The 115,050-nt window shown below is 42.5% G+C and overlaps 8 protein-coding genes across 9 annotated transcripts; 4 read left to right on the top strand and 4 right to left on the bottom strand.

Moving 5' to 3' along the window:
• The first annotated feature begins 463 nt into the window (after positions 1-463).
• cks2 (CDC28 protein kinase regulatory subunit 2) lies at positions 464-2,187 on the top strand. Its single transcript, XM_030049675.1, has 3 exons — positions 464-652; positions 1,194-1,321; positions 1,522-2,187. Exons 1-3 carry the CDS (start codon positions 594-596, stop codon positions 1,563-1,565), a joined length of 231 nt encoding a protein of 76 aa, XP_029905535.1. The 5' UTR covers positions 464-593; the 3' UTR covers positions 1,566-2,187.
• A 108-nt stretch (positions 2,188-2,295) lies between these two features.
• Positions 2,296-4,880, bottom strand: cimap1d (CIMAP1 family member D). Its single transcript, XM_030049674.1, has 4 exons — positions 4,832-4,880; positions 3,727-3,837; positions 3,148-3,261; positions 2,296-2,783 (listed from the first exon to the last, which is right to left on the bottom strand). The coding sequence occupies exons 1-4, from the start codon at positions 4,878-4,880 to the stop codon at positions 2,296-2,298; spliced, it is 762 nt and encodes a 253-aa protein (XP_029905534.1).
• Positions 4,881-7,196: 2,316 nt separating this feature from the next.
• cpamd8 (C3 and PZP like alpha-2-macroglobulin domain containing 8) lies at positions 7,197-56,740 on the bottom strand. Its single transcript, XM_030049381.1, has 44 exons — positions 55,815-56,740; positions 52,972-53,123; positions 52,082-52,104; positions 50,664-50,829; positions 50,106-50,158; positions 49,377-49,394; positions 48,592-48,646; positions 48,157-48,270; positions 47,504-47,588; positions 47,195-47,303; positions 46,591-46,818; positions 46,053-46,223; positions 45,284-45,412; positions 44,673-44,871; positions 44,329-44,504; positions 43,024-43,173; positions 42,409-42,570; positions 42,177-42,319; positions 40,139-40,201; positions 38,861-39,092; positions 37,503-37,656; positions 35,688-35,818; positions 35,420-35,471; positions 34,862-35,160; positions 33,638-33,706; positions 33,391-33,547; positions 32,981-33,157; positions 29,624-29,705; positions 25,469-25,625; positions 24,860-24,934; positions 22,814-22,979; positions 21,330-21,416; positions 20,894-21,030; positions 19,621-19,776; positions 18,677-18,739; positions 17,049-17,308; positions 16,233-16,320; positions 13,483-13,557; positions 13,175-13,280; positions 12,891-13,001; positions 12,569-12,781; positions 10,399-10,473; positions 8,006-8,207; positions 7,197-7,862 (listed from the first exon to the last, which is right to left on the bottom strand). Coding segments are annotated over exons 1-44 (5,607 nt in total). The 5' UTR covers positions 55,901-56,740; the 3' UTR covers positions 7,197-7,861.
• A 123-nt stretch (positions 56,741-56,863) lies between these two features.
• sac3d1 (SAC3 domain containing 1) lies at positions 56,864-60,994 on the bottom strand. Its single transcript, XM_030049382.1, has 4 exons — positions 60,873-60,994; positions 59,559-59,970; positions 58,375-58,657; positions 56,864-57,748 (listed from the first exon to the last, which is right to left on the bottom strand). The coding sequence occupies exons 1-4, from the start codon at positions 60,899-60,901 to the stop codon at positions 57,282-57,284; spliced, it is 1,191 nt and encodes a 396-aa protein (XP_029905242.1). The 5' UTR covers positions 60,902-60,994; the 3' UTR covers positions 56,864-57,281.
• A 484-nt stretch (positions 60,995-61,478) lies between these two features.
• haus8 (HAUS augmin like complex subunit 8) lies at positions 61,479-65,471 on the bottom strand. Its single transcript, XM_030049383.1, has 10 exons — positions 65,326-65,471; positions 64,872-64,930; positions 64,628-64,689; positions 64,243-64,369; positions 63,861-63,968; positions 63,689-63,771; positions 63,348-63,506; positions 62,282-62,423; positions 61,947-62,088; positions 61,479-61,716 (listed from the first exon to the last, which is right to left on the bottom strand). Exons 1-10 carry the CDS (start codon positions 65,388-65,390, stop codon positions 61,590-61,592), a joined length of 1,074 nt encoding a protein of 357 aa, XP_029905243.1. The 5' UTR covers positions 65,391-65,471; the 3' UTR covers positions 61,479-61,589.
• A 3,035-nt stretch (positions 65,472-68,506) lies between these two features.
• LOC115357737 (uncharacterized) lies at positions 68,507-71,487 on the top strand. Of its 2 annotated transcripts, none has more exons than XM_030049384.1 (4): positions 68,507-68,964; positions 69,138-69,191; positions 69,288-69,344; positions 69,731-71,487. In XM_030049384.1, the coding sequence occupies exons 1-4, from the start codon at positions 68,638-68,640 to the stop codon at positions 70,094-70,096; spliced, it is 804 nt and encodes a 267-aa protein (XP_029905244.1). In that variant the 5' UTR covers positions 68,507-68,637; the 3' UTR covers positions 70,097-71,487. The 2 variants fall into 2 exon arrangements, with proteins under 2 accessions (XP_029905244.1, XP_029905245.1); XM_030049385.1 differs by having other exon boundaries at positions 68,507-68,952; positions 69,731-71,482.
• A 10,864-nt stretch (positions 71,488-82,351) lies between these two features.
• Positions 82,352-83,614, top strand: foxe3 (forkhead box E3). Its single transcript, XM_030050004.1, has one exon. The coding sequence runs from the start codon at positions 82,352-82,354 to the stop codon at positions 83,612-83,614; it is 1,263 nt and encodes a 420-aa protein (XP_029905864.1).
• A 9,700-nt stretch (positions 83,615-93,314) lies between these two features.
• foxd2 (forkhead box D2) lies at positions 93,315-94,784 on the top strand. The gene has a single exon (XM_030049911.1). It carries the CDS (start codon positions 93,425-93,427, stop codon positions 94,526-94,528), a length of 1,104 nt encoding a protein of 367 aa, XP_029905771.1. The 5' UTR covers positions 93,315-93,424; the 3' UTR covers positions 94,529-94,784.
• Positions 94,785-115,050: the final 20,266 nt, after the last annotated feature.

Below are 115,050 nucleotides of genomic sequence, written 5' to 3'. Positions count from 1 at the left end.
CAGCTGGGCACTAACAAAGATCCCACTGTCTCTAACTCGAAAACTGAGAGAGAAACAAACGAAGAGCTCTCATCTGGACTCCTATCTTCGACCACCGCAAAAGGGTTTGGAAGCGGCGCGACGGACCGCAGTGAAAGTTGCAAGTATCCTTGTAGATATATAAGACATCTAACATAAATTTAGATCAAACCTCTCAAAGCCATTCCTCAAAACAGTATTTCTGCTATTTGAGCTAAAGGTTACTTTCTGTGATAAACACGCCTCCCTAGAGCGTGTTTATCACAGCCCAGTTTTGTTGACGGGAATGTGGGCCAGTTTGTTTCACTGTTGAGTGATGCATCTTCCCAAGCATAGACGATGCTGGAGTCATGGAAGCAGGGGGTGGGGACAAGGCTTCGGTTTTGTGCGCGTGACGCCCCCTTTCACCAATCAGGTGAAGGCGGGGGACCGTTTGAGTTTGAAATTTACAGTCTTCTGAAAACAGCGGCAGATGACAGCTTCCACTCGTCAATACTGTTGGTAGTGCCTTACGTCGTCTGGAAATAGCTTTCTGTCCGTCAGCGTTGTCTTGAGTCAACTGTCAATTATTGAAAATGTCGAAGAAGCAAATTTACTACTCTGACAAGTACACCGACGAGGAATACGAGTACAGGTAACTTGATTTTACTGACGTTGGGCAACGCTGTTCACAAGTTTTCTATCAAGGTAACGGCTAAGTTAAGAATGTAGCGTTAACTCGCTGACAGGTATGCTAGGTCTATGCTAACTAAAGTTTCATGTTAACATAGAAGTTTAAAAAACGAACTAGTCATAGAACCTGTTGTAGGCCTAACTTTAAGTTTCACGCCATTTTAATAAGGTGAATCCTGCAAAAATAGCAATAAAGGTCAGGTAGCGTAACGTTAACGTTATTCTGGCTATTTTCTGAATCGAAACAGCCAGCTGATGGTTTGAAGGTTGTCGTTTCTCAGTGTTCACATTATCCGAATATATTCCCTGCTTCAGTAGCTATCATTCTTTTAGGTTATGAAAATGCAGCCACATGTTAGGCTATTTAACGTTAGCAGAACCACGATAACTGGAGACTTCAAACATAAGGCAAACAAACGTTAGCATTAATACCGTCCTGTTGCAACACAATTTCCACGCCCTAGTAAGTCCTGGCAATTCATTTGGTGTGTCTTCTCATACAGGCACGTCATGCTCCCAAAGCAGCTGTCTAAATTAGTGCCGTCTTCCCACCTAATGACAGAGGAGGAATGGAGGGGCCTGGGGGTGCAGCAGAGCCAGGGCTGGATTCACTACATGATCCACAAACCAGGTGATGACTCTTACAAGCGTGTAACGTTATAGTCAGGCTGTCTTGAAGCTTAGCTACACATGGACTAAATCTGTGTATTTTGAGTACAGTGAGTTGGTTACTAATCATGGACTAAATCTGTGTATTTTGAGTACAGTGAGTTGGTTACTAATCAGATAGAGGATGCTGACATAGTAACTATTGTTTCCTCGCCTTTCCAGAGCCTCACATACTGCTTTTCAGAAGACCCCTGCCTAAGGACTGAGTGGGCACTATCTGCAAGATAGCTGATCAACTCTGCAGACTTGTATGTGGTCTTCGGACCATACATCTCACTATGTACCTCTCCATATGTTTGAATGTATAGTATAGCAAACTTAATTTGTAGTTTGTTTTTGTTATTTCAAACTCCCTCGGTTTTCAGAGGTAATGAATGGCAAACAGCTTGCCAAGGAGAGTTTAAAGTGGGCTGCCAGTGCCGCAGCAGTTCTGCTGTGATTAAGTGTAGCAGCAAGAAGATGAAATTTCTCTGGGTGATTTTTTTTTTTTTTTCCCCATTGTATTGACTTTCATGTCTTCCTTATGTTCTTTATTAAGACTGATATATTTACTGACAGTCCATAAGTGTTTTTCCATTATTTATTTTTTATTTTTTTTATTTCCCCCTCCCCCAATGCAAGCACACATTTTTCATAAGAGCTTTTTGTATCCAAACATTTATTTTCCCTTAATCTTATTGGTTGCCTAAATGTATATATGATGAGTAGATATTACAGATTTTTGACAATGAGTCACACTTTTGTTAATTCTAAACATTTTGGTTGCTGGACAGAAAAAAATAAATGATTGCTTTAAATGTTTGTTCACTGATAATTTTTTTGTACAGTTACATCATTTTGTCTATTTAATTTCCTTGTCTTCTTTACCATTTGTAGCCATTAATCCTTTTTACCCTATATAGTGGTGGTTATGGCTTTTTATACAGGAGTGGCTGATCAGTCAGCTACATTGACAACTAGTGGGGTGACAAACTCGGAGTGTCTGATGCCCAGAGAGTAGGCTGGGGCCCGGACCTTGTTGACTGTCACCTTTTCTGGGTTGTGAGTTCCAGGACCAGGCTTCTTGGTGACATCTCGGGGTAAGCTGTGACGCCCCAGCATGGAGAACGCTGGCTGTCGGGGCAAATACACATCTGGGTTTGTGCTGTTGTACCTACAAGGCCCTGGTGTCTTAGATAAATCCTCAGATGGTCCCCCTGTCCTGTAAAGACCTGACATTGTATAGCTAGCACTGGCTTGCTTGTTGGGGACTTGGGGGCCCATGAGTGAAGGGAGAGAGTACTTGTTCGGGGCAGGTACTGAGTCAATGGGGCGGTAGCGTGTACGAGAGCCCATTGTGTAAGAAGGGGGTCTGCGCTGGAGGTTGCATGGCGGGGCATTCTCTGGGGTGTATGCACCTGGTCCAGGCGTCTGGAATATCTCCTCTAGTGGACAGAAAACAGTTGAATTATTGCCTTGCATAAAGCAGCAATTCAACACCATATGGTAGTGTCTATTTGTTGCCTGCATGGGGGTTCAGATTTTCAGTTACAGCAGCTGACACTGGATGAACAGAGGTGGTGTCAAAAACAAATGTTATGGAGTCTTACATAATAATGGGCCAATGCAGGAAAAAAAAAATATATATATAATCAAGCATTATATTAAAGTAAATCTGTCAAGTGCTGAAAATAAGCAAAAACAATGTACATTTGCATGTGAGATGCTTTTGTTTTATGATCTTAATGCAATCATGAATAGAAATATGCATTAAAAATATTTTATTTACCTGTTATGAATGGCACTTACTTGGCGCTTTCATCCTGCCAAGCATTGAGTATGACGGGTTGCCATCCCTCCCAAAGCGAGTGATTTTTGCATCAACATAATACTGAGGCCCAGGACTGGAGTCAATACAGTACACTGTAGGGAAAGAATAGCTTCCAGGAATATTTGCCATGTTTAGCCATCACTGTTGTTTAACATCTCAACTGCAGTTTCCCCTCTGCAAGTCAAATAATTTCATGAACTAAAAACAGAATACTATATGACTGTGAGGTGTTGTCTCCCTCCACTGGTTAAGATGTGACATTGCATAGTTTGAGACTAGTTTTTAGCATTGAGTAATTTATTAACACCCGCGACCCTTGTGAGGATAAGTGGTTTAGAAGATGAATGAATGAATGAATAATTTATTAACAAGGGAACATGGAATTATGTACTTGAGTAGGTTAAAATGTTTTGAACAAATGAAGCAATATATCATTGTAAATATGTAAAATGCTTTGTCCGACTTATGATGTTATTTGTGGATGGATCTGTCCCTCTGAGTTAAAACTATCTATGAAAAATATATATCACAGATTAAAGTGAGTGAGAAGAGCTCACTGTTGTTGCTCATCCTGCCATGGAAAGAATAAGCAGGGCTAGTTGGCTTGGTGAAGTCATGGCCAATAAATCCAATGGTGGGAGGGAGTGCATAACGCCCAGGTCCAGGCCCTAGAGACGAGGGGAGCTGTCAGAGAGATGGAAGATCTACACACTCACCATCACACAACCACATCATCATAGATCATATTTACAGTGCACAAATGAGACAGATGTGCCATATGGGAGATTGAAAAAGGCAATAATAAAGCAACAGCTTTAATTTAAATCATGGTTTCTATAGTTAAAGTAACCAGAGTTCCCATGCAGGTATGTGTGAACAGTGGAGACACATGGAAAGTGATTCTGACAAATTCCAAGATATACAGCCATTGCAAAGGTGAGAAATTATGAAAAAATAAACATTTCAGTAATTTGCCATACAAGTGTGAGTTGCTTTTATGAAGACATATTATTTATGCCAGCATCAATATCAGTAATAGCCTTATAAATAAAGACCAAAGGCTTAAAACAATGAGAAATAAATCTAAACGGTCAGGCCAATACAGAGGCCATTTAATCCATCTCATTCACTATAATGTGAGAAGCAGAAGTGATCCTCGACTTGCATTAGCCTTCTGCACTCTGAGCCACCTGATAATCAGCAGCCAATAGGCCTGCAGCTATAAGCCTAAATGACTGATTTGAATGAGATTGGTCCATATCATGCATGCTGGGTCAGACAAGCAGCTGACACTCCCCAGCAAGAGAAGAGGACAGTGCTGCAGGCAGTGCACACCACCAAGACAGGACCTGGGGAAAAGCATTACATCAGTGGATAAGTGTTCAGAGGCATGTGCGCAAGCAGAGCTGGTGGGTGCATTTTTAACACAGGAGAGAGCGAGTCCTAGCAAGTCTGCACACTGAGAAATCTTCTAGCTCAAGTTAACGTTCCCCTCTGAAATGATGAAATATAGCCAATGACCACAAGCCTTGTAGGCAAAGAATCTATTGGAGCATAGCTTCTATGCTTTGTTTTTATTGTTACAAATTATTAAAAGTTTCTGAATATGGAATGGTAATTCGTAATGCACTGCAAGAATTCATCCCCCACTGATGAACTCACCTTTTTCTCTGCCTGCAATTACAGGACGCTTTTTCTCCACCTTACTCATGGCAAAAGTGGCAAATGGTCCCTCAGAAATCCCTCAGTGGCAGCAGTATCACTACAGAGATATTTAACAATACCACACTGCAATATTCACACAGCACATGGTGGATAAACCTATGACCACAAGTAATACAGAAATAATAATGACTATTTTGAAATCATGGCAAAAACTTGTGACAATTTACTTATTTACTTTGCACTTTATTGCAGATACGGCTCCTTGTAAGCCAGCACTGAGCATGGCTGCATACTTGAGAATTAAAGGCTTTAGAGCACACTGATCATATGGTCTTCCTTAATCTGTCTCCTACTGGATGGTCTTTCTTAATAGGGTCCCTACATTGACAGCATACCTCCGTGATCCAGATTCATACTCCAGCAGAAACTGAAACCCGGAGACCTGATGATGCAAAGTCAGTCCCCCATGTCTTCTGAAACAACCAGTAAACCTGAGAGCTAAAATAAGTAGCAAAATTTCAGGAATAGCATATACTGTAGGCACTTATAAAATGCTTGGTTTATCTATCTGTCTCTTTGTTCAAACGCTCCATCCGTGTGGCTCAGCCACATGAATAGCCTCTCTTCCAGAGAGGTAGGTAGTCTATAGGTGCACTCAGCTGGAGCTCACAAACAATGTCATCACTCCGATTCACTCTCATGTAACGCTAGCTCCCCACAGCAATCCATGAAACCAAGATCCACCTCTCCCTCCTTTCTCTTTTCACTCTTTCTGCTCATCACAGTGTGGAGACGCAATATCACTCTTCAGCCATGCATGCAGTTGCCACGGAGACTGCCCTGCATAGTCTGTCCCTGCAGCCAGGTCCCCCACACTGCAGACTCATCAGCTTATTGTCCCACGCACTATTGAGCTGCACTGGCACTGCTCAGAGTTGAGAGTGACAGTTCCTGTTTTTAATAGATCTTTTGAATGCAGTATTATCATGTGGAGTACAAACCAGACACTTCATACTGGAGAACTTTACCAGCAATGTCACACAATATGGATTTTCCTCACACAAACATGCACATGTGCACACACACAGCCACAGACACATGCAGATGCAGGGTTAGATGTAGTCCACCTGGAGCAGTTAGAGGTTAAGTATGTTCTCTTGGCAAGCCTCACTGATGTAGTCATAAACTGCTGGCTTACAGCTGGAATAGAGCACCACTGTAAATTAAACTAGCAGCCTTCTGGTTTGTCATCTCTAAACTCAAGGGCAAACTGCCCCTCCATACAGTTGCAGTTTAGCCCACTTTGATCTCCTTAACTGATCCCATTGATGAGCTGTGGTTTGGAGCTGGCAGACTTTTTAAAGGCTTGTGCTGCCAGTTGCCAGAGGCCACAGTAACTGAGAGGGTTGACAAGTGGCATGAGTAGAAAACAAACATTAAACATTAACAGGCTCTAACTCTCTCCTGGCTGCTGCTTTGGTAACCTGAATCTGTCACTTGCAGTAGCACAAACACAAACACGCACAGAGATATAGATGCATATCTACAAAATGATGCACACATGTGCATATTTGTCTGCACATGCATACTCTGTCACACAGAGCCACGCCAAAGGTCAGAGAGTCAGAGCTATCAAAGCAGAAGGCCTTCTGAAGCAGTGGGGCTGTAATACAGCTCACTGCTGACAGGAAATTATCTCCAGACTTAACTAGCCTTTCAAAGGAAATGGAGCAACATAACCTCCATAAACAACTGCATTGCAGCTCCTCTCCCAACAGATACATGTCCTGCTGTGCAGCTGGAACAGAGGCACTGCAACATACAGCAACATGGATCAGTCTGGGGAGGCAGCAGCCAGTCAGGGTTTTGTCCCCACATAAAAACATAAAAACAAACACAGTTCAAATTATAACACTTCAAAACGTTCAAAGCAATGACCAGAGCATCAAACCATAAGATGAACACTGCATGCAGAGGCAACAATATCAAAATCCAGATTGTATACAAACTTTATTCTTGCTTGATTCAAAAGCACTGTATTTTATATGGATAGGGCTACAATGGATCAAATTTGGTGCATTTACAGTAATTCAAAACTTCATTCTTGATTTTATGTTGCTTGCTTCACAAATCAAAATTTGAAAAATTAAAAAAAAAAAAAAAAAAAATAGCTTATGAACTGTACAATCAAATCCCTGTCTGCAAAGGTGAAAGATGACCAAATGTAACTTGAGAGTAGATGCTGGTAGCCTGGTACAATAGTTAAAAAAAAAAAAAAAAAAAAAAGAACAGCTTATATTTCTGAAGAGCATATGGTTAGCATATGCTTTCATGTCTTTTTTCCAGCAGGATACAAGTACAGGAATTTCATCAAACATCTCAATAATTGGGTTAAAGCTTGCTTTGAAGAAAAATATTGTTTTTTTTTTTTTTTTTTCCACAACACATATCTTTTGTTTGAATGGGAGGAAGCACAAAGTAACAGGGCAAAAACTAGACAATGTGGGCAGGCAATGACAAAACAGCAAATAAAACAAAACAAAACATGAGCTCTAGCTACAAATAAATACCACAGATAGAAAATATAACAAAACATTTTGCTTAAAACTCAGGTGTAATTACAAACATAAATACTTGATTATTTCATCTAGTGATTACAAAGGCAGTACAGTGAATAACAAAGATGCTATGGTGTCTACTGGTGACGAGGAGACTGGGAATTTGACAGAGAAAGAAAAAATAGAAGTCTGGAGGACACTAGCTTATAACAGTCATTCGCACTCACACCCAACTAAGTCATACACACCCACACACATGCACGTGAACGCATAAATGCATTCATGCTGACTCTAATCCATGCAAACACACACACACACAATAACAAACACACTCACACTCTCCAGACTCCACCATCTCTTCCTTTCAGGCTGGACAAATCCCGAGTCTCTCCTCTCTCTCCACTCACTCTAACATATTCACAAATAATGTACAATTTGGAGGTGGGCATGGCTTCAGTCGAGGGCCGTTTCTGTGGGTGACAAGAAAACACAAGAACAAATTTTAGTGAAAGAATCTGAGGACATAGCTGAAAGTCTTTTAAAGAAAAACCAGACACATGTCCCCGGTGACCCGCAAAGCCACACTGAGAAAACCTGACAGAGGGGCTCGTACCATCGCTCGGGGGTGTTTTTTGTGTCCAGTGTGGGTAGTTGGGTATCTGCTGGCAGCAACACCTTCTGCCCTGCGTCTCCCCCGCCTTCAGGAAGGTCAAAATGCTCCTCTGCCTCTGCGTCGGCAAGGAAAGGCTCGGAATCGGGGTCATACTCATAGGAGTAGTAGGACACCTCGGCCATGGAGCCCTGCTCCTCTTCACCTGGGGGGGAATGGGGTCGCGGGGAGGAGAGAGACAATAAAACTACATTCAGATCATTTGACACCCGGGCGAAAGTGGTAAGAAGCTCAGAATATTTGATGTAAGATGAGAAGTACTCAATTCACAAACTAGCAAATTAGAGACAGTTTTTTATTTTATTTCCACCAAATTTTTGATGATGATTTTAAATGTAAATTTTCACCTCTGCATAAGAATGACTGTTCTCTATCATGGCCAGTAGGGGGCACTCCCTGCTAAAAATGCAGTATTGGACCACATGCAACAGGCTATCTCAAAATCACTCTTTTCAGATAAGCATTCCTAAATGCTCATTTTACACGAGGAACTACAATGGATTGGACTCGTTTACTTTTACAGCTCCGATCAACCTTTTTGAGTTTATAATCTCTTGCTTTGAGGTCTAAATTTAAACAAAAAGGATTTTGTTAAACTTTTGATTCATAGAAGCGGAGATGATTTGATCACAATTCACAGATGCCGTGAATAGCTCAGACTGAGTATCAGCTGAAACAAAGCCTGCATGTCTGTGTATCCATTCTATGCTGTCCTCTGGTACAAGTTCCCTAATAAGAGAGACAAGTCTGCACAGGGAAGCTAATTCCATAGCCACAGCTTCCTCCACTGTTCCAGAGCACACTGTCAGTTCCTTGGCACAGCACGCTCTCACCTATTGCACTCCCAATGCACTCAGCAGGCATGTCGTCAGCTTCATAATGGTTTACAATGACAGTGTTTTTACAGCACTTATTCAGTCTGATCACCCTAGGGTTATTGTATTGTGGGTTAGCGTCTACGTGTGCGGGCATATTTATGCATGTGTCTGCGTATGTGCATACAGTATGTGTGTGCGTGTGTGTGTGTTTGTGCATATGCGTGCATGTGTCTTTGAGTGCGTACTAGCATTCCTGTGGCGAGTATGAAGCTTCAGCTTTTGTACTGAGGAGACCTTTGACTGCGAGCAGCTTTGTGTGCTGCAGCTACCGGGAGCTGCAGGCTGCAAACAAGTCAGTGCAGGCTGTGCCACATCACTCACACACATACACACACACACACACACACACTTACACACACACATATATGGAGACATTCCCAAACATACTCAAAAACAGGCACATGCACAACCCAAATGCAGACTTTAATGCAGGTTACCAATAGCTGACACATGACCACACAAGCACGGACACACATACACACACACACACACACACACACACACACACTCCTCTAACTGCTGTGTGACTGCAGCGCCTTTCTACATTTCCGCTGCCAAATGTAACACAGCTACATCCTCCCTCCACACACGGCCAAACATCCTATCTGGAATTCTCTGGCGAGCTCTGTGGAAGTGGCAGCTAATCTGAGCTCATGGCAGACCAACAATCAAACTTGGAGTGTGAAACCTATCCTCCTATTTATTGCTCTGCTTGGAGACATGATGTGGTGGCAGGGGAATGTTGTGCCACCCACCCCACCTATCTCTCTGCTTCCCCCTTTTTTTTTTTTTAACATATCTTTCTATTTCCTTCCTCTCTCCCTTTTCTCACAATTTCCCCTTCTCGCTCTCATCCCTCCTTCACTCTTACTCCCTTTTTTCTCTTGCTCTCTCCCTCTGCCCAGTTCCATCTCTCTCTGTCTCTCTCCCTTCCTTTGAAATTGCCCTAGTAGTACCCCGGTGAACTGCCATATCCATACATGCGCACACATGTACATAATGTTACATTCACACAAGTCTCCAACTCTCCACTTTTACATGACACTTGTACCCTGGGTGACCAATGATGAATATAAAATAGGATGTGATTAAGTGACATAAAGCCATAGCCACCAGAAAATAGATGCAACAATTCCTACTGAATCTAAAGAGCATTTATATAGAATAGAAAGTTGTTACATGAGGAAATAAAAGCCAGGCAGAAAAATGATCTAGTCCTGCCTCTGCTTCTGGGAACAGCTGGTCTCAGGAGACAGATAGAGGGAGGGGTGGACAGAAAGAGAGAGGTAGAGTGGGGAATTGTGTGGAAGTGTGTGTGTGTGTGTGTGTGTGGAGGGAGGGGGGGCTCTAGAGAAGGGTCTTGAGCAGTGGAGAAAAAAGAGAGTTGGAGTGTGTGTGTCTGTGTGGCCGTGTTAGGTAAGTTTATATGCAGTGAAAGGTATAGCAGATGGGAGTTACCTGTGTGTACAGGGACTGAGGCCTGCTCAGCTTCCTGGCCTGCAGTTGGCTTCCTGTCCTCCACTGTGGTCTCAACTGGAAATATAAACACACACACACACACATGCACACACACACACACACACGTCAGATTATTCACATTTATGGAGCTACCACGCCACCCCAAAAAAATGGCATTAGATTCAACAGAGTGTTAGTGTTGCATAATCCAAATGCTGCTCAGAAGCATTATCCACTCCACTGAGCAGCATTCCCGGGGAAAACAATAATGTACACTCGCTCAGTCAGTCACAACAGAGGCCTGCACTAAAATCTTTCCAAATATAGCAGGGGGCAAAATCTGGCCAGAAGGGCCATGTGAGGAAACAAATTGTGTCTTTTCTTTTTCATACTGGAAATACGGGCCTGCATTTCTCCCCACAGCCATACGCAAACAAACAAGGTCAGCGAGGTCTAAACAAAGATATGGTCCTTTTGATAGTCTTCAGCATGAACCACTTGGCACAAACTGAGATCTTTTCCCACCAAAGTTTTGTCTGTGCCTTTTCCCAATCTGCTCCGCAACATGAAGGCTCCTTTGTTGTTGGGCTGTGCGTTGGAAAGGAATGTGACAAGGTTTTCAAAGGGCTGGACAAAAGCACTCTGTCATTTGGAGTGCCCTGTAATATAGCAGAGTAGAGCGGGGCAGAGAGAGGCAGAGGGAGGGGGAAGAGCTCTGCTCACAAAACTCATCCAGTAATCAGCACAACACCTGAACAGCTGTTTCCAAAGCTCAGATCATGGCACACACCGACGAATACACACACCCTCGCATACACATATTGCAGATGGCCGCACAATGGACACGTGTACAGATGCACACGCGTGCACGCACACATGTGGATGAGTTACAGCTGACCTGACCTACAGTATCAGGTGAAATGTGTACAGTAGGTCACGAGTGTGCCTGAGTGCACACACCTAAACACACACATGCACACACACACACGCCTCCATCTCATTTGTTTCCTCTAAAAGGAGAAATATTTCTTGGGAAGCGCTGACAGTGTGTGTGAGTTACAGCTGACCTATTGTATAAGATGCACTGCGTACAGTAGATACCCGCTGGAATGAAGCTTCTTGCCAACTTCTCCCAGCCTTTGATCTATTTGATATATTTCCCAGGACTAACTACAGCTGTGCAAGAAGTGATACATTTGAGTATTGGATTAACATTATTTTTCACAATTCTGTATCACATTATGGCCTGCAGGTGGCACTAGAGGAGGTCATGAGGTTACCAGAATTGGCAGAGTTCATCCTCTGGGTATCATGAGTGTGCCTGCCAAATTGTATGGCAATCCACCAAAGGGATTTGGAGATATCAAAATGTAATATTGTGGCCTAAGGGCGCTGCTGAGAAAAGGTAAAGGGGTTATCAACATCAAAGGGAATATTTCTTTGGAAAGTATGAACACACTCACCAAAGATCATGGCAATCTGGTTATTAGATTGAGTGATATCTCATGTGCAACACAAACATTTTGGCATGGTGCTACAGGGAAGCTGATGATTTCATCATCTTGCGCTCATCAGATGTCATGGCAATCTGCTCAACAGATTGTCTGGTGTCAAATCTGACATTATGGCTTAAGGTGACACTAAAAGAAAGGTGATAGTGACAGCAAAATTGAGTGGATTCTTGATTAATCTGTCCATTACATATCTTGTTGTGTACAAGACAAATGTTTGGCCTGAGGGTGGTGTTAGAGGAAAGGTCGTAGAATGCCTGTAATCAAGAGATCTTCCTTTGGGGAGTATCAGTGAACTCACCAAATGTCATGGGAAGCCACTAACTACATTTTGTGACATCTTGCGTGTAACGCTGACATTATGGCCAGTCGGGGGCACTAGAGGAAAGCTCATGAGAGCACCGAAACTGACAAGGTTCATCCTCTCGGGAGCATGAACGTGCTCGCCAAATGTCACGGCAATAGGCCCAACAGATATCAAGATATATTGCCTTGGAGTTAAGTGTTGAACGGATGGGCGAACAGATGGCCATCCTTAGAGCCTGCCTGCCAGTGGGGGAGTAAAAAAAAAAAACTGCTTGTTGAAAGCAAGGCAGGAGCCTGAAAACTCAAAGCCAGATGTGATGTGAGGTGATGTGTTGGACAGAAAGAGCTCTTACTCTGAGGACACTGGGACAGAGGGACCTGCTCTATGCGCGTCCCGTTTCGACAGGCAAACACCTCCATCTGGCACTGGTTCTGGTAGAGCTGCCCGTCTGACCCACAAACCGGCTCCCCGTCATAACCGCAGTCTCTGTAACACGTGCAGCGCTCAAACTGCTCCTCCTCCAGACAGCCGAACACATTGTTACACTGGTTCCCCTGCACAAAACCTGCAAAAAAAAAAGTCTGATTATTTGATCCCAGAAATACCAGTAGTGTAGACAAGCTGGCAAAAACAAGAGAACGAGACTGATGAAAAGTGCAGAGAGTCAATCTCACCTATCCACTGATTGGTTGAACTCTCCACCTCATTGCAAGTAGGTCCGTCACACAGCTCCCGTGCTAATGGACTGCTCTCGCTAACGTTGTAGAACCGGGTGGCCTCGAAGGCTGCATGACATGCACAGGCCCACACCAGCACCCACACACACGCAAACAGGGACAGCACTCAGTATAACTAGGCCACAAACATTCAAAATTCCAATTTCCTCAGAAAAGGACCGGTTCATAAATCATAGCAAGTTAAAAGGTTTCCCTGCTTAAAATATTCATCAGAGGCACACCTGGTTCGTAATAGTCGTAGACCTTGACCGGAACAGGCGCTGTCTTGCCCACAATGTATTCCCTGACAGCCTGGAAGGCCACACACGTCATACACTGGCTAGGGATCTGAAGAACAGTGATGAAACAAAAATATACAAACACTCAGAAAGACATGAATCGGGAGACAGATGCATGGTTACGCTGACTTCTGTGCAGACACAAATCCCCGCTGAGCACATGCACACACTGATGTGCAACGCTCCCCGCATCCACCATCATCACTCATACACTCTCACAGGAGCATATGACCGACTTGATTTAAACTGACCTCGTCAAAGTAGAACAGCACTTTCCTCCCGTCCAGCTCGTATCTCTTCAGACCCACTCTCTTGTCCATCAACAGCTGTTGGAGAACACACAGGTCAGCCAGGCTCCATGCAGAGAAAAACACACAGGTTCAACAGGAGTGATGCAGTTCTGAAGCTCAGAAGGGAAGAGACAAACATTTTGTTTGTCTCTGTGGAGTCTGTTGGTGCCCTTAGTAAAAACACTCTGCTAGTCATAATTTAAACATCAGTCTGTCATTTTGTCTTTGTCTAATGTGATCTATGTGTATATACTAACCAAGCTGAGAACTGATAGCTTTCAAAAATAATGTGATTGGGAACAGTCAGCGGATTTTGCAGGATTCACAATGATCTTGAAAGATCTCCCACACTGTCACTAAATCTGCTGTAGTAAATCAGTTGGAAGTCCTGTGCTTAAGTAATGCAAGTAATGATATTTTTACTATTATTATTCCAAGTGTAACTGTAATGTGATTACTGAAAATTTTAAAGGTAATCCCTTGCATTACTTTGCTACCAGAGAGGATCAATAATCCCAATCCTGGTATTTAATACACTGCATGTTATTGTCATGTACAGTCTGGCTCTGATTTCAGGCATCTTAGCTCTAATCTTTGTCCAGTGGTTTCTATTTGTCCATTGGATGTTGTTGGCTCGAATGACGAGTTACTCTGCTGGCGGAAAATGACATCATGACTGAAGTGCATTTAACAGATCAGAAAGGGAAATCAGTAAGGGATCACAGCTTCCCTCTGGCATAACCTGCTCAGTGTATTCCACGGACAGAACAAGTCTTCCTGGTGTTTTGTAGACTTAATGCACAGATGGGTTAGATACATAAGACCGTATGCATATTAGAGTGTATGAAGGAGTAACAAGGAAGCTGTTTACTGCTCACTGGAGTGTGTGCATGGAGGGCCAGCGGTGTTAATTCCCCCCACAGGGGGAATTCTCATTCTGTCAAAGGTGGCAGCCTTCGGACAGCAGGGGTTTATGAGGTGCTCAGGCTGAGCTGGCGCCACCAAGATACACACACACACACATACACACACAAACACACTATACAATTGACCTCTCTCTGTTTACAAAAAGCATTGTTTGGCTAACTACCAACCAACTAAAAATGCCAATGTACTCAAATGTTATGCACACAGCACGTTCTGGGTCGTTAAACAAAGCTCATTATATTAGGTGATAAGAGGCCATAGCTGTGGTTCCTTGCAGTCAGGCAGTGGATTAATCATCCAGGACTAGCAGCATCCATGAAAACAACTAGATGTGACTGCTGAAGCCAAGCTTGCCACCATAAATTGAGGAATGCAAGTGGCAGTCGGGCATGCAGCAGTAAAACACCCAGGGAGGCAAGCAGGAGTGTAAACTGAGCTTGTTAGCCACTACAAATCAGGTCAGCCTCAACTGACACACACCCAGGAGTTACTGGCATGGAAATGTGTGTGTGTGTGTGTGTGTGTGTACATGTGCATGTGCATGTGTGTGTGTTTCACATCTCCCCAGGTAGCCAGGGAGGTGATTCTTTATAGAGGCGGGCGCCTGCAGACTAAGGCCCTATAACTGTCCAGTAATGAGGGACAAGCTTCTGATAAGTGGCTGGGGAATTGACCTCGACCAGCCCTTAACCCCCCCCTCCATCTGACTATTCTCCCATCCATCCATCCATCCATCTATCCTACATCTGTCTGACCTTCAAGAGTTTTCTGTGTCCCTCAGCTGGGGCAAGGGGATTTGTGATTTGTGTATGAGTCTGTATGAGTTTGTGTGTGTGTGTGTGCACGTGCGTGTGTGCGTGATGGTGAAAGGCTCACTGTGACCCTGAGCTGGGCCAAGCCCTGGTGGCTGCCTTACAAGCCCAGGGAGGCCCAGTGGCCCTTGGCCCCGGGACAGTGTAACCCCACAGGGCCAGAGCCTGTCCCCTATCACACTTAAACACCACCATAAAAAAGACTCTCACCATAATGACCATTCCCATGGTTGCGACAGCACGTAGACACATATGCACACTCACACACACACACAGGCAGACTTGCGCACAGGAACGCGTGCTTTCACACACAAACACATGCACGCACATACGCACACTTGCACAGTCTGACCCCGTTTGAAGGGAAGTGAAGTCCTCAGCAGCGTTGCGGAGGAGGAAATGTTGTGGCCGTTCTGTCCCACGACTTGCAGCACAATGAAGGGAGTGTCAGGTAAACACTTGACTTCTTCCTGCTCTGGCAAATATTTACATCTAAACACCTCTCCACTGCACCAGGGGATCAATATCAGTATCAAAAGTGTGTGTGTTTGTGTATGTGAGGGTGTTAAGGGATGCATCCTGTGTGTGTGTGTGTGTGTGTGTGTGTGTATGTGTGCGCACATGAGTCTGGAGTTTGCAGAGGAATCTGCAGAGGAAGCAGGAGGAGTCGGATAAATTCCATGTCACACTGCCTCTCCTTAACTGGCCTCCAAATGTGGCCACATCTGCCTCCTTCTCTGTCTGCCTGACTTTGTGTCCGGCACCTTACCTGACTACCTGCCCTGCCTGTCAGGAATCTGTCTCCCTGTCTCTCTGCCACTCTGTTTGAATGGCTCTTTCACCACTACAGCTCCATAAGGGACAGAAAAATACCAGTGAGAACATCTAAAATTATGGCTACGTTTGAGACGATGTACCATCTCTACACCTTGGCCAGTGCACGTGTTTGTGTCGATGTCCGTGACGACTCACCCTCTCTAGACTTTCAATGTCTGCTCGGAAACCAGACAACAACGGAAACTCCAGGACAGCCATGTTGGAAGACCCTGAGTGAAGCCACCTAGGGAGCGAGAGTTGGCGTTGGGATGGAGATGCAAGGTGTTAGTAGGAGAAATAACAACTAATTAGATTAATAAACAAGCAAAAAATTGCATTTGAATTTGGAAACAGGGAAAAGGGTATTTTGCCCAAAACGTTACAATATTCCGTTAAAGGACCATGCTGGTCCTATTTTAAATTAATTTCAACAGTCACAATCATATTTGTTCATCACAAATATCAAGTGCACAAGTATATACAGAAAATGCTTTGGGAGCGCAGAAGTCAAAGCTAACTCACCCCAATTCACCCCCACTCAAATGTGCAAATTTAAGTATTAATAACAGAGTAAAACAGTAATTTTAGCTGATGTACATGCAGGTGAACTATTAACAAAAAGGAATTACGGAATTATGTCTACTTTAATATTCTCCAGGCTTATTAGTAGAGTTTGGCACTGTGAGATGGTAGGAGCGTATTCTAACTAAGGCCATGCAAAAAAAATAAATATATGAATAAAAATGACAATGAGATCATATAACAGTATTCAGTCTTTTTACTGGTACTCAGAAAACTAGGCTGGTCAAAGTGTACATTTCAGAGGTTGGAGAAGTGTGCACACCAGCACTGAGAAGAGTGTAGGCTGGTAGGAATAATTAAAGGCAAAAAAAAAGAAGAAAGAAATTCACTGGTTCTGATGGAGCTGCGTCAGAGCTGTGTGTGTGAAACATGGACACTGCGTGCTTCTACCTGGTACAGGCCTCTAAGGAAACGCGGAAGTCCATGTTGTCCTGGTGGGCTGCTGGATCGTCATCATCAATGGGCGTCCGTCGCTTCCGGTTCAGCTCGGAGCGGTTGTCGGCGCGGCTACGGGAGCGGGAGCCCGGGTGTCGGGAGGAAGAGGAGGAAGGCGGTTGCGGGTGCCGCTCCTGAACAGGCTCTTTCAGGTCCACCTTGAGCTGGAAGGCTGGCTTGGCCACTGGGTCAGGTACATTGTAAGAGACATCAATCTAAGGATACGCAGAGAGCGGAATAGAGGGCAGGATTTTAGGATGATATGATTCAAACAATGTCTTATGTGTTCTTATGAAAAGCACCCTGAATAATCTCTTGGTCTAGAAGTAAAAACAAAGATGGCTTGCTATTGCAGTGGGTACTAGATGCAAGGCTGTGGAATGACATGATGCTGCCTTAAGGATCATCAACCTACAGTGACTTACATATTTCTTTAAAATGCACAACTCTTTAAGGATGGCCTATGCCTGCTAAATTCAGCATGTATTTTCCAATTTGTCTTATTTGTTCTATTATTTTAAACACACCAACACCAAAAACCAAAAAGTGTACATTTTCAAGGACCTTGGGCCTTCATGAGACTTTTTGGAAGAGTCCTGAGAGGCAGGGGAAAACAGTTAGGCAGCTTAACCCATAAATCACATTTACTGGACACAAGACATGCATTTAGTAGGTCATCTACTATTTCACTCCTTGACACTCCTTTTAATTTCACTGGAGATTATTATTCTCAGGAGTGCACATCTTCTGAATAAATCATCCAGACTGATTTGAGACCTTTGCAAAGCCAGCACACGCGCGCGCGCGCACACACACACACACACACACACACACCCACACACACACACACACACACACAGGCAAGTCCCTTTGATTGTCCCGCTCTTGTATTTCATTAGAGGCCAGGTGCTGGTAGCCTGAGGGTCTGTCGGCGGGAAAGGATGGTGGGAGGTGATGCACAGAGGGGGAGTGGATGGAAGGAAAGAGAGGGAAGAGAGAGAAAGTTCGGAGAGACAAGTGAAGAACAAAATGTGTGTGCAAGTGTGTGAGACCTGCTGGATAAAAAATGCTTTAATATGCTTTAACTTTAGAGGGCTTTAAAGCAGGGCTAAAGTTAAAGCAATTGAGTTTCATAATTGCCTTTATGTGCCAACATGAAACACATCTGCCTTTCTCAGTTGAAAGGCCGACAAATATTTAACAAACATGGGTGAGGAGAGGACACAATGCGGTCTGAGAGCAGGAAGCACAAGGTAATTCCTTGTTTAGGAAAGAGCTTTTTTTGTGACAAGGTAGGAAGGAAGTAAACAGCATCCTATCCGGGGGACCATGGGAATCAACGAGAATGATGAACCCGTTCCAAAACAATTAGCTAAACTCTGCCAGATCACTGCAATTTACAGGGGGGGATTTGGGCATTAGCGGCTGTGGCATGGTAATGGTAACTGGCTCTGCGCTGCCGGCGGATTCTCACTGTGAGCCAATGATGCACAGCTGGCATTGCAGTTCTCCCTCTTTGGGCAAATGTGTCCGAGCAGCAAAATGTCAATATGTGTGCGTTTGTGTATGCACTGCTACAATACCTGCATGAGACAGCAGCCTTCTCCTTTAGCACTGACAAAAAGGCCTGTAGGGATACTGGGAATCTGAAAAGTGAGAATTAGAGGGAGTGAGAGAGAGTAAGAGAGAGGGAGAGAGAGAGAGAGAGAGAGAAACAAAGAGCCAGAGGGGGCAGGGAGAGGAGAATGAGACATTTATCAAGTGAATGAATGTGGGCCGCTGCACTGCCACCAGTGGTTCCCTGGCTACTAACCAGCGGGCCTTAATTGCCCCCAATTAAGCTGACACCACTAATCACAGCAGAGAAACATGCCTGGCTGAGAGAGCAACTTATTACACTCTCACCTGAAGCACGCTACTGACTGACTTGGGCTTTTTACACACAGCGGGGTTTGACCTGAAGCCACAGCGTACCGGCCAAGGTAATCCCTGTCCACACTGTCAACTTTGTCATGCAGGGGCAAACAGGCCAATAAAGCAAGTTATTAAATCAGCGGAACAACGAGGCGCTTTTGCGAAATCCAGCCCAGCGCAGTTTTGGTTTTGTTTGGCAGTATGAAAAGGTCCTGGCTCACACACACAGCCGGACCTGGAAACACAGAGATTAGCGTTTAATGCCAGAATGCAGGTCTGGTACATAGTTACTCATCAACGCCTCAGTCAACTGCAATAAAGAGGGAGACGTTTCTAAATTGCTTTAAAGTGGCTGGATTTCTCGGTAAGTGAAATGACCCATCCAAAATGCTGGCAATCACTGAGCAGCAATGTATCATGAGGCCACTGCTCACCATATGAGTAATACTGATAACATGTTGTCAGCCTACACAAACATCACTGAAGGCAGTGGCATGGCAAGACCATTATGTTGACTAATCTGTACACAAAAACATCTGAGGAATGGGTTCGCCACAGAAAAGCCAGTGATGACTTACTGTCCAGTGTTCAAAGTACCCACAGGTTTGATTACCTTGGCGCTCTGAAGGAGCTTCTTGTTGTCCCTGTTCAGTTCAAAGGTCTCCTGGAAGTCCAGGTTGGTGGACGCCAGGGAGATGGTGAGGTTGACCCCTCCGACATAGGACAGGATAGCGTACTCTGACAGAGCCTGAAGGGCCACACATGTGTCCTGGCATGGGAGTTTAAGTACAGTTTAGTAGTAGTAGTGGTAGTAGCAGGTCTCAGAGAAACATCACAGGTTTACAAAAAAGCAGCTTTCAGTTGAAACACTGAATTCTCTAACATTAAAAAACAAGCATGTTGAGTGCAGGTACCCTGCTGCGCCTGCTGGTGGTGCTAGAGGGAAGGTCCTGGGGTCATAAAAATTGCCAGGTTTCCTCCTCTAGCTAGCATCAATGTTTTCACCAGATTTCATGGTGATACACCAAATGGATTTGGAAATGTGCTGACAGACCAACATGGTGACATCTAAGCCCTCCAGGTTCAGTTGAACTGTCTCCATTCATACAACACACAGGGAGGGAGCGAGTGCAACTCAATAACACAACTAAAGTCAATGGGCAGTGCTTTTTATAGTTCCAAATAAAGAGCTAGAAATGTCCACAAAATTTCTCTGTACAGCCAAACCTCACTCGTCCACATCCTGCTTAGTGGGAACTTGCAAGACTTCTCTCATAATGTGTGAAGTCAAACCCTCCTGCAGTTCAGTGTTGACACTGCTTCACTTTGCATAGTGACTGACAAACTGAATGCTGACTGATTACTTGTAAATTGTACAAAGAAGAAAACATCAATGTACTTCAGCATTGAGGACAGATAACAGCTCTTTCCCCTTGTCCTCTTCCTTTCGCAGTTTATGAGAGAAATAATTCTGTTGTCATTTTTTGCCCTTTTTGAAACATTGACCCAAATTGTTTTGGAGAAGGCTACAACAGAGTTGGGCGAAATATACCCCTGTATTTTGTATGGACAAAGACACATTTTTGGGTGAACTGTTCCTTAAATGTTCATTCATCTTGTACTGCATCTTTTTGTGTGCTGTTTCTTTGATGAAAAATACTTTGAACCACTTTCTGTCAAGTTTAATTTGTCTGCCTGTATATGTTGGTTGTTTCTGACTGATTGGATCTACGTAGTGCTGATTTTGCAGATTTTTTTTCGACTGAAGTGTAATGAATGCTCTCATTTTAACTATGGCACTTAGTTATACTCCATCAGGGGCAAGTATGGCACAATACGGGCTGCTACAATCCAAAAGAGAAGCAAGGCCAGAGTAAGAGGGCTACCTGAGTGGAGGAGAAGCCCCCCAGGGCGTTCCTCTGTTGGGAGAGCCATTTGACCACAGGCAGGGCAGAGGCCACATCCCCCAGCAGGGTGTAGGTCAGCAGACCGTAGGCTGTCATCTCCACCTCTGCTGACACCACTGGGAACAAGCAAGGATTGATGGTTTGGATATTGTTTTAGATTATCTGTTTATTTAAGGGTGTAAAAACAAATACCAGACATTATCAGATGAGTGGATAGCCCAGAGGATGATATTTAAGCAATGAGACAATTTTCCTGTTGAGGTCTACATGATTTTTGCTCGGTGACAAACATCATGCCATCAAGTTAATTTGGTAATGGATAATTAAAAACTCAATGATGTGGTGTTTTATTCACAGAGTTACTTCATTTATTTCCAATATTGAGGCAATATCAAAGTATATATTCAGGATGTACCTGACTGAGAGAGGCCGTCACTGAAGCCCATGAAGGTGTCCTCATCTGTCACTGTGCTGCCTGTCAGACTCCAGTGGGTGAAGCCATCTACAGAGAGCAAGAGTTGGAGAGCATCCTGCGTCATATGTGTCAGCATACGCTGTATTAACATCATATGTCTTTGTAATAATGCAACCACGTGCTGTGTATTCATTCTATTCAGTGAATAAAGTGATTCTGATTGTGATCCTCTAAGTCCTCCAGTGTCGTCCTCCTCCACAAATTTGCCAAAACCTCGAGTTTCACTCAGGAGGAAGAGCAAGCGTTGATGCTTTGGTAGCCCAAAGGGAACCAAGAGAGCAACAAGAAACACTGAGAAAAGGAGGGCCTGTAGTAGCAGTTCCTGTCAGCCTTTTATGTCCTTTGTATCAAACATGCTTTTAATTTGACTGCTTGTACACTGACTGCATCTATGTTCTTGTGCAGCTAAAAAATAAGCTCTGTATGTGTTTACATTTAATATATTCTCACAGTGATTTTGTGTTCTATTATTAAATGAACTCAATCGTTTTCATTTTAATACCCTAGCTTTTATTTTCTGGTTTTACTCACTTCTATACATGTCCTCTGTTTTAGTATTTTCTATATTTTTCTATCTTGCACTCTTAACCATTCATTTATTTTTTATCTATTGTTTGGAGTTTTTTTTTTTAATTTGTGTATTTATTTGTTTATGTGTTTACTTTCTCCTTTTCTGTATCTTACTCATCATTTTGACTGTTATTTTGCTATTTTGAGTTTTATATATTTCTTATTGGTCTTGGTCCTGCATCTGGTGTTTCCTCATTGCAAATTGATGAGACTTATGATAGCATTTCTCACTTTTTGTTTTTATTCATTTCATTCATTCATTTTATTTATTTATTTGGGGGGTGGGGGTATTGCTCATGTTGTTTCACTGTGTGAAGCACTTTGCGTTCCATGTATTTGTATGAAAAGTGCAATATAAATAAAGTGTGACTGATTGATTGATTGATTGATATTATAATTCCTCTTTAATATCAGCTAACTTTGTTCAATTTTAGCTCCTATCTCTGCAGCCAGATTTGATAGAGCATGTTTATATTAAGTAAAAAACATACTTGACTTCCAATATAATTATTTTCTTCTGGCATGTAGATGTTTCTGAGGGAGAATCAGTGCAACTGGCCAAATAAAAGTTTGAATTGAGCTGGCGAGCCTCGAATGGCTGCGGTCAAAAGAGCTATTGTTCATGACACAAAACTACATTAGTAAGGAAAGATGTAGGCACAGAAATCTTATTGTCTTACGACTTATAATCTTATTGTTGTCGACAACTGCAGACTGCCTACACGCTTGTTGACTGTTCCCACAACCACTGAGGGTGCCTGATCACTCCGTTCCAAAAAGGACACGAGTTGAGCTTCCGCTGGCTTGTGGCTGGTGTTGCTGGCAGTGTGGCAGCGCGGTCACAGTGGCAGTACCTTGTGTGATGGCCATGTGGTTGAGGCGGCGCAGGGCCAGCGGGGCGTAAGGGCTGCGCAGCAGAGCCAGAGTGTAGGCGGACAGAGCCGTGGTGTAAGGGTCATCAGCGGAGTAGGTGTTGCTCTCCAGGAAATCCTTGGCCTTGGCCACTGCCACCTTCTCTTCCTGTACCGGACAACACATACAACACACATTGAAAACACGTAAAGGTGTATACACATTTGATAATGATCATGTAAATAGCATGTGAGGCAGGAAAGTGTGCTCAAACAATGACATTCTGGTTGGCAGAAGAGAGGCCACAACAAAGTGAGATGGCACATCTACAACTGGGACAGGGCGATTGGATATAATATACAAAATAACACAAGTACTAATGGATTTTGTCATGAAAAGTAGAGTATCAATGCTGACTGAAGTGCGTTAGTGTTTTGTGGATGGTGCCCTTATAAGTAAAATGAGGGCATATTCGCATGCCCGGACACATTTCCGTATATTTGTTCTCCCACTGGCACACCTGGTAAGAGACTAGCCGGTGATGCACGCTTACGCACCCAACCTGTTCCAACCTGTAAATAGGTCAAAAACGACGCAGTTTCTTTAGACCGTTTATTATTTGCTGCATTACTTTCAAAACATTTGGTTATTCTAATTGTTGTATTTTCTGTGTTTTTTCCAGTGTTGATTTTTGTCTTCCTCATATTTGTCTTAATCAAACTGATTTTTTAATTTAATCTCAATACTGTATATGTACACACACTGAGATAGAGACATATCTCTAACATGATATAGATTTGACATACCCCTCCAAAGCATACACACACACACACACACACACACACACACACCTCCAGAACTATCACTGTTATCATCATCGTCATCATCTCTTTTTGTCTATCCAAACTCACAGCTTTTCCCCTGCTCAGATGTGGTTATTGAATAAACATTAATTTTGGCCATTAAATAGTTGCGGGTAGACTTTCATCTCATCCAGATGTGACCTTCTTCCTCATCCGTCAGATGACAGGGCTCCGCAGCCGCTCACTGTAATTGCCACAGTCATCTTTTAATTAGTCCAAATTGGAAGGGGGATGGAGCGCTGCTTTGATGTAGAGAATACCTTTTCAATTTTTATCGGCCGCAAAAGAGGAGATTCTCAGGAGAGCCCTTTGGGTTAGATAGCGGAAGAAATGGAGAGACAGACGGATGGAGGGGATGGACAGGAGCCAGGGAGAGGAAACGCTAAATAAAAGAGTCAACTCTGTGCAGGAATGGAGAGCAAAGACAAAAACAATCAAGGGTTTTACATACGGGAGGCACTGGCAACATGTGCCTGCAGTATGTGCCCTAACCAGAAAACTTAAATCTTGTCACTGTCTGTCTTTTAGTGACTGAACAACACTTATGTTGTTTTGCTCTTTGGAATGGATGTAAGTGAGAGAAAGAATAAAAAAAACAAAAGGCAGAAACTGCGAGAAAAGTAGACAAGGGAAAAAAGTAGAAAGTGAGGGAGGAATGCAATCAAGGTTCGCCTTTTATGGGACTTCATTGTCTCTGCACGTCAGCCTCATAAATCTTTTGATGTAGTCCAAAAAGTGATTAGATATTAGATTAGCAGCGCTGGGGCATAACAAACACGAGTGGGCTGCCTGCCAGCACATCCATCTTCACAACCATCAGGAATGCAGAAATCTCGTCCACACATGACCCGGATCACAATTCAAAGCAGGTTGGTAGTATGGGCTGTAGGAGTGAGCGGTTCAAGTGGGACAAGCAGCATAGGACAAGCTGCTCTTGCTGCTTCCTTTTGCACGGCAATCTCACATTGACATCCTGGCATTATTCTCATACTCCTGCACCCAGCTTACGCGACAGTGAAGAACATTCACCCAGCAGAAGAACAACACGAACCAGGTGGTGATATTTTTTGGCGGGACTGTGAAAGTGAGGCTATAAACGGGACATTGTTTGGTCGTCTCAGTGCAGAGTTTTTATGGTGATGGAGAGGGACTGAGTGCAGCGGTATGTTGTGGTGGACTGCTTACCTCTGTGGTGATCCCTGTCTCCAAGAGGGCTGCAACCACATACGCCGTAAGTGAGATCTTCCCATGGATCCCTCCCTGTGGACAAAAGCAGGCATTAGCTTTCATTTCACACACTCAAACTGAAAAACACGAGACAGAGAAAAAAGACAGAGAAAAATATAGACTTCATACATGCAAGTGTGCAAAACACAAGGAAGGCTGATTTGCAGTCCATGTAGCAATAAGATGTATTGATGTTATGAGGTTTTGTGATTACTCTGGTTATTTGTGATTATGCAGAAACATGGCAAGGGAGATGCAGGACAAATTTCTAAGCAACTGGACAATAAAGTATGATATTATTTCATCATACCTACCATATCATATCATACTGTATGCACCATATCGTATCACATCATTCAATATCTACTGTCGTATCATACTGTCCTATATTTACTGTATTGTACTGTACTGTATCTGTGATGATATCATATCATTTCATGTTGTATGAAATGTTATTAAGTGATTTCATTAAGGGATTATAGTTTTCACATGTGTTCCAGTTTTGTAAAGAGCTAAAGAGGCATTTATGTGGACCCGCACCCAATACCCACCGTGACTCCGGCCTACCTGCAAGTCTTTGTTGAGGATGCGTCCCATGGCGGGAAAGGAGCCCTCATCTCGCTGATGCCTGATGAGCCAAGACTTGGCCGCTCGAAGCTCCTCGGGGTCAATGAAGATGAAGCCCCGCGACTGAGCAAAGGACTTGAGCACGAACGCTGTCAACCTGATGAAAGTGGGGTGGGTGATGAGGGGAGATGAAGGATAGAAGATAAAAGAGGGGTGAGAGGGAAGGAGGGGAAGAGGAAGGAAATAGCAGCGGAGAGAGAGGGAGAGAGAAGAAATATCAAAGATCCTCTCAAACATGTGCTGACAAATCCTGAAAAATACTTAACTCTCAAACTTCACATGAGTTCACAGTCAGTCACTTTTATCAGTGGAGTGAAAAAATTCCCAACCAGTCACACTCTCTTTCAATCTGTCAACAGAGGGGGGTGGGGATTGATAGAGAAGAGTGCAGACAGAGGGATATTTTACCAGAGAGAGAGGGAGAGAGAAAGAGAGTGGTATGGATGGATGGATCTGATGAAATGGATAAAAAAAAGTGTGGAGTGAAGCAGGGCGGCAGGGTCTGATCACTGCTACAGGATACGGCAGCTGTGCTCTAAAGAATGTGAAATTTCACACAGCCAAATCATGTGTGTTTCTGCACGCAAGTTGGGGATATTCCCCGAAAGCATTCAGAAACTTATACAAACACTGATCCCATGGGCAAACGCTGTGAATCTGCGCGGCCACGGAGTGCGACTCAAAGTTTACGAGCCATGATTTTAGTGGGCCACGGTGGAGAAGAAACAGGGGAACCACGGAGAAAGGCCAAGGTCAGCCCTGGGGGATATGGCTGAGCTAATAAGCACACACTCATCTATAAACAACAGGCCTCCCGGTGGTGGTCAAAAGCTGCAGCCTTCGGCCAACAACTCCTCAATGACAAGACATTCCATTACAGAGCCTCTACCCACAGCGGCCAGAGGATGAGGCAAGCTGCTTGCCATGAAAAAGGGAAAAAAACAAGATGGAAATTAAGAAATAAACAAACATTGTGCATCAATTTCTCCAACACAGCTCTTAAGTGACAGCACAATCCAAGACAGAGCACCAAGGGAGATGAGCAGGAAAGAAACAACCCGGCTCTCGTAAAGCAAAACATTCAATATTCCCTCACTGGAACCTAGATGTTATTCCTCCCCAGAGACAAAACTTAGGATGCAGCCACAAGCTTGCAGGAATTTTTATAATGTTAAGTAATATCGTGTCACTGGCTTTAACTGCCGCGCCCCTGGGAGAGGTACTGGGAAGCGTAAATATACTTCGTTTCCTCTCCATATTCTCAACATTCCTGTTTCATTTTTCCTCTCCCTCAACTCTCCACTCCCAGATCCCCTCTCCAAGCTACCCTCCAATTTCACACTCCAAAAGATAGATTTTGAAGGAAGCTTTGACAATGATGCCTGAGCATGTTTCAAGTTAAAGCCTAGCTGGACTAGCTTGAGGGGGAAAGTTATGAAGTGGACTGGGAGAAAGTGTTCCCTACTAGAACAATAGAACAATAGGCACAACACATCACCAACAAGGGGTTTACTAACTGTCTCCCGTGAGGCTACTGAAACTTGAAATGATGGAATAAGTGCCACTTAAATTGAATGGGGAAATTGAACGGCATGAGCAAAAAGTTAGTGAAAGTTTGGTTGAGGGTCACTAAGTTTATCTATCATCATTTGGAGGTTATGTTCTAACTCTCCACTGGGCAGGCGGACTGCGGATGAAAAGGTTTGTTTATTTCTCTGGATGAATTGTTGTGAATGATGATGATAGGAATGATGATATGATGAGCTCATTGAATTCATCATAAAAAGAGAGTCATATTACTTTGCAAAATAAAGAACACAGACTTCAAATCCTACTGATCAGGAGTGCATCGAACCATGGAGGCTTTATTTTTACAAATAAGTACCAAGCTAATGATAGCATAGGCTCTATCCAAGCCTTAAAAAAACAAGCAAACAAACAAAAAAAAACCCACAGAATTCCTACAATACTCAAACTTCAGTGTGACAGCTTCGCACAGGAATGGAAATAGATGAGTCAATACAGCGGTGTGTATCAGTTCTTTCAATCTCTGGTATTCAACCCCTCGTCCCCCATCTTTCTGTCCCTACTAACACTGTCAGATCAATCTTTGGCAGAGAGAAATGCCATGCCAGCCTCAACATGTCCAGCCAAGACTGTCAAAAAAAAAAAAAAAAAAAAAAAAAAAGTTCTTCCCTATGGTTTCCTGAGGTTCATTTGGAGAGGACATTATATAAGGAGCGTGAGACTTTTGACAAGTCTGTTAAAATGGTAGTCAGTTTTGCTGGGACCTAAGCTTTCTCCTCCATTGTCTTGGGTGTTAATATGACGCTATGCTTGGACAACTTAAGTCTTCCTTCATCAGAATGAATTATTCCTCCAACCCAAAGAGCGGGTGTGTGGGTTGGTGGGAGCACAGGTTTGCCCCCCTCCTTCCCAACAGTATCCTCTCAATTTGATGTTTGCAAAACAGAAGCTGGTTTTTGCTCAGCCTGACCTGGTTGAAAAAGGTGCTAAAAGGAGCCTCTTGCACTCATTGCACTTGTGCACACACACACACATATACACACACAGTGGACATTTAAGAGCCTAAAAGCTACGAGGCAATGCATGAACACACTGGAGTCCATCCTCAGTGTATCCCTGCGTCTGAATTACAGTAAGTAGGTGCATTACTCAACTTTGTGTGTTCTTTGGAAACAGCGATAGTGCAGTGTTTAAGGGCCTTGGCATCAGAGAGGGGCCGCAACGCACACCAGAACATTACAGCCTGCCCATGTCATTATGCTCAATCTTTTCATTAGGCTCTGACAATTTCCGCTCAGATACATTTTTACAAGCTGGAATACATTAACACCGAATTAAGAGTGCTTTTAAGCCGGCAATAAATGCTCTGCTCCACTGGTGAACTCTGGAAATGAAACAAAAGCTGGGTTTGTTTTGGATGTATAAACACATTGCTGAAGGATTCATAAAGTGTTTGATGCAGGTTTACTGAAGGTTCACCATCTGTGTTGTGCCCACAACCCACACTTGTTGCCCTGGGCTTCAAGAAAAACTTAAAACGACTGCCTGTTACATCTTCATATCCTCTCACAGCCATCCGGGGGAAGAGCTCAAGGTTTCCATGGGGCAGTTTAATGTTACCAATTACACACAGGCAGTGAGTCCAACCATTTAGAAGAGGCATACCCCATTTCTACTTGCTAGGCATGTCAAAAAAGGTAGGAGCAGTTTGGTGAAGTGGCTCCAGACTCCTTAAAACACTGTCTCCAATGGGAGCATTAAGAGCTAATCCAAAGGGCTAAAGCAGCAGGGGGCCCACTCAACACAACCAACATGAACCCTCTTTAACTGCAAGTAAATCACCGGAGCCTAGCCTACCTCGGGGATCCAATTATATAGTTTGCTTATGATTCTGTGGTTTATATAACCTGCTGTTTCACAGTATCAGCTCTATTAAATATCATAATACCCGCCTCAGCTAATAAATCAACCAGAGGTATGCACATTGTGATCGGGGGCTGAATGTGTGGGTGCTGGAGCACTGGAGCTCCTCATTGATAGCACTGACTTCAGTTTTCTAAACATTATGAGATGGTTCTGGCTGCCTGCCTGCCCTCAGGGAGTGTAAACATGAAATAAACACTCACAGAGGAAAAAATCCGATTTGAATTCGGCAACAGGAATGCATTAATTTGAGCACAGCATACTGAGATGCTGATAAGAACTTCATTACTTTGGCTCACAACCTGTTTCCCAGTTCAAGCTGAAGAATGTGGCTACAGCTCAGCAATAGCGTGGTTGGTAAGAGTTGTGCAAACAAACAGCTACATTTACATAGATAGTGTAAGGTGGCGCATGGGCCATCACAAGTTCTTCCTGTACATTTGTATGACACATACAAAAAGTGGGCGCCTAAGAATTCCTCAGTAAAACATATTTTGAGGGAATTTTCAAAGCAAATACCACATCCCAAAGCTTTAAAATGACTGACAATCAATAAAGGTTTCTGAATTACATAAGACAGTTTTAAGTGTATTTTAAGTGTAGAAATGTACACAAAAATTGGTTCGGACTCATTGCCACACTTACCACATGCTGCCAGACGAATCCCTTTCTCCAAAGGCACTGTAGGACCCATCCTGCCGCTTGTAAGTCAGTTGTCTCTGGTAGCCTGGAGGGAAAGAGAGAGATGGAGAATTGCTGGGGGAGAAAGGTGACCGTGTATAGCGAAAATAGAAGAGTGCTCACATACATTTTCTCATTTCAAAATTCAAAACTTTATCCAGGCTTCCAGACTTTTTTGAATGGATTTGAAAATTTTGGTAGGTTTTAAATATGATGCATGCTCATATCAGCTATGAATTGTTTAGCTATGTGCCATTCCTCAAACTCTTTAAGAATGATCAGAATCCTGTTGCATACTTTTCCATGTTTTCCAGACCTCGGTAGGAACCCTGATTGAATTGATGATTTTTTTCCTCCCCATCCATCACTGCAGATGCTTGGATGAATATCAGTTCTCACAACTACTGCTATTTACAGAATAACATTCCTTAGAGTGCTTACATGTGAGATGCCTGTAACTGTGAGAGGTAAATGCAACAAAGCAGATGCAGTGAGAAAGAAAATATAGAGTTCAAGTTCAACAAAAAAAGCCAAGGGTTGGAGCAGTAATGGAAGGTTTTCTCATGGAAACCTTTGTTTGAGGTTCAGGCAGAAGAAAACTGACGTGGAGTGAGACTGGATTCTGGGTAACTGTGTGCAACAGTGTCCAGGTAAGGACTAAGCCTGGTGGATGTTCTACCAGGTGAGCCACTTGGGTGCCCCCAGTTAAACATTTCTTTACTAACCACCAACATGATGCAGGAGCACTGGTCTCTCAGGACTGATTCCACTATCCAAAGCCTAACAGCTAGAATAATTGGTGGCCTGTGGCCGTACTGTATGTAGTGCACAAGCGGACAGTATCCATTCTTTTTTACATGTCCTCAAAGGATAGGGAACACCAAATCCAAAAAATCAAATCTATTTCTAGTTTGGTTAAGGGGCTTCCCTCACCCACTCCTTCAGCTCCCCTTTGTCACTAAGACGGCTCTACAAGCTTGTGGGAGTTTGGGAGACTTCTATAGCTGCACTGTCCCAAAACGCTTCCGAATTTTCAAGTGGCCCAACTCAGCCCGAGGAAACTCTGAGAAGCCTGCCCAGGAATCCAGTTCCTTCAGGGAAGGTCTATTCCCCTTTGGACCACTGGTACATTGGCCTCTGACATGAGAGGTTGAGTTTCCTCCTCCTACGGTCTCCTAGGGTGAAGAGGTCATCTCTTCAGAGAGTGTCAGGCGTGTTGATAGTTCAGAGGTTTCTGACATTTTCTCTTTTGTCTACCAGGATCCTCTTTCACTGACCCCTGTCTTGTATACAAGACGGATAAAAGTGAGAATCTCATGCATCAGTATCCCCATTAATATCATGATATGACAGGAAATTTGCTCACCCATAGTAAATCTAGTGAACTTTCTATAACTCCCAGCCAGCTTGATGGGGACCTCAGCACATGGTGAGGCACTGACAAGAGAATTTATGATGCTTCCTCAGTATGCAGTGGTTCACCGTTACTTGGGTAACTCCAAAGCTGGCTATCCATCACACATAAAATGCAGAGGCAAGGAAGGTAAGGAAGTTGCACAGTATAAACCTTGGCTGTTTAGCTGATGTAGTCTGTGTAGGGAACCGGATATTTAATGTGGGGGCTTTCTTCTTTGAGTAGCATCTAACAGTTCTCAATTCTTCAACAGTGACTTGATATTTTTTTAAAAGTTGGACTGTACATAGTCTTGTTCAGCTGCATTCCTCCTAACATCTTGAGTAAGGGTGTGCACAAATCAGTCTTACACATATAGAGGAGGACCTGCCTCTTGTAGTAGCCAGCTTCAGATCAGTTTGAGATTGCCACTTGGGTACACATTGATAAGGTGGGAATGTATCAAGTAATGCAATCATTTCTAACTGGCATATGATTGTCGAGCATAATTGGAGAAATCCTTGTGAAATGTTTTGACAAGGCTTCGGTGACTCCCCTATCAAGAATCTGAACTAGACTTGTTCTCTCCTTTGGTGCAGTCCATTCCAACACCTCAAGGTAAACTTCAATGTCATCCTCAAATGCCAACTTGATAAGTTGGGCACAGCAGTCCCTCTGGAGCTTGTGCACAGCTCTGTTACAGCCATCTACAGGGTGGTCTGTCCTTATAGTGTAGCAAACGTCCCTCCCTGCATCACTGACCATCATGCTTTAGCTCTCCTAAGTCATCATGCTGAACAGAGGTTGCAACGTACTTTATATGGGAATCATAGCCTTGCAAGAAGTAAATTCAGTTAAACATCCTAAACACACTTCAATTTCAACAAACACTTTTATTTAAAGTGTTTCTGTGTGTAGGGAGAGTAAATGAAGGAGAGGTATTCCCTGGCCACAATATGTTTGTGGGGATTTAGGCAGACACAGACTCCGGCTGGGGTGGAGAAACAGAAGAGGTGGGAGGCAACAGCATCCAGCTCCAGGCTCCAAGCCGTGATTCAAAAAAATCAGTGCCAGCCAAGCCACAGGTTCCTCTGACAAGAAATCCACAATTCCACAAACAAAATCCAACATCCAAACCAATAGTTTCCAGAATATCCACGACAATATACCACTTGCAAACAATCAGAAAACATTCCGTCTGCTTGGCATGAAGCTTCTTACCACACAGTAGGGCCAAGGACGGGTCTGACCTGCTGTTTGCTGTGGCACAATGTGAGCCTTTGGTGCAGTACTTTCCTCTGCTCAAACAGCTGCTTACAAGCTAGAAGTAGGTCAGAAGAAATTTGGGAATGCAGCGCATCACCAAGCTAATATCTGCCATCACATATCTTCACCAGTGGCTCACACTGGGAGTACACGTGGTGCCTGTAGAACTGAAGGTGTTCTTCAGTTCAACGGTGCAATACTGGGCCATAGATTCAGGCCCTTGATCCAAACAACTAAGCCAAGAAACCAGTCTGCATATATCAATTAAGTGGTCTTAGACGTACTGAGCTTCCAAAAAGCGACACATTTGCATTTGCATTTTAGACATTTAGCCCACAGTCTTATCCAAAATCACTTACAGTTAAAATACCAGCTGAATAAGCTGAAATTCCTAGATCACCATAATAACAATCAGTCAATAGTAATGGCCCATTTATACCCGACACATGCTGGTGACCAAAACATGATTATGAACACAGAAAAGAAATCAAATGAGAGACATAGAAGGTACTTTTAGATCGATTAAAATGATCACTTGAGACTTGGTCACTTTTAACCCGCTGGCTTCCATGGGAATTTAGGTGGTCTGTTCAAACCTAAGGATGCAACTTGTGTAGATGGTTTGTGAAAACCTGAATGTGGTCGAGTTGTATTTCCCTTACCTTGCAGCAGGTAGTCAGTGGCCTCATTCTCCACCTCAGGGCTGAGCTGCCTGGTCTTCTGCAGGTACTTGAGAACAAAGACATTGGGGGCAAAGTGGATCATGTTCTGCTCCCCACAGCCGAAGGGAAGTCGCAACAGCTTGTCCAGATTATTCAGTGTTGGCCCCATCACATCCCCTGATACAGGTATACAAGTGCACAGATAATATGCACATGCACACACGCACATGTAAAATACTTAATCACTGATGCTGCACTGGAAAAAGTATTTTAGTTCCATTCATTTACAAGCTTGATTTATCAAAGCCCACAACTAAGGATGCAGATGCAGTGTGATGGATATATTGAGTGAGGTAATGGTCTTGCTTACACAGACAGACATATAAGTATGCACACATAAACAAGTTTACCAATCATGGATGCAGTGGCCCTCTCAGATCCGGGGACCACATTGTGAGGGACCCCAAGGGTGAAGGCCTCATTGTGGTTCTCATCAGAATCTTCTTTCCTCCAGATCTTAAATTCCCCTACTGAACCCCAGCCTGTTGAGAAGCCTATGTGACGCACCTGAAACAACAAATTAATCATTGCTGTAATGTTCTTCAAAGAAAAAAAAAATCGGGCCCCAAGTATATAGATGTAACAATGGAGTCAAACCTGGCCAGGGAGTTGGCCTGCCCATTGGAGGATCACAGATTCATTGGATGGTTGTAAACCATGGCCCACCTAGAACAAATGCAGAGAAATGAAAGGCAAACGGCTCTCAATGACCGATTTATTTAGGAATGGATGAATAAATATTTGTAATTAATAATCCAACATATTGTATTTCTAACGTTCTTTGCTATGGGCTTTGGTTATATTACAGTTCTTGCCCCCTGTAAGGATCAGACTACAATACAAACTCCAATAGGTCTCGTCATGCTTCAGAAAAAGGGCCACTGTAACTGTGGAAGTCAACAGCAAAACATTAGAAAGCAATGAATCCACTTAGAAAGCAACTGGTGCTGTTTTTGGATTGCCCCATACTGAGCACTAATAATGTCCATCTGCCAAGTGTTGGAAATGCCAGTCTAATTCACCCACCTCCCACACACAAACACAAATACTCACACACAGGACCATTTAGAGCACATTTCCTTTCTGGTATTTCAGAGTTTGATTTCGTAATCACATTAAACCAAAGACCATGCATAGCCGAGCCTCACAGCTCATCCAACCCAAAACGCAATCAGTCCCTAAGAAAATAAATGAATCCTATTGGGCTGTAATACATGGTGCTCCACTGCGGGCTTTTAATTGCTCCCTTTGGTGAATGGTGCGAGGCTAATGCTGGGGCTAGGGCTGGGGAGCGGTGTGCCAGCCAGCGAGCGCCATGCGAGCACCAGGCCATGGATCACCGAGTGTCCCCGCTGACATCAGCCTGTTAAGCGTGACCTCACAGGCAGGCACGCCAGTAAAAGTGGCGCCAGTCCTCCTAACACACAGACCCTGTGGCCTCCCTAGTCTCTCTCGCTCGCTCCTCCTCAACAGTGTCCGAGTATTCACTCACTATCCAAACACAATCTGTTGCCCTCGCTACTGCAGTGCCCTCCATCCATGTATACATTGTACACTCATCTGTTCTCACCCTGAATAGCCTGCACCATCCCACACACCACTACTTATCCAGCCCTTGACCCACTGCTGCCTCAGTGGGTCTGGAGTACAGCGCTCATTGTCCCAAAGAATGAAGAAAGTTTAAGCAAATCATGAAGGCAGAAAAGTGTTCCGGTATTTGATATTTCCCGCATCATAAAGGTACTGCTACATTATTTGTACAGCACTAGACCTTATGTTCTTTTCAAACATTTTTTTTTCTGAAACCTCTGGTCTCCATACCTGTACCACACCCCCTTTCCAGCTGATCCAGAAGCTGCGGAACTCATCCCACGACAGGATGCCTGGTGTGGGTGCGCTGACCAGGGGCTCACCCATCTTGCCCAAGGAGAGCCAAGAGCGGGTGTTCTGTCTGCCACCAAGTACAATCTCCAGCATCTCTGCACTGTCGTGGGGGCTGGCAGAGAGGGCAAAGTGGGCATCATTGTGGGTCTTCACCGCCACTTGGAACTGGGTCATTCGGGCTGGTTTTTTCACATACTGGTACTCATATTTGTTGGGGGTGGAGATGTGAATCCTCTCTGAGAATGAAAATAATCATTACATTGAGGTACTTGTTAATGGTCAAGTTTATGGTGTTAATAGTAGTGGTACTGGTATATACATCATGTATAAACAGCATTTGAGATGTGATCACAGACACAGAAAAGCTGGGAAATCTCCCATTAGAACTGAATGGGAACTGAATGGGAGTTACATGTTGGGGGAAAAAATGCCAGAAATCCCGAAAACCCATGAAAAGTACATATCAACATAAAAAAAAAAATTAGCTGTACTGACCATTGGGGCAAAAGAAGACACTGTAGGTGTATTCTCTGGGCAGGCCTTCTGGCTGCAAGCAGAGTGAGGGAGACAGAAGGAAAAAAGAAGAAGAAGAAGAAGAAGAAGAGAGAAAAGAAAAAGGAAGGGAGAAAGACAGATAAATGAGGACAAAGACAAAGATATGAGGAAAGTTGAAGTGGTGAAGTGCATTAATCTGAACAACACTCTTTATCTATGTGTGCTACTTATTCAGTAACGTCGATCAATATCAGCTCTCCTACTGCACCTCCACCAGGACGCTCCTGCGGACGTAGTCGAGACCAGTTGGGGTCCTTCTTTCATCCAAGTCATTGGCTGTTTTGCCTGACTGAAGACCATCTGAGCAGCAGCTTGGTTCACTGTAGGCAATGGCACGGGCTGTTGTGGCAACAAAGAATGAAATGAGGCTTATTTTCTTATTTCTTTCTTATTTTCTTTCTACCTTTCTGTTATACATGGAATTCTTAGAGTATAGTTTGTTGCTCATTTTGTTAAGCACATATTTTTGACCTTTGCATTCCTGCTTTGCTGCTTGTAATATTGCAGGTCCAGAAATTCAGGCTTACCCAAGAATTGCCCTTAAGTTGTTCTTTATAGGGGGATGGGATGAATGGCCAAAATGTAAAGCATACCTCACATAGAATTAGCAGATTTCAAGAAAATGTTTAAAAAGTGTTTGTGAAATCACTAACAGCTTGGTAAGACCATACCTCTGACATCTCTTGAGTGTTAAGTTTTGCACATTTATCGCAACATACATTACACAACACAAACATTTCTGTAAGAGGACTCCTAGTTCTCTTGCTGAGGAGCACATTGGAAATGTGGCCCTATGCCAGCGGCATCTCTTTGTGTGTGTGTAGTGAGAGGGAAAGACTAGGGGCCAGGGGACTGGAAGAGGGGCCGTGGGGGGCCCATTGACCGCCAGTGACCTGCAAACTCATCAACATGCCACTGAGTGTCACAGCAAGGCTCTGGCTGCTCCCCCACTGATGGTCTGCTTTGTTCTCACATGCACTCTGGAAGGGGACTGTTTGTAACTCTGGGTGGGTGACCAGATCACACACAGCTCAGCTCCTTGGCCAGCATAGCTCTCCTAAGTCAAAGCTTGCCCTTTAGAAAGGTATCACACTGAGTGGACAGCAGCCCTGGTGCTATTGTTTTAAAGTGGCATGCCACTTAAGAATTCAAATAATTTATGACCTAGAACAGTTCAATCTGTATTTATTTACATGAGCATCATAAGCCTGATGAGGACCGTTCACGATCCAAATGCTGGAGCTTATTGGGCAAATAAACATATCGGGGTCACTATAGCAGTGCCCATTAACACTAATTTTAAAAATTACACTTCTCTTTCTTCACTGAAACTGTCATGACTTTGTTTTCTGACAATAAATACAACATTGTTGTAATGTCATGTCTCAAAAAACCCTCCATTTTTCTTTCCAAGGCTTGAACTCATTTTCTGTGATACTTCTTTCATCCTGAACACATTACAGGGATTGTGTAAAGCAAAAACTGGTATGAAAACTGATAGTAAATGCTAAACTATATGCTACATTATTAGATATTGCATAAGTGTATCCTGAATTGTAGCAGTAAACATATTTACTTCGCATACTGCTGAAGAATGTGCATGCATGATTTGAAGAACATGATTTCTTCAAGTGTTGCAGTTAAAAAATGTTATTCCATTTTGGTAAAGAGGCAGGACCTGTGTGTCCCTAACCCCCTCCAAAGGTGGTTAGGGATCCCATAGTGACCGCTATCCAATCACTATGGGATCACCTCAGAGGCATGTTAATACCAGGTGAAAAGGGGTTTCCATGGTACTGTAGTAAAACCATGATGGAATATGAAAAATATGTTTTTAATGACTTTCTAAGATGGTATTAAAACTTATAAAATATTAATATTTAATAATGAAATCAGGAACTGCATTATTATTTTGACTGGGCTTCACATTTCTGACACTTGGTATGAAATAGCTTCTTTGACAAGCCATGTCTTTTCTCCCCTTAAGGCTAACTTTATCTTTCTCTGTATGTTCCCTTGGTACCTGTGATGTTAGCAGCTCCTAGTTCAGTGAAAGACAGTACAATGGAAGTGGGTGTAGCTTCTCCTGGAGCTACACATTTCTTCCTGGTTAGGTGGTGCTTTCCGGGATGGCCCACAAACTTGATGCCTTTTGGAACTGAGACTTTAACATGAACCTGTGAGAGGAGAGGAGAGGAGAGGAGAGGAGAGGAGAGGAGAGAGGAGAGGAGAGGAGAGGAGCCACATTATAGTCCAAAGCAAAAGGTCTCCCCTGACAAATTATAATGGCGTGATATCTGCCCGGCACCCCGGCATGCCCCTCCCTCATATAGCGTGCTCTCCTCAAAGCTCTAAAAGTATTGGGGGGGGTTTCTAAATCACATTGTGAATTTTCCATGCCGACTGACTCATGTTTCTCAAGCTCCCCAAAGGATTAAGTTCCACTCATTGTCCAATTTTCACAGAGGGCTCTCTGTAATGCAGTCGGATCTTTTCACTGTTTTTTATCCAGATGCCACAAGTCGTAAATAACTCCACAGAAAATATAGGAATCACATGTTGCCGGGGTGGACATCAAAGCGTGGACTACGCTGGTTTGCATAATCACCTAACATGACATTACAGCAGCGCACGCACAGGCCATTTAACGGGCTCATCTGCGAACATCATGATGTCATCTGTGGGAAGCGCGGGATGGACCCATTTAAGGCCAAAACAGAACTTACAAGGGCTCCTCAAAGTCAGTACCAAAACATACTTCTGGACAAACCTTGTGGCTTCATATTACAAACCTATGCCACTACTGACTGCTGCCACCCACCCATCATTGCCCCTGGGCTTGGTGGCCACCCATAGTGAGGCTCTGGGTACATGTTTAATGTTATTATTGTGCAATAACTCATTCAGATATACACAGCTCTTTCACCTCTGTATATGGACAACATGTTAGTAGGGATGGAACGATATAGTTTTTTGAGGCCGACACTGATATCCAATATCTTCCCACCAACAATGACAGATATGGATAGTGATACAAATATCAGTTTTTGTGGAGCTGGAAATTCAAACATAGGTGCAAAACTGGCTCAGCTTTTCGAACAGACTAAAGTGTTTTGCAAACAGAACATGTTATCTTTATTCTGTTGCTTAACTGACAGTTGTATCAGTAACACAAACTGAGACAAAATGCCAGATTTCACAATGAAAGCCAAATATAAGAAGTAAAAATGCAACATTATTGCTTTTTAAAGCTGATATCGGCCGATACCGACAGTTTGCTGATATATTTGTCCATGTCTAGTTGTGAGCTGCCACTAGCAATCACATGTGTCCTGCTGGATGTATAGCTTTGACATGAAGTGGAAACTAGTGTCCTCTCACCTCAGAACAGGTCGGCAGGTAGTTGTAGACAGTGAGGGGAACTTTGGTCTGCTCCCCTCTGATCACACTGTAGGGCAACGTAAAGTCAACAAAGAACGGCTTGAAGGTGCGAAGCTCCGCCCTCTTCGCTAAGCCCAGCCCGTTCTCTTCTGACAGGCCAATGGCTTCCGTCACCCAGGTGGTGATGGAATCGGGCACGTCCAATTGCAGCTCAGCTTCCCCGGTTTCAGCACTGCCAGTGACAGATGTGGAGATAGACTTGAGTGGCAAAACTCAAAATTTCAGCATGGATCCACAGTTTCTTTCAACTTGAACCCTGCCAGTGAAAAAAGGCACAGACAGCTAGAACAGGACTGACATAACACTGTGGACTACTTATGTGTCGGAAACACCTGTGTCAACACCAACACCTGCACCAATGTAACTATTATAAACACTGTATAATGGATAGGTGTGAGGAACAGTCAGGTGTTGACCTAATCTTTTTCACTGAATGAAGCCGACTGAGATCATTGTTGGCATCACATATTTCATGTTGGTCTTGGCAAACTGTCACAGGGTATAATAAACGTTAGAAAAACTGCATGTACGCCCTTCCTTTTGATCAAAGTTGCCCATATTCTACTTTAATACACTTTGTGGGAAATCAAAGCTTTGGACGACATAGGAAATTAGGCAGAGCTGAAGTCCTGCCCAAAGGAATTAAGCATATGGAAATCTATGAGCGGTTCATTTATATTGGCTGAAAATGAATGGAAGGAGCTGTTGAGAAAGTGACAGGCTGTTCCAAGATAGGCCAATTTAAATGAGGCACATTCACACCCAGTGGGAGGAAATGCTGGACGCTGCTGGAGTGATGGAATATCCCACTTCTCACATACAGGCTTTACTTGCACCTCCGTAATCCTCTCAATTCCCTACCATTTCCTATCGTCGCACTTTCCTTTTTCATGCCGTCTTTCCATCTTCTGTCCAGTCTTCATCTCCTTCCGCTTCCTGGTCAGATTTTCTGCTCCTGGTGTATCCTTGTCTATCTTATTCCCACACTTTGTCTATGGCTTTTCTCTTTTCTTTTTCCATCTTTCTTACATCCCTCTAGCCCTCCTCCTCCTTTATCTGTTCATTCCTCGGTGTGTTTAAGAGTGAGCTGTGACCAAAGTATATACAATCTGCACCTGAGATAACCTCTGTACACTCAAAGGCAACATACACACACACACACACACACACACACTCACACATACACAAAGGGTTTAATATTTATTAAGTTTCAAATACCTGACATTGAGGCAGTGCCACACCCACGTCTCTGGGAAAAATGTTCGCCTGCGCTTCTCTGCTCTGCAACCAAAACACAAGCTGACATCAATAAAAGCCCTCAGCTGCGGCTCTGCTCACAATAAAAAGCCATAATTGGAAAATGTATTATTCTGAAATCCACACCGACATCCTCTAAGTCACACCATATGTTTAATGTTCATCTCTAGAATGAGAGCTATGCATGGCATGAAGGAATGTAGACCTAAAATATGGACAACTCTACAACACTAATTTCTTTTGTCTTGTTTTTCCCTTCTTCCCAGCTCGGAAATCTTATTTAATACAAGTACAGTGAATATCAATCTAAATAAGCTGGCGGAGTATATAATATCTATTTTTAGATTGCTCTGTAATTTGTCTTCATATCATGAAGCACTCCAAATAACACTTGGAGATTTAGCAACTATGAAAATAAGCAAATCTTTGGGTCTTAAATTACATTTTTGAAACCATTCAAGTTCACTGCGTTCAGAAAATCACATGCTCAGAAGAATATGGGTTCCAATCATGGCTCATGCTCTATTTTCATCAGTTTGCTTTCTGCAATCTTGTATTTGTATATATTCAATACTGTATGAGGGTGAATCTGCCACTGTCCAATATGCCATATGCTCACCCACATTTTGTGTTCTGCAGGCTTGGGTGCTATCAAAGTATTACAGTATACCAGGATATTTAGAAATTCCAAAGGAGTGATTTTCAGTACTGTCAAAAATATAGACTCTCTTCTTTCTCTTAAACTGAAACAGAGATTCTGTGCTGAGGTGATGCATTGTAGTGCAGAGCATGTGCCACCAGAGGTCTGTTTCTGCTGGTGGAACAGGGAGAGATGGCAACTGCAAGTGGTGGGGATAATGTTAAAGGAATAGCAAAATGGAGTATTTTGGGGTTGCTCCTAATGATTGCCACATATAACTTCATCTTGAGATGACTTTTGCCAACTGCAAAAACAGTTTATTAGTCACGTGATTTTATTCAACTAACAGTCTACCACCACATGCACATCATCTCCATTCAGCCCAATGCTGTGTCAGTATTCACCGTGGCAACAAGTGTCACCAAGTTTCTGTGAAAGAAGACACGTATTGTCTATTTCTATTCATTATTCTACGGACTGTAAGTATTTAAACCAAGCAAGACTTGTTTAAGTAGGCTAATTGCTTTTTAGACACAGCAGTGTAGACTAGACAATGTCATGCATGCTACAATGATTTCTATCACCAGAAGCTTTCACGTTTTTTAATTTTTTTCATCACACAAATATCTTCATATATCACATACCCTGGAGAGATGTCAGGAAGGTATGAAGGTATTTAAAAATAGATACCATCCAAGCCTAGTAACCTGTCACCCCACCAGGCTAGAGATTAGAGTGAGGAGTCAAAACAGTCCCCAACTTTAATTCTTCATACAATTATGCAATAATGCACTCTTTGCTGTAATTTGTCTTATTCATATAAGCTATTTTATTTGCATTGTAGAACACTGTAGATCAGGGGTGTCAAACTCGTGCCATGGAGGGCCAAGAGGCTGCAGGTTTTCATTCCAACCAACAACTCCACCAGGTGATTTCACTGATCACCCTACCTCGAAACAGAGAGGCGGGACTAATCAGTGAAATCACCTGGTGGAGTTGTTGGTTGGAATGAAAACCTGCAGTCTCTTGGCCCTCCATGGCACGAGTTTGACACCCCTGCTGTAGATGATTTGACCCTGTAGTTGACTTAGATTAAATTCTCACTCCTAACCAACCACGTCCCAGTTTGTGTGAGAGAGGGTCATCTTTTTCAGGTGTCTTGGGGCAGCTTTTTGATGCACACTGGAGTTTGAATGTGACTGCTCTCCCCTGCCCGAATGAACCGGACTAAAGGAGTGAATACATTTAGATAAAGAGAGCTAAACGTTCTTGTGAGAGCGCCAAAGGTCTGGACCTTAAAAAAGCAAAATGTAAAAAAGAAAAAGATCCTGAAACTGCTCCTGAGTGCTTCTCTTTTACCTGGGCAAGGGGCGAGAGTGCATGGCAGCCACTAAGGTAGAGGTGTGGGGCTGGAAGGCAGGAACAGCCTCATCTGTGTACATCCCTCCACTCTGCCGATGGTTCAGACTCACCATGTCTGTCATCACAACAAGCCCTGTTTCCTATGGCAAACACACATACATGTACTGTGATTTTTTTGTTAAAAAAATTCCTGATGATCCTGGGCTCACAAACGAGTGTGTGTTCTCACTGTGAAAGCGAAGCGTGCGTCCTTGGTGATGTCCCAGTGCCACGGGAACACAGAGGACCTCTTCCGCCTCTTTGACGACAGCCCAGGCCACCAAAAGTGTCCATCATCTTTAGGAATCCCAAAGGCATCTGACACGTCAAAGTCTGCAAGCTCTTTAAACACCTGTGCAGTGGAAACACACACGTGCACACAGACACATATATTGTTTGTAGTTAGATTTATGTCCTGATATAGTGGCCATCGAGCAAAGGATCTACCAGTAAAACTCAAAAATAAGAGTCAAAACACATGCATGGATCGAGCAAGTTATTTCATGCATTTGTTTCTTCTTTGCTTACCAAGTCTTTGCTCAAAAGGTTTGCAAAAGGTTTACATTCCGAGCTTGAAAAGGTTTACATAAAGCGATATCAGTGAGAAAGGAGAGAGATACAGAAAGTTAGATTTGCAGGCTATAGACTGCAAAAACAACTGAAACTGTCTCACTGCAATGGATACATGTTTGAATTGCTTTAAGGAAAAGAAGAATTTAAGAGCTAATAGAAAATTAAAATAGCTTAAGGTGAACATTCTCATATTAAATACCAATAAGAAGTCATATAAACACTGAGTGCCAACCTTGTCTGGGCTGAGCTGGAAGTCGGGCTTCAGCAGGTACAAACTCTTATCCACAGTGGCCACACACACACAGGAGCCCCTCTCTCCCCGGACACGCAGACTCACGGGGTCCCCTGGCATCGACTCGTTACTTGACAGAGAAATAGAGACCTGGGAACCAACAAGATACTCAAAGCAATGCATGATATGCACACTTTACTATAGGCTTTAAAATAATATCGACTGACATGGATTTAATGCTATGGCATCAGGTTTTCCAGGCCAAATATTATACATTAAATGGGGCAAGAACAGTTGGCAGGATTTTTATTCACTCAATATAATAAACAGCTGGCAGTATAGCTCCATTCACACCGCTCTCATGTTCCTTTAATGGCAACTTCTGTGTTACGACTGGTATGGAGCAAACATCGTCAGTCCTATATGGTTGAGTAAAGCCAGGGGGAAACACTGGGACAGTGAGTGGAAAACTACAGGCTTTCAACAAGGACTTAGAGAGAGGGTGGGAGGGTGAGAGTTAGCCATAAACTTTCACGCATCAAAACCATTTTTCAGCAGCACACGGTCACAAATTAGCCCTGTTAATCGGTTCCGCTGCTCCCCTTTCACCAATCTGTAACCTGTCATCCTCTCCTGTCATGACCCCACTCATCTCTGCGAATGGCCTCTGTCTCATCATGTCCTACCCTCCCCATACAAAAACACACACACACACACACACACACACACACACACACACACATACTGAGTGTTGTAATGGCATACCAGGGAGCTGTAAATACTTCAGGGAGTTAACTCCACCTAATGCAAGCAGGAACTGGGGAGCTCTCCCAGGCCAACACAGCTGTTTGTTTACAGATATCAGACTGTGGTTAGAGCTGATGCATAGATGCTTAGCCTCACCTCCAAAATATATACATACAGGAATGGAATCATTTTCTCCAGATTTAAATCCATGATTATTTGTTAACTTCATACCAAACCAACATCAACCTTGAACAACGGCATTAACCCCCAATTACTCTAGTTGTATACTGTGGTAGTATCAGGTAAATGCATGTATCAGTCGGGGGGGAAATGGCAGTGACACTATTCCCAGGATAATTGAAGATTTAAGAAGATCCCTATTTTGATCCGTTTCCAGTATGTTGCAAAAGTATACTGGATCCCACTTAAATAAATCATAAATCATTATAAATCCCTCTCAAACAGATGAGGTAGGGGATTGCAGGGAAGAAGGCCTCACACTGCATTTTTACAACATACAGTCAAGCTTTACTTTTCAACATATTAACAAATGCCAACCTGGTTCTCGAAGCTGGGCTGGATAGGGATTTGCAGGCTGTCTGTGACCCCCTCGCCGTTTTCCCTCACATGATAGACCAGCAGGCGGCTGAGAGGTGCCATGCTGTGGCTAACGGGGAAACGCAGGTATGACACACAGCTGTCCATCTCTGCCTGCGGGGAGGAGCCTCCAACACCTGACATAAAGCAATGATGGCAAAGGGAAAGCGATCAGGTGTGGCATTTCATTAAAGAAAACTACGTGGGATTTCAGCGCTGAGGACAGAGCAGTAAGGTGGAAAAAAGGACAGATCATTTTTTTACATTTACAATTAACAGAGAATGGATCCATGTGCTGAACTGACCAGAAGCAGAAGGAGGCAAGAGGGTGGTGTGGATGTTCTTGTCAAAGGTGACCGCTGCCCTCTTCCCTCGGTGAGATGATGTGAGGTTGGCTGGTTGTTGGCCTGAAAGGACGATATTACCCCTGGATGCCACCTCATAGTGCAGAGTGAAGTTACAGGGACAAGTGGACTTCAGAGCTACCTCTGCTTCCTGGCCAATCTACAAACACAAAGAGACACGAGTACACCTTTGGGATCAGGTTAGGAATTATCTCTCAGGATTTAGATGACATTAGATAACATTTTAGACACGTGGAGATGAGGTTTGAACCGAAACCAACAGAAATCATGCGAGCTGTGGACAACATTTCATTTAAATCTGAGCAGAGAAAGGGAATCAAGAATTCTCCTCGCCCTCAGCAATGACCTGGAACTTGCCCTTGAGCAATCATCAACTGTTGCGGTGTAGGTGCCGCAGTGGCCGACATTACAACTGTTTGGTTGTACTGGGCAGGTCCCGGGTGTGAATTTGTGTAAGTGTATGAATGTGAGACAGAAAGATGCTGAAAAAGAGTATGCATGCTCAGAAAACGTTCTGTGGAAACTTAGGTCAAAAAGAAGGCAGTGTTTACCTTGAGTGGGGAACTTGGGCTCTGGATCTGGATATGACACTTGCTGGGAGAGTACCAGCTACTGATGGACAAATAGCTGGGCAGGTACTGGTCCCCTGCTGGCTTTCCTTCAATGGATGTCACCTTGGTCTATGCCAGGTAAAGCAAAACATTCAGTGCCTTATAATGATTCATTCAAAAATCATACTATCCTTTATACCATGCCCTGATTCTCATGCAGCACTTTTGACCTTTGCGTCCAACTCTTGTGATTGATTCAAATCATGAAACCCTAACCTTCCAGCTCTGACCCTCTTTTAATCTATCTGCAAATCTCATTCCTCTTCCAAATAGATAGGAGGGCAGGCGCACATCTCAATGTTCTTGGCTGGGTGTTGTGCCTACAGCCAAGCAAGACAATCTTCAAAGAAGTTGAAAAATGTGGCAATCCATAAGGTCATTTATCAGATCTTCGTTGGAAAAGGTCACAATATGCTTACGTGTTTTGGCTTACAGCCTTCAGAGCATATTCAGCTGATAGCTTTCATCAGCTGAATATGATGAAGGTGTAAGCATACTGTGGCCTTTTGAGTAATAAATTCAATGATGCCCTGATATTTGACTCCATGGAGTCTTTGTTTGAAGATTCTCTTTCACCTTCCCTTCGGCTATCTCTCAAACCACTTAACAATCATGCTATTTAAATGTTTTATCCTTGTTTATATTGGATATTAGAGGCTTCTCTCCATCTCTCCACACCTCCCCTCGCTCTGGGGTTGCAGACACTGACCTCAAGCCAGACATACTGGGCAGCAGTGGGGATGGAGGGGATCTCAAAGGTGGCCTGACCGTCTTTGGAGGTCAGTTCGCTTGTGTAAACATTGTCCTTGGGGGTCAGCTCAGCCTTAACACGCACCTTCACCCCATCAGCAGGGCTTCCATCAGGATAGGTCACCTCAATCTGGGGGAGAGAGAGTTAGGAAAAACCAGTTGGGAAAAGATCAACACAAAAAAACAGACAAAGACAAAGCATTTCATTTGCAGCTTCTGTTATTCAGTTCCACTGAATTGTATTTGTATAGCATCAAATCATAACTAAAGCTATGTCAAGGCATTTTACAGAGACCCAACAGATTTAGTCTCATCCCATGAACCAAAATCTCCCCCATGAGCAAGCACATGGCCACAGTGGTGAGGAAAAAACCCTTTTAACAGGGAAAAAAACCTTGAGCAGCACCCAGTTCTGGGTGGGCGGCCATCTGCCTTGACTACTGGTAAATATATGGTAGTGTGTCCAAGGTTTCCAAAATCAAGTCTTGTTGTCTCACCTTCCCCTTGTAAGGCAGACCAGGCTTGAACTGTTTGCGCGTGTCCTTGGAGTATTTGATGTCAATAAGCTGTTTATGGACCGGTGTGGAGTCATCAAATGTTGTTTGCCTGCTTCCATCCACGCTGGTCACTGACGCCCACATGCTCACCGTGCCCCTGAAGTGATCAGCCACATCCAAGGGCATCATGTCCTTGACACACAGGCTGAAGGTCGCCGAGCCTTTGATCTGACAACAGTATAAAAGTGATCTGGTACAGTTCGATGTGTAGTAACGCTTCCAGAGCTAGGAGTTCAGTTCCCACTGGGGCCAACCATGCGAACGATATCTATACACAGATCAGCATCTGTGTATAGCACATTGGATACACTGTGCAACAAACTGGTGGCTTTGATATTATATCAGAAGAGACATTTCATCAGAACCCACATTCATTATGGCTCTAAAATGCTGACCTAAGGTGACCAGCCAGGTTCCTGTTCCTGATCTTAGTCATTTTGACTTCAAATTCAATTTGAGGCAAGAAATGCAGTTCAGACAAACAGTTTGGGCTTACAGTATTCAGTATGTTGATACCTGCTGACCAGGGATTAAATAAGCTCACCTCCATGGTTTTGACTACAGGATGACCCATCTCATGGCGGTAGTAGCCCACTCCATTCACCGTCATATTCACAGTCAACTTTCCTGTCACTGGCTTCCCAAAAGTATACCTGTATGAATGAAATTTGGTGAGGTGAACGCTAAGAAAGTGCAATCACAAACAATGCAGAAAGGTTCAACAACAGCATATCTATTAGAAGTTTTCACCATCTGCAGGCCAAGAGAAAAATCCTCCTGGCTGTGGGAGATATTTGGGTTTTTCAGCTCTCGCACTCTGCTCTGTTACAGCACTGAATTTTAAGTGGCCTACCTGGCTCTGACGGTGGCCTGTTCACAGGAGTTCAGGTCACGAATGTAGCGTGGGGGATCGATCACCAGCTCAAACTTGGGCATCACTGTGAGGGGGACAAGGAAATATTACTTTTTTTTCTCATTCTGTTTTTTGGTACTGCTACTTTATCTTTTGTACTCATCATTACTGTCTTCTAGTCATGTTTGTGATCCACAAACTATAGGTTATTCTACATTTGCACACACTGTAAATTGTCCTGTACAAAAGCACTTTCTAAATAATTATAATAATCATCATCCCTACCATCATGTATATAGCTCTTCTCAGAACCACAAGGTATCTTACAAAAATATAGCAGCAATTAATAAAAGTGAGTAACATACCTGTTTAAAAAAATCCAAACAATAAAATGCAAAGAACTGTATGAAAATCTGTCTCTAAAATGTGTTTTCAAAACAAAATATTTTTAAAAGTTCTGCACAAAGCCAGTGATGGATTTCCATATAGGTGACATAGTCAACCACCTAGAGCAGCAAATGCTTGGGGGCAGAGTGTCAACAAAACATCTGTCAAAATGTAGACTTAAATCTCATAACAGTCCTCAAATCCCTACAAATAATGCAGTAAGTTGTCATATAAAGAATTCCTGTTTCCTATGTACAGGCCCTCACCATACTTCTGCACTTCAAAGGACTTATTGTAGGTGTGGCCTTGCATCTCCACAAAGATAAACCACTCTCCGAACACGGGCTGGTCCGACAGAGGAAAACTCATGTTGACAATCCCTGAGGAGAAAACAAAAGCAACTGTTATCCTGTAAAATACTTGCGTGCTTTGTGGTGATACAACACCATGCAATCTGTTATGATATTTACAATGTTACAATGTTTTGGCTACAGCTGAATAGGAGTGTGCCAGAGTTTCCACCCTACTTAAAACAATTTCTTACGCATTCAATGAGGAGATTCAGTATCTTATGACCAGGATGGTGCTTTAGAAGCCTTTCCAATTCGGTAAAAATATTCTTCGGAGAAACAGTGATGAAGTGTGAGAATCTCTAGGCTGCTCAATGGTGGTGCAAATACATTGTAGAAGATGTGGCTCACCACAGCAGATAGATTTAAGGCCCTTCCACTGGACCATCCTGGATCCTCTTGGATCCTGGAAGATCAAATTAGCAGATCAGAAAATATTGTTATGATTTCACATCTAGCAATTTAGCAGTAAATCTTACTGAACTACAAAAGAGGGTTGAACAGTCCTTGAACTGAACTTGACCCACAGATGTGGCTCCTGTCTCAGAACACAGTGGCAAAATAGTTTTACAACTTTTCCTCAGGTGAGGATTACAACAACACTTCATCAGTAGGGTAAAACTAACCTGTCTCATGACGGTCTAAACCCAGCTCACGTTCCCCATTAGTGGGCTGCAAGTGAGAGACTGGTAAAAACATCTATGTACTTATTGCTATCCATAAGACACACAAGCTACCCAAAGCCTCTTATGAAGCAGTGGCTTGTTATTTCCCCTGAAAATGTCTCAGGATCTGAGAGGGTGAGACAATAAATGAGTGAGGGCAATAAGTAGGGAAGCCAGAAAGAAAGACAGGGGCAATGGGGGGACAGAGAAAGAAAGGAGAAGGAGAAGAGAAGAGAAGAGAAGAGAAGAGAAGAGAAGAGAAGAGAAGAGAAGAGAAGAGAAGAGAAGAGAAGACGAGGCTCTTTTTATGTTGATTATCCCTGTACTGCTCTAAAGAGCACCCTGTTATCAAGGTGAGCTGTCCTGACTCCTGCCCTATAATCTCCAACCAGGCTGGAAACTAAAACTGCCACTGTCCCCTCCTGGATGTGGTTCTGCCAGCCTTGGGTGGTCCCACCAGCCTCCACTCACCACAACATATGCTTCAATCTGTGGAAAAAATGAAAATAAAATAAAATAAAATAAACAACAAAAGAGAAAGAAAAAAGAGGAGAGAAAAAGTTAAGAATGGCATGGATAAAATCAAATCTGCAAAGCCAAAGAGGAACCTATCCTTCTTCCCTGCTCTTCACCCCACTCCTTCCCTGTCCAACAATCATCCATCTGTGAAAGTGAGCACTGCCCTTTGCCAGCGGCAGACCTTTATAGCTGCAAACATCAATAAACTTTCTGTCTGCACAGTTGCACGGTATATTTGGAGCCATTGCTAACATTCCAGCAGAAATGACTCTAGCTTGGCTTCTGTAAATAGGTAACTGTACATTTCTGTGCATTCACGGCAGACTAGGTTTTCCCCTCTTAATTCCCCCAATTACGGCTGGAAAAAGTATGTTCATGCTAAATATTACATCTAATGCTGAGGTGTAAGAGTAGATGCATCAAAGGTTCATGTATTCATTGAAAAATGTAAACAGAGGATTGTACAAGTATACATTTGCCACTACTAGAGAAATCTTTTTTAAAAGGAAGTTGGAAAGTGTTATCTTTTTTAGGTCTTTAGGTCTTAGGTCAGAGTTGGAGTTCATACCACCATTAAAATACATGAACCTATGATTTGACATGGTCTGATAATTTTGTATTTGTTATTTAGACATAAGTTTAGGATTGTGTGTGTTTTATGTGACAGAGAATTCACATTACCTTGTCATTCATTGGCCTCAGGTCAGGGGTGACTGTGTACACTCTGATTAACACTAAAAACAGAACCAGAGGTACAGGATTAGCATTTTAAAATACAGAAGGCTTCCATCCTTCCAACAGATTAACCTTGTTCCACTTGAACAGTGTGTAGCAGTTTCTTAAAACCTAGTTTGAATCCATGAGTTTCTGGTCTAGGATCAAATTCTAAAATCCTCTTGCATGCCCCAATTGATTAAATGAACTGACTGAATTACTGTAATGTGATAAGTTAAAATGCAATATACCCATTATCAAAGAGCATAATAACTATCAGGATGACGTAATAAACTCATAAGACTTATTTTCATAGTGTGTCTAGGAGTGATTTCCACAGTGGTTCTTCATTAAACTGGACATTGTGGTTCCAACCCGGCATCAACATAGCAGCATCTGGTCAGTTTTCCTTTGACTGAATATGAGAAGCCCAATATTATGTTACGACCCTTAACCTGATCCTTGATTCTGTGCATTTCCATACATTCAGTGACTGATTGGCTAGCAGGTGGGTAAAGAGGGGACCTTTATGTTTGGGTTTGTAGACGGGCTTGTCAGTCTGGATGAAGACAGCTGTGCCTTTGCTTTCCACTGTGACGGTGGTGTAGTTGTGGAAGATGTAGCCTCCCTCAGTGAGGTGGCGGTTCCCCCACACCTTCAGATGAGCCTGGCCTCTCAGCCCGGGGGGAACCTAGTCACAAACAAACAAGAACAACAAGAACAACAAGCATCAAGAGAGTTGCTGTGTGATTTGGTGAGGTTTCCAGTCTGCCACAACAATCCCTGTGTCCCACCACCCCAAAACAATGGGGCTGGAGCTATATTCTTTTGTGGAGATCAAACCACATAATCCACAATCCCTGGCAGCAAAGAGTATAGTTGTTATTTCCAGCTGAAGAGCATCAGTAAAATGAATCTCAAATTTGTACCTGCTGTGGGAGGATAGATACCGTTTGCTCATGTTTTTCAGCAACAAATAGTTCTCAACAAAAGTCTTCATCCCTGAGGGTCATGCATTATGCCAGGTATCCATTAATCCATACATTTTTGACAGTTGGAGCTCCACAAAACAATACCCGTCCAGCCACATTGTACTGGGGTGCCAGGACACAGGAATAACTGCAGCAGACTGGAAACCTCACCAAATCACAGCGAAACAATCTGGAAGAATAAACTGCACTAAGGTTAAGCAGGAAAACATCTTTTTTGGTATTTTGGCTGAACTTTTCCTTGAATCCAAATCTGCCTTGTGGGAAAGTTTTGCTCTACCTGCTGCAGTGGCTGGCCAATCCAAAAATAACCAGTCAATCAGTATTTTAAACTCCTTCATAATTTAATATCTACCAAGAGGCTATTTGAACTGACATCTTATTAACCACCAATCAGAATTTACTAGCAACTGGTTGATGTTGACTCCCACCTCGAATCAGGACTGTTACATTTTTAGGAAACCAAGTCGAGAGCATTGCAATGAGCACAATTTAAAGACCAGTGGAAGATGCCAAGCTATAACAAAGCACACTGCACATGACTGTATTTCATGAGAATGAGGGTGGAGGTTATAGGGAGGGGAGAGAAAGCAGAGGAGAGAGGGGAAGAATAGAGTCGTGCATACTAGATTGATCTACTCCAGCCTTCAGGGGCGGCGGACCATACATGCACGTCAACAGCTGTTGCATATTATATTGAGGCTGTTACCTTATTCCCAATGAATGTGCAGAGACAGATGTTGCATTACAAATAATGGTAGTGTTGATTTGCATGTTGCCTGAGGAATGTGCACAAACGGACAAGGGGGCTCTCACTACTGTGCAGCTGTCGCCACTAAACATTTCCGTGCATTTTAAAGATCTCTGGAAACCAGCGTGTCCATAGGATACAATTCAGCAATCTCAGCTGAAAAAAAAAAAAAGAACATGCAAACTCCAGAAATCTAGACTCACCTTTAGTTTGATGGTGCCTTTGTCTGAAATAGAACAGAGACAAAATGGAAAATATTTCCACATAAAAAACCTTTATACTTATATATAGATAGATTGTTTTATTTCACAGATTCATGTACTGACATGCACCCTTGAACTGAAAAAAAAAAAAAAAAAAAAAATTCAAGCACAATGTTATTGTATTGCCTATTTTTCTACATTTGTGTGGGACAGCTTGACTAAGGCTAAACATTTTTTCCACCCACACCATATGCCTTATAACACAACTCAGTTGTTATGCCACCCATCTGAACAACACTAATATTATCTAATATTACAAGTGCTAACAGGCTGTGGCTCAGTTTGACTGGAGCTGTTCAGACGAGGTTAACAGGAAATCCAGCTGCAGCCTGTCTCTATGCCACTCCGAAGCAGAGTCGACCCCATCTATCAGTGTTGCTGTCAAACAAATCATATAGTATATGTATACATTAGGGGTCTGGTAGGATGGGTGGAGCTGATGCCACAAAGCCTCCAACTGAAGATAACGTCCACGAGAATCCTGGCTGGTCAGGATCACACACTCAGGGCATCGGTCAAATCAGGTTCATGCTGCGTGCGTGTGTGTGCCTGCGTGATATCAAGACCCTTCTAGTAAATCACATTAAGGGACACCCAAATAGCTCAATTAGTAAGTGCAAACAACATGTACTCTGCATAATTTCCACTCCTGGCTCATGTGGCTCCGCCGCATTTCTCTCCACTGCCACTCTTCAACATATACAGTCACAAAACCAACAAAAAAAAAAGGGTGGACTACGCTGGCTATTTTGTTTTCAAAATGCATTTTGTTCTTTTTCAACATGAATCCACTGTGCCAGTGTGATCACAGCTTCACAGTTTGTTCTCACCAAGCATTGAGCCATGGCTGTGGGCCACCGTCTCTCCCTTCACCGACAGCTGCACCTGGACACGTGTTTCTGACTTTGCATTGAAGATGGTCACACTCACGCTCTCCTCCACGCCAGCTCGAAACACCGAGGGGGCAGCGACCAGGTAACCCCTGATTGGCCAATCGAGAGGAGAGCAGCAGAGCGAGGTGGAGAGAGGAGCAGAGGAGAGATGGAAAAAGGGAGAGGCATGGAGGGGGGCAAGAGAGAAAGAAAGGATGGAGAGAGGTGAAATGGAAGGAGACCAGACAATATAAATAGGGGAGGGAAAGAAGTATGACAAAGAAGAGAGAGGTGATGGACATCGTTGATGGAGGTTCAAAGGTGAGAGAAAACAAGGAGAGGGAAGACAGAAAATTGAGGGTAAATATATGGTGCATATCAAGATGTATAGTACATCGCAGTGCCATGTTTTCTGAAAGCATCCAAACACAACGATCGCTTACTATTCATGACTGTAAGAGAATGGGGGCAAGATAAATGTAGCTTTGTTTTGAGAATCTTGGCGCAGCACTGCAGATGACTTCAAAATCAGATTGCTTTGCTGCAAACGATATAGATGAATGAAATGAAAACTCACATTTCCCTCTCACACTTGCACTCTGATATGCACGTGCGCACGCACGCACACACACACACACACACACACACACACACACACACAAGCAGGCACATTCCACATGGATTTGTGCAGTGAGATCAGGTTTAATTGCATGGTTACCAGGAACACGCTACCTGTTGGCCAATGAGCTTTCTGCTTTAGCGTTCTCTTTGGGTGGTCTGGCACCTCTGACAGAACCTTGGTGTCTGTTTTGAAAAATAACGACCGAGATTCCACACAGTCACTCTGACATTTAATTGAGGGAAGGCGGCTGTCACTGAGGTCACAGAGCAAAGGTCATTCTTTGATGCATATAAACAGTCGACAAAAAAGCCCAATTTAACGTTTACCTTGGGCGAAAGGCTATGCCATCTGGCACAGTTATATCTCCTGACTAGCAAAGGTAGAATAATAGGTGCTCTTGTTAGGCTGGCCCTGGTCATTTCAATGGGTCGAGCATGGCACTAACAACGCCGCTGTCAGGGATGTGTGTCCCTCTGCGGGTTCCTTTGCTAAGAAAAGGGAATGGTACTGTGGATAAGTGTCCACCAAATGACATGTGGTGTGTATGAGTATAATTCACTTATTATATATTATTCATGAGCATATGCTGATTTGAGTAAGGCATAAGCAGTCCACAAATGTGTGTTAAGACATTGTGAGCCACAAGATCTTCTCTGTGATTTGATGATTAATATTTTTTTTAATGATTTAACAAGATGCCCCAATGCAGGAGCACAGGTTCAACTCAGTTATTCCGCATCATGATGTTTTGTTTTGTTTTTGTTTTTTTTAACAGGACAAGATGTCTAATATTGGAGCACTCCCCAAAAACCTAGCTGAAGATCACACAAATTCTGATTGAGCAAAGCCTCCAGCACAAACCCTACTGCATGCCTGACAGTGGGATCAGGTGGTTGGCATTACTGTGCTGGGAGCCGGAGGCAACAGCAGTTCCTGAGAGAGAAAGTCATGAGAAAATCCCCTGGAAAATAAGGCTTTGGGAATAGGAAGATAATACGAGGAAATTGACTCTCTGCGTTTGATCTACAGTAAGTTTAACCAGCTCTTTGATGAGCCTGGATCAGGTGGTGGTGACCATGCTTATTTCAATCACACGGCTTGATGCACTCAAGCTCTCATTGTTTTGCCCAACTTTGCTCCTCAGCTGAAAGCCGTTCAGTGCCTGAGAAGGATTTGTGCTCTCCTTTGTAAGTCAAGTCTTTATTAGTCACTCAGTTCTACATTTTTTTTTTTTTATTTTAATATCAGTCACATGACTTGATGTTCCCACCTTCTCACTCTCAGAGCTGTGTGGTTCTTGAGAGGGATTTGAGCTCCCATTTGTAAGTCAAGCCTGTTTTAGTCAGTCAGTCCTGTCTATTTTCTACACTGAGCTGCTGCGTTCCCTCCCTTCCCTCTGGACAACCTGGCAGAATAGCTTGCAACTCTTCAATTATTAACACAACTTAACACAGCTCTCCTCAGGTCAGGATTAAGCCCTCAAGCAGCACCCCGCTGACAGCAGCCTGACTGATAACATCAAAGAGCCCAAAGTCAAATTTATCTCTTTGGCCTCTCTGACTAGAGGGATAAACTGAATAAACTGAGGCGTCCATTGCCAAACCCAGGAGCTATTATCTCAATGGACATGAGGAAACCTCTCCAAAAGCTGCATACTTTCCATTCATGGGCAACCAGAACACCAGTAGCCATGCACGCTCCTTATCCATAAAACCATAAACCACTTCATCCAACTGCTAAATTTTGCCCAGAAAGTCAGTAGCATCTAACTATGAATGAATAAGTCTAAGAAGACCATGAGTGGCAAGGTGTTGTAACAACATAATGTCTTTTAGAGAGGACTGCAATGAAAAGCAAGACACATTCAGTCACCACTTAGATTGAAATCTTCTTTGATAACACAGGCTGGAATCAGTGCATGACTATAAGGAGTAACTAAGACATAAATTAATAATATTGCGTAAGGCTCGCTATAGGGAGCTATGTGGTTGCAATCTAACATGACCACAGACCATTTGGACAATTAGTCTTGTTGCACCATACTCGTTACATTTCCAATGCTGACAGTAATTTTATACATGAATGTATTCAAAGAATCGGAAACGCATACCAGCCTAACACAAGTGACTATCAAAGCACTGCATCAGACTTCAAAGACAACAAAATGCCACAAACTTACTGTCTTTCTTGTGCATAAGCTCGGTTCGCGTTGCAGATGATCAAAGTCCATGAAAGACTCAAAGCTGTCAAAGAGATCCTCAACATTTTGGCCTCAGTAGCCGAGATATTGGTAGATATCTCGCTCTCCCCTATGAGGGAGGTTGGATCAAGTAACTCTAGCAAGAAAAAAAAAACTTAAATGAACTTTCACCAGTCACTATGTCTACAGCGGTCTATCCATTGAGGCTTGCTGGTATGATAGGTGTGCAGTTTCGCCGGGAACCAATGATAAAGTTTTTTATCATCCCACTTCGCCAAATCCAATCCCAAGTAAATCGATTTTTTTCTCTTTCAGAGCCCAAAGCGCAGGGACAGTCCTCTCCCATGTGCCTTCATCCGCCCCGGTTCCGTTCTCTCATATTTCAGCATTACAAATTACAAGCGTCCTCCCACTTGAGCGCACACAAATGTTTCACTGTAGGAAATGCTTAAAATGTTAAATCCCTCGCTGCTACTCTTTGCTTCTCTGGTAGTGCCTGGTCATCCCTTTGAAGTTGCTCTGGTTTTTTTTTTTTTTTTTTTTTTTTTTTAGTTCCTATAGTAGCGAGTCAGGAGGCGATCAGTGTCGCCCTGCACTTCATCCACTCAATCCCTCCGCTCAGTCCTCGGCTCCCAAAGCAAGAGCGCTAGGGTCTTGATCCGTGTAAGCAGCAGCATATAGCCTGCACTTTAGCAACTATAAATTACCCGGACGTCTCACATTAACCTTTTTTCATGTTAGTTTTCAAAAGCGGTTGCGTGTGCCAACTAGCATTTAAACGCTTTCTTTTGAAGAGCATCGATGCCTCACACACTGCAAAAGGTTACATAAAAATCATCAGGGTGAACACTTTGTGTGTAGGATTATTTGGAAAAATTTGTCACTTAGCTTCTCTGTTGCTTCAGGGTTGCGTTCGTGCTCTCTGCTGTCTCCTGGCGCCCTCAAGTGGCCACTAGGCTTACATACATCTAGAAAAGGGGTCAAATAAAAGGCCAAGATACAGTACTTATGGATAAGACATCACATTTTTTATTGAAATTTATTGTTTTATTTATTGAGGTAATGCATGGGCAAGAACTGAGAACTGTTTGAGCCACACCATGTTTTATGGACTATTTCAGGAACTCTGTTGGGAAAATTCAACAACACAATGTTTGAACACTATAAATACCAAAGTGGTTCACATTTTAAAACTTCAGGCACAAACCTTGCATTCAATTGTTCATACAATTAACCAAAAAAAGACATCCAGTGTTGTAAGGCAGCGGGGTGACAGAGTGTGGAGGGCAGCCCCTTCAACACAAGAGCCCCAGTTGCAGACCCGTAATGTCCGTAAACAGTCCTGGTACTGTTCACAGAAAACAATGCAACAGAACCTGTGTTTACCCTGCTATTTCAGATTAAAATGGCTGCTGTGAGAAAGGTCTATTACTCCATTAATTCATCTCAAGTGTAACCATGAATAACACTTCCAACGGTGAGGTCTCTCTGCTTCTCAGCCACTTTGTTGTGATACAGTTCGCAGTGCAGTTTCCCTTGTTCAGGCTCAGTGAATGCAGTTTTAGAGAAGACCACTTGGTTGTCCTGGTTGACTTCCACTCCATAGGTTTGACAGAGTTGGGCTGTGAGCGACCTTTCCAGAGCCAGGAGCTCAGCCAGCCTGTTCAGGGGGAAGCGACAGTTGCGGCTGCTGTGTCCGTGGCTGTAGATGAGCAGAAGGTCTCTGCAACACGTCCCCAGGTGCCGGTGCAGGGCACAGCTCTGCAGGAAGTTCAGCTTCTGGGACAGTCGGAGCAGACGTACAGGATTTCTCTCCAGGAAAGCCCGGCTGATGGACAGGGCAAGGCTGACGGTAGGAGAGTTACGGAGCCGCTCAGGGAGCTCCATGGCGTGCTGCATGGCTCGGGTTGAACCTGAGCGAGAGAGGGAAACAGCATTAATAACCTCAAATGTGAACACACTTTATAATCCCAAGTAGGGAAATAATCCTGATCATGTTATCAAATACATCTTTTAGGCAATTAAGCTTTAAAGTGCCTTTTAAAAACATGACTTTTACATGTGAGTTCATAGTAAGTTTTATATCAAATTTATTCCACTGCAGTTCTTGGCTTTTGTATAAGAAATCAACAAAATCTCACCATGTGTCAAAACCTGTCAGTGGGGATACACTGTTTTTGTTATCCAGTATTTATTTATTCAGGAAACAAACTGCTGTTTAGACATACTCATTGATCAGTGCCATTCTTCGCAGTTATACACATTAACACTTGGGAGCTGCTCACAGAAATGCCAGTCCTGTTGCCAGTGAGCCACCCAAAAGCAATTATTGGTTAAGTGCTTTGCTCAAGGGGATATGGACTGTAGGTGCTGAGGGAACACAGAGTGCTTCTGTTTCATTTTTCCCATCTGGCAAGGCAATTTTTAGATGGCAACTTTGAAGTCAACAGCCTGCTTCTTTAACCTTTGAACAACTAATTGTATGTACAATTCTTGTACATACATGCAAATCTAACAATGCCAAAGCAAAGTAACCAACCCAAGTTGTACAGCAGACTAAGAGCCTGGAACTCCTCCTGGTTGGGGTGCGGGCCCGCTCCAGTGGCATAGCAGTCCAGCAGCCAGCTCAGGCTCTCCTGGAGGTGTGTGTCATTGATGCGTGGGTCATAGAGCCGCAGGGGCTCACCACAAAGACGGTAGGAGGCATAGATGAGGAAACGCACTGTGAGCTCCAGGATGGTCATGCTCTCCAGCCCAGACACTCTCTGTATGATCATGTCCTGCTTCACACTACGCAGCCGATCAAAGACAAAGTTGTACACCTGGAACACAAACCAACAAGGGAAGAGTAAGCACATAATTACAGGCTGTTACTCTGCACCAGCTCCAAGGCAAGAGTTACAACCATCAAAGGTTTATCAAAGTTCCCTTTTATTTCATGGGAAATTATCAATAAAAAGGTGCGCGGGGATAAAAATGATACCAAAAGTCTGTCATCAATGCAATTTGATGCAACAATAACCACAAGGGAACAAGAAAAGTAAAAGCGTAGTGATGGGCAGCATGAAAGGTATTGGGGCTGGAAATTAAACCTAGTCCAGCTTACAAGTGTAAATGACCAAACATAAGCAGCTTAGCAAAAAAAAAATATTTAGTTGAGGCCTGATAGAAATAATGACAGCAGTAAGCCACATACCTCTTATAAAACTGTCTAAATAGAGTTTTTATTTTTATAACTCTGTTTATTGTCTCCTATTGCTAAGATTTTTGTTTGTTTGTTTTCTGTGAAAAAACTTTGCCATAACATTTATATACAATACTATTACTGGGCTAGAACAAAAGTTTGGCATTAGGGTTAGGGTTAGATTTACTAATAATAGCCCAGAAACCAAGAGTTCCCTTATTTTTAAGTTTCACTTATGATTATGCAAAGATATTTAAACCCTTTTTGTAGCCATTGATAAAGATAAAGGCTGAAGTTTGAGTTCAGAAACATTTCAAAAACACCATCTGAAAGCTAATTCATGATCAGCTTTGAGAAAAGATACTGTAAGGTTTTTCTTATTTAGTCCCTTTCATATCGAGGATTTGTGTGTGGAAACACCTCTTCAGCCAAGATCCTTTGTAATTTTGGGTTAACATATCATTTTCAGGGTCCTGTATATCACTCACTAATCAACAATCTAGCCAACATTGGGGTTTAGTTAGTAAGATACTACTAGCCTCAGTCCAAGGATGGAGACTGGGGGAGGCAGCAACATCATCAATCAGATAACACACAGTCTTTAGAAGCACAGCAGGTGGACGCAGGTCAGTGGGGATCGTGGAGTCTTTCCCAGCCGCTGGTCTGGAGTACTCCTTCACAATACGCGAGGGATCTGCCCTGGGCCGTCGATCTTTCTCAGTACCTTCCAAAATCTCAAAGCGATGCAGTCGCTTTTGTGCCTCTCTTTCACGCAGCTCACGGAGAGGGCACATGGACTGGCAGGAGCCCCTGGGCACAGTTTCCTGCTCCTGACATCCAGGTTTCTCCTCCTCTGCCTCTTTCATCGCTGTTTCTCCTTGGCTTCGCCATGTTCCCTGGTTCTTTCTCCACTCTCTCCCTGCAGGTGGGCCCCTCCTTTGAGAGTGGGAGCTGCTTATGAGGAAGAGATTGGTTATAGATAAAAGCTGAAGAATCACATATGATCTGAAACAAGAAAACACTACAGCTTCTTCACTCATCAGTGATAACAAAGGTTTCACACTGTCACCATAATGGGCAACCATGGCATCACAACTGCTGATATCTAGCATCTGCACCTAACATTACCTACACTTTTTAAATAATCAACTCGAAACCCAAGTTCATCATTCTCCATATTCATATCTACTTATATTCTGGAACCTAGTGCAATATTCCCCAAACCTGTATGATTGTTTGATGTTATTATTGTTTCTCTGGTTCCAATTTCCATAGTTTCGAATCAGTGCAACACAACCATGTTCGTTTTGTATAGAGGAGAGTATTTTTTCCTAAATATACACTTGTACTTATGCTTGTTTATTGATTTAAAATACCTATTCGTCAAGTTTTACCTTTAAACTTTAATGTAGTACGTTGTTTATGGTAAATATATCCTCCGGCAGCCAAACAGTACAAATCCTCCAGTTAGCTATGAGTAATTGAACATTTAACAGTAGCCTGGCCTCAAACTAGCTCCGTGGACCTCCGTGGACTTTTCTCACAGAACTTCAATAATGCATGAATCACTTTGTTTAGATTATCTCAAACATTAATCCCTGTGTGTTCTGGCACAACTCATCTCCAGCCTGTAACGTTACTGACCAGCACCACTGCCAAGCGGTTAGCAGCCAGGCTAACATTACCGACATCAGAGGATGCATACGTTTTGTATCTCTTGTCGCTGTGCTAGCTGTGGACACAAAGGGACTGACGCGGCGCATAAACCAAGCTAATAACATTCAACAGACGACTTAACTTCAGGTCAAATGTTGAGACAATGTCACTTTGTATGGAAAAAAAAAATAACTCACATGCGACGAGAGGTTCTCCTGTTACTCATTATTCGCAGCAACTGCCGTCACCTATCAGAATCCACCAATGGCAGCTTGTCTGTTTTTTTTTAATGTAACGTCACATCCGGATTTGGCGACAGTTACTTGAATCCTATTGGTCTACAAATTTGCGCCAGGTTTCCGATTTATTCCGCTTCACTTTTATGGTCTGCTCATTTAAGAATTAATACATTTTATTAATTTATATCACAATAAACACTCTTCTTCCAATAGTTCATTAGCTTTGTTTAGATTTAAACTGTATGACATAAATATTTATATTTCCACCAATAGTATGACTTCCGGCTACAACATGGTTTTCAGCTGCAATGAACTCAGTGATTTCACTCACCACCAGTTAAAACCCATTAATTTTAGTCTCCAATATATTTTGATTTGGGTGAGACTGTCCTTACAACTTTGCTTTTTTAGTTACCTGCCTATGTTAAACATCAATTTACTCTGATGATGTAGAAGCTGTTACACTATGCATCCCCAGACAAACATTATTGTCTGTGTTGTCACAGATGGTTTAATCGATAATATTAACAAGTCGGGAAACAGCAGCAGCACAAATATAAAAACGAGCATGTTCATAAACGGCTTTATTCATTAGTAAAGTTACAGTTATTAAAACAGTATCATTCTAAATTTACAAAATATATACAAAGTGCATCCCATGCCATGTGGTATCTTTCACTGTCCGGGGCAGTACAGCTCCTGGGCTCTGGTTGTACAGAGCTGCTCCTCCTCCAGGGCCTGCTGGCAGAGCACCGTGTGGCGGCAGACTGAGGATGACAGCTCCAGCAGCTCTGAAAAAGCTCTGCATGAGACACAAGACAACAACGTGAGTCCAAGCGCTGCAAAAACAAACTCCCATATGAAACTTGTGAAATGTGATGTCTAAGCTGCTATGATTATTAAATACTAAATTACTAAATACTAATTAAATATGATTATTAAAGCCCTCCTTGCAGCAGGGCTCACAGACAGAATACAGAACAGGAGTCACTTTATTATTATTATTATTTTTTTTTTTTTAAACGTTCATACCCTGAAAGCTGCTGGCTGATGTCCTTGGAGGTCATTTTCATGTCTCTCAGGCACTCTACACAGGTGCTGTTGTGCTGCTGATCTCCTTGTGTGCACTCCTCCAGCAGCCTCTCAGTCTCCTTCAGGCAAGCCTCCGCTTTATCTGAAAGCAGTGAATAGCAATATATTTTATAATGATGTTCTACAAAACAAATATGTGCTATTTAGTGCCTTTTCTCTCACATACTCTACAAAGCATTTTCCATTAATCAGGACACTGTTACTTCACACTCCATTAATTTGGATGACCTTTATTTTGATTTCCATAATACGCTTTTGAACATGTCAACACCAACCCAGGAACTGCCTTTGGTCCCCCTCAATGTGGAAGTTCTTGACAGGCAGCTCATGGCGGGTGGTGTCAATGGCTGAGGCAAAAGATTTGTACTCCTTCGTGAACTGCTTGGCAGCCTCTGCCACAGGAGTCAATGCAGCAATCTGACAGAAAATGATAATAAAGCAAGGATGAAAATCAAAAACTTGCTGTCAATTCATGGAAACACAGTACATATAATTCTATGCTTCTCCAGGGTGCAGTTTTACAGATTTCAAATTACTTTCTCAAAATTTTACAATGATTGACGACAATTAATGTCTATATTAACAGTCATACTGTCAATATAGATATTACAGGCTAATTATTATACCTGTGTGGCTGATATACACAGTTTCTCTTAGGGGTTTATGGTGTGCCAGTGATTTTTTTAGTATATTTTCCCCCATTATGGTCTTCTCTTTTTATATTTTAACTGGACATGGTCATAAATGAGTTTACCTAATATTCCATACGTTCTAAGCCCTGCGCAGGAACCCAGTAGAAAGCAGAAGTGACTGAGTTAGCAAATAGATGATACTCACACTGTGTCTGCTAAGTACAGGGCAAATCCATATTCTTGTCTCACTGAAGTATTTCAAAGTATCTCAAAAATTTATTATGTTAAAAATACCTTTTATTAAAATCATGGTCACTAACAAAATCAAATATTACAAAGTCTTCAATCAAATACTTTGATATCGATGCTCAGACGATATTGGAAGGACTATTTTGTGCTTTTAAATATATTCCCATATAAGACATTGTTGATAAATTTGTTTGTGAACTGAATGTGATTATGATGACCAAGCAGGTAAAGACAAAAACAGGAACAGCTAGAACAGTGTAATCAGTTCAGAAGATTGTAGCCCTTATTGTAAGGTAGCCTTTAAAACCTGTAACACTTATGGCATATCATGCTATTACATATCCAAAACCCCATACAATATCTGGTGTCATATCACAATATTGATATAAGAGACTGCACAGCTCTAGTAGTCACATAAAATTCACTTAAACATCATACACGGGGGAAAAAAATGACGAACCTGTAAATCCAATAATTCGTTCCTCTGTCTGTCCCTCTCCATGAGGAGGTACTGCCGCTTCTTCTCCTGGACTTCATTATAGAGCCTCTCTTGTTCCTCCATTTCCTGCAGGAGCTTTGCCTCTGCCTCAGCCCGCAGCTTCAGAGTGTTGTGTTCCATCTTCCATATCATGTAAGGCATGAGATTATGGTGAGATGATGTTCATTGACTCATATGCATGGTAACACAACTGCATAAATAGATCCAAATACTAGGTAAAGCTTCAGTAAAAGGGCCCCTTTTTAACAACGTATATACATTAGGATCTGTTTTCAGCGGTTAGTTACCCACTAATACAGTACCTTAGCTGTGAGGTAGGACAACAGGAATATTTCCATCCTCACATCCTCTGGGTTTCTCTCGGCTTTTTGTTTCACTGTCTTATCTTAGATAAGTAATAAGAAAAATGTTACAGCATGCAACACAGTCCCATTTGTTACTCAATCTCTAGCTTTGAGGGCTTTGACTGTTTACCTTGAATGACAGAAACATCAAAATCTGGTCGAATGCAGTGTCCATCTGAGAAAGTGGACTGCAGAAAACTTTTCCCCAACACTGAAGGCTCAAGCAGACAAGACATTGCTGTGGGGAAACAAGAGCAGAAGTCAATTCAACTTCTCATTTCAGTTGTCTGATAGGTTTAAATTTTTGCACAACAGGGCTTAAGCACAAGATCACAAGATCAACAATATAATTTCATCATAATCTATGCATATCGATGCCATAGCATGCTTTACAATTAAAGTGCAAACCCATTTCATCTCACAATTAATATTTTGGTAAATCTAACCATTCTGGGAAAATAGCAGCCGCTGTACAGAAACAAATTCCCACTTTTCAGTAGAAGAACGCTTACATGTTGGAGGGGCCTGCGGGGCCACTGAGCGTCTCGGTGGAGTGCCCACTTTTGGTTTGACACATTTAGGTTTGGGTGAGGAAGGCCTCGGTGGCACGCTGATGGACTCATTAGTCAGCGAGTTACTCTGTGAACGGATGCGGGGTGCAATGAGAGACACAAGTATGTACAGGACAGATGACAACACAACACACACAATACACTCTCTGAGCACTTGACATGTCCATACACAGGTGAAGCAGGACAAAATCTGAAAAATCTTATCTAGCAATATAGATAAATTGGCAGGTAAGGTCAATCTGGTGCTTTACAAATTAAAATTAGACCACATGACCACTGGTGAATGGTGGAAAAAAAAAAAAAAAAATCACCAAAAGAGCATTACCTTTGAAAGAGATGTCTTCTCAACAGCCTGCAGATACCGAGACTTGACAACAGTCCCACTTGCTAACGGGGAAAGATAATAACTCAGGATAATTACATTATGAGGAATTTTTCATGCAAATTGTTGGTTCATAATTGCCTAATCTAAAAAACAAAACAAACAAACAAAAAAAAAACTCTATGTACTGTGCCCAGTTTATGGTTTCTCGGTGCGTGCTTTATGATGAGCCGTTTCGTTTACTCACGTTTTGTTTTCTTCTTAGCGCCGTTGTTGTTGTTGGCTTTGCTGTTCGCACCTTTAGAGCTGACGGTAAAAAAAAAAAACATGTAGAAAAATGTCAGTCAAATCGACAGTGCAGAAGCTGACCTTCCTTTGGTTAGGCATGGTGAGTGAATTATGGTCTGTAAACACTTCAGGTTAGCCATGACGCTGCGGTTCATAATGGCTGAAGTGTACACACAGACAACTTACAGCCCTCAAGCGTCTGGACTAGAAATATACAATGCTTATGTTAAGTATTTTACAAATTAAATAAAACAACTGATGAAAACAAAACGTTAGTCAGGCAATCGACCCCTGAGTCACACCCTCTTGAATGTTACAGGACTAGCAGCCACAGTACGCAACACTTTAACTAAAGAAGGAAACGCGATGACAGATGAGAGATATCTATAGATCGATAAAAGACATATACCAACCTCTTTCCATCGGCACATGTATCTCTGCCACTACTTGAAGCTGTCCCTGCCGTTCTGGACGCCATGGTTTCAAAGCCAGCCGCCTGTTTTCTTCTTCTTTCCCTTCTTCCTCTTACGCATTTCCGGCAGGCTAGACGCCTTGCGGCTCAGTGCTGCCTCTCGCAGGTCGGGATGAGGTTGCAGTCTGTAACAGTGATGAATGCAAGGATTGCTTCCACTGTCTTTGAATGGTTCTCGGCGGGATTAACAAGGCTCATCATTGTGGCTGTCTTTATTCACAAACCTGTTAATGTGGTATAACTGTCCTCTTTGCTCCTCATATATAGGATGCAATTCTTATAATCTGCTGAGTGGCAGGGGGACAAAGAAGTTAAATATTGGGCTTCCTACACAGGAGCTTTTATAACATCCCAGTGTAAATCTGTAGACATTAATATGGAGTTGGTCCCCCCTTTGCAGTGAGAACAGCTTCCACTCCTCTGAGAAAGCTTTCTACAAGATTTTGGAGTGTGTCTGTGGGAATTTTTGCCCGTTCATCCAGAAGAGCATTTGTGAGGTCACACACTGATGTTGGACGAGAGGGCCTGATTCAAAATCTCCGTTGTAGATCATTCCAAACGTGTTGGATGGGGTTGAGTTCAGGGCTCTGTGCAGGCCAGTCAAGTTCTTCCACACCAAACTCAGCCAGCCATGCCTTTATGGAGCTGCTTTGTGCACTGGGGCTCAGTCATGATGGAACAGAAAAGGGCCTTCCCCAAACTGTTCCCACAAAGTTGGAAGCAGAGAATTGTCCAAAATGTCTTGGTGAGCTGAAGCATTAAGATTTCCCTTCATTGGAACTGAGGGGCCTCAGCCAACACCAGAAAAACAAGCCCACAGCATTATCCCTCCTCCACCAAACTTAAAAGTTGGATAGGGAAGCGTGATTCATCACTCCACAGAAAATGTTTCCACCACTCCAGAGTCCAGTGGCAACGTGCTTTACACCACTCCATCCAACGTTTGGCATTGTGCTTGGTGATGTAAGGCCTGCATGCGGCTGCTCAGCCATGGAAAACCATGCCATGAAGCTCTCAGTGCAGTTTTTGTGCTGATGTTAATGCCAGAGGAGGTTTGGAGCTCTGCAGTTATTGAATCAGCAGAGTGTTGGCCACTTTTACACATTATGTGCCTCAGCACCCCGCTCTGTAACTTTACGTGGTCTGCCACCTGGTGGCTGAGTTGCTGTTTTTCCTAAATGTTTCCACTTTGCCATAATACCACTTACAGTTGATGGTGGGATATCTAGGAGGGAAGAATTTGCACAGACTGACTTGTTGCAACGGTGGCATCCTATTACATTACTATTACAGTACCAGACTGGAGCTCAGTGAGTTCTTTAGAACGAGCCATTCTTTCACAAATGTCTGTAATGGCAGACTGCATGGCTAGGAGTTTGATTTTATACACCTGTGGCAATGGGACTGAATTAAACACCTGAATTCAGTGATTAAGAGGTGTGGCCCAATACTTTTGTCCATATAGTGTAGATGTGCTGAAAGGGTGGGAGGAGAAATGCAATGATTTTTTCAGCCGCCCTCACTGTCTGCTTCACAGTCTTGCAGATCCCCTTGCTACAGTTTCACACACTCTGTCTCTGAGATCTCAATGACCACGAAGTCAATGTGGTCGTCATGGACATTGTTGCATCCGACGCAGTCGTGGTGATTGTCTGCCGTGTCCTGGTGGTATTGTCTGGTTGTAGCACGCCACATGGTTCAGTGAGAACACCGGCCTGTTGTTAAGAAAGCTGAACAACTGATGAAGTTGAAAACTGGGCTCTGATGTGGGGATTTAAATTATCTATAGAAAAAATCTCAAATTGTCTCTTTTATGAGGAAGAAAGACAGTGAGGATATTTGCCTTAAACTTTATTATAAAAGAAAACAGATTTTCTTTAGGATTGTATTTTGATGTATTGCACATATGGAAATGTTATACTGGCAAAATAGAAGACAGATGTGAGAAAGTGTGGAACATTATGAGATGTTTGGGGAGCCAATAGACTTTTGATAAAGAATATTCCAGACAGAATTCAAGCTCAAGCATTGCAGTTGTATTGTGGTCAGCATGTTTGTCGGCTCTTCAGCTGGAATTTGGGGAAATGTCTCTTCAGCTAAGAAGGAAACAATTAATGGCTGATTATAGGTCATATTTGCAGAGCCATTACAATGTACATCCTACAGAAAGGTTACAGATGTGTGTTGGAAAAAGCATTAAAATCAAAGAAGAGAGTTTTTACAATCTAATATAGATATAGCTAAGGAATTAGATGTTATTAGAACAATGTTACCACCATGTTAAGCCTCAACCAGCAATCAATTTCTCCATATAGGAGCAAGTACATTCAAGCAGAGAGGCATTCAATCTTTCAGGCTTATGCGAACACTGTACAACATGAGAACTATGGGCATTATATACATACTGTATATGTACTCATGGGTCTAAAAATGCAGAGAATGGAAAAACAGGTAATGCATATTAGGTCCCAGAGTTGAAGGTTAAGGTGCCTAAGAGAACAATGACCATATATCAGTATAAACAGCTGAAAAGAATGCAATTTTACTCACTCTACAACGGGCAGAGGAAGTCAAACCTAATATTACTGCATTCAGAGTCTAATGCAGCACTGGCTAGTCTCACGCATACCTCCTCAAACTGCAGACAGAACATACTTAATATTTTGCAATCTTAATATTGAATTATTAGGGTAGGAATTGATATACAGTTCTTATGGGTACCAGCTCACACAGGCATCCAAGGGATTGAAGCAGGAGACATTCTTGCCAAAACATATGTGGAGCAAAAGTATGGAAGAAGTCGGAGAGGGAAGGTCACTGTGGGGAAATGTAAGAAAGTCAGGGACACACTAAACTAAATTCATCTCTGCACCACATTAGGAAGCATCCAAGTGGAACATGTGATGTCTGCAATCAAATGGAGACGATGGAGCATGTCTTTCTTTTTTGTCCTAAATATGTAAATGAAAGACAGTTTCTCAAGGAGCTAAGTGGAACATAAAGGGATTAAACACATGAACCTTAAAACAATGTGCAGACAGCGACGATAAAGAGGATATAAGAACAATGTCACACGACAGTAGGTGGCGATAATACTCCGCCTGGGTGCGATTCGCCCCGAAGAAGAGGAAGAAGAAGAAGGAGCAGACGCGAAGGCAGAAGGAAAGGAGAAGAACCAAAACAAAGTCGAGAGACGACACGCGATCCAAAATATATCATTAATATATCAACCAGCTATACCAGCTTTACCATCATGCCTCGTAAATGTGTTGTACCAACTTGCCACAATATACAGTGTCGGCCTGCAGGGACTCGCGTCATGTTTCACAGACTGACTGCAGGCAATAAGGAGCGGATGAGACGATGGCTGACTGCTCTGAATATGAACCCCAACACACCGCTCTCAGACGTGAAGAAGATGCTGATTTGTTCCGAGCATTTTGTCAAGGACGACTACTTTGAAAGAATGCAGCAGACAACACGCACAATGAGGCTTATCCTAAAGGGCACGGCCGACCCATCAGTTGGCATTCCCCAGAGAGGACCAAGGGCAGCACCTGAGGCTGAGGTGAGTCCCCTGGTAATAACATTACATGCTGTGAATGATCAGGTTTATAACCACAGAAAATTGGACATGTTATCGTTATTTAGCCAAAGTAAACTATAGATTGTTTGCACTGACATCTCACTTTATTTTATTTACTTGCCCTGGACTCCTATAAATTTTATATATTGCGTATTCTTTACTGAAAGGCATCAACATCTGGAAAATACATTGACCTGGCCCACAGTTGGACACATCAATCTGTAAGCCGGTTTATCAAATTTCATTAAAAGGCTTCATGTGTACTGTATGAATACTGCAACACGTTTTTGAAATCTATATTTTTTTACCACTTACAGGACATGATGTCATCGTACACAACGACAAGCAGTGCAAAAACAATGCTCTTTTTTCCTGTGAGTATATGAATTGCATCTAAAATTATACATTATAAAAGTTGACCTCATTGCATTACATTTGCATTTTGGTAATTTAGCTGATGCACTTACCCTAGCAAATTAAATGTAACTCATGCAGAAGAAATTATTAATCACAGTAAATATATAATATATTATATATTGTAATTTGGTTAGATAGATTAAAGGTGTTCCTCCCCGTATTCGCCATCAAAGGTGTCGCCTCAGTAAATGTCCCACTTCAAGAACAACATCAGCAACTATGGTCCATGGCCAGTTTCATTACAATATAATCATATTTATAATATAATTGAGAAGTCTTGTGAACAGCAGTCCATGCCATTAGAGAGACACTAAACATTTTCCTGTTGATTTGTCAATCACAGGAAACAAGAGGAAAAGACACCACAACAGACTCATCCGCCTTGGACATCAGCATGACTCTGGAGGTTGCCAGTGATCCTGGAGATTTGAGTTTTGTTCCCTTCACGAACCCCTCAGACTCAGACAACGGCTCAAGCTCTGGAAGCACAACAGCATGCACAAAGGGACAAATAAGAGGATGGCGTGACAGGCAGTGGATTGTGAGCGAGTCCAGTCTCATGGAACTCTTCAAAAGATGTAATGTTTGTGGAGCCGATGCGTTTGTCGAGAAGATAACACCAGCTGGCAGCAGAATCCAAGTGACGTGGAATTGTCTCAACAAACACACTGGAGACTGGGAGTCCTGCCCAAGTGTTTGTGGGAAATAACCTTGTTGCAGCAGCAGCAGTCTTCTTGACCGCTGCAACTTCCAGTGACATTGCTGATTTTAAGTAACTGCCACCCAGTGTACAAAAAGAGTATTGCAATAAAATAAACACCAAGGAAAGTAAATGGATAAATGGCTCTTAAAGTTGTATCATTGCAACGCATATGAATCCACCATTGATTATGCTGGATGCTGTCCATGGTGCTGAAGAGCTGCAGCGTGTAATGAATGTGGACAAAGATCCTCCAAAATAATGTAGCTGATTTTATCAATTTCAGTGTAGCTGATATAATTGATGTGGTTCTGTGTTATTACTCTATTGAAACTATGGTTTATTTAATGCAACCGATGTACACTTATGTTTTTAAAAGGCTAACTGATGTTGTCACTAATTATTATATCAACTATAATTATTACAGTTTCCTATACAGAAAACACATGCAAGTAGACAAAACACAAGCAATTTAAGAAAACATCATCGATTTGATAATACATGCGCAACATTTAGAAAACATGCATCAAATTCAGACAACACGACACAATACAGAAATATGCAGCATTTAGAAAACCTAATATGCTGCCTCATGGTAGGAAAGCACATTTCAAAGAGCTGCATCTTGGGTGTGTGAATGTTTTGCAATCTCATCTTGCATTGCATGAATTGGTCTGAGGTGTAAGCTCTACCTGCATGTATTTATCATCTCTTCAAAATTTTAATAAGCATCAGTAAGGAAGGCTTAAAGATGATGCATTTCTCTTTGGAAAAAAAAGTCAAAGCCTGTAGTTGTTAGAGAAGAAGTAGTTATTTTCTATTATCTGCATCTTAAATTTAATTATTGAGATAGAACCTGTTGTTTTCCGTCGCTACTTGTTTCAATAATCCACTCACTCATATAGTTTACTTCATACACTGTCATTGCTCTCTTAATGCCTGACAATGGATGCTGTATTTCCTACCCTTTTTACAGCTGTCACTAAGACTTTTCCCTCAGGTGTGGAAGAGACTTCATTGCCTGTTAAAAAGAAGTTGAAAAGTCAAAATATTTTTTGTGTTGATATGGTGTAGCTTGCTTTGTTAAACACAATGGGGACTTTGAACTGTAAAACAGCTAGTTTTGCTTCCACTAAGGGATTATATATATCTGAATGAACCAAAGATTAAAGTGTATAATATATTATCAATATTAATCAGCCAAAGCGTTACCTCAAAATTGGAATTTGACTCTGTGTAAAAAATCACAGCTGGGAAATCTGAAGAGGCCAGCACGACTAAAAGGCAATGGACCATGTCTTCTCCCTTTTCCACTTCTTTAGAGGAAAAGAAAAAGAAGATAAAATTACAAAATGAAAGGCAAAATAAAGATAATTATGTCATAATGTTTACATTACCAATGGCAAACTTGTAAACATCCAGTTTAAAAATGGACTATTAAATGAAAGTCATTTGGTGACTTTTTTTTTCTTTTAGGTATGATTTCAGTACCATACTTTTCTGTGACTCATTACATGGAAGCAGTTCCAAAAAGGGAATGCCTAGAAGGTCATAAGACAGTGTGATTAATGTCATCAAATTGGAAATGTCTTATTAGCATATTCAGGTCCTTTGTATATGCCACATCATGACACTAATGTCACTAAAAAACTCTTCTACATCTGTTTCACCAGTGGCCACATTGACACGTGTTATTCACCGATAAACTGCTGGGGCAACCTTAAAGATACTGTGAAGTTACTGGGAAAAACAGGGAAACAAGTATCACTTTATTTCACAGCCCACACTCTCTATAGTTACAAGGTAGGAAGAAGGTACATTGTAACTATTTTTGAAATCCCTCATGCTTACAAAGTTATTACACCTCAGTGCCCCCACATTTGGTTTTGTTACCCTGTAATTACTCCATAATTCCAAAACAGTTTCACCATGGTTACACTGTAATTTGTGGGCTGTAAAGCAAGGTACTACCTCATGTTCTTAATTAAGAAACACAACTAATGTCATTTTTATTAGCACAGTAAATGTATGTAATGAGTGAGAAAGTATCTTACATTAGTCTGCCACTGGGAAAAGTAGTGTAATTTTGAAGAAAGAATGCAATCTGAGGATAGACCTCCGAGACCTTTAAAGACTACAGTTCATCTGGTGACCACCAGGGGGATACAAGAGGCTGCACCGACTGTTAAGGGAAATGCAGTAGGTGTAGTGACAACACTCATTTACTGTCATGTTGCCTGTGAGCATGAAGATCTACTACAGAAATATCAAGACTATATTGCCCTTGTTTAGTGGTGAGGACAATGTTTAGAGCCTCTAAAAAATCCATCTTTCTTTGGGTCAAGTCTTTTCAAGTTTATTTACATAGCCCTTCATTACAAAGCATGTCAAATGACTTTACAGCGCCTACCAAGGTTTAAAGAGTCAACAACAACCATTTACAAAATGAAATTATTCAGTACAGTATGCAACAAAACAAAACACAAGGACACGACATGATAGCACAAGACAGAAAAGAGACAGAAAAGAGCATGCTGATAATACATAGGAGACAAGTTCAAGTTCAAATTTATTGTCATTCAACCATACACATGAAGTTGAATGGAAAATTGTTCCCCAGAGTCAGTGCAAAGGCAGAAAATCATTTATTAATTAAGACAATAAAAGTTAAAATAATCAAAAACACCATATATTAAATACATATCAATAAATAAAGTGCCTAGTGCAGTGGTGTGTCTGTATCCCTGCATTGTGTGTGTCACTGTGTCTGTATAGAATGTGCATGTCATCAGATGTGTCTGAGACAGGCTATTGAAGAGTCTGCTGGTTTTAATACTGTGATATCATCTGCTAACTGACACGTGGACAAAAACGTTATGGGATCTTTGTGAATGCAATCTTTGGGCGGGAGAGATAACCCAATAACTTCTTCAGCTGTCCTCACTATCCAGAGTCCTGAGGTTCACCTTACTACACGGTCAGTGCCAGTGATACTGTTGGTCATGACACTCTCGACAGCGGCCCGGTAGAACGTTTTGAGCATCAGGGGTGGGAGACTTGCTCATCTCAGTCTCCTCAAGAGGGCCAAGCATCTGCTGCTTGGCCCTCTTGGTTGGCCTGGTGGTGTTTAGGGACCAGGTAACTTACTTAGACTTAGTTCCACCCATTCCTGTTGGAACACTGGGCAATGAGTCCCTTCTATTTGGACCAGTCACAGGCGATCTTCCTTGCGCTGTGCCAGCTGACACCCATCTCATCACCTTCCGGCACCCAGTCCATTGCTACACTCGCCGGCCGCTCTCTTGGTAGGCGGAGTATGAGTCCAGCCATTCTTCTTCTCCTGGCAAAGACCATGTTGGACAATAGTGGCACCTTTACCCTCCTCATCACCTCTTTGTTGGTGACATGGTCTCACCATGAGGTCCTCAAGATTTTTCTGAGGCACCGCCAGTGGAAGACATCCAGGGTGTTAGTGATACTGGCTGTTTTTACCCACGTCTTGCATGGACTTAGACGACCATATGTTATGGAGCCGCTGGAACACTCCAGAAGCTTTGCCAATCCTTGTCCGGACGTCCTTTTCCACGTCTCCTACACTCGAGATGTTGCTGCCAAGGTATGTGAAGTTTTGGATGTATTCGATGTTGTCTTTGCCTAGCAAGAGTGGTGGGTGGTGTTGGTCCTGCCCAACAGACATAGCCTTGGTTTTTTCATGGCTAATCCGTAGGCCAACCTTCCCTCCGTGCTCGTGGAGATTGTTGGTCATCTCTTGGAGTGCGCTGTGGGTGTGACTCATGAGTGCCAGGTTATCTGCGAAGTCCAAGTCGGCCAGTCTGCCCTGCCCCCACTTGATCCCGAAGTCTGTTCTGGCAAGAGTCTTCCTCATCACAAAGTCGATGACGATGAGGAAGAGTAGGGGCGAAAGGATACACCCCTCACGATGTCAAATTCGTCGGTAGTGCCACTGCTGGTTCTAACTCTGCAGGTGGAGTTGTGGTACAGGGCTCTGAAGATATTTACATACTTGGGTGGGACACTGTACAGCAGGACAATCTCCCACAGTGTTTCCCGGTGGATGCTGTCGAAGGCTTTCTTGAGGGACCAGGTAAGACTGTGTGTAATGTTCACCCTGAGGAACTGCTTCTGTCTTCCTGATGTCTATTAACATCTCTTGTGTCTTCAGGACATTAAGAGACAGGTTGTTGTCTGTGCACCACTGTCACATGACCTCCTCTCTGTATGCTGATTCATCATTATCCCTGATCACTACCTACCTATCCTACCAACCTGAGCCTGACCTACCCAACACCACCAACCCTCTGTGAAGACAAGGAAAAACTCCACAGATGTTGTTTTTCTCAACCATGTATTCCTTTCCATGGTCATGAGAGACTAGCTGCACATCCCAGCACACATTACAAAGACAGCTCACTAGTCTATGCCAGGACTAATACAGAACAGACATTCAGTCACTCTCACATTCATATCAAGGGGAAATTTAGAGTCCCCAATCCATTTCACTTTTATGTCTCTGGACTGTGTGATGAAACACATGTAGACATGTTGAGAACATGGAAACTATGCTCATTAAAGGTTGTGCCAGGAACTGAAACTTGTTTTTCTTTTCTCTCTGTGGGGCGACAGTGATGACCACCGGGGTCTGCTCAGTGAGTGCTCCAACCTGGAGTTTGCTGGTTGCTTGTGTGCCTAAGTCCTCAGGAACATAATGGGTGCTGATCCCACCTGTCTGAGCTGGGCTTGGATGACAGCAAGAACAATAGGACATGAGAGGGTGTACACTGGGTTGTAAACACTGATCAGCAACTTGTGTCCTCAGTTACATCCACAGAGAGGGATGGATAAACCGCTGAGGGGGATAGAGAGTGAGAGAGGGAGAGAGGGAGAGAGAGAGAGAGAGAGAGGGAGAGAGAGAGAGGGAGAGAAGTGCAGCCAATCAATACTGTCACAGTAGCTCTGAAGGACTCTCCACTGAATGAGCAATCTAAAAATATTCAAAATGAACATTCTCAAGAGATGAATGAGGTAAATGTCCCAGTAATATCATCTATCACTCTGCGTCCCCAGAAGTATTCCTGCAGTATGGCCGTGGAATTGCAATGAGTTTAACCTTACATTGTAACATTTTTATGAGATCGGTAAAAGGACATGGCGGACAAATCTGAGGGTTTTGCAAATCCTGTTCAAAACCACCATCTGAGTCAGAAGCTGATTAAGTGTGTGTGGGACAAGGCATGTATGAGGCATAATCATGTAGCCCGGCTTTCAAACGTGTTTTCTACTGACCTTTCCGCCTTAATGAACTTTCATGATAAAGGTTGAACATTTGGGCTTGGCTCGAAAACAAATCTCCGTACGTGTGCATGGCTGTATTTGTGTGTGTATGTCCTGTATGTGTGAGTGGCTGTGTATGACAAGCATGTGATGTGTGTGTTTGTACGTGTGTTTCTGTCCTACTTTATCAGTCTGCGTAAAGGCCGGGTCTTATCATTGCTCTCCCCTCTCTCTCCCTCCCTCAGCGTAATAAAGTCTTGAAGCTGGCTGCTGTGTCTGCGAGCTGGCTGTCCGTCTCTCACCACCAAGCAATGCCAGGACCAATAGGTGCTTTGAGGTGGACAACACGCGCTGTTGATGAGGGTGATAACAGCAGGATGGACTGGCTTGGATTCAATCAATAAAACTTTTAATATAATGAATACTTTATGATAGGAAAAAAAGGTCTTGTCAGAGGATGAATTAAGTCCTCTTTTTGGTGATATGTATCCCAGCCATCTGTTTTTCACACTAAGGGGAAAACTTGCTCCAGCTCATCCAAGTTACATGGGCAAGGCTAAATAGTAAGCTGTTTTATGGCAAGAAGAGCAGGCGTAGCATTTGCTTTTACAACCTCATGGTGGTGAGGCTTCCTCTCTCGCCTCCCAGGAGAGAAGGATGAGATTCAGTCGGAGAACAGCTGAAGAAAAATAGTGAGAAGTGCATGCTGAAAGAGAGCACCATGAGGACACATGTGGACTCACTGAATGAAAGTCCTTGTCTCTTTGTGAGCGTGTCTCTCTTCCCTCTCTTTCTCTCTCTCTCTCTCTCCTCCGAAACTGTGACGTCCAACGACGGATCTGTCTGTGTCACTATGACCTCACTGATACTCCACTCAGCTACTTAAAGATTTCTTCAAATTTGCTTGTCCAATTAATGGATTTATCTTCGTAAATGCATGTCGAGCTTTGTTCAAACCCACAGAACCTTATTTTAAATTCTACTGGAGATCCCGAGCTTTCCAGAAATACCAAACATGGGACGCATTTGCTACTGAAATACAGATAAATATGTTAAAAAAAAAAAAAAGATGAACACATCTAGATACATCTGTGGTGTGACTATTTCACTCAATATAAGTGTGGTACTTGCTTCAATGAAGTGTTGCAACCAGCAGATTTAGAGTATGCATGTGCCATTGTCATTCAATATGGAAAAAAGGATTTTTTTCTAACTTTGAAGCTGCTTTAAAATTTAAGGGGAATATGTGGATAATGAAAGAAAAACGTTTAATATAAGAGTAATGTAGCTTCAGTGAAGTGTTACAACCAACAGATATAGAATATAATAAAAGAAAAAAGTTTTTTTCTAACTCTGAACTTCTTAAGTGGAAACTTAATCGAAAATCAGAGTTCAAAGGGTTATTGCGACAAAAAAGAACTGCAGTTCTGGATGGAATGAAAGGAAGTCAAGTTGCTTTTGCAGGGAAAAATCCTGCAGGTTTTTAGCTCTCTGAACACGTGTGTGTACACACACGCATGCACACATTTACACACATACACAGACACGTAGTCCAACAATCCAGCCCACAGCCTGGTCCTTCTTCCCTTGCGGTAAGCTGTTACTCATCACATCCAGTCTGCCAGTCTGGTCCACATAGCCTTCCAGGAATGCCGCAGATACACAGTGCCTTATAAAGCCAACAGACAATATTAAGGGCAGAAATGGCTATATATAGCCTAGTGTTTTATTTTCTTAATCTATAGTCAATTTATCATATTGTATTACTATTAATTCATGTATTTTTATGTATTCGTGTATCAGTCTTACAATGATTTATGTGATTATCTCCCCATTTTATTTATTTTCTTGTCTCTTATTTTTTGTCTGGTTTTTTTTTTTGTCTCTTTTTCTCAAGTAGTTCTCCTTGTTTTTTAGTCCTCTGCTTTGTGAGACGCTCAGCTTCAGTGGATCAACAGGAGCAGCCTGTCCATCCCAAGCTGGGACAAAAGTGTGTCCGTTTCCTCTTGACCCTCTTAGCGTTGACCACCCCAGCTCTCCACAGCAGACTGGTGTATGATTCCCATTGTTTGCTCTAGTCTCGGTGGGCCCAGATAGGAAGAACGGCTTCGAGACCCACCCAGCCAGCAAGGAGCTCCTAGCATTAAGTTATTAAGCCTCTCTTTTGTTGGCGCACCATGGTAAGCAGTGGAGTATTAGGACAATGTTTACTTCTTACCTTCACGCTATCTGAGCTCTGCTGGTCAGTCTGGTCAGTCTGTCTTTTAACTCTCCAAAGGTAACCCAGTTTGGTTTAGTAGGTCATTATTTCTCTTAAAAGCTGGAGGTAATTTCTGTTAGGACCATGCAGAATACAAACAGTAAAGAGTGTAGTAATGTGTAAAAGTGTAAATAGCAGCATTATGCTTCATGTAAATTGACAACCCTCAGATTCCATGTAACACTTTTGATAATTTTGTACACCGACATCAGCTCTATGAGTGGATAAATAACACTGTAATCAACAATTTCCTGTGTATGAAAATGTTTTCAAAGAATGTGTCAGACATTATCATTTTGTCCACCTTTACGTTCCCTTGAGCAATCAGACATAATGAAGGAGAAGCATCTCGTAACGGTATATTTGCCTTATGAAGAGCTGAGAGTCGTCTCCGTGCCGAAATACTTTGTCCATCAGATGACCCAGAGTCTTATTCTCCGGTTTATCCTCATCTTCAAATCACATCATAATTGTTTAATTGCTCTGCTTATCTTAACAGGATGTGACCTCAGTTTGGCCTTCAGTAGATCATGCCCTAAGCATCCACAACTGCAGTGCTGGAGGCATTGGGCAGCGAAGTACTTAAAAATGTGGACCTTGAATCGTGTTTCACTATATGTCAATGGAAGATGTATGTTGCACACTGAATGTACAGTTGCAAGAGTTGTGGTATTTTGTCTGCTCTGTGGAGAGGGCTTTGGCACATTATATATTCTTCCAGAGTTGCGTTTGAAACCAACTCCAGACTGCTGACACATGCTACTCGTCTTCCCTCAACAATCTTTAATGCAACCGTATAAGAAAAAAAGACAAAGCAAGAAATGGCCTTAATATTGTTTGAGGTACAATTAGCCTTCTGGGAATTTATGTTAGATAAAAATGTTTTTTTGTGAGAGAGATCAGGCCTGGTGAATATACAGTACATTCAGATCTGCATGATGTCATAATCATGCACCTATTTACAGTCCTAGCTATGGCTGCATATATAAAAAGTGAGAAAATCCCAAATCTAGTGTCCTTGTTTTTCATCTATCCGCACTTACCAAAATTTAAATAACAAAAACAGAAGCTGAGTTTGTAGTGTTATTTGAACTACAATATGTGTAAAGTTATCCCGTCCTAAGTGTGCATAAGTATGTGTATGTGTGTGTGTGTGTGTGTGTGTGTGTGTGTGTGTGTATGTCTCAGGCTTTATGTGTCCATGCGTTTGCATTTTGCAAACGAGAGATGAGAGCCATACAGCAAGCATGGTTTGTCTGTGTGTGTGTGTGTGTGTGTGTGTGTGTGTGAGAACCATATGCGGTGCTTTAGCAGGGCAGTGTAGCGTGCAGTGCAGGAGTGAGCAGAGGCGAGCCAGGCCAGGAGAGCCCCAGTACTCTGGTAATCCCTGCGTTTTCAGGAGCCCTGGCCCGTACTTGATGAGCTTGGGCAAGAAAAAGGTTGTGCTCTCTCTCTCTCTCTTGTGTGTGCTTCTCTCTCTCTCTCTCTCTCTCTCTCTCTCTCTCTCTCATTCTTTTATTCCCCCTCTTTTTCTCATGGCCCCCTCCTCCCCGTCCCCTGGAGCCACTTCGCGAATGAATGGATTCCAAGTGTTTACTCAGCAACTCTCTCTGGCCGTCTCTCCCTCTGTATTTCTACAAATTTCACCAAAAAAGAGGAAGAGAACCAGGTGTGGAGCAAGCACCACCAAAGACCACCAGAGACCTTAGCTGTGGATACTGGAGGAGACAGGGAGACAGGAATTGCATCAACACATAAATAAATCTGGATATACTGTATTTTTACTCAGTCCAAGCTTTTGGAAAGACAGTTGAATTTCTGGTAAAGCACATTAACTGGCACTGCAACTGGCTTTGATCAAAGGCACAGGCGCACCTTCCCCTTCAGACACTGGATAGCTCTTCTCCCAGCTGTTTGAAACTCCTTAAATGCCCTCAGAAAAACTTTGACATAAAAATGACTTCTAGGCCAGGTGCTCATTTTAGCAATATCTAACTCTCTCAAAGACTAGTGATTAATTTCTATCACTCCTGCATGCTTTTCTATGCAAATGTGTGTTTTTCGTTTCAGTCTTCCTGATGATGTGTTGCTTTTAACCGTCAGCCATGTCCATCGTAGGTCAGTGTGATTTGCAAGGGGTGTAATCATCCTCCAAACCTGCACAAAAGGATGAATAAGGCCTCTCTCTCTCCCACTCTCTCTCTCTCTCTGTATGTATTCAGTTGGTCTCCTACAAAAACAAAGCATCTTCAAAGTTTTCAGTACTCCTAAAATAGCAATTAATTTCTCTATTGACACCCATGCATTTCTAAAAGACTTTTACACATTTGGCCAATAAAAGAATGGACACCTACTGTTACTCATGGCATACTGTAATACTGTAATAATACTTTAATAATAATTGTTTTTCTTCAAATAATTACAGTGTTGTGTGAATACATAATGTATTTTTGTATATGGAATAACTTGAGGTTTAACTTTAAGTGTCATATCTCTGCTGGCTGTTGCTTTGAAGGATCGTACCATCGCAGAATTCAGCAGCCAACATTTTTCTATCCTCTTCCTTTTAATTCAGAGATTACAGTACATTTTAATGGGTGCATTTAATAGCATGTTCTTCACATGGGAGACACACTATCGGCTGTTTCTAATCATGGTAACAAAGTGCAAAATTGAAGCAAGGTCTTTACTGGACACTGACAATGGATGTGTGTTTGTGAGTGACTGGGAACACACGAGGACAGACTGGCCGGGGATCAGGATGAGTGTGTAGGGAGCACAGAGGAGCAGGGAGGTATAGGGAGGCTCTGGAGGGGAGGGAGGGGGGGGGATTAGTGAGAGGCCGCAGGCCCCAGGGCAGAGGGCCCGTTTCCTGGCCTGAGCCCCTGTTTGTCCTGCCTGACCTGGCAGCTCTGGGGGCAGATCCTGCTTGGATACACCCCCGCTCCCACGCCTGTCTGAAGCTGTTAGCCACTGGCTGTGAGTAGCCGGGCTTAGTGTTGTCTGAGCTGCGGCTGGGGTGGGGTGCGGTTGGGTGACGGGGGGGCACAGTTGTCTGTTGGGAGTGCCAGCTACTTTGTGTTGGAGGGGCTTACAGCTTAGCAGAATGGGAGGTGGTTATGACTTCAGTTTGATTCATGAGCATTTCTTTCATATCAGCCCTGCTGTACAGCCATGTTGTTTTAAACTCTGCTTTGAACACAACCTCCCTCTCTCTCATTTTCTCACTCCCTCTCTCTGTCACCCTTTTTACACACACATACACACATATACACACACACATATATACTCTCATAGAGTTATTAAAATGTGTATGCAACATGCTGATGTACAGCATCAATCCTTTGTGCTGAGCTCAGTCCTGGCACCTCACGGTCAACACCGCAGCCAGCAGGGCCTCTCCTTGTTGTTAAAAGTGATGGTACACTGAAATATATCCCTGTGAACATCAACACCCTATTTGCCTAAATGATCAATTAGGAGCACTATCATACCCTTGTGTTTAAATGGGTTGTCTGCATACCGATTGTGTGCAGAACTGTGTTTTCACTTCAAAATCCATAAGATAACACCTCTCCTCTCTGGCCTGAGGAGTGTTTGATTATCATTCTCCAAAAATGAAAATGAAATGAAGGGATATTTACTTTTCTTCCCCAAAAGCTTTCATAGCTCAATTGCTTGTTTTTAGTGGCTTGTTTTTATTTTTCAATTGGTGGATTGGCTGTTGGGTTTGGAGTAGCATGGAGCAGCTCGGTGAGTGTTGTTTCTGCCCTGGATATACACGCAGCTCTCAGTGCAAACCCAGAGAGAAGAGCAGAGAGGAAGATACAAAGAGAGAGTTGTAGAGTGTGTGTTTGTGTGTGTGTGTGTGTGTGTGTGTGTGTGTGTGTGTGTGTGTGTGTGAGAGAGAGAGAGAGAGAGACAGAGAGAGAGAGAGACAGACAGAGAGAGAGAGAGAGACAGAGAGAGACAGGTCATCAATAATCACCATAGCACATCAACAAAACAGACTTTATGGATAATGCATATCATTGTTACTCAGCTAAGACATTATCCACATTAATTACTCTACCGTTAAAATTACAAATCAATGTTTTACACTAGGATTTTGAAGAGACAGTGTAGGCCTACTATATGCCATAAGAGCTGCTGCTGAAGTTGAATTAGGCCTTTCCAAATCAAGAAAATTGTTCCTATTATGAAAATTTTAGAATAATACTATATGATTCCCCACCAACACCATAAACTATTTCTAAAACCCTCAGGGACATAGGTGATAACAAATGCCATTTAGTAAGAAAAGTTTGAAGTAAACTTCATATTGAGTACCTCAGAAACAGCTGTAGGAATATTACAGGAATATTTCTGTGGTGTGTGTGTGTGTGTGTGTGTGTGTGTGTGTGTGTGTATGGGTGGAGGGGGGGCCTGCAGTCCATCAGGAGGGCACTATAGACTACTCTCCTGCCTCCGCCGTCACTGGCCAGCCGGTGTCGTCATTCCTGCCCTGCCTTATAAAGCTGTCAACGCCTTCCTCTCACCTGGAGAGACACAAACCACCCCAAACATCAGGGCAGGACAGGGGCTATTTTTGGATTGTCCAGAGGATCAGGCACTGGCTTATAGCAGAACAGCCAAGGTACTAGCCTGGTTCTTTCACGGGCTCTTTCCCAACTTATTATTTCAACAAAGGGAGACCATTAATCATTTCTTTTATGAATCTTGCAAATTACTCTTACTTCTCTGGCATGTGCAACATGACTGCAGAGACGCAGCATTCGCCGGCCGAGGCAACAAGTCCTGTTGTCATGTCTCCAAACGTGAGCCTAGACTCGCCGTTGCCTCCGCCGCCTCTGATGCTGCAGGCCCGGTCCAAAGACAATATTTTGATCAAGTCTGAGCCCCGGGGGAACAGCCCCAACACGGAGGACGGGGCTGCTTTGGGCCAGACTGAGGAGCACCTGCCGACCGGGAGCCGCCGGAGGAAGAGGCCCGTCCAGCGGGGGAAACCTCCCTACAGCTACATCGCTCTCATCGCCATGGCCATCGCCAACTCCCCGGAGCGAAAGCTCACCCTGGGGGGCATTTATAAATTCATCATGGAGCGCTTTCCTTTTTACAGGGAAAATTCAAAGAAGTGGCAGAACTCCATCCGCCACAACCTTACCCTGAACGACTGCTTCGTCAAGATCCCCCGGGAGCCCGGCAGACCGGGCAAAGGCAACTATTGGACTTTAGACCCCGCTGCAGAGGACATGTTTGACAACGGGAGCTTTCTGAGGAGACGGAAAAGGTTCAAGCGCACAGATGTGAGCACCTACCCCGGGTACATGCAGAGCTCCAGCGCTTTCACCCCAACGCCGATGGGTAGGCCCACGTATCCTAACACCCTTTATCCCGGGATAGGGTCTGGCTACGGCTCCCAGCTGTCAGCAACATCCCCCCACCCAGCCATGCTGCATCACTACCAGACCTCTGCCGGGGTCGCCCAAGGACAGCCACGCATGTTCAGCATCGACAACATAATCAGCCAGCAGACGGTGGTGCAGAGCGGCCCGGGAGGAGAGCTCAATTCGCAGGCACTGGGTTTGAGCGGCGGGGACTTGGGCACCATGTCCTCCAGCTGCTCGGTTACCGGCACCGACCCGTCTGCGTGCTTCCAGACCCAGACTGTCAATCCATCTGCTAACATGCTGAGCAGAAACAGCGGGAACCTCCCTTCCAACCTGGCCGCCGGGTACCCGTACTCCTCCTCGGCCTCGCCTCCTCACCTGCCCACAATGACCCAGTCCGGTTTCTCCCCCGGGAGCTCGCAAGTGTACTGCCCCGGGAACAGACTCTCCCTGCCGGCTCTGCGCCCGGGCTCCTGCGCCGATCACACGGAGCAGCTGCTGGGCCTCTCCAGCCCCATGAACTCCTACAACAACTCGTATATGAGACAAGCCAACTTTGCATCAGGATTAGATCGGTATATGTGAGGACTCCCTTGCGAAAAATAACTACAATAATCCCATTATATATTTTTCAAAGATAATATAAATATCACTGGCAAACTGTAAGACATGAATATTAAAGCAACATGACAGTGACACCAACAGAATAATAAAAAACAGCCTACCATTAAATGAGATAAAACACTATAAAACACCATATTTTTGGACTATTTTATAAAAGACATATTTTTTGAATATTACAGCGTTTTCACAGAAGATTAAACAGGCTAAAAAGAGAGACCCTGGAATATTATAGTGATTTTTCGTTCGGGATCAGAAACAAGACTGAGCCTCTTGATAACAAACATTCCTATTTAAAAGGTGTGAAGCCATTTAGATCCGTTTGACACATTCCATGACTATATACTATCTCAGAGAGCTTAATGTATTTTAATTGTCACATTTCGTTCAAAATTAACAGTGTACCCATGTGTTTTGTTATTTTTTTTAGATGTTTTTTTTTTTTTTTTTTTTTTTTTTTAGGTGTACATATGTGTGTCAGAGGAGATTATTATTCATAGCCATTACTGTAGCCTATGTGATGTAAAACGTTTTTTTTTTTGGTCTACGTTGTTGGTCTTTATTGAAATAATTATGTACGTCACATGAAGATAAAATAAATTCTTTTTTGATAAATGTGGTATTTATTCATTCTAATTTTACATTGATGAAAATAAGGGCTTCAGGTCATCACTACAAATGAAACGCCTGTAATTTTTTTTTTTTTTGTAATTTTTCCCCAGCATAATTGACATTAGGCTTTCCTGTAGGCTAAATGATCATGACTTTTTGTAAAAGTTTATTTATTTATTTATTTTAACAACAGTTAATACATATACCAATGTTGACCTCAAATTTTAGTTTGGAACTGCAGCAGCCTGTTTCTTTTGACAATACGGCAGAATTAGGTTACAGCAACTTGAAGCAGATGAATGAGTTTATTTTTAACAACAGAAGTAAACATTTTGGTTTTGATCATATTTTGTGATCAGATGGGTGAGGGTTTATTAATTTATTTAATTACCCTCTGTCACTGACATTTACCCAATCCAAGCTTTGAAGTTATATAGGTTCATGAAATCAACAGAGTCAGTGACTTTGGAGACAGATGAACTGTAGTCCTAAATATGGAGTTATATCTGGTGTCTAGGATAAATGTTCGGTTAAATTAAGCAGTGTAAATGTACTACAAATTGCAGGTACTGTCAGTCAACAAAGAATAACAGAGAGCACATCATTTAATTATAAACAATAAGGTAAAAATGATAAACAAAATGCATCGAAAAACTAAATAACTCATACATATAAAAATATTCAAGTTTGTTTTAAGTTGAATTCAAGTTCATTTTAAATTCTATTCAATTAAAACATTAAATTGCAATCTTCTTTTGCTTACAGCAGCTGAATATAAAACAATTCATTAGGATAAAAAAATGATATCAAAGATGAAAAGAAAACTAAACTTGCAATGAACTGGAATGTAACCAGTAGCCTCAGTCAGAGAGTTAAACACAGTGCACATGATTGTAGCTCAACATGGTGCACTTCTCCAGTCACCAGCCACATACAGAACTGGGAGCTCAGGCATATATTGTCTAATCTTAAGCATGGGAAATCGAGGAACTGCACAGTTGTACCAGCAGTGCAATAACTAAGATGGATTGAGGCTTTTGTGAATGACTGGATGTTCAGACTGTCTTTGGAGTCTCAGCCGGAGTTCCCGGACATCCCTGACATCTCTGGACCAATGTGCACTGACCGCTGCTGCAGGGAGCCTTCACAGTTTGGTGAAGAACATCTGACATTTTGCTTCTGTCCATTCAAATACAGCTGGATGAGTCATAGCTATAGGAAATTGAGGTCCAAAAATCCTAAAGTGGGGGCTGGATTCCACATCCAGAAATCAATCATGGCCATTTCAAACAATTTTCTTCCAGTTTTACAATAGTTTTGGTTAGCATTTGTACATCTGAAGCTGAAGTATTGACCGCTATTCAGCTCCAGTGATCATAACACTCAGTAATTATGCTCAAATGAGATATGACATTATGTTAGGAAGGCCACCCGTGAGACCTATAATTATGTGGCATATTGAGCCCTGTTCAAAGTAGCTTTCTCACATGCACACACTATTTTAACTTGAACAGAGGAATCTTTCTGGAGGCATAACTTTCGGCTCCAACAGCTCACAACTGCTTCTTAGTTTTCATTTTTAACAGGTCGTTGATCTAAGCTGCTGAGAAGGTTAAAGTTTTAGTGATTTACATTGAAATCAGTCGCTTTCAGTATACAGCATACTTTATTCTGCCACAAGTGACACAGAGCCCCTATAGTGCAAGAGCTTCAAGAAATATTTCCATTATTTTGGATGTAAAAACCATTACATATAGATTTACTCGTCCAGGTTCTATTACCATGTATTTCTAATACATGGTACACTTAAAAACAGTCATTATTTATTCTTTTTTGTTATCTATTCCCTACTTCGTCAGACACTTGTCACTGTAGTAGTTTTACTATTTTTTACAGTATATGATACCACTTTAATTAAAACTCATAGAACTCAACTTTTGCTGCTCATTTTTCTGTGTTTAATATTTATAAAGTTAGTAACTGGCTTTTTACTGGTCACTTTTCTGTTCTGTATGAAAACAATAGCATTTCTAATATATAAACTTGTCTTAGTTATTGTTTTAATTAGCAATATATCCAGTTCTATGAATTAATCAGTTACTAAGCTAATTATCCTATCTGTCTTGTACCTAGAGGCTATTAAATAGTGATTGTTATAATAATGACAATTTCTTATTCCAGATGATGATATACAATTAATTTATCGCTTTTAAATCAGTTGTTAATTAATGATAAGAACTTGATGTTGCTATTGTAATTGTAGTTATTGGTGACAACAAAAATGTTTTCAAATTGGATAGCAATTAGTTGTTAAAAAAAATGTCCCAATGCATGAAGAGAGCAATGCAGCAGTGACCAGTGAAGGCTGGAAGAGCAGCAACTCAGAAATACTAATGAATAATTACCAGTAAAAGTGGATTAGAGTCTGACAAAAAAGAAAGAAAATAAAGGCCAGGGACTATTAATAGGTGACAGAAACGTACCTGTGCAAAAATATTATTGCATGTATCATGATTTCTAAATGGTTTATTGTCGGCTTAAATATCTGATTGTCATGTTGATAGATAGTTTGGAAAAGTCCATCTCTGTGGCGTAAATTGGAGTCAAATGTCTGCTTACTAACTTGCTCTAATATCAGGCAGGCTAGCACTGCAGTGGTAAGTTAACTGCCAAAGGTGAATTTGTGCTTCTTGATAAAGTTATTTTTAAGTTGGCAACAGTATGACAAAAAGGAAAGATTTGATGCTGAGTCATGTGTTCCTCACTGCCTGACCTGCAATTTGTAGGTTAATTAGATTGGCAGACTTTCTTCAATAAACCTGCAGGTATATATAATTTAGCCTGCACCAGATGTGATGAGTAGCTTTATTTTTCTCTTAAACTTATTCATAACTGCAAAATGTACTTGAAATTAATTACACAGCACAAATAACATTGATGTCCCACATGATCAGTTGCTGTGGTGCATTTTATTCAGCTATAGTGACCTACTTTGGTCTGATACTGAAGCAGTCTAGTAACTACCAGGGAAATGGCCTTGCGAGCACTTGTACAAATTCGTTGAATTCACTTGTGGTTTATGCATTTGGATGCAGAGAGCAGCAATGATAATGATAGTAACACAGCAAAAGAGCAAGAATTTTTCCAGTCAACAAAAGAGTGAATAGTGTGCCCTTCAGGCTTAGGCAAACAAAACATGCTCTGCGACCTCATTACTTTATGATTTATTGAGGCTTTTGTCAGCACACTGCTATCCTTGTATGTTGAATGCATGTTTTATGTTGAATGAAATAGTGCACACATGGAGGGTGCATGGCCAATAGCTGAGTTTAGGGTGCATCTCAAGTTCAAGTTCAAGTTCAACTTTATTGCCATGAATAATAAATACAACAGCATTCTTGTGTTATAGCATACTCAGCAATCCAACCATCCCCACAATACATACTACAAGTAAATGTAACAATGGCAGACATGTGTTGTAACAATGAGACGACACTTTTGATGCCTGGAGGGATTTAGGCATAAATGCTCTTTTGAAAACTGTGGATCAGATGCAGAACTCTCAGAGACTGACCAGTCACCACCCTCCTTACGACGCTTTTTTTTTTTTTTTTGTTTTAATAGAACTCAATCACAAGGCATTTTACAGGACAAATGTACAAAACCATGTACATTAATAGCCATGTAATAGTTGCAGCTCTCAAAACCTGAGCAATACTACAAAAATGGACACAAAAACTGATGTCATCTTAGGCATTTTTTTGTTTAAAGTGTATGCTACTTTAGAGCATTCACTCTAATTTGTACTTAAACGTGCATACTTCAGTGATTCACTGTTGCCACTCAGAAATAATTTTCTGATAATGTGTGGCATCCAAAGAAAACTAGGAGACTGAGCTGATGCCTCAAGCTATATTTTAAGAACTCAACCTACTTGATGTGCATTTTGATGACTGTAGAGTCAGAGACTAGCATAATAATATGGTGCACACTGCACACAGCAAACAGGTCAGTGTTAATGCTTCTTTGAGAATGTAACCGTCAGCATTAAGCATGTTTATATGACTCTTCATCCATCAGATTTGGTTTAATACTTTTGATAGTTTTGAACAAAATTGTGTCACAAAATGAACACCTAACCACACAGGGGTATTTACAGCATTCTACCACTTTGTTAGTGGGCGACCCATCTCCTGCCTTTGACCAAGCTTAGAAAATATAATATTAATCAATAATAGTAACAGCAGTAATAAAAAAAAAAAACCTTTACAAAAAACTTTTCTCTGTCACTTAAATGATTCAGCTGAAGACTTTTTTTTTGTACAGCTGATATTTAAAGACCTCATGAATAAACTCTTACTTTCTTGATTTGATGCAGTCCCTGTTGAAACAGGATTTTGGGTGGGACATAATGCAGGGAGGGTCATTGACAAGTGCAAACCAATATCATCAGTTTGGGAGCGAAAATTTTATTTGAAGGGACAGGTGGATGAGAGAGGATGTTTAAAGATTTGTTTTATTTGATGAAACTGAAACTCAGACCCACTAGTGCAGGATGATGTCACAATTTGATATGCTCTGTTTTACAGGAAGTAGAAGTCATGTGAGGTCATTTCACAGGGATTTTCATATTTCATGGATGTTATACTGACAACTACAGGGCTTCTATTAGAACATAAAATGTTATCACTTGGAGCTGAACCTCCACATGTCTCTGTTAAGTTAAATAAATTATGCAGTCTATCATGAGTGATTTTTACACAAGAAACCTATGGACATCTCGTCTTTTCTTTTCTTTTATATTTTTGGCAAAATGTCTTAAGATGTCATGTTATGATGACAAGTCATATATTATAGACCATTAAAAGGAAGATGCTATAAAATATAGCGATACAATGCACAACAAATGCAGGAAGTAAATACACTTGATTCTAACTATTCTGCTAAGAAGGTTGAACTGTCAACTGTTCAGCCAAGAAATTTCAGAACAGAACAGAATGTGACATAAAGTAATGCAGAATATCACTGAAAATATTACAGTCGGAAAGACAATAGCAATATAGTCCAAGGTTCAAGTTATTACTCATCCACACAAAAATATTTGCCTCCGCATTACATTGTGGAATATTATTCAGGTGTTATTCAGTTAACACACAGCACATCATGTTGCTCCAAGATGTGATTGACATTATTATTGAGGTGCAGTCACACATCTGGACATACTGTTGTGTGCTTACACCTCCTCCGCAGGTCCCTGAGGGCTTGTGGAGGTTACCTGGCAGAATCATTACTGGGAGAAATCAACAGGTTTTTACCACTGAATGCACTGCGATGTTCAAACCTGGCTTTACAGACGCGAGAGCCACATTCTGATACATTACACTGAAACATCCCGGGTTGCTGGTCTAATGCCACAGTGTCTCATTAGAAGGAAACCCACATCAGTCAGATCCAGGTCAGCAGGTGAGTCTGTTGAAGTCTGTTGGTAAATCTGTGTCTTTAAAAACATTTTGTGGTCTCTCTCTCTCTCTCTCTCTCTCTCTCTCTCTCTCTCTCTCTCACACACACACACACACACACACACACACACACACAGAGCAATGAGAACAGAACTCATACTTAGGTTAGTCTTTATAATTTGCCCCTCTGTTCCTTGGTGCTCCTTGATTTACCCTGTGTTGTCCTCCATGTGTAAACTGGGATTGAGTATTTTAATGTAGATGCAAAATACTGACAAACAGTCACTCTAAACACATTTTTGCACTGCATTATATTTTATAACATTACCATATTTTAACAAGTAATATTTATTTGCATGTTTCTCCTTTATCAAAGATACCTTTGCTGCAGTTTCCTTCTGTTTAATACAATCTTAATGTATTTACTGGTCATTTATGTATTTATTTGTTTGTTTAGCTCTGAGAAAATCACCTAAAGCTCATACAGTGATGAGCTTTAGGTGTAGAAGTGACAGTCATCCTGATGGTGGTGACAGTCTTTGGCTTTAGCGCTTTATCGACAGCAGAGGGCGCTTTAACACAGCAAACTAAATCAATGAGAAACCCTTGCTTTATTTCTGCCGCTCCTAAGGTAACGTTGAAGCTGACCTGAATCTCTGTGAGAACTTGGGGAATTGTGTACGAACCTGCGGACCCGCTTTGTAGATTATTCGATTAATTACACTGAGTAGCCGGTAATTAAAGCAAAATTTAGCGTTAAGTTATGTTATAAACACAGCTTGCAACAACAATAAACTGCTTCAATTTGAAAGAAAAATATACTTAATCAGGAGCACCAACAGGTATAAAATTATGTGCGTTTCTCTACAAAGTAAACACAAATTTAATTGCAGAGACAGCATCCTTCATGTGCTCTTTAAATTGAAGATATCCCAATAGCCGGCAATAAAATGGCAGCAAGCATTTAAATTGATAGGCTTGGCTTTCCCTTAATATCTGCCAGTTAATCCAGACGTCTTCTTTGCTTTTCTTTTTTTTTTCAGTCAAATACAATTAGACTAGATGACATGATGATTTTTTCTTTTCTTTTTTTAAATCGTGGTCAGTGTTTTTTTTTTTTAAGCAGTGGTGATGGATCTTATCCCGTGCCCTTGCTATATGCCTCAGGTTCTAAAAAAAAAAAATAAATAAATAAAAGAAAGAAAAATCTCGGATTGTGATAGAAAGTAAATCCCCACTCTTTCAGGAGTGTCAGTACATTTATTGCATTTATTACAGGCCTGATTTGGTACAGACAGACGCAGGTGAGGGAAGGGACGGGGACATGCAGCTCCGCCAGTGCGGCTGTAATTGAGGTTGAGGCATGCTTGACTCCTCGAACTTGCTTTTTGGTTCCAGTCCCTGTCAGATGAATAAAGAGGTGTAGCGAAACTTGCGTCTGAATCAATTGAAAATGCAACTTTGACAAGGTAATTACATGTCTTAGCCTATCTATTAAATCCGCAGTTTTTTTTTGTTTTTTTTTTTAACATAGGCCTACTCTAGATTATTTCTTAGTGGCGGGGGCCTTTGTTGTGGGTGTGGCGGTGAACAGGGCTCAGCTGGAGTTGGATCTCTCCGTCCAAGAAAAATACAAAGACAATCAAATAAACGAGCGACTATATAAACTCCACTCACTATGCCGGGCTGTAATTTCCCATCCATCCTAAAAACCGACACTTTTTAACACTCACTAACATGGCAAGCTCTGTGTTGGTAATAACGGAGATGGATGGGGTGCTGATGTGAATGCATTACAGTAACTCCATGTTTCTGCAGGGTAATGAAGTGGAATGTCCGCCTGTCGTGCTCCAAACAGGCCCCTACACATTACAGACACATTACATAGGATGTCATCTGCTGGCCTTTCACTCATGACGAAGACGAATTGGAGCAGGTTGCAGCTGACTATACCCTTGTGTTTGTCTCTATGCGAATTATGCAGAAAATGCAGATGGATAATGTTGTGAGTTCTTGACAAGCAAAACTTAAAACCCGTGAGAAGTGATCAGGACATTTTTGGCCAAAAAAAAAGAAAAAAACCTTTGATGGGGAAATCAGTGCACCCGAGATTAGGGTCATTTTAAAATTAAAAATGACAAATTTTAATAATTATTCAGCATCATTAGATTTGCTAAAAACTGAAATACATCCATTTTCTATCAAATTGGATGCCAAAACAAGAATCTAAATTTTTTGGGACACTGATGAATAGACCTAGGCCTATTAATATTAATCCTATCAGTCTTGGTCATATTTTGGTTTTCATAAGTTTATTATTTTTATGGTTGGTTATATATTGTGGGTAAAAACGTAATCGACTTTACTTTTTGATTCAAAGTGAACACATCTACCACATCAATGAGGGAATTTTAATAGTCTTAATAGAAGCAAGGATGGTAGTAATAACAAGACTCAAATAAACTTCAGTTAGTCGATTAATTGATGGTGTGGTATTTTTTTCTGTGCGCGAATACAATAGTAAAACAATTAGCCTATTGTGTCCAATTATTATTATATTATTATGTCCCTCATTAGGCATTTGCCCTTTCTGCTTTCTCGTGCTCAGTGATTTATCTTGATCTTCCAATGCAGAATTTTTTAGGGATTAAAATAGGTTGTACGTGGCTAATTATTGTCCGTCTGGTTTAATTATGACAAAGAGTCTATTAGTTTCGTTCATGGGATATTGCCTACAATGACAGAGAACACTGGTGTCCACCTTACGTTCCCTTACTTACACTACAAAAAATGCCCATATTAATAAGCAGCCTAATTGAACTTTATATATAGGGTTTTTTTCCTTAAAGAAAAAGCGAAATGTTATTTCAGTGGAATGAAATAATTAGACATGTTTCCAGCGCAGTTGTATTTGATGCAGGGTTTTTTCTACAAACGAGTGAGACGAGCAAGAATAAGGAACATCCCTCCACTGGTGTCAAAAAAATGTCATTTGATTTAATAAAAATCTCCAAATCTCAAAAAAAGATGGTTTGCGTGGGAACGGGTGAGTTTATGTTAATCCAGCCGCACACCGTTTCACTTAGTCTAATAAGCGTGAAACACGTAAGACTCAGAGTAGATTGACTGACTATTTTTTGCAGGGTAATTTCTTCCAGTTCCTGGTAACAGTGACTCAAACACCACGTGATCTGCGTGGTCCGATAAATAGCTTTTGAGAGCTATGAAGGAGGATAGTATGAGAGTCTGGCTGGATACCTACCCAATGCCGTGCGTAAAAGATATTTTGGAAAGATATGCACTCTTAGCCTTTTGTGACCTATAGCATAAATAGATCGGAGTCGTGAAAACGTGCATGTGAAGAACATGCAAGCTGTTTTTTAGAGGGGAATCCCTGTTATTTATGACTGTATTCTTGCTGTTTTCCCTCTCTCTTTGAAAATCTGAAGTTTTTCTTCTCGGTGAGAGCTTTAGCTCGGCCCGGCTTTATCTGCCCTGGATGATCGGAATCGCTAAGTAAAGTTATTCATCTTTTTATCGATTCCAACTATGTTTTCATTTAGCGGTTGGAGATAAACTGAGAGTCTGGCGTGGTCGTAAGGGGCAGAGGGAGAGTGTCTTGAAGCACTCGCTCAGTAGCCTCACCAGCGCAGAGCAGGAGGGAACCTGGGAGAGAGGGGGAAGAGAAGCGGTGTCTCCAAGGATGACTTTAGGGACGGATATGTCCGACAGCTCTGCATTGTCCGAAGATGTGGACATCGACGTGGTCGGGGGTGACGTCTCCGTTGGAAGGGACGGAAAGTATATCCACCACGATTTCAACTTGGACAATGACTCGGACGATAATTACTCCCAGAACGCGGCTGAGAGGGTTTCCTCTCCGGGACTCAGCAGCTCCGACTGCCCGTCAGAGCAGATGGGCTCTAACGCAGAGGCCGGGACCATGATCAGTGACAAACCCAGCAAAAGTGCACTTGTGAAGCCTCCCTACTCCTACATAGCCCTGATCACCATGGCCATTCTCCAGAGCCCCAAGAAGCGACTCACTCTCAGCGAGATCTGCGAGTTCATCAGCAATAGATTCCCATACTACCGGGAGAAATTCCCCGCTTGGCAAAACTCTATTCGCCACAATCTTTCCCTTAATGACTGCTTCGTCAAAATCCCACGGGAACCTGGCAACCCCGGAAAAGGCAATTACTGGACTCTCGACCCGGAGTCCGCAGACATGTTCGACAACGGGAGCTTTTTACGCAGGAGGAAGCGCTTCAAGAGGCACCAAAACAATGAAATCCTCAGGGACTCCGGGGGGTTTCTCCCCGGGTTTGGATACGGCCCTTATGGCTACAACTATGGACTTCAGCTGCAGAACTTTCATGCAGCCCACAACCCGTATCACTCGCACCATCCGGGTGGCGCATTTCCGTTCCCAAACGCCCCATGCGCTTTGCCCTCAGCAGCCTCCATATTCCCCACGCCGCATCCCCTTCCATCCCTCTTAGGGGCCGATTTACGAAAGCCATTCTATCCTCAACTAAGCCCGACTCTGCCGCCTCTCAAGACGGACTCCAGCACCCCGAGTCGGCCTTCTTTCTCCATTGACAATATCATCGGTGCGGCCAACTCCACCGCCTCCTCCTACAGCACACAGCCGGGCAGCCAGGCTCAGATCCTGGCCATGTTGACCCCAGCACTGGCCTCTGCTTCCAACCACTTGAACCTATCACAGGAAAGCATATTACAACCTGGGGCTCAAACTCAGACTTTCTCAAGCAAAACTGCGAATATGAACAGTTGTCCTTTCTAAAAACAAATCTGGTGAGAATGACCGCAAAAGCTCTTATTAAAAAGCCCATTGTGGTTCTGTCGTCCTATGTGAAGGTAGGCTGAGCATTCTTGGTGAAATAAGAGTGTTGTGGCTTCCCCCCCTGTGTTTCCGAACGATGTGACAGAGGAGAGAAATTGAAAGGTTTATTTATGGTTTGTAAATATGTGTATAATAATGAGAGAGACCAGACGAAGTGAAAGTTGGATGAAGGATCTTTTCAAACCAATGCTATGTGTATTTGTTGGCCTGCTTATGGCCTTCAGTCGTCGGTCGGGGCAGAAAAAAGATCCTGCTATTTTAACATAAGTTAAATGTGTCACCTATGTCCGTGGGGATGATGTCCGATTTTTAAAAATATAATTAAGATTTTATTATGATTTATATTGTTTTATATTTGTGTGCGTTGTGAGAAAAGGGCACTGTTGCTGACATAGGCTGACAGAGACGGCAAACTCAGGTTTTATTAGAAAGCACATGGAGACAAAAGGGGTTTTCTGATACAAATGTAACCCTTTTTCCACTACCCCTGGATCTCCTCTACATGGTGAATTTGTGACAATACCATTTCATGTTGTCGGTGGACAAGTAGGCTATGTGGTTTTGGTGTAAAAGAGCGCATTACCTCTCTCAACCTGTTTAATTGTTGTTCGTTCCTATCTATTTCACAATTTAATCTGTGAAAACATACAGTATGTCATGTGTTGCCAATAGAGAGAGACACTTAAATGTTGTTCATAGGTCATTTTTTGTTGTAATGACAAAAATAATAAATGTTTGTGAATTTGAAAAAAAAAAAAAAGGACCTAGACTTTTTGTTAAGTTTTATTGCTTGGAAAGTTTTACTACATAGTCTTTGCTGATTCTCAAGAGCGGTGCATGTCTTAATGCAGATAGACTACACATGCCCTCATTACACCGATTTAGCAGATTAAATGGTAAACCAAATTACAATCATTAAATTATCGCCTCAAGTTGTCTCTGTAGCTGTAGAATTTAATAGCTGACAAACTGTTGCAGAGTTATTGCTCAATGGACTTTATTTTATCTCTATAACCATGCCTGGTTAATTTAAATCTCATGTATAAATTTTAAGGGTTGTCTTATAGAGAGAAATGGTATTTTTAGTTAATTTATTCATCTATCTAGAGGGCACATTAGGCTCAGGTCGTGATATATTTTTTTCCAGTTGTGCAACTCTGTGGAGGTCAGTTTTGTAAAATAATTTCCTAATTGACTTAGGTGTGGAAACTGGCCAATTATGATGACGTAATCGTGACAAAATTGATTAGCCTAAATATATAGGCTATACATATGCATCAAAGCAAGAGGCTTTCTTTTTTTTAGTGTGAGAAACGCTCAACATTCAGTTCAGATATTCAAAACACGACCTTATGTGTTCTACAGTGAGAAATATCACGCAACAGTGGGCAAGTATTCCTCTTGTGTGGCTCTTGGGCGCTTATAAAGGACCATTTTCTTGCAAGTTACAAAGGCCCTAAATGAATGGGGACGTTACCAGGCCTCGGCGGTCTGTAATTGAAAGTGAACAAGGATATGCCCACGGTCTCTTGGGGTTTCGTTGCTAATTTGTAGCAGCATTTTTCATCAGGCTCCTAATCCACCATAATGCGGCTTTTTGCCCGTTTGTTGATGTTGTCAGTGAGGACCCCGGGCCCAGGGGCCTGAATGTGCGCACAGCGAGCGGTCCCCTGTGAGGCCAGCCACACACATTTAGACCCTGAAAAGCAATCTTCTCAAAAGGCCCTCGGTTTGGTCCGCTTTCATGTCATCTGTGTTGTCTCGGGATCCATATAAAAGAAGCAGTGGGATTCGTCCTGCTACAGAAAACAGACCTATTGGTCTGTTTCAGAACTGGTCGAGCACATGTTTCTAGACAGAAGTGGGGTGTAAAGCCTCTTTTATTTACCAGATCTGTGTGCAAATGGTTAAATTAGTTTGTGGGGTGTTTTGACAGATGATTATTAAGCATGAAGGGTGGGAGGGCTGACTCCTCTGTTTTCCCTCAGTCCAGCTCCCTGCGAGCCTTTGAAACGAGCACTAACACAGGGCTGCTTTCTTTATCCAGACCAAGTCTTTATTTCTTTTATTTCTTTTTTTCCCTCTTTCTCCCTGTTATTGGTGCAAATTAGACAATTGATAAAGATCAGATAACAATTTGGAGAATAATTTGTGCTTTCAGATTAGAGTCCCTCATCGCATGGCTTCCTCCCAAGAAAACTTTATTGTGGAATTACCCTACAACTATTAATGTTGTTAACAGCCACCCTGTATAATAGGCTATACCTAATTTGCACGGCAAATGAGGTGGAAAAACATTATTAAACTATTAAGGGTTTTCTGCACACACGCCTTGACAGGGAGTCATTGGGATTTTAAAAATGCACCTGAATAGTTTAAGAATGTAAAATAGCCTGTAATTTAAATTAACGGTAGGAACCAAAAGCAGACCAATAAAATGTGCATAACATACACACGCATACACGCACGCAAGCACGCACGCACGCACACAGGGACTCGGCTGTGTGGATCTGCCATATGGCTCAGCCAAACGGACCTGCTTTGAACATCGACGACTAGTGATTGGACGCATTTCTATGAATTTTCAGCTCAAATGCACAACAACACTTTTCATCTTTGCTGTGATTACAGGCTTGTGACCAGAATAGACCTGGCCTTGCTCGTCTTCAAACCACCGTAAACACGGCACACACAGCGTTGATAAATTAGACGTCTCACACTGTGCGCAAATCTGTCCAACGCCCTTTAATTTTTCATGCAAGTCCTAATGGGTTATCATCGCGGGCTGTAATGGTATGTTCATCCTCCATAGAGATCCTGCTTTCTGTGCGGTTGTCACTTCAAGACCACCCACAGTTTTCAGCGCAGAAAGTGTGTCTTTATTTGCCACCGCGACATTTGTCATTTTTCTGGGTCCATGAAGTTTCCTCAAACGAGCCGAAGACTGAGTGATATGTAAAGTGACAGCCAAATGACTTAGCAGTCCCCAAAAACACATTTATAAATTTCAAGGCAATTCCCATTTCTAAATTCTAACCGTTTCCATATGGCCTCTTCATATGGGCGTAAGCCTATAATTCGTGTTACTATAATTCATTTATAGACTTAGACTGTGTCAAAATAAATTTGGATTTATATGCTCTTGTCAGTCTAAATATTTTCTCGGCGAAGACAGACTGGGCAAGTCTTCCCTTGAAGACTTCGGGCAGCTGGATGACTTGTAGTGCGGCTGTCCTTCAACCGAGCCGGGATCAAACCCTCGGGTCGGGCCGCCCTGTCCAAGTATCCTTGAGCAAGACATTGCAGTCCCTATACCAACTGCAAGGGCGATGTACTGTGTAGCTGAACCGTGTGACATCTCACCTACACATAAAGGGAAGTATTATTATTATTGTTATTATTATTGATGGCCGTCTCACCTTGACTAGTGCTTGCAGGAGGGCAGGGGATTACATGAAATCGTTTCGCCCTAAACCTTTCACTGCCTTGCCAATAGCTTACATGCTGATCAATGCGCTCTGTTGTCCTGTGCTGCGTCCTGAAGGACACACGGGCCACGAGGCTTGCTGACAACATGATGATGACTTGAGGCCTTGTGCATGTGTGTGTGTGTGTGTATGTAAAGTGTGTATATGGAGGTTTTTTTTTTTTTTTTTTTTTTTTTGATGTGTGTGTGTGTGTGTGTGTGTGTGGGGGGGGGGGGGGGGTAGAGAGAGAAAGAGAGAGAGTGAGAGAAAAGACAGATACACATCACATTAAGCTATCAGTCCCCCACGCGCTGTAACTGAGGCATTTATATTTTCATTGACCGTCCATGGAATTAAAATTATGATAAATAATAAGAGATCTATAGGCTTCGGCTAATCATCTAGTATGGCGCCAAAAAAGTACAATACATCCAAGTAAATATAATATAATATAATATAATATAATATAATTTTTAAATTATATAGCTAACGACATTTTGAATATATAATAAACATTATCTTAATAATGAGATACAGATTAATGTAATTCATAACATGGTCAGATGAGCTTGATGCTGTTAACTATACACTGGCTGCTGGAATTTTTAATTAATTATTTTTTTGTTATTATTGTTGTTGTTGTTGTTAGTTGTCGTAATTTTGTAGCTTATTTTTCTTATGTTGTGCATGTAATCTTATTTTCTGCTGATTTTTTTATTTTATTTTATTTTATTATTTTTTAAATACATGTAGGAGATTACAAGTTTGGATTTTTCCTTTCGTTTCTCTTACTGCTCAACCTGATTCCCACAATGTTTTCATATCAAGGGCCCCATGCGTCCACATCAGCCCACAGACCCCTTGTTTGATTATATTTATGTATATGTGTCCTTGAGATGATTTTGCCCTTAGTTATGACTTGGTGAAGAATTACACAACTTTAGGCTACGCAAGAGTGGATAAAAGGAAACCTATAGGATCAAATTAATCACCTAACATTCATTCTTTCATGGGACTAACTTATTATGATCAAAATAGATAGTTTAAATAAACAGTTTTGTTAATTTTGCTAGGTACCGAATGCAACCCCCTACCCCCAACACACACACACACACACGCACGCACGCACGCACACACACACACACACACACACACACACACACACACACACACACACACACACACCGACCTCCCGACCTCCTTTACCCAAGTTCACTTGGTGGTCCCCAGACCACACTTTAGCAACCAGGCAGGAGCTCTTTTCGCATAAAACAGCAGCTTAATAAGCATACTGCAACACTTCTTACTTTCCATGAACCAAATATCTCTTAACCGCCCCCTGCTTAATGCGTGTGTGTGTGTGTGTGTGTGTGTGTGTGTGTGTGTGTGTGTGTGTGTGTGTGTGTGTGTGTGTGTGTGTGTGTGTGTGTGTGTGCATGCATGCGGCAGATGAGGCTTCTCGCCCCCACATAGTGCAGAGGAATGTACTGGCCCGGTCCCCCGGCTCCCCGGCCTGGAGGAGAGGCGAGCCGCGGCCCTGCACCGCCGCTATAAATCACAGCCTCCCCTCGCTGCTCCCAGTCTCCCTCCAGCCTCCGTGTTTTTGCAACAGACAGAGGAATCCTTCGCTTAATTAATTTAGAATGTGTAAATAAAGCGAGGACAGTGAACTCCCCATCATCTCTGGAAACACAATATTAACTTTGGAAGATCTTCGCCCCGCCGATTCTGACACACTAAACGAACACCTGCTGCAGGAAAAAAAAGGGAGGCGGCGTCACACACACACACACACACACACACACACACACACACACACACACACACACACACACACACACACACACAGTAGGTATTCATGACTGCAGATATTAGCCTGCAAGGATCGCCAGAATATGATAGCAGGTGATGCTACAACCGTCATTTAGGCCTATTTTAGAGGCGGGTGTATAGGCCTATATATTTAATGTAAAGACTGACTGAAGTGGCTCTCAAGTGGGCATGCGTGGGATGGCAACCCATGTCTTTTTTCTAAAGCCTATCCCATGTCATATTTTTTGATACTGTCCTTCGTTTCTTCTGGAGAGAGTTTTATTGTTTTATACGTATAACCTATTTTAATTCTGAATTATGCAATTGTTTCTAGGCTACTGTGTGTGAGGTGGCAGGGACATTGCCAAAAAATCCAAGAACTCATTCTTGCCCATTCATCCTTTTCAGCGTCTAGCAAATTTACACCATATTCCATTTGCCTTAAGGGCGACCTCCTGGAAGCCTTTTAACGACCCGTACTGATCCCCGGACCCCACTTTAGGAACCACCGATCAAATGAAGCGGCGCTCCTCTTCTTGGTTTGCGCCCAGGCTTTTCCAAGACGCACTAAAGGGAAGGAGAGTGTGCAGCACTTTTCTCTATTGCTTTGATAGAGAGGCGCAGCTGCCGCTCGCTCTCAAACACGATAAGCAAAGTCATGCGGGCACTTTTACAAGGCTTTTCCATTTGACCTTTGATGCTGGTGCATTAGGCTCACAGGTAGGATCCACTGGGATTGATGGCCGAGGGGCCTATCCATGTATCGTTCCCCCTAATTATTCATTTAAGGTTTTCTTAATGTCAGTCCACATGCACCCTCCATTTCATTTTCTCCCAACAGGATCAACAGCCAATATACGACGAAAAAAAAAACACGGAGGCTTGGACCTGACAAACTTAATTGAATGTTAAGTTTTTTAAACTGAAGGTTATATGTCTCTTATAAACCTTTGGACTGCAGGCAGAGGCCCTGGCCCTTCGAGTCTGGATGAATCATGTTATTCCTCCCAGCAATGTCATTTACTTTCAACTTTGTGGGCCATAAAAGCTGGCAACTGATTTTTGCAGTGCATTAATCTAGGTAAACAGTTAGTAAATGCACAAAATATATTCTATTAAAGTTAAGTGTTTTTAGCTTTCAATAACATTTTCTATTGCAGTGCGTTCTAGCTTAATAAACAAAGCTGGTGACAAAGTATTTAATTGTTCCAATAACAAAAGGAGAAATCTTTAAAAAATCACCAAGGGGATCAAGGACACTGTCAGAGAGCGCAGCCACCGTGGCATACTGTCAGTTTTCTCCCGACTCCTGCATTGTAACTATCACTGACATTACAAACTATCATCCGCCTAATGGTTTTTTAAGGGTTTAATGTTTATTCTTCCAGCCTGGACGTCAATCAGTAAAGTAAAACAAAAGTCAACTCTGGGTGTGATACTTTGTACAAGAAATACCTCAAGGACACTGCAGCCTCCTATATCCCCCAAGAAAGGTGAAAAAGAAACTTTGTTTAAGTTGACATATAATATCTTTTGCAGCGTGAAAGTGTGTTTTCGAAAAGTAGAGGAAAACCTCGCGATAAAATTGAAGTTTACTATCCAGAGTGAAATGCGATCACGCTGAGGTCGTGGGGCCAAACTTTTTAAGACTAATGTTTATTTAGAGAAGTGAGCGCTGTCTATGGGACTCCCCGTTCTCCCAGAATGCTGCACTAATGTCTTTACCAGGTCTGAGCAGACCACCAGTAAGACTGCAGCTCTCTGTTGCCTACAGGCTGTCGAGGCCTTTTCAAACAGGACTAACACTCAGCTCAGTCAACACTAAGGTATGGCAAAGTTCCCCATCTAACATCAATGGCTGCATTTCAAACCCCGCCCTTAATCGGCAGAGTTTTTGGGAACAAGTGGAGTAATAACGACTAACGATATCTTTTTCTTCCTGCACATTTTGTTGGGTGGTGGGTGGGGGGATAAACTATGACCTGATCACAATATTTCAGAATATGGTGGTGGTCCTGAATGCTCCCTTTGCGTGAGTTTTATGCTTTCTACATTGATCTATCCTGTAATTTTGGTTTGTTTTTTTATTTTTTTCTATCTGCCAGGTAAAATCTGGATTTATAAGTGCCATACCCATTGTACACCCTATGCCAATATGGATTTCAAAAGTGAAGAATTAAGGATCATTCTTCGCACAATAATTAATTGTTCATAGTGGTGCGTTAATCGTTTATTTTAGGCTACACTTGTTTCTAAAATTCGTCAAAGTATTGGGAATATTAGATATTTTTTTCACACTGTTTGGATTTTTTCCACTTGGTTCAAGACAATAAAGGGAAAGTAAGTTTTTGTGTTATTATGATGGTACTAAATGACGTGTTAAGATGGGCATATTTGCAGCGCATTTCCCCGACGCTTGGAGAGCTGCAGCGTGTTTTCTTACAGTTTGTGAAATTGAATTAGATACGGTGGGGAATCTGACCTCTCGCCAGACCCACATAGCCTATTTTTCCACACCCCTCAGGTTTATGGTGTTCCTTGGGTATTTTTGTTTTCTCAGCTGGAACTGCCATCAGACATTGTGTCCGTGCCGTCCATGTCTATCTCTCCCATCTCTCCTCTGCTGCCCCCCCCTCCGCCCAGCGGTCCCCTGGGTCCCCCAACTGTCCCACCTCACTTTCTCCTCCTCTCGGCCGCCCGCTCTCCGCCACCAACGTTGATCTGAGGCGAGGACTGGACAAGACTTGAAACTACAAGCGTGTAACGCAGGCGGGCGCCCACTCCGCAGGCATGCGCACCGAGGAAAATGCTCGCACGCCTACGCACGTGCACACGCGTGCACCCCAAGGCGTGACGAGACGGTCAAAACGAAAATAATAATAATAGCACTAATAATAACAACAACATAATTAATAACCCTAATAACAACAATAATAATGTTTATATCTTACTGTGCGAAGTAAAATATAATCTAGAGTCAAGGGCCGGCAGGGACAACAGAGGGTGGTCCAGAGTGTCCTGTGCGAAACAGTAGCCCTGTAACATAATTGAATATAATATGTTGTATAAGAGCAAAATGAGTGGATGTATGTGAGGAATGGCTATTTATTGCTCTCACTGTTATCGTCACTTCATGTGCACCATATATACAACCTATAAACTATTCATTTAAACCCATATATTATATTTCTGTGAATCATAGGAACAAAATATTATTTAAGCACATTTAAAAATATTATTTAAGCTTATGAAAAATACAGAGTAGACATATATATACATTTCTATAAAAGAATCATAACTAGAAAGAATGATCTTTATGGGCTGAGGACTTCAAGACAAAATCTTTCAAATGGGGGCAGGTGACTTACTCAGGGGTTGTTTATATTAAAAGATTAGGGAACTGTTGTGGTAGAAGACTAACAAGGATTCCTGCAAAATATTGTTAAACAGGTCTGTCATTTTTAATACATGGGTCTGTCTAGTTTGGGATGACATACTGATAAAAAACATATGTTGTGTCAATCCATATTCTTTGTAACATATGCTATATTAAAAGAAGTTAAGTTCATTGACATCAGGCATGAAAATGGTATTCTTTATTTGTATGCCTTTGTAAAGCACTTTGAATTGCTTTGTGTTGAATGGTGCTACAAATAAACCTGCTCTGCCTTCTTTGTTAAAAATAAAAAAGCAAACAGTAAAAAAAAAAACAGGAGCTGAAAAGTTTCTGATACTGTTTTACTTTTTGATTTACTGTCACTTTTATTTATTTGCAATTTTAAAATAATATTTTAAACCATAAGTTGGTCTTTGAAATCAAGTTGCTCTTCATCTTGACATTGTTTAATAATGAGTTGTTGTTTTTTTTTTTTTTTTTTTTGCTTGGTGCTGGAGCTTAAATGTCTCACTCTTTGTTTCCAGTCTCCAAAGACAAGTTATCTACTCGCTCACCAAAGTGCCTGAGCAATTCGACACAGTATGAGTCCATATGATGCTCCAGCTGATAAGAGGCCCGAGCAGCCACAACAGCAGTTACAGAGTCAGTAGCATCACCGCCTGCAAGCAGCCACTTCAGTGGAGAGGCAGGCCGTACAGGGCCAAACGACAAGAGAGGGAGAGACAGAGAGCTGGAGAAAAAGGCAAGACAGTTTAATAAGCAGAGATTATGAATTTGAAGGCATTTTCAATACATTGATGTGTTTAAGTCGCATGGCAAACTGGTGTTATTTGTACTTGGGACACTGCATCCACTGCGAGACCTAATCCTCAGTGGACTTATCTGCAAGGAAGTCCAATGCAGAGGGTGACTTGAATGAAAAGAATATTTAGCTTATTATTGTATACAGAAATCATAGTGGCACAATCTGTTATTTTCTCTGCATTCAATATATTCTCAACCGAAGGGAAATCCTATGCAGATGGTCCCGTGCGTAGAGGGAGCAAGACCGGACTGTCTACCTTCCCAGCTGCCTACAGGGAGGTTCAACACTCGTAATGTTTTAACTTGTTCCAGAACATTTCCCCTTCCCACACTTCCCCCATCAAACACGCCTCAATGGGAGACGATTCGGGGGTTTGAGGGGAATATTGAAGGGGAAGAAGGATGGACTGCATGAAGAGCTACTTATAAACAACAGAGGATGTCATAATCCTAATGGGCTTTGTCTTCAGTGCCAAGGACGGTCTGCTGTTTGGTAAAGTGTATACACGCACACGACCACAAATACCCACACCCACATATGTATAAAGGGCCACGCTCACATGAAAACACACCCAAAACATGCATGCACGCACGCCACTGTCCCTTCAAGTACATGTATGATGAATGAGAGGGAGTTTTTGTCAGGAGGTTTAAATTTATGACCCAAAGCACATGTTTGACTCGCTCGGCTTTTATGTGGTTAAGTGTAACACAGCCTTAACACAGGTAGACAAAACATAATTCAACATATTATATATGGCGGCCTGCGCATATCCTCTCTAAGAGCTGCTCTCTTATCACATACATATTGACACGCAGGCACACACACAGAGACACAGACATGCAACAAGCACAGAAAAATTCCTGGTTCCCTCACTGAAACAGTCTCTTTAGAGCACTGACATGGAGAGGGAAGGCTGAAGAAAATATACCATATTATGAATTTGTATTGTATCTCCCCTTATTGCTCAGATATTATTCATCCAGTGCTTCTGACATAATAACACAATAATGACTGCTGCATTGTGTTTCATTGGGTGAATAGTTCATGCATTCATGTGTGTGTGTGTGTATTCTTAGAGATATGGATGGAAGTCTGAACTCCAATTAGCACTGATGTATCATAAATAGTGTACTTTTACATCTGTGAGTATGTCTGCGATTGTGTGTGACTGTGTGTGTGTGTGTGTGTGTGTGTGTGCACCGTGAGCTCATAGGCGAGCCTCCTCAAAAGGAGGGGTAGCGATTCTGAGAACCCAGGTTCAAAGCCGAGGCAAATGAAAAGGGACAAAGATGATAAGGCTGCCCAGAGGCTGCTTACAGAGAGAAAAAAATGTTACACATAAAGAAAGGAAAGCTGCAGAGAAACAACAGCCTCCATCCTGAGAGGCTGATGCAGAGGTGAAGTAGCCGGAGATTGCAGGCTGAGGTAGAGGTAAAGGAGCATCTGATTAGGTGTGAGTGTATATGTGTGTTTGCACGCATGCATGTACTTTGTGTGTGTGTGTGTGTGTTTGTATGATGGGGGTGATAATGTTGTTCATGACTAATAGACTCATTTCATAGGGTGAGATGGAAGGCTGGATGATGGATGGATTGGAAGTTGAAGGGGCGGGCAGATGGGAAGAGAAAGTGAGGTTAAGTGCCAGTTAGATGTTGCAGATGAAGAGCGGGGGAGTGAGAGAGGGAGAGAGAGAGAGAGAAAGAGAGAGAGAGAGAGAGAGAGTAGAGTTAGACAGACAGGTAGAAGCGCACTATATTTCAAAGTGCTGCCACCGATACATTATCGCGGCCTGCTTGCATTTGTGAGGACGCTATTTAATGCAATACATTTAACATTAGGCTCTGTTGGTGGTGCTGCTCGCTCTCTTCTTGCTCCACTCCACTGGGCATCCACACTCTGAGCAACACAATCAAGGCACCAGAAGCCCATTCATTTCCTACTGAGATGAAACTCTGCTGATGTGTGGATGGTCAGCAAGTTTATTGGCCAAGATAAATTGGCAATGGCTGAACTTTTCATGCTCATCGGCTGCCAACGGCTGTCAACAGCAAATCAGATATCTGTAGTTTCTTATGTGCTTACTGATGTGGTTTCAATCCACGAACAAGTGTAAAATAGCCAAGATGTTGATTACAGTGATTTGCTTTCCCAGTTCTCTTCAAAGTCTGTTTGAAGGACTACAGAAATAAATGCCTCAATAATGATTGCATTGTTGGAGTTGATAGAAAGCGCTGAAGTCAATTTACCGAGTTTCTTTCTCGGTTTATTCTCGATTAATGCTACCTTAGATGTCAAAACAATTTCGAAAAATTTTGCAAATTGAGCATAACTCTCAAATGCAGATTATGGGCTGTGTCTTTTTTGTTTCTCCACCATAAATTGGATTATGTGACAATTTGGACAAACCAGTTTCTCCTGTTTGTAAAAAGATCAGCCAACACTTACGCTTAGGCAAGCCAAATAATGATAGGAATAAGGACATTTTAGGCTTAGGCAGCTACAGCTTGGCTCAAGGTTAGGAAGCTAAAATAATTTTGGTAAAGTTTGGTCTTGAAATAAAAAGGCTCCTCTTAAAAATGAACTTCACTCATAGTGGAAAGTCTCTTGGCATGAGTTGTTGGGGCTGAAAGCAAATGTACATGCCCCTACACCACAACAAACACAATGCCTTCACTTTGTGCTGCTGTATTTCAGTGTCAAACCATGGCTGTTTCTTGTGGGGACCTCTTCATAGTGGGGAGAAGTAGTTCTCTCCCTTGTTTGCGCATGGAACATGCATTTGCATTTGCTAAAGTTGCTGTCTATTTCGCCCCTTTCTCTCTTACTCCTGTGTTTGGGCTTGATTCTGGACATTTGTAAGGATGTGATCCAGGCCTGTAAGCAGGTAGACAGGCTGTGGCTGTGCTCAGGACTAAGCCACACACTTGGGCGCCTGGAGGGCTCGGCGAAGAGGAAGCGAGCTGTGCGTGTTTGTGCCTGTTTGTATTCTCCCATATTCTCGTCTGGCTGGCTGGGACAGGCCGCCGGGGTGGCAGGCCTGTCACTGTCACGGACCATTGTGTCGGACTGGGATTGATGAGGAGCAGTGACAGGAAGCCCAGGGGCTGCACGGAGACAGGAAAAGGAAGAAGAGAAGACAAGAAGAGGAAGACAAGGAGGAAGAGAGAAGGAGGAGGAGGAGGAGACGCAGAGCTCCAGTTACAGGTAGACGTGAGAGGGAGGCTCTGCGGCCCGACTCAGAATGAACAACATGGAGCGGTGAGGTTTTGCCTGACGAGTGGAAATGAAGAGATGACAGATTCTTGATGCTGTGGCCAAGAATAAAAGATAAAAACGCTTAGGAAAATGTCAACAAAATCAGGTCTGAGGATAAGAAAGACAACCAGTTTTTCTCAGCTTGACTTTAAGTATCAGTAGTGTGCTCTGGACATTAACAAACTGCAAGTTATGTGGATTATTGTGCTCTTGCGATGAAGCTCCCTCACTCCCTCATCTTTTGCCTCATGTGTTATCAGGAAATTCTGGCCAAAGTGTCCTTCTAACTCTACCTTTAAGCTCTCATTTCACATTTGTCTGACAGGAGTTTTTACTTCCCTTTTGACCTTTCCAAGAAAAACAACAGGCCCTGGTATGATCTGACCAGTCTCAAATAACTTTTAGAGTTTCACAAATTGGATCGTGTCAGGAAAGGTGTCAGTCTGTCTAGGTAACCCCACCTACCTGCTACTTCAAGAGGGCTAAAACAAACGGGATTAGCAAATAAGCTCTAGTATTAACCATCCCTCTGCTGTATCTGCTCGACGTTTTTGTTCCTCTCCAGTCATAGCCTAAACCTTCCATCCATTCTGATGTCCACCCCCACCCCTCTGCAGTTCCTTCCCACCCAAGGGATGTAACGGCTGATGTACAAAAGGTAATGGCCCTCCTCTTCCTCCTTGCACCCCTGCTTTCCTCTCTTCTCCTGCTCGGTTGCTCTCCCTCCCCTAATTCAATTCTACATGCTTTTCTTGGCTTGCACGCCCCCCAGGCTTCATTCAACGCTTTTTCTCTCCCCTTGCTTCATTTCTTCCCTCGCTTCCTTGCTGGCTCCATTAAACGCTCCTCCGCTCTTTCGTTAACCCTCATTTTTTAGTCTCTTCTCTCACTCGGTCTCTCCTCGCTCTGCCCAGCTGTCTCTCTCCCTGTCTCTCCTCCTCCAGCTCCCAGCATTCTCACCCCCGACCTTCCCTCCCTCCCTCCCTCTCTCTCTCACTTCCAGTTGCTCCGTTTTTAGTGCTGCCTCTGATTTGCAACCCCTGGATGTTCTCCATCTCTCTTCCCTTCTCCGAGGCCGTCTGCCTCCCTCAGAGGGAGCAGCTCACTGGGGCTGAGAAGGGTCACTCCTGGGTGAGGGATATCACTTCTCTCTAATCTCCATCTCCCCTTTTTTCTTCACCCTTTTACTCTCTCTCTCTCTCTCTGAAGCTATCTCTTTCTCTCTCTCTCCTTGTCTTCCCCCCACTAGACATTCCTCCTTTTCTTCTTCCTCCTCCTCCTCCATCTCCTTCCTTACCTCAATAAGCGAATAAGTGACATCACTGATTTGCAGAATCCCTCCAGAGGCAAACATTAAGCCAAAATCCCATTCCAAGTCTGCCTTTAAAAAAAATATCATTTCACTATGCGAGGTATGTATTGTGAAATACAAAAAATATTTATATCTTTTTATTGTCACGTTAAATATCTGTGTGTGTGCATTAACGTTTTGGCCTTTATGTCAACACAGTATTAATTTAAAGGCTAAAGTGTGAGTATATGAGGGTGTGAGAGTCCTGATGAATGAGTGAGTGTGTGTGTATGTGTGAAGGGGATCCTGTTGAGGAGCTTTGTGTACACAGATGCAGATCAGGGGGTGAAAGAGAGAGAAGAAAGACCAAGACAGAGACAGAGAGAGAGAGAGAGAGAGAGACAGAAAGAGACAGGGAGACAGAAAGATGGAGACAGAGAGAGAGAAAGAGGGACTGGCCAGTGTGTGTTCATGTGGGGGGCAATTGAGGGGATCGTCTTCCCCCCTCGGCCCCTCCCTGGCCCCAGCCAGAAGCCTCCGGGGGTCCCTGGGTTCCTGAGGAAAAACATCTCGGCCCCCATCACCCCTGAACCCAGCATTGGGCTGTTTACCTTGGCCTGGCTGCCTGACAGCTTTACTGATGTTACATACAGGCACACAGGGACCCCGAGTCAGAGAGGGAGAGAGAGCAGGAGCACAGGGAGAGAGGAGGAGGAGGGGGGGTGGAGAGAGAGAGAGGGACAGATGGGGAACGGAGGAGAAGGAGGATAGAGGGTGAGGCTCAAGGACAGGAGGAAGACGAAGAATGATGAGGGAGGAGAGAGTCAGCGAGGGAGATAGAGGAGATGAGGAGGAGGAGGAGGAGGCAGAGTGAGAGGAGTGAGGGAGAGAGAGTTAAAAGTGTTAGTTTACTCTGATCTTAATCACCGCATTCAAATCCATTTGGGGAGATCTGCAGAGGAAAGCGCTGTTCAGAGGGCAACAGAGTGCATGCTGAGTACACACTGGAAGAAATATTGCCAGCAAAACTCTGCCCTAAAAATACAGGCATTAATTTTCATCAGCTTTCAAAGTAGATCGCTGTGCATAGAGCGCTATTTTGTTTTTAGGGTCATTGCTTAATGTAGTATGTTAGATTTGAAAAGCAAATGCGGATTGGAGCCTCAATATTTTGAAAGGAGGTAACATTACTTATTACAGTGCGGTGTAGACATGCAGGCTATCAGCCCTTTCCATACTGTTCATGAGGGGAGGAAAAGGGCAAATACAAAGAAGTTGTCTTAAGTATACCATCTATAAGGGATATGATGAGATGTGCTTTTAAGGACTTTAATGCAAGGCAAAGAGCCACCCAACACAAAGCAGAGGGTCATTAACCATATTATTGCTAACATAACATTTTTTAATTCTCTGCGGCATGACCGAAAAAAAAAACAATTCCTCATTCATTATTCAACTTGATCCAAGCCATTGTAGACATTGTGAAGGGTTAAATACAGTGGGTTAAAAACAGTACATATCTACATTAAAAAAAAAATGGCTCAGCTAGCTTGGTGTTGGTCTTAAGGGAATGGTAAACTACAATATGAAAATTTTCATTAAAACGTTTTTACTGCCATCATTTAATCTGAACTCCTCTCTATGCAGAGAGAGGCCTATACGTTGTTTTCACCTAAATTATCTCTTTTAATGGAGATTAGAAGCTACTTTTATTGACTCTTCAACTGCACCTGCACCAGTGACTGTTAGGTCTTCAGCATGGCACACCCTACTAAACTAAACTAAACTAAACCCAGGATTATATTACTAAACTGACATTATATCAGAAGACTGCAAGGGCTTGCAAAGCGTTTCTATCTAGTGAGCTAGTGATGCCATCAGATGTGAACTTTCTCATGTCAAGTCTACTACAAGCCTCCAGAGTTTTTTAGCCAGTGAGCTCTACAGCAGTGTTCACTAGGAAAACATTTGCTAACGTATTGCTGCAGCACCACTAAGACCTGTAGCTATTTCAGTTCCAACAAGCAGGATATTTTCACTCCGCTGGACAGTCATTTGGTCTTACCAGGGTTAAGACAATATCGTTATTGTTACTGACTTTTAAGAACTCTCACATACTGGTGGATGATGAAAATACTCCTCAAGAATAATAGCCCACTAAATAATGAAATCAGTTTTAACTGGGTTCATTATCCCTTTAACATTAATTGCTGGAAATAATCATAATAGTTTTGAAGCAACTGATATTTTAAAAATGGGGCAGAGTGTGGTGGTTAATGTCTAACATTGGCTAACATAATTAGAATAACATTTAAGTTTCAGTTTGTTTCTAGGGTTATGTTGATATTGGCCAGTGTATGAATTTAGAACAGTGATTAAACTTGAGCCGGACTGTGTGTGCACAACGCGGTTTGAACACCATCCAGCCAATTAGAAATGAGTATCCAACCAAGTAGTGGTATAAATGTTAAATGTATTGTCATTATCAATTGGGAAACAAAGTTTCATATCATGGAAACTCTCCTCTGATGGAGATGGAGTGGAGCAGACTTTGGTGGAAACTCAGGAGAAACATCCCAGATGGCCAATTTTTTTGCAGTCATCTCAGGAACAAAAAACAAAGAAACCTTCTGCCTTTGATGATGATTTGAATTTGCATTCATCCTTCATCCACTCAGAGCACAACTTCCCCTCTGCCTGGCAGTTTGTCTATTTGTAGGCGTTTGTTTGTCCATCTCTGGGCCGCGGTGCTGGGCTGGGCCGGGCCAGAGGGGTTTCAGTGGTGGGGTGGGAGGTCTGTGTTTTGCTGCTCAGAGCACTAAGTCTTGTTTGTCTGTCCTGAGCAGCTGGACAAGCTGTAATAACACAAACAGGCCTTTGAACAGGCCGCTGTGTTGTGCTGCTCCGGCTTGGGTTACATCCCACACACACACACACGCTCGGCCATGCGAACACATGGGCACACAGGCACAAGAAGACATGCACACACACACACACACACACACACACACACACACACACACATGCACATACACGGCCACTCATGAAACACCCCAAAAACACGTTCTTAGACGTTTACACACCCTCGCCGCAAGGTGGGCATACAGGCAAGCACACAACAATGGACACACAATCGGAGGCACATATGTACACAAACACACACACACACACACACACACACCCTTTATCACTCATCACAGCTAAATCAGCTTTCACTGACACTGTCTGCCCTGACTGTGATTGATCATCTTAAACAGGGTTGTCACTCTGCCTGTTGGCCTGTTTGTCTGTCTCCGTCTGTTTGCTTGTTTGTTTGTTTATGTGGACAGAAGGGTAGCTTGCTTGTTGTTTGCTTATAGCCGATCATTTGTCACAAATGATAAATCATTTGGGACACCCCATCCCCACCCCCAACCCGCTCCACGACCCTCCCTCTGAGCCTCCTGGATTGTTTTTATCCCTCTCAAACTGATTTAGGCTAACACAAACACTTCAAGCTCGCTGCGCTGGAAACTGCAGCTCCCTCAGAGAAAAACGGGACGTAGCTGAGTGCCATCCCCACTGCACTACATTGACGGATGACTTCCTCTGTTGTTATGTAATGGAGCTCAGGGCTTCACCTGCCCTGGCCTGGCCACTGGCCTCTATGTACACACCCGGATATGAGAAGACAGGGAATAGGCCTGTAGGACTGCTGGGTCACTACTCTGGGGATCTACATCACTACCAGTGGAAAAAAAGGGAATTTCCACAACTAAGACCATGAAGAATGGATTTGCTGTGCTACAAACATAGAGATGGACTTTTTTTTTCAGAATCTACATTTCTTGCAAGTAAGTGTGACCACTGGAGTGGTGTGTTTTGCATTTTCAGGCTTACTGTTCAGAGCAAATAAATTGAGTTGCCAGTAGGCATATAAATAGTTTTGTACTTCTGTGTCTGCTCTGTGGCAAACTTAATACACTCCCTCTTATTTCCTCTTTTTCCGTGCACAGATATGCCATCCCATCCTGGTGCCATCCGACGTGAGTGTTCTCAGCCAAATACTCCATTCTCCCACCCACAGATCATACATTATGATTTCTCACTAATTAAACATGTTCTTTTTTCAAGAGCAGTAAAGTAGTGCCTCTCAGTATGGAGAGGCTGTGAAAGTGTATCAGCATCACATGAGTGTATTTGACTCCATGCAGTCACAGCCACAGTTACTCAGGCAGGCAGACTAGTCCAGACCAGCAGGGCGCTTAAATGATGTGCAGTTTTTATCTGCATTGTCAATTTACAGTTTGTAACGAGCAGAGTGCTTCAACTCAGTGCAACTTTATTCCCAGCAGGACACCACAGCCACATCCCCGCTGTATTGCCACTGTGCTCTGTCTCCCCCTATAGGTGGGGTATGAAATAGCAGGCCGCATAAACACCAGTTAAAACTGCAGCTGGGTTTGTGTCAGTCGGCTTGCAGCATACATGACATATAAGAGATGAGACAACTGAATGAAACCTCTAGTTTAAATGTTATTTTGAAGTGACTGGAATAAAAGTAGAAGTGATGGTGCCAGTGGGGACAGAGGAGAGGAGGGAGCCAAGTTGTTGCAGCCGGGATTATCCAGCCATGGGTCATATAGAGTTGAACATCTGGGCAGAAAGACAACAGAGGTACAGTTACTCATCTCTGACAGCAGCAGAAGAGCACAAGGAAGGGAGAGAGACAAAGAGTCAGAGATAGAAAGATAGCAACCAGACAGAGAGAGACACAACAGGATCTCGATTAATATATTTTATATTTATTTATATATTTTTTTCATATTATGATGTGTCCAGTTGTGTCCAAAATTTGATATAATTTTGCCAAACAATTTTAAGGTGATAAATAGTTTTGTTGATGTAGAAATTTTGTTATTAATAGTAATGGAAACACATTTGTTGAATACGCAGTGACACAGTTTCAGAGCGGCTGGGCCAGTAGAAGGGGCTTCGGACTTTCTGAGGCGTCTGTAAACTCTCTGTGCGCTGTGACCTGTCACAGCCACTGATGATGACCCATGTATGTGTTTTTCATCATGGTTGTGGACCATAATACAGGGCTACACCTTGTTTCACGTTTGAATGAGCGCAGGAAGCACAGCCATTAGCTGACACTAAGGAATGACAACTACTTGCCCAGTACCAGTCAGCTCTTGAAAAACCTTTCCCCTTTTCTCACCGGCCAGCCAATGAAATCCACCTAATTCACATCACATCATTTATTTGCAACCTTTCAGAGGTTTGCTTAAAATTCCCCCAACAGATGAATTGTGAAACATAGCTGCCGGCAGGACAAATGACTGAGAGAAAAGAGAGAAACTGAGAAAACAACAGAGATGGGAGGAGAAGTTGCATTAACAAAGGTTTATTTCTGTTCCTGCTGCCCTCTGCTCCTGACCCCAAGGACTTGGGGTGAGTGTTTAAACTGTTTCCTGGTGACCTGAACATCTGACCAGCCTCCCTGTTACCTGCAGTAAAACACAGACATTCAGAACGCGAGCAGACGAGCCAGCAGGGCCGACAGCGCCTTTCCAAAACATATAAAGAGCATATTATCACACTGTTTACTTCATTTTTTTAAAAAAAAAAATCTGCAGCATTTGAGTAGCAAAGGTATCTGTGTGTTGGTATGTGTGTGTTTGCGCTGTCTGTGCATGCATGTGTTTGTGTATGTGGGCGCACGGGTAAAGCTCTTGCACCATTTATCAGCCGTGTATTTATTTGCTATCTTTCATGGGAGGGCACATGACACAGTTCGCTGCTTTTGCCGTCTGTTTTCCTCCCTCTCTCTTGCTGCGTTTTGTGTTTTTACAAGGGATGATGTGATTGTTGTTGTGTTTGGTTTGCGACTCCTCAAGCTCCTCAGTCGCAGCCTTCATTAGACAGTGTATTTGTGATGGGAAGGTGAAGGTCGCACCGGTGTTTGGAATACACACGCATGACTGGTCGGTCAGCCATGTAGTCAGCTATGTGGACTGATGAGTCAGCAAACCTTCAGAGAGAGGATCCCTGGCTAAAATATGAGCCGGTGAAGTTGGACCTCACTGTTGTGCAGATGTCATCAGTCTGTTTTTCTGCTAAGAAGGCACAGGAGTCTGTTTTGATATTCATGTAATATGTAGTAGGGGTTGATGGGTTTTTATTAACTGACCTTGCTGGTAGTAGATAGTTTGCATGGAAATTCAGTATATTCAAATTTGAAAATTACTATTCAAAAAGTAATTAAAGGAAAGGAAATCTCTTTTTACTGAAATCTTTAAAAAATGAATGAAGAGTACTGCAAATGCATTTAAAAGAGATTGAAAGATTAAGATTAACTATTAAACAATTAAAACTGAAAAAAGAAGAGCGAGAGATTAACTTCTTTCATATATATGTGTGTATCTATATATATGTATCTATCTATCT

The sequence above is a fragment of the Myripristis murdjan genome, chromosome 4 (genome assembly GCF_902150065.1).
Source record: "Myripristis murdjan chromosome 4, fMyrMur1.1, whole genome shotgun sequence".
Lineage (NCBI taxonomy): Eukaryota > Metazoa > Chordata > Actinopteri > Holocentriformes > Holocentridae > Myripristis > Myripristis murdjan.
Note: the sequence above shows the minus strand (reverse complement) of the source record. Positions and strands in the feature narration are given on the sequence as shown.

Excerpts from the sequence above, each read along its gene's own strand:
- cks2 (XM_030049675.1), top strand. The coding sequence starts at position 594 with ATGTCGAAGAAGCAAATTTACTACTCTGACAAGTACACCGACGAGGAA. Across the intron at positions 653-1,193 it reads GACGAGGAATACGAGTACAG|GCACGTCATGCTCCCAAAGC; the intron begins GTAACTTGATTT and ends CTTCTCATACAG. Across the intron at positions 1,322-1,521 it reads CTACATGATCCACAAACCAG|AGCCTCACATACTGCTTTTC; the intron begins GTGATGACTCTT and ends TCGCCTTTCCAG.
- cimap1d (XM_030049674.1), bottom strand. The coding sequence starts at position 4,880 with ATGAGTAAGGTGGAGAAAAAGCGTCCTGTAATTGCAGGCAGAGAAAAA. Across the intron at positions 3,838-4,831 it reads AATTGCAGGCAGAGAAAAAG|GGCCTGGACCTGGGCGTTAT; the intron begins GTGAGTTCATCA and ends CCTCGTCTCTAG. Across the intron at positions 2,784-3,147 it reads TGGCAGGATGAAAGCGCCAA|AGGAGATATTCCAGACGCCT; the intron begins GTAAGTGCCATT and ends TCTGTCCACTAG.
- cpamd8 (XM_030049381.1), bottom strand. The coding sequence starts at position 55,900 with ATGTTGAGGATCTCTTTGACAGCTTTGAGTCTTTCATGGACTTTGATC. Across the intron at positions 25,626-29,623 it reads GATTCGTCTGGCAGCATGTG|GTTGACAGCGTTCGTGCTCA; the intron begins GTAAGTGTGGCA and ends CACTTTCATCAG. Across the intron at positions 24,935-25,468 it reads TCCTCAACAAAGACTTGCAG|GGAGGGATCCATGGGAAGAT; the intron begins GTAGGCCGGAGT and ends TTTTGTCCACAG.
- sac3d1 (XM_030049382.1), bottom strand. The coding sequence starts at position 60,901 with ATGAGTAACAGGAGAACCTCTCGTCGCAT. Across the intron at positions 58,658-59,558 it reads GTCTCCATCCTTGGACTGAG|GTGTACAACTTTGTCTTTGA; the intron begins GCTAGTAGTATC and ends TTTGTGTTCCAG. Across the intron at positions 57,749-58,374 it reads TAGTCTGCTGTACAACTTGG|GTTCAACCCGAGCCATGCAG; the intron begins GTTGGTTACTTT and ends TCTCTCGCTCAG.
- haus8 (XM_030049383.1), bottom strand. The coding sequence starts at position 65,390 with ATGGCGTCCAGAACGGCAGGGACAGCTTCAAGTAGTGGCAGAGATACA. Across the intron at positions 64,370-64,627 it reads AGAAGACATCTCTTTCAAAG|AGTAACTCGCTGACTAATGA; the intron begins GTAATGCTCTTT and ends ATCCGTTCACAG. Across the intron at positions 62,424-63,347 it reads ACGAATTATTGGATTTACAG|ATTGCTGCATTGACTCCTGT; the intron begins GTTCGTCATTTT and ends ATTTTCTGTCAG.
- LOC115357737 (XM_030049384.1), top strand. The coding sequence starts at position 68,638 with ATGCCTCGTAAATGTGTTGTACCAACTTGCCACAATATACAGTGTCGG. Across the intron at positions 69,192-69,287 it reads ACAGTTGGACACATCAATCT|GACATGATGTCATCGTACAC; the intron begins GTAAGCCGGTTT and ends TACCACTTACAG. Across the intron at positions 69,345-69,730 it reads AAACAATGCTCTTTTTTCCT|GAAACAAGAGGAAAAGACAC; the intron begins GTGAGTATATGA and ends TGTCAATCACAG.
- foxe3 (XM_030050004.1), top strand. The coding sequence starts at position 82,352 with ATGAATCTTGCAAATTACTCTTACTTCTCTGGCATGTGCAACATGACT.
- foxd2 (XM_030049911.1), top strand. The coding sequence starts at position 93,425 with ATGACTTTAGGGACGGATATGTCCGACAGCTCTGCATTGTCCGAAGAT.